The sequence below is a fragment of the Pan paniscus genome, chromosome 9 (assembly GCF_029289425.2).
Source record: "Pan paniscus chromosome 9, NHGRI_mPanPan1-v2.0_pri, whole genome shotgun sequence".
NCBI lineage: Eukaryota > Metazoa > Chordata > Mammalia > Primates > Hominidae > Pan > Pan paniscus.
Genome location: NC_073258.2, coordinates 94,518,566 through 94,641,924, shown reverse-complemented (window position 1 = coordinate 94,641,924; position 123,359 = coordinate 94,518,566). Strand labels below are relative to the sequence as shown.

The 123,359-nt window shown below is 40.2% G+C and overlaps 3 protein-coding genes and 11 non-coding genes across 45 annotated transcripts; 10 read left to right on the top strand and 4 right to left on the bottom strand.

Annotated features, from left to right (window-relative positions):
* Positions 1–18,727: 18,727 nt before the first annotated feature.
* On the bottom strand, positions 18,728–40,573 carry C9H11orf54 (chromosome 9 C11orf54 homolog). Of its 6 annotated transcripts, none has more exons than XM_003813784.5 (9): positions 40,427–40,571; positions 34,659–34,810; positions 31,661–31,759; positions 28,047–28,120; positions 27,765–27,866; positions 26,424–26,600; positions 24,338–24,487; positions 21,946–22,062; positions 18,728–20,289 (listed from the first exon to the last, which is right to left on the bottom strand). In XM_003813784.5, the coding sequence occupies exons 2-9, from the start codon at positions 34,711–34,713 to the stop codon at positions 20,116–20,118; spliced, it is 948 nt and encodes a 315-aa protein (XP_003813832.1). In that variant the 5' UTR covers positions 34,714–34,810; positions 40,427–40,571; the 3' UTR covers positions 18,728–20,115. The 6 variants fall into 6 exon arrangements, with proteins under 6 accessions (XP_003813832.1, XP_008964654.1, XP_008964657.1 ...); XM_008966406.5 differs by lacking the exon at positions 40,427–40,571 and adding an exon at positions 35,627–35,647; XM_008966409.5 differs by lacking the exon at positions 26,424–26,600 and having other exon boundaries at positions 40,427–40,573.
* Positions 40,574–40,619: 46 nt separating this feature from the next.
* On the top strand, positions 40,620–51,972 carry TAF1D (TATA-box binding protein associated factor, RNA polymerase I subunit D). Of its 7 annotated transcripts, none has more exons than XR_010113483.1 (14): positions 40,620–40,838; positions 42,823–42,917; positions 43,658–44,045; positions 44,915–45,090; positions 45,401–45,458; positions 45,849–46,012; positions 47,502–47,537; positions 48,768–48,815; positions 49,044–49,078; positions 49,881–49,927; positions 50,370–50,416; positions 50,952–51,018; positions 51,454–51,489; positions 51,719–51,972. XR_010113483.1 is itself a non-coding variant. In XM_055094767.2 (7 exons), exons 2-6 carry the CDS (start codon positions 42,850–42,852, stop codon positions 45,990–45,992), a joined length of 834 nt encoding a protein of 277 aa, XP_054950742.1. In that variant the 5' UTR covers positions 40,620–40,838; positions 42,823–42,849; the 3' UTR covers positions 45,993–46,012; positions 48,768–49,926. The 7 variants fall into 7 exon arrangements, 1 of the variants encoding a protein (XP_054950742.1); XR_004665208.3 differs by having other exon boundaries at positions 48,746–48,815; XR_008620245.2 differs by lacking the exon at positions 51,454–51,489.
* On the top strand, positions 46,923–47,048 carry LOC112441295 (small nucleolar RNA SNORA40). Its single transcript, XR_003029232.1, has one exon. It is a non-coding gene; the product is annotated as a small nucleolar RNA SNORA40 (small nucleolar RNA).
* MIR1304 (microRNA mir-1304) lies at positions 48,418–48,474 on the top strand. The gene has a single exon (NR_163099.1). It is a non-coding gene; the product is annotated as a microRNA mir-1304 (primary transcript).
* On the top strand, positions 48,568–48,699 carry LOC112441291 (small nucleolar RNA SNORA18). The gene has a single exon (XR_003029228.1). It is a non-coding gene; the product is annotated as a small nucleolar RNA SNORA18 (small nucleolar RNA).
* On the top strand, positions 48,865–48,937 carry LOC112441303 (small nucleolar RNA SNORD5). The gene has a single exon (XR_003029238.1). It is a non-coding gene; the product is annotated as a small nucleolar RNA SNORD5 (small nucleolar RNA).
* LOC112441282 (small nucleolar RNA SNORA8) lies at positions 49,672–49,810 on the top strand. Its single transcript, XR_003029219.1, has one exon. It is a non-coding gene; the product is annotated as a small nucleolar RNA SNORA8 (small nucleolar RNA).
* LOC112441284 (small nucleolar RNA SNORA1) lies at positions 50,038–50,167 on the top strand. The gene has a single exon (XR_003029221.4). It is a non-coding gene; the product is annotated as a small nucleolar RNA SNORA1 (small nucleolar RNA).
* On the top strand, positions 50,594–50,666 carry LOC112441281 (small nucleolar RNA Z40). Its single transcript, XR_003029218.1, has one exon. It is a non-coding gene; the product is annotated as a small nucleolar RNA Z40 (small nucleolar RNA).
* Positions 51,069–51,189, top strand: LOC112441289 (small nucleolar RNA SNORA32). The gene has a single exon (XR_003029226.1). It is a non-coding gene; the product is annotated as a small nucleolar RNA SNORA32 (small nucleolar RNA).
* Positions 51,520–51,653, top strand: LOC112441283 (small nucleolar RNA SNORA25). Its single transcript, XR_003029220.1, has one exon. It is a non-coding gene; the product is annotated as a small nucleolar RNA SNORA25 (small nucleolar RNA).
* Positions 51,808–121,280, bottom strand: CEP295 (centrosomal protein 295). 21 transcript variants are annotated; one of them, XM_008966399.5, is made up of 30 exons: positions 120,348–121,279; positions 115,277–115,410; positions 114,286–114,486; positions 113,162–113,286; positions 112,322–112,415; positions 106,425–106,520; positions 102,536–102,676; positions 98,378–98,561; positions 97,992–98,156; positions 94,260–94,481; positions 90,352–90,444; positions 90,097–90,200; positions 86,519–86,656; positions 85,736–85,833; positions 81,967–85,471; positions 79,525–79,702; positions 79,243–79,386; positions 75,230–75,382; positions 60,690–60,790; positions 60,060–60,156; positions 58,822–59,070; positions 57,734–57,858; positions 56,273–56,453; positions 54,489–55,147; positions 53,308–53,448; positions 52,635–52,731; positions 52,383–52,553; positions 52,195–52,294; positions 52,018–52,117; positions 51,808–51,935 (listed from the first exon to the last, which is right to left on the bottom strand). In XM_008966399.5, exons 1-30 carry the CDS (start codon positions 120,481–120,483, stop codon positions 51,897–51,899), a joined length of 7,971 nt encoding a protein of 2,656 aa, XP_008964647.4. In that variant the 5' UTR covers positions 120,484–121,279; the 3' UTR covers positions 51,808–51,896. The 21 variants fall into 21 exon arrangements, with proteins under 21 accessions (XP_008964647.4, XP_003813830.4, XP_008964643.4 ...); XM_003813782.6 differs by having other exon boundaries at positions 52,383–52,550; XM_008966395.5 differs by having other exon boundaries at positions 52,383–52,731; positions 120,348–121,280.
* Positions 60,244–60,313, bottom strand: LOC112441293 (small nucleolar RNA U2-30). Its single transcript, XR_003029230.1, has one exon. It is a non-coding gene; the product is annotated as a small nucleolar RNA U2-30 (small nucleolar RNA).
* LOC112441294 (small nucleolar RNA U2-19) lies at positions 60,481–60,560 on the bottom strand. Its single transcript, XR_003029231.1, has one exon. It is a non-coding gene; the product is annotated as a small nucleolar RNA U2-19 (small nucleolar RNA).
* Positions 121,281–123,359: the final 2,079 nt, after the last annotated feature.

The window sequence follows — 123,359 nt, the reverse complement described above, 5'->3', positions numbered from 1 at the left end:
TTGTGTTATACCATTCTGAAATCAAGGTGTCTTATCTCTTAATTGGGACAGTGTCGTTGTTTCATTACTTAGTTGGGACAGTGCCAGCATTAAAGTTAACAAACTAGTTTCTTTTACTAAGAAGCTCCTTCCATGGCTTTTACTCTGTAAAGGTTTTGTTTTGTTTTGTTTTTGTTTTGTTTTTTGAGATGGAGTTTTGCTCTGTCACCCAGGCTGGAGTGCAGTGGTGCAATCTTGGCTCATTGCAACCTCCGCCTCCTAGGTTCAAGTGATTCTCCTGCCTTAGCCTCCCGAGTAGCTGGGACTACAGGTGCACACCACCACGACTGATTAATTTTTGTGTTTTTAGTCGAGACAGGGTCTCACTTTGCTGGCCAGGCTGGTCTCAAACACCTGAGCTCAGTCGATCTGCCCGCCTTGGCTTCCCAAAGTGCAAGGATTACAGGTGTGAACTACTGCGCCCAGCCTTTAAAGTATTATTAATAGGCTAGTGATGTACTTTATCCTTCATCATACTACTGTCAAGCACCATGACTGTTTTTAAGAAACACAAATATATTTCTGATATTCTATGCAATATCTTCTCTCCTTGGAGCAATATATTTCTTTCCTTGGAGAGAAGATACCCACCAGGAAAGCCAGAACTACTGGAAAGGGGCATGAGACCACATGTTCAACCAGCATTTTTTAAAATAATCTATTAGCATAGTCCTAAGCCCATTGCAAAAAGAGGTTTGCTTTATGGGCAACAGTTAATGATAGTAGTGCCAAGACATGAAAACTAAGGATGAAAAGAAAGCAGTTTAATGGGAGCTTGTAAAGGAAAGTCTTCCCTACGTATTAACATTTGCTAATATTAAGCATTTGTTTAGATACAGGCCTGGTTTGGAGTCTTGGGTTTTAGCCACCTACATCAGATGTTATCTTGTTCTAAACCTGTCATTGACTTATTCTGAAACAGAGATCACCTTCTGGGGAAACAGTCCCTCAGGAGATGGAGCCCTCTTCAGATCCAGACATGGATCCAGGAGTCTATTCCAGTTTCTGTTTTTTGTTTTTTTGAGATGGAGTCTCATTCTGTCACCCAGGCTGGAGTGCAGTGATGCAGTCTCAGCTCACCGCAACCTGTGCCTCCAGGGTTCAAGTGATTCTCCTGCCTCAGCATCCCCAGTAGCTGGGATTACAGGCAGGCGCCCACCATCACACCCAGCTAATTTTTGTATTTTTAGTAGAGATGGGGTCTTGCCATCTTGCCCAGGCTGGTGAACTCCTGAGCTCAGGCGATCCATCCACCTTGGCCTCCCAAAGTGCTGGGATTACAGTCATGAGCCACCACACCCGGCTAGGAGTCTATTCCTTCTAATATAATAGCAAAAGGATTACTAAGAAGCACTTGGTAAGAGCCCTTCCACTTGGTTGGGGACAGTCCTTTAGAGGATGTTGTTCCCAGTAGATACAGTGTCCTGGATGAAAATTGTGGGTCTTGAATTTTTCGTATCCCAAGAGCCCATTAGGAAATAATCTTTCACTAGGTAATAATTTTTAGTTAATTATCTCATAAGGTTAGAACAACAAAGGAATATATCTCCTCTTACAGTTAAGGAGTTACCATTTCCTGGGACAGATTCATAGCTATGTGAGTTATTATTTCAAATGGGTACAACTGATGTATTCCAAAGGGGTTGATCTTGGGTTAAGCAAAGCCAATAGAAGCCTTTGGCCATGGGATCTTAAAAATTTGTGTTATTGGCCGGGCAAAGTGACTCACGACTGTAATCCCAGCACTTTGGGAGGCTGAGGTGGGCGGATCACAAGGTCAGGAGTTCGAGACCAGCCTGGCCAATATGGTGAAACCCCCTTTTCTACTGAAAATACAAAAATTAGCCGGGCGTGGTAGTGAGCACCATTCCCATTCACAATTGCTTCAAAGAGAATAAAATACCTAGGAATCCAACTTACAAGGGATGTGAAGGACCTCTTCAAGGAGAACTACAAACCACTGCTCAACAAAATAAAAGAGGACACAAACAAATGGAAGAACATTTCATGCTCATGGATAGGAAGAATCAATATAGTGAAAATGGCCATACTGCCCAAGGTAATTTATAGATTCGATGCAATCCCCATCAAGCTACCAATGACTTTCTTCACAGAATTGGAAAAAACTACTTTAAAGTTCATATGGAACCAAAAAAGAGCCCTCATTGCCAAGTCAATCCTAAGCCAAAAGAACAAAGCTGGAGGCATCACACTACCTGACTTCAAACTATACTACAAGGCTACAGCAACCAAAACAGCATGGTACTGGTACCAAAACAGAGATATAAACCAATAGAACAGAACAGAGGCCTCAGAAATAATACCACATATCTACAACCATCTGATCTGTGACAAACCTGACAAAAACAAGCAATGGGGAAAGGATTCCCTATTTAACCAATGGTGCTGGGAAAACTGGCTAGCCATATGTAGAAAGCTGAAACTGGATCCCTTCCTTACACCTTATACAAAAATTAATTCAAGATGGATTAAATACTTAAATGTTAGACCTAAAACCATAAAAACCCTAGAAGAAAACCTAGGCAATACCATTCAGGACATAGGCACGGGCAAGGACTTCATGTCTAAAACACCAAAAGCAATGGCAACAAAAGCCAAAATTGACAAATGGGATCTAATTAAACTAAAGAGCTTCTGCACAGCAAAAGAAACTACCATCAGAGTGAACAGGCAATCTACAGAATGGGAGAAAATTTTTGCAATCTACTCATCTGACAAAGGGCTAATATCCAGAATCTACAAAGAACTCAAACAAATTTACAAGAAAAAAAAACCAACCCCATCAAAAAGTGGGCGGAGGATATGAACAGACACTTCTCAAAAGAAGGCATTTATGCAGCCAGCAGATGCATGAAAAAAATGCTCATCATCACTGGCCATCAGAGAAATGCAAATCACAACCACATTGAGGTATCATATCACACCAGTTAGAATGGCGATCATTAAAAAGTCAGGAAACAACAGGTGCTGGAGAGGATGTGGAGACATAGGAACACTTTTACACTGTTGGCGGGACTGTAAACTAGTTCAACCATTGTGGAAGACAGTGTGGCGATTCCTCAGGGATCTAGAACTAGAAATACCATTTGACCCAGCCATCCCATTACTGGGTATATACCCAAAGGATTATAAATCATGCTGCTATAAAGACACATGCACACGTATGTTTATTGCAGCACTACTCACAATAGCAAAGACTTGGAACCAACCCAAATGTCCAACAATGATAGACTGGATTAAGCAAATGTGGCACATATGCACCATGGAATACTATGCAGCCATAAAAAATGATGAGTAGGGACATGGATGAAGCTGGAAACTATCATTCTAAGCAAACTATCGCAAGGACAGAAAACCAAACACTGCATGTTCTCACTCATAGGTGGGAATTGAACAATGAGAATACTTGCACGCAGGAAGGGGAACATCACACACTGGGGCCTGTTGTGGGCTGGGGGGAGGGGGGAGGGATAGCATTAGGAGATATACCTAATGTAAATGATGAGTTAATGGGTGCAGCACACCAACATGGCACATGTATACGTATGTAACAAACCTGCACGTTGTGCACATGTACCTTAGAACTTAAAGTATTATTAAAAAATAAAAAAAATATATATATATGTAAAGATACTATAGAGTAACCTGGCTGGGCGCGGTGGCTCACGCCTGTATTCCCAGCACTGTGGGAGGCTGAGGTGGGTGGATTGCCTGAGCTCAGGAGTTTGAGACCAGCCTGGGTAATATGGCAAGACCCCATCTCTACTAAAAATACAAAAATTAGCCAGCTGTGGTGGCAGGCGCCTGCCTGTAATCCCAGCTACTGGGGAGGCTGAGGCAGGAGAATTGCTTGAACCCGGGAGGTGGAGGTTGCAGTGAGCCAAGATCGCACCTCTGCACTCCAGCTTGGGTGACAGAGCAAGACTCTGTCTCAATAAAGAAAAAAAAAAAGATACTACAGCGCAATCTGTGCAAGAAGTCCCAGGTTTATTCTTTAGGTAAGATCCATCTGTAAGCCAAACAACATCAGCGTTAATAAGGGGAATCTATCTCTAAGCCAAACAATGTCAGCGTTAATAAGGAGAATCTCTTGCAGGTCTGTTATAGGAGAGAGAAATTGGTCGGTTAAGATTATGCACTTATGGGCGGGCACGGTGGCTCACGCCTGTAATCCGACACTTTGGGAGGCCGAGGTGGGAAGATCACGTGTGGCCAGAAGTTCGAGACCAGCCTTCGCAACATAGTGAGACCTCGCCTCTAAAAAAAAAAAAAAAAAATCAAAAAATTAGGTGGAAGGATTGCTCCAGGCCAGCAGGTCAAGCCTACAGTGAGCTGGTGAGCTGCGCTTGGGCCACGGCACTCCAGCCTGGGTGACAGAGCAAGACTCTGCCTTGAAAAAAATAAAAATAAAGATTATGCAATCTCGTCTCGAGGCAGAAGAATGGCAGAGTTTAGATTATTGCACCTAGAGATTGTAATATGAGGTACGGAAAAAAGAACTTCATAAGTAGTCTGATGACCGAATAATGTTGAATGTGGTGCCAATTTTGAAGTGCTTTCACAGAATGTGGAACTAAGTGACAGGAAATTCGCATCACTATTTCTCTGGTGGCTCTTACTAACAAAGCAGTGGAAGTTATTGCCCTCATGCAAGGGGGCAGTGCTTTAGTCAAAGGGTCCAGTTACTGACTATAGTAGCCTATAGGTCTGTTTTGGGCTCCCTGTTTTTATGTCAGAATGTCTAAGGCGTTTCCCTGATTTTCAAAAACAAACAATGAAATGGAATATTATAACTTGGGGATCCCATCCTGGGGCATCTCTAAGGCCCCTTTTAATCCCTTTCAGCATTAACTGATTTTCTTTAGTCCATTGCAGGGTGTCTGGCTTGTTTTGTTTTAAAAGAATACATATGCTAGGTGTGGTGGCTTATGCTTGTAATCGCAGAACTTTAGGAGGCCTAGATGGGAGGATCCCTTGAGGCCAGGAGTTTGAGACCACTGTGGGCAACATAGCAAGATTCCATCTCTACACAAAATTTTTTTAAAAAATTAGCTGGGCAGCCAGGTGCAGTGGCTCATGCCTGTAATCCCAGCACTTTGGGAGGCCAAGGCAAGTGGATCCCTTGAGCCCAAGAATTCCAGACCAGCCTGGGCAACATGGTGAAACCCCATCTCTACAAAAAAAAAAAAAAAATACAAAAATTAGCTGGGTGTGGTGGTGTGCGCCTGTAGTCCCAGCTACTTGGGGTGCTGGGGTGGAGGATCACTTGAGCCCCAGAGGTTGAGGCTGCAGTGAGCTGTAACTGTGCCACTCTACTCCAGTGTGGCCAACAGAGCATGACCCTGTCTCTTAAAAAAAAAAAAAAAAAAGTTAAAATCAGGAACCCATTGGATAGATTGTTTGTTTGTTTTTAGAGACAGAGTCTCGCTGTGTTGCCCAGACTGGGGTGCAGTGGTGTGATCAGAGCTCACTGCAGCCTGGAACTCCTGGGCTCAAGGGATCCTCCCACCTCAGCCTCCCGAATAGCTGGGACTAACAGGTGCATGCCACCATGCCCAGATAATTAAAAACAATTATTTTGTAGAGATAAGGTTTCACCATCTTGCCCAGGCTGATCTTGAATTCCTGGTCTCAGGTGATCCTCCTGCCTCAGCCTCCCAAAGTACTGGGATTACAGGTGTGAGTGACCATGCCTGACCTGTTTTTTTTGTTTTGTTTTTTGTTTTTGTTTTTGTTTTTAAATAAACAACAGAAAGTTATTTCTCACAGTTCTGGAGACTGAGAAGTTCAAGATCAACGTGCCAGTAGATTTGGTATCTGGTGAAGACCCATTTCCTGATTTATACACAACACCTTCTTGCTGAGTTCTCACTTGGAAAAGATAAACAAGCTCCCTCAGGTCTCTTTTATAAGGGTACCAATCCCCTTCATGAGGGCTCTGCCTCCATGGCTTAATCGCTTCCCAGCAGGCCCCACCCCCTAATACCATCACCTTAGGGGTTAGGATTTTGACATTTGAATTTTGTCATTGGATAGGTTTAATAAAAGATTTGATACAGTAGAGAACAGGATTAATGAACTCAAAGGCTAGTCAATGGAAAAATCCAAACCAAAGCACAAAAATAACAGAACAGAGTGTAAGATAATTTGGGATTCACGTTCCAAGTCATTACAAGAATTAAAGTGTTAATAAAAGGATGCTATGAATCACACCCCTTTTCTGCACTTCCTCTGGCCAGTGTATCTTAGTTTTAGCACCCCCTGTGGTGCAGTTCTGTATTACTGGGACCACCCTCCATATACAGTAGTAAAAGAGGGAGAAAATAGGATCACAAGAGGCTCATTTCCTGATTCCTCTGGCCCAAGAGATGTGTTTTTCTCTCAGACTTTTAGATAGCAGCTTACCTGCTGCCACTGATGCAGCAGAACAGCTTTGCCTGCAATGGGGCTAGTCAAGGGATCCTCCCACCTCAGCCTCCCAAATACCTGGGACTAACAGGTGCATGGAGAGAACAGAAGAGGGCCAGGAGAGAACAGAAAACATAAGGGGGAAAAAGGGAGACTTTTCTTTTTTTCTTTTCTTTTTCTTTTTTTTTTTTTTTGAGATCGAGTTTTGCTCTTGTTGTCCAGGCTGGAGTGAAATGGCGTGATCTCGGCTCACCGCAACCTCTGCCTCCTGGGTGCAAGCAATTCTCCTGCCTCAGCCTCCCAAGTAGCAGGGATTACAGGCATGTGCCACCACACCCAGCTAATTTTGTATTTTTAGTAGAGATGGGGTTTCTCCATGTTGGTCAGGCTGGTCTCAAACTCCTGACCTCAGGTGATCTGCCTGCCTTGGCCTCCCAAAGCGCTGGGATTACAGGCATGAGCCACCACACCCAGCCAAAAGGGAGACTTTTCTCCATGTGGTTACATGGGGCTCCTTTTCCTGGTTCTCTGGTGAGAAAGAGGGACTGTCTCTTGGGAGCTTTTGTTCTCCATGCTGGTTGCGTAGTTCCTCCAATGCAAGCTGCCTTGGGTCAAATCCAGAAGATAAAAGAGGAGAGGAAAAAGAGGAAACTCATTATCATATTGTTCATTCTTTCAGTTTTGACTTCCCTTCTCAACTTGCCTATTGGTTTTTTTGTTTGTTTGTTTTGTTTTGTTTGAGACAGGGTCTCACTCTGTTGCCCTGACTGGAGTGCAGTCACCTGATCATGGCTCACTTTAGCCGTGACCTCCGGGGCTCAAATGATCCTTCCACCTCAGCCTCCCTAGTAGCTGGGACTACAGGTGTGCACCACCACACCTAGTTAATTTTTAATTTTTGTAGAGACAGGATCTCACTATCTTGTCCAGGCTGATCTCAAACTGATGGCACTGGCAGGCCATCCAGAGTGGCCACTGCCATTGAGCCCTGGCTATGGGGAGGGCATGGGGAGGAGGTGGTCAGCCCTCCTGCAGCCTGCTGCCCTGGGGGCCACTACAATGGGGCCAGGCCTGGTTGCCCACCAGTGGGGGAAAACCACAGTAGGGCAGAGAGGTGCCCTGAGGTGGAGCTGGGCTCCAGGCGGTGCTGCGCTTGCAAATGCAGCATAGGGCCCAGGCCCAGGGTGCAGAGTTGGGGCCATGCTTTGGGGGCCTGGGGTGGGAAGTGGGAGTGGCACCTGCTTCAGGGACCTGGCCAGTGGCCACCATTCCCACCCCGCTGATGGCTCTGGGTTCCTGCACCTCAGGAGGAGGCTCTGTGTAGGGCCCCCTGGAGCCACATCCCCAAGGTCTGCCCCACATCAGGGTGACTGCTGAACCTGACACTCCTGATAGCTGGCCCTGGCCTGCACGTGTGATCTGGTCCCAGAAGCCCCCCACCGAGGGAAGGGCCATGAGCTAGGCAGAGGGGAGCCCCAGGTCACCCCTGAGTGCCAGGGCCATGTGGGGAGATCACAGCAACATCACCCCTGCCCCGACGCTGGCCCAGGCCCAGCAAGGACCTGGAGCTCCTGCCGCAGACTGCAAGGGACCTGGCTGGGGCTGCATGCTCCACAGAACTGGTGGGAGCTGGGAGCAGGCAGCAGCGCCCATCCCCCCCACCCCAGGTGCAACTGCAGCTGCCCAAGTTGGGGCTGTGGACTCAGGCCTTCCTGTGTTCTTGGGGGCCAGAGCAGGCAGGCACCCTGCATGCCCCACACCTCCAGACCTGGGCCTCTCTGCACTCTTGGAGGCCTGGGAAGTCCCCCAACCCTATGGTCTCAGAAGTGACTGCTCCTACTGACTGGCTTCTCCCTGCTGTTGGCACCTGCTCTGATCTTGGAGCAACATGGGGCCAAGCTGGGGTACTGTCACAGCCCAGCCAGGTATGTACACACTTGGGGCAGTGCTGACATGCCGGCCCCCTGCTGCCTTGGCCCCTCCAGACTTTGGGTACCAACAAGCATAGTGGGGAAGCCGAGGGGAGTGCTGCACTCCAGTCAGGGCAACAGAATGAGACCCTGTCTCAAACAAAACAAAACAAACAAAAAAATCAATAGGCTCAGCACTGGCCTACAGGTGACCCTTGACTTGAGCAGCCTGGGAACCATGGACAGCGGCAGGAGGCAGACAGGCTTCTGGGCAGAAAAGGGTGGGTCCCCGGTGAGGCCCCACCTTCAGGTCAGGGAGGGCCTGAATGCTGGGGGCCAAACTGCCAGTCCTGGGAACCAGAGTGAAGACTTGTGGTGCCTTTTCTTGGCCTATCCATGGCCACCCTTGGACCAATTAGCGCACACTTCTTCCCCTCTGAGGCCCATAAAAGCCCCAGGCTCAGCCAGAGCAAAGCAAAGGACAGAGAGATGACAGGACAACCTGCCTACAGAGAGGAGCCACCAACTCTAGGGCCTCCTCTCTGGTGAGAGCTACAGATGGTGAGACAACCCACTGCAGAGAGGAGCTACTCTCTCTGCTGAGAACTGAACAATTGTTGGGACGACCTGCCTGCAGAGAGGAGCTATCCTCTCTGCTAGGAGCTGAACACTCATCAGGACACCCTGTCTATGGAAAGGAGCTGCCCACTGCAGGTCTTCTTTGAGCTGTTCTAATGCTCATTGAAGCTCCTTTTCATCTTGCTCACCTTTCACTTGTCTGCATACCTCATTCTTCCTGGTTGCAGGACAAGAACTTGGGACTCGCTGAAAGGCAAGACTAAAAGAGCTGTAACACAAACAGGGCTGAAACATGCCCCTTGCTCACCACATTGTGGGTGGAGAGAAGAAGAGCTGCAGCCCTTTGGGGAGGCCAGACCTGGAAACTCCCTGAGCCAGGGCTGTGACTCCCTCTTTGAGGCCCTGCAGTTTCTGATGTCTCCAAGCTTCCGGACACCACCGCATTCCCCAATGCCAGCTGGGGAAGCAGCTTGTAGTGCACCTGGTCCAGCCAGCATGTCTGACTGTGCAGTGGCTGGATCCCATACTTGCTCAGATACCCCTCACCTCTCCATGCCTGACTCACAGTCTTTCTTGGAGGCATGGGATCCCAGCCAGTAGCATGAGCTGAGCACAGCCTGCCAGGCTGAATGGGTGGAATGAGTCCAGTGTGCCTGAGCAAAGCTCAAGCAAAGGCACTACGAGCCACAGGTTTCCAGCCAGAAAAGTGACACCCCAAAGATCCCGTAACAAAACTCCTGGGCTTAAGCAATCCTCCCACCTGGGCCTTCCAAAGTGCTGGGCCTACTGGCATAAGCCACCATGCCCAGCCCATTGTTTAATTTTCAACTGTTCTGAAAGGGATGCTTTTTGTTTTTCATGCAAAGTTCTATATTTTGTAATTGTGTGGGAAACAGGTTGTTGTGCTAAGTCTTGGTGCTGGCCAAGGCTTATTCCATCTTGGCCAGCACCAGAAGTTCAAATTCATGTTTGTTTGTTTGTGTTTTTGTTTTTTTTTAAAGATGAGGTACATTAGTCAGAGTTTTCTAGAGAGACAGAATAGGATAGATGTATATATGAAGGGGAGTTTATAAAGGAGTATTGACTCACACAATCACAAGGTGAAGTCTCATAATAGGCTGTCTGCAAGCTGAGGAGCAATGAAGTCAGTCTGACTCCCAAAACCTCAAAAGTAGGGAAGCTGATGGTGCATCCTTCAGCCTGTGGCCAAAGGCCCAAGAACCCCTGGAAAACCACTGGTGTAAGTACAAGAGTCCAAAAGCTGAAGAATTTGGAGTCTGATGTTTGAGATCAGGAAGCATCCATCACGGGAGAAAGATAAAGGGTGGAAGACTCAGCAAGTCAGCTTCTCCCACCTTCTTTTGCCTGCTTTTTTTCTAGCTGCACTGGCAGTTGATTGGACGGTGCCCACCCACATTGAGGATGAGTCTGCCTTTCCCAGGCCACTGACTCAAATGTTAATCTCCTTTGGCAACACCCTCACAGACACATTGAGGAACAATACGTTGCATCTTTCAATCCAATCACGTTGACAGTATCAACCATCACACAAGGTCTCACTCTGGTCACCCAGACTGGAGTGCAATGGCAGGATCTCCGCTCGTTGCAGCCTTTGCCTCCTGGGCTCAAGCGATCCTCCAGCCTCAGCCTTCTAAGTAGCTGGGACTACAGGCATGCACTACCACATCTGGCTATTTTTTTGTGTTTTCGGTAGAGACAGTGTTTCTCCATGTTGCCCAGGCTGATCTCGAACTCCTGGGTTCAACAGATCTGCCCACCTCAGCCTCCCAGAGTGCTGGGATTACAGGTGTGAGCCACTGTGCCTGGCCCATGTATTCTTTAGTAAATTTCTCTTGTTATGATATTCAGTTTCCTTTAACATGTTGTTAAAAGAAAAATTTTAGACAAATTAAACGGAGCTTAATTGAACAAAGAACAATTCTTGAATTGGGCAACCCCCAGAACAGAATAGGTCCAGAAGTGACTCCAGTGCTGCCAGATGGTTGGAGAGGATTTAAGGACAGAAAAAGGAAAGTGGCCTACACAAAATGCAAGGGAGGTACAGGAACAGCTGGATTGGTTACAGCTCAGCATTTGCCTTATTTGAAGGTGGTTCGAACAGTTGGCCGCCTGTGAGTGGTTGGAGTATGGCTGCTGTGATTGGTTGAGACTTGGCTACTTGTTACAAGAGTAACAGTCTGTGAACCCAAAATATCTGAGACAGGTCTCAGTCAATTTAGAAAGTTTAATTTGCCAAGGTTAAGGATGCACTGTGACATAGCCTCAGGAGGTCCTGACAACATGTGCCCAGGATGATCAGAGCACACGTTGGTTTTATACATTTTAGGGAGACATGAGACATCAATTAATCTGTGTAAGATACACATTGGTTCCTTCAGATAAGGCAGGACAACTCTATGTGGGGACTTCCAGGTTAGAAGTAGATAAGAGATAAAAGGAAAAGGTTGCATTCTTTTGAGTCCTTGATCAGCCTTCCACTGAATACACAATTTAGTCTGGCTCAGTGACTGTGCATATTGTTTTTACATAAACAATAGGGCAGAGAAAACAATCAGATATGCATTTGTCTCAGGTGAGCCTCAGAGGGATGACTTTGAGTTCTGTCTGTCCTTTGTCCACAAGGTATTGTGGACAATTGTGAGGGAGGTATATAGCTTCTTCTCTTTGTAGCTGTCTTATTTAGGAATAAAATGGGAGGCAGGTGTCTGACATAGTTCCCAGCTTGACTTTTCTTTTGGCTTAGTGATTTTGGGGTTCCAAGATTTATTTTCCTTTCACAAGTCCATTTACACATCCAGTTAGATTACATTTCACTAGGTATGGAGAAACTTTTAGGCCAAACTTAAAATATGTAAGGAGGCAGCTTTTAGGCTAAACTTAATTTAACAGTGTACAGTACAATATAGGGCAATACTGGCTGGGTGCAGTGGCTCACGCCTGTATTCCAAGCACTTTGGGAGGCTGAGGCAGGCGGATTACCTGAGGTCAGGAGTTCGAGACCAGCCTGGCCAACATGGCAAAACCCCGTCTCCACTAAAAATACAAAAATTAGCTGGGCCTGGTGGTGTATGCCTGTAGTCCCAGCTACTCCAGAGGCCAAGACAGGAGGATCACTTGAACCTGGGAGGCGGAGATTGCAGTGAGCCAGAATTGCACCATTGCACTCCAGCCTGGGCAATGGAGTAAGACTCCATCTCAAAAGACAAAAAACAAACAAAAAACAATATAGGGCAATACTGATAGGATTTATTCTATTTTATTTCAATTATTTTTTCACCTGAGTTGGGGCTTAGAAAACGAAATTGTAAAATATAGCACTTTGGCATGATGAATGTTTTGAATTAAGGAATATTAAAAGGTCTCAGAAATAAGCCTCAGAACCAAGGGATCTCTCTGACCTTCCTCAGCTTCCCCATCTCTCTGATCTTCTTCCTTTCCTGAAGCATCTGGAAGGACTCTGGAACTTCCTTTTGTGAGCAGGGAAGCTTCTTTCCAAAAAAAAAAAAAAAAAAGCAGTGAATCCCCTCTCTAGGAATCTCATCAAATAACCAGAAAAGGTTAACCACCAAAAAGATGACACTGGGAGTTGTCACCATGTCCAGGCAGGCTTTTTTTTTTTTTGAGACAGAGTCTCACTCTGTCACCCAGGCTGGAGTGCAGTGGCATGATCTCAGCTCACTGCAACTTCTGCCTCCCACATTCAAGTGATTCTTCTGCCTCAGCCTCCGGAGTAGCTGAAATTACAGGTGCCTGCCACCATGCCTGGTTAATTTTTGTATTTTTAGTAAAGATGGGGTTTCTCCATGTTGGCCAGGCTGGTCTCAAACTCCTGACCTCAGGTGATCCACCCGCCTCGGCCTCCCAAAGTGCTGGAATTACAGGCATGAGCCACCGTGCCCGATCTGGATTTTTCATTTATTCTTGTGAGTGCAGCTCCACGAGGATTACCTGGGAGACATTATCTATGTAAGATAACCTTTGCTCACAGTAAAGTTCTGCCCCTCATCTTCCTGCCACCTCCCCCAGAGTTCAAAATAACTTTCTTCCAGGCCATTGTTCTTGGAGCTCATTCATTTTCCCTAAAAATCTTTTACTCCTATACCCCCGTGCCCACCATCTCCCCTTCCTCTATGAAGAAGGGTATATAAACATCTGGACCTCATTGGATTATTGAGTAATCATTCTCCTGAGGTTCCCTCATGCTTATGCACATTAAATAAAGTTTGTATGCCGTTTTCTCCTGTTAGTCTGCTTTTTATCAGTTTATTTTCAATGAGCCTTCAGAAAGAGTGAAAGGGAAGCTTGGTCTTCTCCTCTATGCATGTCAGTGTCCCCACTAGACCAAGCTCTTCCAGGTCAGGGACTATGTCTTATTCATCTTTGTATTCCTAGTACTTGGCACAGTATGTACCAGTACAATATGTACCATATATACCAGTAGAGTACATACTACTATATACTAATACCACTACAGCATGTACCAGAGCACCTAGTATAGTATGTAATAGTAAATTGCTACTGAATGAAAGATTAGGCCACACAGAGGCTTTACAGGTAAACTAAAAGGAAGCTGAGCTTTAAAACCGAAAGCAAATGGAAATCTGCATTTTGGTGTTATATCAGTCTGTTCTCGCATGCTGTAAAGACATACCTGAGACAGGGTAATTTATAAAAAAGAGAGGTTTAATGGGCTCATGATTCTGCAGGTTATACAGGCTTCTGCTTCTGGGGAGGCCTCAGGAAACTTACAATCATGGGGCAAAGGCAAAGGGAAGCAGGCAGGATGGGAACAGTGGCTCATGTCTGTACCCAGAATTTTGGGAGGCTGAAGTGGGAGGAGCACTTGAGTCCAGGAGTTCGAGACCAGGCTGGGCAATGTGATGAAACCCTGCCTCTAAAATAAAAAAATAAAATAAAATAAAATAAAAATTAGCTGGGTGTGGCATGTGCCTGTAGTCCCAGCTACTCTGGAGGCTAAGGTGGGAGGATGGTTTGAGCCTGGGAGGCAGAGGTTGCAGTGAGCTGAGATCATGCCATTGCACTCTAGCCTGGGTAACAGAGCCATACCCTGTCTCAAAAAAAAAAAAAAAAGAAAAGAAAAGAAAGAAAAAAAAAATTTTTTTTTTTTTTAAGACGGAGTCTCACTCTGTCGCCCAGGCTGGAGTGCAGTGGCGTGATCTCGGCTCACTGCAAGCTCCGCCTCCCAGGTTCACACCAGTCTCCTGCCTTAGCCTCCCTAGTAGCTGGGACTACAGGTGCCCACCACCACGCCTGGCTAATTTTTTGTATTTTTAGTAGAGATGGGGTTTCACCATGTTAGCCAGGATGGTCTCGATCTCCTGACTTCGTGATCTGCCCACCTCGGCCTCCCAAAGTGCTGGGATTCCAGGCATGAGCCACTGCAAAGGGGAGGCAGGCACATCTTCACATGGCCAGCAGGTGACAAAGAGAGGGTGAAGTGGGAGGCGCTTTCAAACAAGCAGATCTTGGGAGAACTCTATCACAAGGTAGCACCAGGGGGATAGTGCTAAACCATTAGAAACCACACCCATGATCCAATCACCTCCCACAAAGCCCCACCCCCAAGCCTGGGGATTACAGTTCAACCTGAGACTTAGGTGGGGACACAGAGCCAAACCATATCAGGTATTTACTGTAGTGACAAATATTAGGTTGCCAATGCAACTAATATCAAGTGTTAGTCTAAATTTGAAGAAGTTAATCCTCGTTGTGGTTAATATGAGTCAGAAAAACAGCCTATCAGAGAAATGAGGCTAAAGGTAGGAGTTCTAGGAAGAGTAATCATAGATTTAGCCAATGAATATACCAGATTTTCTGTGGAAAATTCAGTTTTTAATATTTCATTATTTTAGTCACATAATTGCCCTGTCAGATTGTGTTCTGTTATCTGGAAGACCAAAATGGATGCTCCTTTATCAACTAAGAAGAACCCTAAAGTTAAGAAAACGAAAGTTACCTATGGGTGGAGGGTTCAGGGCTTGGTTGGCATGGGAACTTCGCAAATTCCTGAGGCTACAAGAAAAAACACAATCTTGCTAAATTTGCTAAAAATAGGAGCTATTGGGAAAATTGTCAGAACCTTACCAAACCTGATTTACAATCCAAACCACTATAGCTCTGATTGGACAAAGGACCAGCCTTACAAAAATTCTTTCCTGATAAGCAACCGAAGACCTCGAGCCAGTGTCAGCCAGTTTATAGAGACTGCATGCAAACTTTGTGTCCAATAGTTCACCTTTTGACATGAAGAGCCAAGTTCCACCTTATTTTAATGTTAAAACCTTACCCCAAAGTGAACGTGGGATTTGTGTTACATATGTTTATCCATTGCACGTTGTGTTCAACTTCCCTCATAGATATGTATAACTTTTCTCCCAAAACTGCTGAATATGTTTTACTCTATTGTGTGATACAGGCCCTGTGAGGCATAAAAACCAATCTGCTCTTTTCCCTCTGGGAAGAGAGCACTTTTAGCATAAGCTGGAGACTGTCTCTTCCCGCTGTGCAAACTGAAATCACAATATAGCTCTCCTTTCTACTATTTAGCCATCCTGGTGGTCTTTTGGATGACATATTCTTCTTCTTTAAAGGAACATGGTCTGACTCTGTTGCCGAGGATGGACTGAGGTGGTGCCATCTGGATTCACTATAGCTTCAGCCTCCAGGTCTCAAGTGATCCTCCTGCCTCAGCCTCCCAAGTAGCTGGGACTACAGGTATGTGCCACCATGCCCAGCTAATTTTTTAGTTTTTGTAGAGATGGGGTCTCACTATGTTGCCCAGGCTGGTCTCAAACTCCTGGGCTCAAGCAATCCTCCCACCTCAGCCTTCCAAAATGCTGGGATTACAGGCATGAGCCATTGCACCTGGTTGGATGACAATTCTTTAGGTTTATCTGTGTTCTTATTTTAGGTTTGGAAAGATGGTATGACACTGTGATGTATAATAAGATATGCAGTATGTATAGATAGTCTTAGTCCCAGTATTCTGGCACACAGCTCCTAAAACCCTGGGAATCTCCAAAGTGATAAATGGTTTTTTGTATGCTAATGAAATGACAGTGATAAGTGGGTTTCTGCATGCCAGAAGCTCCTGGATAGCTTCAGGATAGGGGCTCCTTGCCCAGGAACTAACCACGTGATTAAAGAATTATGGCTTTCAGCCCCAACACCAACCTTGAAGGAGAGGAAAGGCTGAAGGTTGAACTTATCACCAATGACCAATAATTTAATCAATTCTGCCTACATAAGGAAGCCTCTATAAAATCCCAAAAGAAAGGCAGAGACGGGTGGATCACTTGAGCCCAGGAGTTCAAGACAAGCCCGGGTAACATGATGAGACCCCGTCTCTACAAAAAATACAAAAATTGGCTGGGCGTCATGGCGCACACCTGTTAGTCCCAGTTACTCAGGAGGCGGAGAGGGGAGGATTGCGTGAGCCTGGGAGGCAGAGGTTTCAGTGAGCAGAGATCATGCCACTGCACTCCAGCCTGGGTGACAGAGTGAGAACCTGTCTCAAAAACAAAAACAAAGCCAAAGTCCAAAAGAAAAGGGTTTGGATAGCTTCCAAATTGCTGAACAGGCGGACATGCCTAGAAGGTGGGGCACCCAGAAACGGTGTGGAAGCTCTGGACTTCTGCTGGCCTTTCCATATGCATCTCTTCCATCTGGCTGTTCATCTGTATACTTTATTATATCCTTTATTAATAAACTGGAAAATATAAGTAAAGTGTTTCCCTGGGTTCAGTGATCTGCTCTAAGCAAATTAATCAAACCTGAAGAGGTAGGCATAGAGACCCCGATTTACAGTGGGTTGGTCAGAAGTACAGGTCACAACCTGAAGCTTGTGATTGGCATCGGAAGTGGGAGGCACTCTTGGAGGATTGAACCATTAAACTGTGGGATCTGACGCTATCTCCAAGTAAATAGTGTTAGAATTGAATTAAATTATAGGACCCCCAGCTGATGTCTGCTGGAGAATTGCTTGGTGTGTGGGAAAAACCCCCATGCATCTGGTCACAGAAGCTTTCTGTGTTATACTGAGTGAATGTAAGAGTAAGAAGAGCACTTTGGGCGAGGTGCAGTGCCTCATGCCTGTAATCCCAGCAAGTTGAGAGGCTGAGACAGGCAGATCACTTGAGGCCAGGAGTTCGAGAACAGCCTGGCCAACATGGCGAAACCCTGTCTCTGTAAAGAAAGAAAACTAAGAAAAAATTTAAAAAGAAAAGCATTTTGATTTTTTCCCCCATCTCTATTAGATGGTGTGAATGTACCTGGTCTCCAAGCTTTTTGAATTGTGTCTATCAGCAATACAATTTTGAACTGAAATCCCTAACATAAGAAATGTACACAAAACCACAGAAACTTAAAAGGACGAAATAAAATATATAAATAGATGTTCTAATATTCCCACACCCCTTGGAAGGTCATGTGTACCTGCTGTCCATGCACCCCATTTTGGAGGACACTAATGGAAGAGTAAAGGCAGTGTTTGTATCTGTAGTGTGAAGAGGCCCAGGACTGCTTCAGATGATCTCTACACCTGGAATCTGACCTGAAATAAGCTCTGATCTGAAATCAGATCTGAAATCTGTAATTAAGAATCTGACTTAATTTATGTTTGACTGCTGGTGGCTTTTAAGCCTTATCCCACCCCTCGTCCCCTTATGCCCTACACCTCTGGCAAGCTAAGAAAGCCTGGGTGCTCGCCAGACATGGTGGCCCATGCCTGTAATCCCAGCACTTTGGGAGGCCGAGGCAGGAAGATGACTTGAGCCCAGCCTGGGCAACATAGTGAGACACCATCTCTTTAAAAAAATAAAGCAAGCAAGCCTGGGTGTTTCCTTCTTTGATACCAGTGGGAAATTCAAACCACATGCAAGAAACATCACTCTGGCCCTACTCCCTAACCACCAAAAAACTCCAAGTCAGTCTCCTTCCCTGTTGTCAAATCCTGCTTAGGAGCTGCCCTGCTTTCCCCAGAAAGCTTCATTATGTGAGTAACAACCCTTTCATACTCTGTTGGTGTGTGTGTGGCTTCATCAGTCATTTTTGCTTTCTTTTTGAGACAGGGTCTCACTGTGTTGCCCAGGCTACAGTGCAATGGTACAATCATAGCTCACTGTAGCCTCCAACTTCTGGGCTCAAGTGATTCTCGTGCCTCAGCCTCCTGAGCAGCTGGGACAACAGGTGTGCACAATCATGCCCAGATAATTAAAAAATTATTTTTCTTTTTTTGCAGAGATGGGGGTCTCTCTATGTTGCCCAGGCTGGCCTTGAACTCCTGGCCTCAAGTGATCCTCCTGCCTTGGTCTCCCTAAGTACTAGGATTACAGGTGTGAGCCACTGAACTTGGCTATCAGTCTGGACATCTGAACCAAATTTTGAGTGTGGAATGCATCCTGTCTCAGTGCGGGATGGCCACAAAAAAATAGCATCCTCCTTTACCGTCCATCTACTCCTTTCTTTTCATAGCATTTAATACCACCTGACATATTATATATTTATTGTCTTCCCCACTAGACAGATCCCCAGCTTTAGTAAAGTGTTTGGTATAATCATCCGAGTGGCTACTTTGCTAGCAGTTAAAGGCACTAGTGCTACAGTCGTGAACAAGGCCCTTGCCCACATGAATGGTACACTCCAGAGAGAAGGGTAGGTGTTCAATACATATTTGTTAAATGAAAGACTATTAATATTATTTTGTCTGGAGGTAAGATATTACAAACATATCATAAATTAAATTTTTTATTCTTTTTTTGCATCAAAATAGTGCTTAAAATAGGAATTTATACTCACAAGACATAGCTAACATCCAAAGTAGACAATTAAAAATATTATTTGAAAATTATGTACTTAGTACTGAAGACTTCCTAAATTTGCACATTAGCTAGATTGCCATTAGCACCATTAGAGAGTTGATCTTTGGCTAATGATTATTCAGGAAAATTTCAACCATTACAATCAGTGAGTATAATTTTATATTTCAGCAACGATAGTGGTCATGTTCAGCAACAGCTTCACTTACAAATTAAAGTAAGCTCACTTCAATGTTGCACTCTGATGCTGTTTTTTTACCCCTTCTCTTGCAAATAACCAGTGAAATAAAAATTGCTTCTAACTGGCAATCGAAACAAGGGAGGAATTATGGCTAGTCAACTAGTTGCTAATGTTTGTGTTTTTTTTATTTAAGAAACATTTTAAATAATAGAGGTGGGGTCTCACCATGGTGCCCAGGCTGGTCTTAAACTCCTAGGCTCAGGCAATCCTCCCACTCGGCCTCCCAACATGCTGGGATCACAGGCTTCAGCCACCATGCCCAGACTGCTAATGTTTGTGAAAGGCAAATTGTAAACTTCTATGGTTTAACTTCACCAGAAGGGTAAAGGGCTCCCCACCTGCCACCTTGTTCTATAAAAAAGGTATACTCTGATTACTAGAATGGATTTTTAAAATTCAATTCAAAGATTCAATAACTATCAACATTTCTAAACACTGATTTTTCTTTTTCTCTTTTTCAAATGTTTTTTAATATCCTGCAGGTAATAACACTGATTTTTCTAATACTCAGAAACATCTACTTAGCAGTTGTGATACTAATTTGCAAAATGTAATAATGTTATACAAATATACTACTAAATACATAGTAGAAATAATTGCATGATTCCTGATATTTATATTCAAGGTATAAACATGACTGATTTTGCTGACACTATAGAATAAAAAAAATAAAGCTGCTATGTAAAAAATTAAAGAATCTCAATTAGATATTTTTGTTCCCAATCTCTTTCAGACAGATCTATGAAATAATATAGAATATACTATCAATATATTCTTTCATATGAAGTGAAAAAAATGGGATTTAAGTAGTGAGGTAATTTCTATTTTTTACTTTTTTAAAAAAATAGACAGGGTCTTGCTATGTTGCCCAAGCTGGTCTCAAACTCCTGGGCTCCAGTGTGCTTCCTGCCTCAGCCTCCCAAAGTGCTGGGATTATAGGCATGAGCCATTGTGCCTGGCCTGTGGGATCATTTCTATTGGTTTTATATCAGTATTAATTAATAAGTCAATCAATTAATTAACCTTAATTATTTCTTTTTCTAAATAAGTATCAGCTGATTTAATCTCGCCCAATTGAATGAGTCTCTTTTGGTTGATCAATGCGATAGAGAAACTCTGCAGGTAAGAAGTATCCAAGATATTCCACTATATCTGGAGTAGTGTCATAATGGTAGTGTCCACCTTCTCCATGACGACTAAAAAAATGAGTGTGCTCCAGTCGCAAATCAAACCCCTAAGATAACAGACAAACAATATGTTAGTACTCAAATTATTGATTAGAGTTTAAGGGGGAGGGATAACTTTTTACGTTGCAATAGTTTTTATTTTTTAAATAGGTAATACATTCACATGTTCTAAATTCAAAGGGGGCAAAACGATGTATTCAGTAAAATGTATCTTCTTCTCTCTTGCCCTCACCACTCGCTCCCCTTCCTAGCAGGTAACCAATGTACGCAGTTTCTTGTATATCCTTCCATAAATACTTACTTTTATTTTTACTCAAATGTAGTATTTTGTACACACTTTTCTGCATGTAACTTTTTTTCATGTAACAATATAGTTTTGAGATTTTTGTATATGAAATCATAAAAGAGCTTCCTCATTCTTTTATACCTGCATGGTATTCTATTGCGTATGTAACTTCTCAACTGACACTGGCATTATTTCTAATTCTTTTGCTACTACAACAATACTGTAATAATAACCTTTTAACTAGTAATTTTACACAATTATGCATATATTTAAGTATAATATCCTAGGCATGTAATCACTGGATCAAGATATGACCAGGGTAGGCGGAGTAGCTCATGCCTGTAATCCCACCACTTTGGGAGGCTGAGGCGGGTGGATCACTTGAGGTCAGGAGCTCGAGACCAGCCTGGTCAACATGGCGAAACCCTGTCTCTACCGAAAATACAAAAATTAGCCGGGTGTGGTGGTGAGTACCGGTAATCCCAGCTACTCAGGAGGGTGAGGCAGGAGAACCACATGAACCCAGGAGGCGGAGGTTGCAGTGAGCCGAGATCGCATCACTGCACTCCAGCCTGGGCAACAGAGCGAGACTCTGTCACAAAAAATAAAAAAAAGAAAAGATATGACCAATATTTTAGTAGGTATTTGCTTTGAATTGGTCTGTAATATTTTTTCTAGCGTATAGTATTATAATATAATGAACACCAAACAAGATAACAGGAGACCTGAATCCTAGTTGTGACTCTACTATTTGTTTTTTTTGAGATGGGGATTATACTGTTACCCAGGCTGGTCTCAAACTTCTGGGTTCAAGTCAGCCTCCTCAGTAGCTAAGAATACTGGAGCAAGTGACCATGCCCAGCTACACCAGCTATTTAATAAAATAATTTTGGGTGTTATTTAAAATGCTTGTGCCTTCATTTTCTCAAAGGTAAAATCTGCTCTGCCTAACTCATAGGATGGTGAAGAGCTCCCTTATCTTCCAAAATAATTCTAGAGGCTACCCTCATTCTTAAATAACAACAACACATGGCCGGGCGTGGTGGCTCATGCTTGTAATCCCAACACTTTGGGAGGCAGAGGTGGGTGGATCACCTGAGGTCAGTGGTTTGAGACCAGCCTGACCAACGTGGTGAAACCCCGTCTACTAAATATACAAAAATTAGCCAGGCATGGTGGCAGATGCCTATAATCCCAGCTACCCGGGAGGCTGAGGCAGGAGAATCGCTTGAACCCAGGAGGCGGAGGTTGCAGTAAGCTGAGATCCTGCCATTGCACTCTAGCCTGGGCAACAAGAGTGAAACTCTGTCTCAAAACAACAACAACAACAAACACAAAAGTGCCTAGTTCTTAAAGATTATCCTAAAAATCAAGCATTATCATTGTAGTATAATATAAAAAACAGACACAGACTTACTGGGTCTCTGGAGACAAAAACTGGTAGACAAACCAAAGGAGCTTTCATTTCATAAAAATGCAACCATTTATTCACTTCTTCATCAGAGTTCAAGGGGCAGGAAGAAAATTCTGCAGGCTACAACAAAAGATAATTACATAGGTAAACATACTGAATATTACTAAGAATTAAAAATTTTAAAAATATATTTTACTTATTATTATTGTTTAATTATACTTGAAGTTCTGGGTTACATGTGCAGAACATGCAGTTTTGGTTATATAGGTATACACGTACCCTGGTGGTTTGCTGCACCCATCAACCTGTCACCTACATTAGGTATTTCTCCTAATGCTATCCCTCCCCTAGTCCCCCACTCCCCGAAAGGCCCCGGTGTGTGATGTTCCCCTCCCTGTGTCCATGTGTTCCCATTGTTCAACTCCCACTTATGAGTGAGAACATGGGGTGTTTGGTTTTCTGATCTTGTGATAGTTTGCTGAGAATGATGGTTTCCACCTTCATCCATGTCCCTGAAAAGGACATAAATTCATCCTTTTTTATGGCTGCATAGTATTCCATGGTGTATATGTACCACATTTTCTTAATCCAGTCATTTGAGTTGGTTCCAAGTCTTTGCTATTGTGAATAGTGCTGCAATAAACATATGTGTGCGTGTATCTTTATCATAGAATGATTTATAATCCTTTGGGTATATGCCCAGTAATGGGATTGCCGGGTCAAATGGTATTTCCAGTTCTAGATCCTTGAGGAATCACCACACTGACTTCCACAATGGTTGAACTAATTTACACTCCCACCAACAGTGTAAAAGCATTCCTATTTTTCCACAACCTCTCCAGCATCTGTTGTTTCCTGACAGGGTCTGGCTCTGTCACCCAGGCTGGAGTGCAGTGGGATGATCACGGTGGGCCTGGAAAAAGCACCACAAGTTTCCACTCTGGTGTGTGGGATTGGCAGCTGGGCCCCCAGCCTTCAGGCCTTCCCTGGCCTGAAAGTGGGGCCTCACCGGAAACCCGCCCCCTTCTGCCCCGGAACCTGTCTGCCTCCTGCTGCCGATCACGGAATCCAGGCTGTAGGTGCCAAGGGGTGCCTGAAGGCCAGTGCGGAGCTGCTCTCAGCCGCCGCTCAGCTTCCCTTCTATGCTCGTGTCAGCGCCCCAAATCCAGAAGGGGCCGGGACTGCAGGGGGCTGGTGTGTCAGCAGTGCCCTGAGCGTGTGCACACCTGGCTGGGCTGCGACAGCGACCGGGCTCTGCCTGACTTTGCTCCTGGATCGGAGCAGGCGCCGACAGCAGGGAGAAGCCAGGCAGTGGGAGCAGGCATTTCCAAGCCTGTAAGAGCAGTGGGGGCCTTCCCAGACCCCCAAGAACGCAGGAATGCCTGGGTCCGCAGCCACGGTTTGGGCAGCTGCAGCTGTGTGGAGAAGGCAGGGCTCCTGCCTGCTCCGTGGAGTGGGAGACCCAGGTCTGCAGCCGCGGGTTTGAGCTGCTGCAGCTGCGCCTGGGCAGTTGGGGCTCTCGCCTGTTCCCACTGGGAGAGCACAGGGATGCCAGGGACCACAGCCATGGCTTGGGCGATTGCAGCGGCACCAACGGAGCTCCAGCGCCAACTAGGAAGGGGCAGGACTCCCACCTGTCTTCAGCTCCCACCCGCTCCATAGAGTGTGTAGCCTCAGCTGTGCCTCCCTGCTGCAGCCGCTCCAGAGAGCCTGCCGCTGCCATCATCACTATGTTGACCAGGCTGGTTTTGAATTCCTGGCCTCCAGCGGTCCTCCCACCTGGGCCTCCCAAAGTGCTGGGATTACAGGCATGAGTCACTCTGCAGGCCTTGAATTTATCTTGATCTTAAAAACAAACATATCCAAAATAAAGTTCTAATATACTAACAAGGACAAAGATATTATCTTACAATCTGATTTATAAAATTATCATTTAAATTTTAAAGTAATACAATCATAATAAAAAGGATTTGTTTAGAGTGTCTTCAAATGTAGAATTCCGAACACATACTTTACAATCCTAAGATCTGGCCCGGTGCAGCATCTCACGTCTGTAATCTCAGCACTTTGGGAGGCTGAGACGGGTGGATCAGCTGAGGTCAGGAGTTCGACACCAGTCTGGCCAATGTGGCAAAACCTTGTCTCTACTAAAACTACAAAATGAGCCGGTTGTGATGCTGCATGCCTATAATCCCAGCTACTCAGTAGGCTGAGGCAGGAGAATCCCTTGAATTCGGGAGATGGAGGTTGCAGTGAGCCAAGATTGTGCCACTACACTCCAGCATGGGCAACAGAGCAAGGATCCGTTTAAACAAACAAACAAAAAATCCTAAGATCTTAAGTATGTGCACACACACAAACTCCTTCATGCATGTATGCACACATGGGCTCTTACCATAATGTGAGACTTCACTTTTCCCTTCTGAATTATGAAAGTACCTCCCATTCCTATAGGCTTATTTCCATAATGTTTTTCCAGGGTCTGTCTCATACAAGTCACAAAGTTAAGTGGTCCAGTTCTTCTTTTGGCTTTCACCTCAATTACCTATAGAGGACATAAAGATGCATACCATTGACTATGCTGCAAAATAACTACTGAAATAAAACATTATATAATTTAATTCTATCAAGCAAATATTCTGTTCTTTGCTTAGAGCCCCCAGATCTGAGTTGAGATGTTGCAATCCCGTGAATTTTGATCAATCATATATATATGTATACACACACACACACACACACACACACATCAGTTACATGTAATTTACTAGTAAGTCTTAAGCATGCTTTCTTGAACTGAGAAACTGAGAAAGACAAGTTTCTCAGTGCAGAGAGTCTAGAGACTCTTAACATACGTGTCGAGGCAGTCAAAGATTGAGAATTACCTTTGGTAATTCTTTGGTTAAAGGAATTAACCTTTGGTAAGTGGGGATGAGGAGAAAATGATTACATTTTCTCACTTCCCTTAAAATTCTGTATTATCTCCACAACTTGGACGTTAAGTATTTTCACTTCTCAATCTCTTATCTCAAAGTAGCTGAAGAGGCTATCTCTACTTCCAAAACTGGAGAGTCTTCACAAAAGCTAACACTGAAATCATATTTTTGCATACTAATAGGAAGTAAATATCAAGTAAGGCATTGGTTTTCCTTACTTTCTTCTTGCTGTAAGTTTTTGCTACCACCATTTCTATCTAGAGCAATGTGTGATTCATCAGAAAGAAGCAAATAACCTATTTACTACCTGTAAGTAGGCATTATTTATTTTAGCTGTATGGTTCATGTAGATGACAAACTCACTCCCCAAATTAATATTCTATTACATTTTAGTTCTCAGAAAAAGGTCTTGCTTACTAAGTAGTCTTTTTTTTTTTTTTTTTTTAAGACAGGTCTTGCTGTCACCCAGGTAGGAGTGCAGTGGTGTGATCATAGCTCGTTGCAGCCTCAAACACCTGGGCACAAGGGATCCTCCTGCATCAGCCTCCTGAGTAGCTAGGACTATAGGCATGTACCACCACACCTGGCTAATTAAAAAAAAAAAAAATTTTTTTTTTTTTTTGAGACAGGGTCTTGCCATGTTGCCCAGGCTGGTCTGAAACTGCCAACCTTAAGTGATCCTCCAGCTTTGGCCTCTCAAAGGACTGGAATTATAGGCATGAGCCATTGTGCCAGCCATACTATTCTTTTTTTTTTTTTTTTTTGGAGACAGAGTCTTGGTTTGTTGCCCAGGCTGGAGTGCAATGGTGTAATCTTGGCTCACTGCAACCTCTGTCTCCCAGGTTCAAGCAATTCTCCTGCCTCAGCCTCCCAAGTAGCTGGGACTACAGGCATGTGCCACCTTCCCTGTCTAATTTTTGTATTTTTAGTAGAGACGAGGTTTCGCTATGTTGGCCAGACTGGTCTCAAATGCTTGACCTCAGGTGATCTACCCACCTTGGCCTCCCAAAATGCTTGGGAATACAGGCGTGAGCCACCGCGTCTGGCCTCCAGCCATATTATTCTTAACCTTAAAGATGACTTTTGCTCTCTGCCTGTCATACTCTCTGAACCTTTCATTACTGGGTTATTTAAAGAGCTTTGACTTAGGAAGCTCTAATTTTCTTTCTTTTTTTTTTTTTTTGAGACAGAGTCTCACTCAGTGGCCCAGACTGGAGGGTAGTAGCATGATCTTGGCTCACTGCAACCTCTGCCTTCCAAGTCTGAGCGATTCTCTCACCTTAGCCCCCCGAGTAGCTGGGATTACAGGCACACACCACCACACCCTGCTAATTTTTGTATTTTTTGGTACAGATGGGGTTTCACCATGTTGACCAGGCTGGTCTTGAACTCCTGACCTCAAGTTGACCTCAAGTTATCCACCCAGCTTGGCCTCCCAAAGTGGGAAACTAATTTTCTTAGCAAAACCATATTTATGGCAGTAAAAGTTCACATTTTTAGCTTTCTGAGAACATTTAGGGAATATTGTATTTTTATGGACACAATCACCTTGCCAGGTTGGCCTTCACTGGCAAAAAGATTAGCCAGTAATGCACACTGAAAATCATGACATTTCTCACTGTATTTCTCCAGTAGGCACCCTCCATCTGCAGGGTTCACATGGGCAAAGTAACTTCCATTTACAGGAGGCTTGTGTTCACTTTCTGTCTGAATAACTGGCATAAACTGAAAAGAAAGTGAGGCAATTAGTCAATCTTTGTATCTCTGCAAAGAGAATATCTTGAATAATATTACAAAACATTTAATCCTTTTAAGACATTTTAGTTTAAGTCCTAATAAGAGAACATAAAATACATAATATTTAATTTTAGACATAAAAAACTTGGAAAACATTTATAGGCCGGGCGCTGTGGCTCATGCCTGTAATCCCAGCACTTTGGGAGGCCAAGGGGGGCGGATCACGAGGTCAAGAGAAGAGATCAAGACCATCCTGGCCAACATGGTGAAACCCTGTCTCTACTAAAAATACAAAAATTAGCTGGGCGTGGTGGCACACACCGGTAGTCCCAGCTACTCAAGAGGCTGAGGCAAGAGAATTGCTTGAACCTGGGAGGTGGAGGTTGCAGTGAGCCAAGATCGCGCCACTGCACTCCAGCATGGCGACAGAGCGAGACTCCGTCTCAAAAAAAAAAAAAAAAGATATTTATTGGATTTCTTACAGTGTATCTATAACTTGCGTTAAATATCTTATTTTAAATTTTTAACCTTTTTTCCTAACTTGAACACTAGGCAAATTGTACTAATGTTTCTGCAAAGAACTTGTATGACTACTATTCATATCTGAAGAGGTTATGAGAGAATGAGCAGACTGAAGTCTTGTATTCATGAGATTCAAAGAAACAGTAATATTTTCATATGGTAATAATATATACTAGTAATAACTATTAATTTTCATAAATAACCATCATACTATTGTGATAGTTTCCTACTATTTGGTCTGGAAGAAGGAGTTGACTAGATCACTAATATTCCATTCATCTTCTAATCCAAAGCTGCCTGCATACCCAAAGCAAAGATTTATAGAGAAGCTCGGAATCCTATAAGAATACAAATATTTTATAATCCAGAACCTTCAACAGAATACCATAGAACCCTGCATTTATCTAAGGCTGAACCTATGACCTAAGAAAATCTAAAACTACAAGTTAGTACTCCATTACAGTTAGTCCAGTTGGAGTGTGTGCTATAGCAGAAATCTACGTCAAGTAGTATCAAACCTGCAGAGAGATTTACAATTCACTCAGAAAGTAGGATTTTTGGCACTAAAAGCAAAAAGACAAACCAAATGTCAAACCAATAAAGTAAAATAATTTTCTTATATATGCTGACCTCAGAATTGAACCCGAGAGTCTGAAATGGACCTGCTCCTGCTCCAAGAATAAAGGCTCCAGGCAGCTTGATTTCTTTTGCAATTTTATTCAGATCATAAACCTATAGAAGAGGAAAAAATATTATTTAAGTCACAACTTGTACAAAGTCCCTGGTTTACCTTTTATTACTGATCCATTAGCACTTCCTTGCCAATTGATCAACAGGTCTTCTAATAATAAACACAGTAATCAACCCAACTTCTACAATCTTCATGTGAATATGCAGAGTAAAAGTACTTACTTTTTTTTGGTTTACAAGAGGCAATAAGTAAGGCACACCTCCAACTTCTGCAATTCTAGTTTTCCCACAGATGCCTAAGAAAAAACCAAAAAACAAAAACACAAGCCACCTTAAAAACAGGCAAACATCTAATTTAATAATAAAATGCCAACAGTATATAACTTCTCCATTCTCATAAAGTTTTACAAATAACAGGGATTGGAAGACATAGTGGCTAGAACCCCTGTCCTATTTTAAGTACCTGTGTCTCTAATATCATCATAACCAAGGATGGCTTATAAAGTTGGTGGCATAAAGGCAATACAAGGCAAGGGCAAGGGTTAGAACTGGGGCCAAAGTTTGGATTGGGTAAGGTTTCTAGAATGTCTTTGACGCCTTATTTCTTTTAAAAAAATCTATTTTGGGGTGGTTTTCCTTTTTTTTTTTTTTGCTAAAGTTGTTTCTTGTTTTTTAATTTAAAATATTTTGCTCTGGTACAATGTAAATTCTCAGATGGTGGCTCACGCCTGCAATCCCAGCACTTTGGGAGGCTGAGGCGGGTGGATCACTTAAGATCAGGAGTTTGAGACCAGCCTAGCCAACATGACGAAATCCCGTCTCTCCTAAAAATAAAAAATTAGCTGGGTGTAGTGGTGTGCACCTGTAGTCCTAGCTACCTGGGAGGCTGAGGCAGGAGAATCGCTTGAACCTGGGAGGTGGAGGTGGCAGTGGGCCAAGATCAAATCACTGTACTCCAGCCTGAGCAACAGAGTGAGATCCTATCTTAAAAAACAAAACAAGCTGGGCATGGTGGCTCACACCTGTAATCCCATCACTTTGGGAGGCTGAGGCGGGTGGATCACCTGAAGTCAGGAGTTCGAGACCAGCCTGGCCAACATGGTGAATCTCTACTAAAAATAGAAAAATTAGCTGGGCATGGTGGCGGGAGCCTATAATCCCAGCTACCAAGGAGGCTGGGGCAGGAGGATTGCTTGAACCCGGCGGGGGCAGAGGTTGCAGTGAGCCAAGATTGTGCTACTGTATTCCAGCCTGGGCAACAGAGCAAGACTCTGTCTCAAAAAACAAAACATCACGAGGTCAGGAGATCGCGACCATCCTGGCTAACACGGTGAAACCCCATCTTTACCAAAAATACAAAAAATTAGCCGGGCGTACTACTCAGGAGGCTGGGTGTACTACTCAGGAGGCTGAGGCAGGAGAATGGTGTGAACCTGGGAGGCAGAGCTGGCAGTGAGCCGAGATCGCGCCACTGCACTCCAGCCTGGGTGACAGAGCGAGACTCCGTCTCAAAAAAAAAAAAAAAAAAAAACCCAGAGAGATCTAGGTGAGATGTACAAATTTCAAAGTTATATTCAGGTAGTAATTAAAACCATAAGAGTGGATTTAAAAAATACCCAGATAGATTACTAGAAATAAGAAGAGGCTAAGGAAAGAATTCTGGAAAAGATCAATATTTAAGAGACTATTAGAAAGAAAAAGGAACCAGGAAAATGTGGAAGAAAAGAGGAAGGAAAGGCACGAAGGAAGAACAGGTGAAACAAAGATAGAGAAGATAGAACCTAGGGGAGAATGTCAGGCAGCAATGGCCAAGCAGTATGAAATACGTGGAGAGGTTAAATAGTACTAGTAAACATTTTAAGGTCACTGGTGATCTTAGCAAGACCAGTTCATGTAGAAAATGTCTAACACGCCACTGCATCCAGCTAATTTTTGTACATTTGGTAGAGACTGGGTTTCACCATGTTGGCCAGTTTGGTCTTAAACTCCTATGTTTATGAAAGATCATACATACACATATTAGATGCATATCTGGCTTCTAGTATTGCAATTTAAAGACTCACAAATTACTGACCAGAAAACACTTCTTCCAAGCATAACTCTGCATGACAAAATTAAGACTAACCATTTTGGCTGGGCATGATGGCTCACACCTGTAATCCCAGCACTTTGGGAGGCCGAGGCGGGCACATCACTTGAGACTGGCAGTTCGAGATCAGCCTGGCCAACATGATGAAACCCCGTCTCTACTAAAAATACAAAAATTAGCCAGGTGTCGTGGTGCACACCTGTAATCCTACCTACTTGGGAGGGTGAGGTATGAGAATCGCCTGAACCCGGGAGGCAGAGATTGCAGTGAGCCAAGATTGTGCCACTGTACTCCACACTCCAGTCTGGGCGACAGAGCGAGATTCCATCTCACACACACACACACACACACAAAAAAAACAAACAAAAAAAGATTAACCATTTTTCCTTCTTTCTTGTACTCTTCTGTTTCCTGACCTTTATTTAATTTTAGTTAATTACTTAATTAGCAGGGGAAATACATTACACTCATATTTTTAAAAAAATCAAGGCTGGGCGTGGTGGCTCACGCCTGTAATCTCAGCACTTTGGAAGGCCGAGGTGGGCGGATCACGAGGTCAGGAGATCGAGACCATCCTGGCTAACACGGTGAAACCCCATCTCTACTAAAAATACAAAAAATTAGCCAGGCGTGGTGGCACATGCCTGTAGTCTCAGCTACTCAGGAGGCTGAGGCTGGAGAATCGCTTGAACCTGGGAGGCAGAGGTTGCAGTGAGCTGAGATTGCGCCACTTAACTCCAGCCTGGTGACAGAGTGAGACTCTGTCTCAAAAAAAAAAAAAAAAAAAAAAAACTATAAAAAAGTATTATGCTAAATGCTTTGAAGAAGCTAAAAGAAATTGCCACATGGTACACAAGCCTTCTAGAATTTACAGCTCTACTTAAAATCAAAGATTGTTTAAGCTGTAAAGGCCCCCAAAAAACATTCAATTCAAATCCCCCCATGCTAATGTTATCTCAAAGTCAGGTTTGTTCTAAGACAGAACTAGAGTCCAGAATTTCTATGGCAAACTCCTTTTTAGCAAAGATGTTAATTACATAATAAAAAGAACACTTTGAGTGTTTATCCTCAAATTCCTCATCATAATAGGGTATAACGGGAGGGGGTTAGACTTTGGAAACAGACTTGCATTTGAATCCTGGTTATGATTTACACTGAGCTTATCTAGCCTCTCTCGTTTTCAGTTTTCTCATCTATAAACAAGGGCTACTACTTACCTTGTGGTGTTATTGTAAAAACTGAAACATCAACTAACTATCTATCATACTGACAAATTATTTTATTCTTCTAATACTAATTTCCCTTCCTTCTCACTTCAAACAGTGGATGCTCACTTGGCAAATTTGTTGAAGGATTAGTTTTAACAGATCATTCAAATACAAGGCTTTTAGGATCCCTTCTGGTCTTGAATAAATAAAATCATAAAAATTAAAATCAGTTTCCATAACAATCTGAGCAATTAAAAGCAAAACTCTCGTGTAATACAAAGAATTCTAACCTATTGGATATCTATTCTACAATCTGTGAAGGTTACATAAGTGAATAAAACACAATCCTTTTCCACAAGAGTATGAAATGAAATTTAACCAATATCAGAAGAGTGAGCACAGAAATTTGGCACAATTTAGCCTAAATGTTGTGACAATATCCTTTATTTGTAGATAATTTAAGATGTCCTTAAAAATAATTCTAGTTTCAAAAAAAGATTATGACTAAAAAACAAAAGCTAATTGCAAAAATTGCTTACCTTTTACAGGAAAGGTAAAGGGTTCCTTAGTCAAATCAGGGCAATCAACTACAGAGACCTGGACATCAGCAAAGTTATCTTTTAACCCCTTCTGCATAACTAATAACGACAAGGAATAAGATTATTTAACATTAGGTAAAAACTTGGCTACCACGTATCAAAAGTGGTATGTGGCTCTCAACACACTCCCAATCTCAACTTGTATAATAAAAAAGAAGGGGGAAATGGTCTTATTAATGAATATAATTAGACATTAGACATAATCACAAGGTACAACATAGACTAAGATATATAAATACTTCCTCTACAGTGATTTTCAACTGTTGAAGATAAACAGCCTGCACTTGTGTGAGGGTGAGGATTACCTTCTTTTTTGAGAGAAGATTCCAAAAACCAACTGAAATGCAAACATTTAAGCTTTTCAAAAAGTAAGCAATCACATGTAACAACTTCAGTGAAGGTAACAGACAATATGTTGAACAAAGCAGCCAGACACAAAACACTACATACAATATTACTTCACCTTATGCATCTCAGAAACAGGCAATGGATCAAGGCTGACTGGGAAGGTGTGCAAAGGAGCCTTCTGGGATGTTGGAAATATTTTACATTTTGATGTGGATAGTAGTTACATAGGTGTAACTATTGTTAACATTCATCAAGCTGTACACTCAAGATTAGCATACTTTACTGTAGATAGTTATACCTCAATAACAATGTAAGAAAGCATAGGTGTCTCAAAGTTATTAATGTAAGACCAATGTATTTCCCTCTCTCTTTTTTTCTTTTATATGTAGAGACCAGGTCTTGCTATATTGCCCAGGCTGGTCTCGAACTCCTGGACTCATGTGATCTTCCTGCCTTGGGTCCCCCAAAGTGCTGGGATTACAATGAGCCATCACACCTAGCCTCAACGGTTTTTTTTTTTTTTTTTTTTGAGACAGAGTCTCACTCTGATAGCCTTACCTACCCTGTCGCCCAGACTGGAGTGCAGTGGTATGCAGCATGATCTTGGCTCACTCAGCCTTGATCTCCAGGCTCAAGTAATCCTCCCACCTCAAACTCCCCAGTAGCTGGGACTACAGGTGGATGCCACCATGATTGGCTAATTTTTGTATTTTCTGTAAAAATGGGGTTTTGGCTTGTTGCCCAGGTGGCTCTCAAACTCCTGGGCTTAAGAGATCTGCTCACCTTGGCCTCCCAAAATGCTGGAATTATAGGCATGAGCCACTGCATCAGCCTATGTACTTTTAAGGATCAAAAGTTCTTACAAAATGTCTTTTTTTTTTTTTTTTTGAGATGGAGTCTCACCCTGTCACCCAGGCTGGAGTAAAATGGTGCAATCTCGGCTTACTGCAACCTCTGCTTCCCAGGTTCACGCCATTCTCCTGCCTCAGCCTCCCGAGTAGCTGGGGTTACAGGCGCCCGCCACCACACCCAGCTATTTTTTCTATTTTTAGTAGAGACAGGGTTTCACCATCTTGGCCAGGCTGCTCTTGAACTCCTGACCTCGTGATCTGCCCACCTCAGCCTCCCAAAGTGCCGGGATTACAGGCATGAGCCACCGCACCTTGCCAATTTCTTTCTTTCTTTTTTTTTTTTTTGAGACTGAGTCTCGTGTTGTTGCCCAGGTCGAAGTACAGTGGCGCGATCTTGGCTCAATGTAACTTCTGCCTCCCAGGTTCAAGTGATTCTTGTAGCTCAGACTCCCGAATAGCGGGAATTACTGGCACACACCACCACACTCAGCTAATTTTTGTATTTTTAGTAGAGATGGGGTTTTGCCATGTTGGCCAGGCTGGTCTTGAACTCCTGACCTCAAGTGATCTGTCCACCTTGGCCTCCTAAAGTATTGAGATTACAGGCATGAGCCACTGTGCCAGGCCATAAAATTTCTACTTTTTCTGAATATATCCTGCACATATAGAAGGAAAATAGAAACAAACACAAAAGTGAAAACAGGTTCTAGAAAAGCAATCAAAGAAAAAATCTGGCCAAGCATGGTGGCTCATGCCTGTAATCCCAACACTTTGGGTGGCCGAGGCAGGAGCATCGAGTGAGGCCAGGAGTTCAAGAGCATCCTGGGCAACAGAGCAAGATCCTATGTCTACAAAAAGAAAAAAGAAAAAGAAAAAATTCCTAACTGCCCTGTCATATTAGGGAAGACAGACTGATGAAAAAGAAATACAGGCCAAACAATATAGATTGTTTACTAGCTACCATTCAATTAGGGAAAAAAAAAAAAAAGATTATAAGAGGAAAGTTACAACAAAGCAAAAATGAGTCTATTTCTTAACTTCAATCTTATCAGGATGACAAATGAACTACCAGAACATCACATTTTGAGAAACAAGCGAAGGTTCTATAGTTACCATTAGAACAGAACCTAGAGGTTGTTAAATAAAGGTTAGTATTCTGACAGACTTTACAGTTTTGGATAACAACTATTCCTGGCTTCATTTTTGTACTCGTTTTTGTTTTCCTTTTTTTGACTATCTTCCCTCCTAATTTATCTTGGGAAACTGCCTTAAATCAAAGCAAGTTCACTGGCAGTCTGCCATTATCAGTGGTGGGGGGGAATTATATTGGGAATATGATTAACATACAACAGTAGAGTATACATTTAAAGAATAATGTAAGTGAAAAAAGTTAAAGCAAAATTTTGCGACTCTTTGGGCATCACACATGCTTAAGTCTTGGATTACTAATCATTTACATCTTGTAAAGTTGGTATCATCAATAATCTATAAGTGAAAGAAAAAAGAATTTATAAATTATAATTTTAGTTTTTTTAGACAGACAGAATTTGGACTTTCTCAATAAAAATGGGACAGAACAGATACTGAAATGGAAAATGAATTCTGTACCAAAAGTATTATTTTGATAAGTAAGATATAGATATACATAAGTAGTAAGATATAGATAGATCTTAGAATCTCTTTAAAAGAATTTTCTCTTGGGATAATTTTTAAAAATCCAAAGTTAATATTGTTTTTACCTCCAGCAAGCTCTTCAAGACTTGGTACATGAAAAGAAAACTCAGCACAAGCCATTTTCTTTCTTCTTTAGGTGTGAGGTTGGACAAATAGAGCTACTCTTGGTTAATTATCACAAGAGTCCACAGCGCACCAAGTATGAACAGTTTCTGTTCTGGAAATGAACATTTAGCATTCAAACATATAAACAGAACAAAAGGGCATTTAGGATTCTATCTTCATAAACAGGCAAACACAGCTTCCAGCATTTAATATTCCAAGTGAGAAATAGACAAGTGGCCTTTTAATACTTACACTTTATTTTATTGTAATTTAAAATTTAAAACTAATTTTTTAATAGAAACAAGGTGTTACTATGTTGCCCAGGCTGGTCTTGAATTCCTGCCCTCAAGCCATCCTCTGCCTCCCAAAATGCTGGGATTACAAGTGTGAGCCACTGCTCTCAGCCGATTCATTTTTTTAAAAAATATCATATAGCTGGAGTGAACATCCAATTTTCTAATGGTTGGTCTAAGGAATATAGGTCTTGAAGCAAAAGGTACTTATTAGGGGTTTATGGATAAGTGTTCAAATGGTTGTAGATAACAGTACATATAGGATTTGTATAGTACATATAGGATCTCAAGTATTTCTGTAATAGATATGTGTGTTTTTTATTCTATATTTCACATTTAGGCCAAAAATTAAATGAGTTCCTTAGACTATCACTTTTTCAAAATAAAATTTAAATTACGAATAGAAATGGAAACTTTTATGGAATGATTAGCCTTTGAAATTCAAATTTTTATTTTCATTTACAAATAAACATACTTTCTTGGTAAATAGATTTAATGTTCAATTCTGATAATCTATCCAATTATAATTTGATATTTAAATATATGCTTTTCTATCATTGCAACTAAAAAATAAAATATATGCCAAGTATACTTTGTAACAAATAAGTGCACATACACAGAGATTAGTATCTTACCTTAAGTGTTCAGTGATGAAGTATGCAACCAGAGGGAGATAAAATGAAGACAGGGAAAAATGTAAGTAATATGAGGTAGACAGGTATCCTACTCCAAGCCAATCACAACAGGGAACACAGACAAGACTCTTAAGGGTGTTTCTAGGAGTACTGCAGGAGTTCTCATTAAAACTGTTAATAGAATACTTCATTAATCTGAGTGGCCTCTGCCCTTAACATGCCTATTTAGCAAGTAGAACGGTGATCTTCAGCCATTTGAAATATTCTTCCAAATTTTTTTTTCTAATTTTCCAAAGATTCACAGGTTGCTTAGAAACTGGGTTTCTAGTTCTGGTACTTTCCAACAACATATCCTCTATAATCATTCTATTGCAAATATTTAGGATGTTACATTTACTTTAGTACTTTATCAAATACCAGCTTTTATTGTTCTTGATTTAATACATGTAATCTAATCTCCCAAATATATATAACTGTTTATTAACGGTCCCAAATTTTTGAGACGGAGTCTCGCTCTGTCACCCAGGCTGGAGTGCAATGGCACGATCTCGGCTCACTGCAACCTCCGCCTCCCAGGTTCAAGAAATTCTCCTGTCTCATCCTCCCCAGTAGCTGGGATTACAGGCATGTGCCATCATGCCCGGCTAATTTTTTGTATTTTAGTAGAGATGGGGTTTCACCATGTTGCCCAGGTTGGTCTCAAACTCCTGAGCTCAAGCAATCCACTTGCCTCGGCCTCCCAAAGTGCTAGGATTACAGGCGTGAGCCACTGCACCCGGCCCCCAAATCTTATATAATCATACTTAAATTATTTTAAACATAGTTTTGTGTGGGGAAAAGAGAGCTCAGACTGTTACTGTGTCTGTGTGGAAAAGGAAGACAAAAGAAACTCCATTTTGATCTGCACAAAGAAAAATTGTTTTGCTTTGAGATGCTGTTAATCTGTAACTTTAGCCCCAACCCTGTGCTTACAGAAACATGTGCTGTATTGAATCAAGGTTTAAGGGATTTAGGGCTGTGCAGGATGTGCCTTGTTAACAATATGTTTGCAGACTGTATGCTTGGTAAAAGTCATCGCCATTCTCCATTCTCTATTAACCAGGGACACAATGCACTGCGGAAAGCTGCAGGGACCTCTGCCCAAGAAAGTGTGGGTATTGTCCAAGATTTCCCCCCACTGAGACAGCCTGAGATATGGCCTCGTGGGAAGGGAAAGATCTAACCGTCCCCCAGCCTGACACCCATAAAGGGTCTGTGCTGAGAGGGATTAGTAAAAGAGGAAGGCCTCTGTTTCCCGCATATCCCTGGGAACAGAATGTCTCCGTGTAAAGCCGACTATTCGTTCTATTCTGAGATAGGAGAAAACCACCCTGTGGCTGGAGGGGAGATATGCTGGCAGCAATACTGCTCTGCTACTCTTTGCTACACTGAGCTGTTTGGGTAAAGAGAAACATAAATCTAGCCTACACACACATCTGGGCACAGTACCTTCCCTTGAACTTATTTATGACGCAGATTTCTTTACTCACATGTTTTCCTGCTGACCTTCTCCCCACCATCACCCTGTTCTCCCACCGCACTTCCCTTGCCGAGATAGTGAAAAGTAATCAATAAATACTGAGGGAACTCAGATACCAGTGCCGGTGCAGGTCCTCGCATACTGAGTGTGCCCGTCCTCTGGGCCCACTGTTCTTTCTCTATACTTTGTGTCTTATTTATTTTTTCAGTCTCTCTTCCCACTTGACGAGAAATACCCACAGGTGTGGAGGGGCAGGCCCCCTTCAGTTTTGGGTTGAATAATTTATAATTGTTCAGGAATGAGACAGTTTAACTTTTTCTTTTAAATAATTTCAGATTGACAAATATTACATACAAATAATTCCTATATATTCTTCACCCAGATTTCCCAAATGTTAACATTTTATCACATTCTTTATCAAGCAAACATTGGGTACTAACTTATTTATGAACATGTCAAAATCTGCACAATGAATAGTATATTCATTTATAACGATAAAAACACTTTAGATATTTTTGCTGCAGTAGGAATAAGAACACAAGTTAAAATCCAAATGTAATCTTAATTTTATTCCCTTTATTATCTCTTTAGTAAAAAGTTAGGTCAGTTGTTTCCGTTTATTTATGTCCCTACCAAAGTAGAAACAAAGTCCAATCTTGGGAGGATGTAGCTTGAATAACTGGTTTAGAAATGTACTTATTAGGGGTACTTATTAGGGATTAGTGGATAAGTGCTTAAATGGTTGTGGATAACAGTGCATATAGGACTCTCAAGTATTTCTATAACAGACACTTGTGCGTTCTACTCTATATTTGACATTTAGACAAAAAAATCAAATGAGTTCCTTAGACTATCACTTTTTCATAATAAAATTTAAATTATGAAGGCCCGTCCAATCCTAAAATGATGTGAACTTCAGGCAGGCTGATGGCACAGCAGGCAGTGTGGTAGCATGTGTATGTCAGTGTTTATGTGTGTCTTGGAGGTGGGGAGAGGGTTACAGTTGGAGCTGAGAAAGGAGTTAGGTTCTCACATAAACTCCAGGAATACAGCCTTGGGCCAGATGGAGGCAAACAGTATTTTCCTGCCTAATTGGTGGGAGTCGATGGCCCAGAAATAGGGTCTAGAAGGGAAACGGAGCTGCAGAGGTTAACACCTGGAGGGGTAGACCAACTATCGCAACTAAACTGGTTACCATTTGAGTGCACACTATATACCAGACACCGTTAGACACTGTGCAGACGTTCTCTCAAAACTTTTCACAACCATGACAGGTTGTAAGACAGGTTGTGGGTCTTCAGGGGTCGCGGGCATCCCCTAGACACAGCCGCAGGGCCTGCATGGAGTTCACTCCTGCCGGCGACCAAAAGCGCTCGCTCCGGCTCCAGCATCTGCTCACCCCCACGCACCCTCCCATAAAGGGTGGAGCGCAGCAGGCCTGGGTGACTGGAGTTCGTGGCTTCCAGCACTCCAGTTCCCGCCTCATTCACTCGCGCGCCCCCTCCCGCGAGGAGTTGACAGCCGTGGGCTAAGTAAGTGAGGCACCGCAGCCTCAAGACCCACGAAGGGGTCAGAGGAATATCCTGCTTCAACTGCACTCCAGCCTGGGTGGCAGAGCAAGACCCTGTCTCTATAAAACAAACAGAGAAATACCAAATGTGGCCGGGCGCGGTGATTCACGCCTGTACTCCCAGCACTTTGGGAGGCCGAGGCAGACGGATCACTTGAGGTCAGGAGTTCGAGACCTGCCTGGCCAACATGGTGAAACCTGGTCTCTACTAAAAGTACAAAAATTAGCCGGTTGTGGTGGCGGGCGCGTGTAGTCCCAGCTACTTGGGAAGCTGAGGTGGGTGGATCTCTTGAGCCCGGGAGGTGGGGGTTGCAGTGAGCTGAGATCGGGCCACACTGCACTCCAGCCTGGGCGACAGAGCGAGACTCTGTTTCCAAAAAAAAAAAAGAAAAAAGAAAAAATACAAAATGAAATGTGAAATTTCAATGATTCTGCATTAGGAGTTAAATGTTCCTTCCCTTTAATAGCACTTTTCCCCTTCTTTTTGAACAAGGGACGCTGCATTTTCATTTTGCATTGAGCCTCACAAATTACACAGCTAGGCTTGCTGCTGAATACGGCAGTGAGGGACATGCCATACCAGTCCTGGAGCTTAGTCATTGCCCAGACCCTGTGGATCAAATGCAGTGGGCTGCCTAAAGGATCGGACTTTTTATCCCCGGAATTGTCCAAACTATGGAGCAAAGCAGGTAAAGAGACCAGATTACTTTTAAGGCCCGTTCAATCCTAAAATGTGAACTATAAAATAAGACTAGACAGCTTTACTGATTTTTGTGGTTTATCATATGAAAACAGAATTTTGAAAGCGGAAAAATCAAACCAGTTCATTCCTTTTTAAAATTACTTTGGGAGGCCGGGCGCGGTGGCTCACGCCTGTAATCCCAGCACTTTGAGAGGCCGAGGCGGGAGGATCACCTGAGGTCGGGAGTTCGAGACCAGCCTGACCAACATGGAGAAACCCCCGCCTCTACTAAAAATGCAAAAATTAGCTGGGCATGGTGGCGCACGCCTGTAATCTCAGCTACTGGGGAGACTGAGGCAGGAGAATCGCTTGAACCCGGGAAGCAGATGTTGCGGTGAGCCAAGATCGCACCGTTGCACTCCAGCCTGGGCAACAAGAGCGAAACTCGGTCTCAAAAAAAAAAAAAAAAATTACTTTGGGAGAAAAAAACCCCACCAAAACTAAACTAGTTTACACTGTTTAATCTTAACTCAGGAACCGGTCAAGGAACTAATGGTGTGGGGCAGGGGGGATGTAGGAGGAAACTTAGGAAAAACAAATCCTCCACAGGTCTCACTTGTGACATGTTAGCCAACTCCTGGGAGGCAGAAAGGGTGAGCTTACGAAACAGGTGCAAAAGTGGGGAGGAGACCTGGGCGTGCTATGGAATAACACTGGCGTCCAGCACAAAGGTTACACACTTCGAGTCATGGTCAAAGGATGAGCCTTCTCCAATATTTTAACACACAAGGGTTTCTGAAGGCAGAAATAGACAAAGGATGACAAAACACTCAGGCACACATCCCACCCGTCACCCTCGCCACACACCCGGGACCAGGTTTAGAAAGCCAGGCTACAGCTCAGCAAACGCGAGACCACCGGAAACGAACCGGGCTGAGAGGCTGTTTCCTCACAGTTCTCATCCACTCACAAGTGACCGCACGTTTTGTTTTTGTTATTTGCCGAAATGTTCTTGGCTATTCCACTCACCTAAACGGTCACGGTAGCAAAACACCAGAGTCCGGATCTTCGCCTAGGCCAACCCCGCCTCCTCAGAATACGCGAGCTAGAGCTCCGCCCACGTTAGTCAGTCCTCCCTGCGAGGCGAGAAAAATGGCGCCCCCACGTCGCGTCTCCTCCCACCGCTCGCCTTCTTCCCGGAAGCTAAGTTGTATCGCGAGATTTCGGCCTGACTATTACTTGGGCCACGGAAATAGCCAACCCTTTTCTTCCGCACGGTTGGAGGAGGTCGGCTGGTTATCGGGAGTTGGAGGGCTGAGGTCGGGAGGGTGGTGTGTACAGAGCTCTAGGACTCACGCACCAGGCCAGTCGCGGGTTTTGGGCCGAGGCCTGGGTTACGAGCAGCAAGTGCGCGGCTGGGGCCACTGCGAGGCCTTTTTAGGTAGGTTGCTAAGAGGGCGAGGCCGTCCGGGCCTGGCGGGCGGGGGGAGGCGTTGCATATCTGGGGTTTCCCGGGGCCCCTTCGTTGGTCCGGAGGATCGAGACTCCGAAGTCGGGCCGAGAGGGTGAAGGGATCACGGCCGCAGGCCACTCCGCGCCACGCGGCTGGTATGAGTCCCACACAAACGTGGTTGTAGTGTGGACGGGCTTCATTATATCTTGAGATGGAGGTGTTAAATCGTGTTGCGGACAAGTTTAACCTTATTACGTGATTTAAATGATTTAACCTTCGTATGTGAGGTACCCATTACTCGGCGCCGGTTTTCTGCAGGTTAGGCGCTGCCGGGTGAGAGGCGCTGGTGGTCACAGCGTTAGCTCCGGGTAAAGCGCCGCTCTCTGCCCACGTGGCCTCTAAGAATTGCAGAATCCCCACGGAGGCATCGACACCCAAGTAGGAGTGTCTTCTAAACACTTCGAAAAAGTGATTATTGAGCTAGCTTTATTTTGATAATCCCTACTTTTAAAAAAAATTAACCACAGGTATACCATTAAAGCATGGGGGCAAATTTTTGTTGAATTCCGTTTTTGAGCATTCGATATTTAATGACTTTGTAGAATCTTGTACTTAAAAAAACTAATAAGACCTTGTACCAGGAAAATACCACAGGGGGCATTTAACAAATCTGAGCTCTTGGTGACCTTATCGTTTCATATTTTAAATATTTATATTTAAATATTTTGCTAGTTCATCCTAGGATTTATATGTAATGACTCATGTCAGGTCCCAAGAAGCTACAGAATGAGACAAGAGATTGACTAAGGCATGTACAATAATGAAATAAGTAGTTATCTTTAATTTTTGTTGCCATGCCTATTTTTTTTTTTTCCCTGAGACAGGGTCTTGCTCTGTCGTCCAGGCTGGAGTGCAGTGGTGCAATCTTGGCTAACAGCAACCTCCACCGCGGCTCAAGCGACCCTCCCGAGTGGCTGGGAGAAAAGGCACGGGCCAACACACCTAGCCAGTATTTTAAGAATTTTTCGTAGAGACAAGGGTCTCCTTGTGTTGCTGAGGCTCACTACATACAAGCTTCACCTCCCAGGCTCAGGTATTCCACCTACCCCAGCCTCCTGACCACAGGCGCGCGCCACTATTCTGGCTAATTTCTGTATTTTTTGTAGAGACGGAGTTTCACCACGTTGCCCAGGATGGTCTTGAGCTCCTGGGCTCAAGCGATCCGCCCGCCTCGACCTCCCAAAGTACTGTGTTACACAGGCCTGAGCCGCCCAGACCAACCTGTTTTTCTTTTTTCTTTTAGCTCACAAGAAGGAATCTTTTTCTTTTTCTTTTTTTTTTTGGTATGTTGTATACTCTCTACCATGGGGATGAAGACACAAGAATTATGATAGTTCATTGAAAAAGGTTGAGAATTCAGAACTTGTCAGTTTCCACCAATAATGGCAAAGATACAATATGACAAAGTTCAGTTGCTTAAATGAATCTAGGAATGAAGAATCTAGGAATTATAATGGAGAGGTGATTAGGAGTTTAAAATGGTTTATTGATTGGAGATCCTTTTCCTGGTTTATATAGGGCACACTTTGCTTTAGGAATTCCCCCTTTGATCTTGGAAAACGGCTTTTAATTGTACATTAATACTGTATTGGTAATTGTACGTTAAAATATGTGGCTAATGATAAAACTACATTTTTTACTTATATTGAAAGATGCTTTTGTTGGAAGGGACGGTACTTTTTTGGAATCTTGTTGCATTGAATACATTTAGAGGGTAACAACTGAAAGAACCTGTGAATAGAATTTCTGGATTTCTTTTTAAAGAAACTGATCTGAAATGGATAAGAAGCTTAACCTTGGTAAATGATTTCGCCTGAAATCATTGGCATAGTCTGACCATGTTCAACACTGTAGTAGATACTGTCAATATTTAGGGAAGCTTTGTCATATTTACTAAATTTCATAATTTCAGAAAACTGTTTAAAACAAAGAGCAATTGATGGATAAATCAGGAATAGATTCTCTTGACCATGTGACATCTGATGCTGTGGAACTTGCAAATCGAAGGTGAGTGGATTCAATCATGTTTATTGTATCTGAATTACGAGAAACTATTGTATATAATGAGTGACAGTAAAGATAATTTTCAGGAATTGGGAAAGAAGGAAAACTAGATTTCACTGACCTTCCAAGTTTATCTAGTTACATAGATTGATATAATAGCATTGCAAATACTTTAAATTCAAAATGTGAATATATTATGGGACACATTCGTCGAGAAAAAATGTATTCTTTGGATCATATTAGCATCTCTTCCAGACTACATCCTCCGGTTCGGTAGGCTGTGTTTGTTTTACTCAGACGCTCTTAGCAGTGAACCGAACCATACAGCCTTTTGGAGCTCATACATTGTCTTGAAAGATACATAGTTTTTTTGTAAGCTGAGCATAGTGGTGCATGCCATTAGTCCTAGCTAGCTACTTGGGAGGCTGAGGCAGGAGCATCCCTGGAGTTTCCAGGAGTTTGAGGTTGCAGTGAGCTGTGATTGCACCACTGCACTCCAGTCTGGGTGACAGCAAGACGATGTCTACAAAACTCTTTAATAAGAGCTGTAGCATTATGGGCTATTTAAATAGGATGATCAGCAGAAAGGCTAGCTGGTTCTGAGCCCATCCTTTAAAAAATTTTTAATTTTGGGCATGTTTTCTGAGTTGGTCTTGGAAGAAATGTACATTTAGGACTGGGTATTAATGGTAATAAGCAGTAAGAAAAGAAGATGAAATTAATTTTTTTTTCCATTTTTCTAGAGATAACTCTTCTGATAGCAGCTTATTTAAAACTCAGTGTATCCCTTACTCACCTAAAGGGGAGAAAAGAAACCCCATTCGAAAATTTGTTCATACACCTGAAAGTGTTCACGCAAGTGATTCAAGTGACTCATCTTTTGAACCAATACCATTGACTATAAAAGCTATTTTTGAAAGATTCAAGAACAGGAAAAAGAGATATAAAAAAAAGAAAAAGAGGAGGTACCAGCCAACAGGAAGACCACGGGGAAGACCAGAAGGAAGGAGAAATCCTATATACTCACTAATAGATAAGAAGAAACAATTTAGAAGCAGAGGATCTGGCTTCCCATTTTTAGAATCAGAGAATGAAAAAAACGCACCTTGGAGAAAAATTTTAACGTTTGAGGTGAGTCAGCATTTTACATACATGGCTACACATAACTCAAGATGCCCAAAATGATTTGTTGGCCAATTTAGAATTGTCTCAGATATACTGGGAACAGACTGTCTGCAATTTTGATACTCTTCTATACTGACTTATCCCTAAAGTCCACCCTATCCTTCAACTGAATCTTGACTTGTATCTCTTAATATAACTACACTTTGCCATATTTAAAAGATAGTGCTCCAAGGCTCTTTGTATAAAATCCTTTGATCTTATCCCATCTCAGGTCTTTAAACACAACCCTAAAACTCAGTGGGGATAATAAAAGCTCACATAACTTGCAATTACTTTTGCAGTAACCTAAACTAAAACCACACATGCCTTATGTTCAGTGGATATATTCTTAAGGCCTAGATGTTTCTAAGCCAATTATCTGAAAAATACGATAATACTTAGTACTAGACTTTTTAAAATATTTGAGAGTTGTATGTTGAATGAATTCAGAATTAATTTATGATCCCTTGCCAGAACCTGAAATTTTATTTGGGAGGATTAATACATGTTAATCTCTTCAGTTAATCTCTTAAGTTTAAGGTGATTATAGTAAACATTAGAAATCTTATTCCTGTTTTTACATTTTAAAATGCCTTTAGTAAGTCCCAGACATGACAAGATATGTACTTCACTTTTCCTTGGTACCAGCTTAGGTAAATTCATAATTGTAATGTGAATTTTAATAATCAGCATTTGATAAGTCCACAAGTGGGGAGTAGTTAAGATAGCAAATTCAGAGTCTTTGGTAAGGGGGGGCATTGCCCTTTTTGAACATAGGCACCTGCTGGGTCTTAAAAATAAAATCTCGACATACTTATGGTGTTTTTAATATATAGCAAGCTGTTGCAAGAGGATTTTTTAACTATATTGAAAAACTGAAGTATGAACACCACCTGAAAGAATCATTGAAGCAAATGAATGTTGGTGAAGATTTAGAAAATGAAGATTTTGATAGTCGTAGATACAAATTTTTGGATGATGATGGATCCATTTCTCCTATTGAGGAGTCAACGTAAGTGGAATCATATGAAACTTTGGTAATAGGTTATAAATTAAATTTTTATGTTAATTGCTTCATATTTTGCCTTTAATATAGTTATACTTAAATAATGAACAAAGATACAGAGTATGACAATTGCGATTATTACAGTTGAGCCAAGCTTGGCACACAGTTCATCTAGAATTCTCTAGAACACAAAAGTCTCAAATTTTGTGTTTGCTTTGACTAGTATTGCAGTTTCAGTTATATTTCAGAGTGGAATATACAACTAATTAGGTCATCGAAGATTCTGTCATCTCGATGATAAATTTTAATATTACAGAGCAGAGGATGAGGATGCAACACATCTTGAAGATAACGAATGTGATATCAAATTGGCAGTAAGTGACTTATTTTTTTCCTATTCCATTTTGGGAAGGCAGGAGTTGGTTGGTACAGAAGGAATTATATTTAGTTTTTCTCTTACACTTCATTTAACTTTTGAAAAGCTCTATAAGTTTACTGCAGGAAATGCAAGAAGGAAAATAATTTTTTAGAGACTTGATAAAGAACATGGGGTTTTCAGTACTATTTTTAATAAGTAGCATTCTGATACGTATTATTGCTAGTTAGGATGTCAAATGAAAAAATAAGCAGATGTTAATTTGGATTTTTAACATCTACATGTAGTCTCTAGGTTATCTGAAGTAATCCAGGGCATTCAGCTATATGTAATTACTAAACCATTTGAGTTATTGCTTAATCCATGATTTTTTGTTTGTTTTATGCAGGGGGATAGTTTCATAGTAAGTTCTGAGTTCCCTGTAAGACTGAGTGTATACTTAGAAGAAGAGGATATTACTGAAGAAGCTGCTTTGTCTAAAAAGAGAGCTACAAAAGCCAAAAATACTGGACAGAGAGGCCTGAAAATGTGACAGGATCATGAATGTCAAAGGTGAAGCATATAGAAAAAACGACTTCATAGAAATGAATAAAGATAAATGTGGATATATGTACCAGTCTGGTGGTGAAGAAATTCTGAAACCCAGAACTTTATAACAAGAAAAAAATTTTTTAACCCTGTGAAGAAGTTTGTGAAAGAAACTTGTGAAGTAGTAATAATTAGAAAAAAAACCATTAAAACACCAGAGAAAATACATAGAAAAATTTGAGAAATTGTCATTTGATTTCTGAATAAGAGCTTACAGGTGTTCTGTGAGTATTGAAACAATGAAATGTAGTGATTTTAATTTTGAAAAGAAAATCTTAAGGAAAGTAACTTGACACCCAACCATTTTGAAGAGGGTATTTGAAATGCTGTAATTTTATCCCAGCTTTGTTCAGCCATGACAAAAGTGACCTGTCAGATGCTTAGTATTGTAATAACCTCATTTCCCTTTCCAAATTTAGAGTATCTTTAATACTATTTTTTTTAGACAGAGTCTCAATCTGTCACCCAGGCTGTAGTGCAATGGCTGCAGTCTTGGCTTACTGCAACCTCCATCTCCCGGGTTCAAGCGATTCTGCCTCAGCCTCCTTAGTAGCTGGGATTACAGGCGTTAGCCAGCACACCCAGCTAGTTTTTGTATTTTTAGTAGAGACAGGCTTTCACCATGGTCTCGAACTCCTGACCTCAGGCGATCCGCCTGCCTTGGCCTCCCAAAATGCTGGGATTATAGGCGTGAGCCATGGCACCTGGCCTAATACTACTTTTAACTACCATTTTCACTTTTTATTAGTTCAAGAAAAGGCATACACATTTATTCAACATGTATACATGGGGAGAACCAGTCATTACCCTGATGTTCATTATTTTGATCACCACGATAGAGCTGACTACTCTGCTATGTAGTGCATTTTGGGACTGCACTTATGTATGTTTTTGTTTAACGTGGACAAAGACTTATAGATAGGTGCAAAAAATAAATCCTCTTTTGCAACCCAGAACTCATTGTTCAGTATGAGTTTTGATACATATAAGAAGGGATATTATGATACCTGAGACAGTTGATTGATGGGAGTATTGATAGCCATAAAGGTTGGTTCCCGGCCAGGTGCAATGCGTCAAGCCTGCAATCCCCACACCAAGGTGGGAGTATTGCTTGAAACCAGGAGTTCAAGACCAGCCTAGGCAAGAAAGTAAGAAACACCTCATCTCCACAAAAATTTAAAAATTAGCTGGGTACTGGGGCATGTGCCTGTAGTTGGAGTTACTCAGAAAGGGGGGAGGCTGAGGCAGAGTTGGAGGCTGCACTGAGCTTTGATGGCAGCACTGTACTCCAGCCTGAGTAACACAGACAGACCCTGTCTCTTAAGAAAAAAAGGTTGATTCTAGGCCTGTAGAATAGATAAACAGCATGGGATATGAGGGAAATCCTCAGCAGTATTAATTTTGCATTCCAATTTCATGTTGACGATATACACAATGGCTTTTTGTTTTAAAGGCTTTTATCTTGAGAACATGGTGTCTGGAGTTAAAGGTATGTCTCAATTTGAGTTTTCACATCATATTTGTTTATGTGTAGGAAACAGTATGTTGTCAGAGCAAGCAAGTTTCATTTTATTCAGAGACATTTCTACCATGCTTTTAATTCCCATTTATACTGATTTCTGAAAAGAAGAATCCTAGATTCACACATTTTATAGTGATGTGTCAGATTCATTTTAGTTGCAAGCATTAGAGGGTCCCGAATTTGTTAGTTTGTAGCAATAATCAGAATTTCGATTTCCTACTTGAAGCCTACAGCATTATTTTGAATTAATGCACAATCTAAAATGAGGTAGAGGATTTTATGGTTTAATGCAAAATATAGTATAATAAAAGATGATTACACAGGTCATAAGAATTCATAAATTTGAATGATGTAGAGTTTGATTAAAAGTTATATAATGCCAAAGTCGTAACTTACAGGCACATTATATTCCTGTATTTTATAATGGATGACAACTAATTTTGAGCCAAGAATTAAAATTTGCTGAAATCTTCGAATTGGGAAAACAACATCCTCTGTTGCAATATTGAAGTTCATAACAACAGTTAGACTTTAAACTTAAATCTTAAGTTTAAATCTTTTTCCTTTGGTTCATGTAAAGGAGCTACTTGATGTTACTTTTTATTTATCATTCCTCTGGCTCCTAAGCACAATGTGATTATGAAATTATTGTTTTTGTGATTAACGTAGTAGGAAGTTTCTGCAGTTTGCAATATTGTAAGAGCATATTGCAGTTTCTGCTCATAATTTCTTTCCTATGGAGTGTTAGACTTTGTTATTTATGTGTATAAATACTAGCTGGACACAGTGGTGCCTGTGGTCCCCAGCTACTCTGGAGGCTAAGGCAGGAGAAACACTTGAGCCCAGCAGTTCGAGGCTACAGTGAGATGTGATCCTGCCACATCTCACTGTAGCCTCGAACCCCTGGGCTCAAGTGATTCAGCAAGAATCACACGATTTTTAAAAGACATGGCAGATCCTGTGTCTTTAAAAAAAAATCAAAACCTTGTAAATAGTGGTTGAGGTCTATCCCGATGGGGCTTTTCCTGTAGCCTGCACGTCGTTGGAAACGCCTCATAGAGTAACTCTGTGGTTTTACTTTACTCACAGGACTATTGTTAGATCTGTGGGAAGGAATTACAAGACAGTTGCTAAAAGTTTGAAAAAGACGGTTGCTAAACGTTATGAAAAACCAGATAATCTACTTTTTTACCTTAGGTATTGGCATACTCCACACATCTGTACCATTCTTGAGTGATCGCTTAGGTAAGTTTTAATTGGTGACAGTATAATCTTTTGGGAAATAATGATTACAGTTCCGATGATGAATTTAACTGTTCAACTGCTGAATGATAACGGGCATGAACTAAAACTTAATTCTGACAGAGCTGGATATGGCTGTATAATAAACTGGATCTTAAATTTATACTTGGGTTTTAGTTTTAATAACTGGAAATGTATCCTTTCTAAATCTTTAATTGGTACTTTCTATAGGAATGAATGTGATTTGAACTCATTCATGTTGAGAGGTAAGTAAAATATTTAACTTATAATAATCAAGGACTCAAAAGATGAAAAATAGAAATTACACCATCCCAGTATTTCAGGTATAACACAGAATTAGTAAGATACTGGCAAAAATATTACAATGTATATATTTGTATAGAGAAGGAAAATGAAGAGACTGCATGTCTATACCTACCAAACGAAACTACCTGTGTTCTTTGCATCATTATTCAACTGGCAGTTACACATATTTCATCCTAAAGTCACGTAAACCTGTGTGGATATGTTGAATCAATAGGGATATGAATTACATAAAAAGAATTTTGTGTAACTGGCAGTTTGAGCAACAATGAGCTTGACGTTTGTAGTCTGATCTGTTAAGTTACATGTATATATTCCATCTTTAAGTTTTATAGAGAGACTGGGCAAAGATTAGGCAAAGACTAGAGTTGTAGCTTAAAATGTAGTTAATGTAGCTTCCTTATTACAGTGACAATTAGGAAAAAAGCTCAAATTATTGTACTTGTTAAAGGAACTTGAATTTGAGAGGTTTGTGAAAGCATTTCTCAGCAATATTGCAAATTTGGGAATACGAGTTGTACAGTTCAGTCATAATTGCACTGCATGGTATCTGCACTCAGCAGTTTACACCTGCTAGGGTGTTCAAAGGTCAGTGCTATAGAAATTCAGTATCTGGCATCGTTGGTTTTCTTGGCTTTGTGCTTGTTAAACCTGGTATTTCTACTGATACAGTATTTGTGTAGGTTTCTCAGAGTGTTCAGTTTGATATACTCTAAAATAGTAAGCAATGCTTTTTTTTCCAAGGTGTCAAATTGAGAACCAGGCAGATCCCCACCACCTACAGTAAAAAGGTAAGATTCTCTGTTTCTATTGATTCTGCTTGTTTCCCTCTATCAGTAGCACTGCACGCATAACAAGAACTTCGTACAAATACACTACTAAGCTTTAAAGACTTTTACAATGCCTCATTCTAGAGAATGGGCACTGTTGATCACGGTGTCCAAAAATAGTTAATGTGGCTAAATTGAGACAGGTTATGCTTCCATCACAGTATGCATATTGCAGTGGTGACAATGAGACCTGTAACATTTTGCCATGTTTATGAGTAAAAATGTAGGAGAAAAATGTTGACTTTTCAATATTAGAAATAACATTTAATAAGGAATTTTCAGCTCTTATAGGACCACTTTTTTTGTATGCTGTATATTGACTGAAACATTGTAATGTGGTACATGACTGTGTCTTGGATCAGGTGTCAAAATATAACTGTACTTTGTACAATTCAAATTCTAGGACCCTAAAGTAAATTGGTTGAAGAAATTAGATCCCAAAGATTCTTGGTAAGTTAATTCATTACTTAAAAGGCCATGCAGGTTATTTTGTTGAATACTAGCTTTTCTCCAAATGTTATTTTAGGTTATTTATTTATCTAGTAATGCTATTGCAACATCTATCACCACTTAGGAGTAAAAAAAAGACTAGACTTACGTTATTATGTGTTTAAACTTCATTATTAACGATGTTATGATGATGGGCGAAATGTTCAACTGCTCTGAAGGGGCTGAATGAAAATGGCCTTTCTGAACATCCATTTACATTAAATATTGCATTGTATTTCAGAAGATTATAAAAGCCCAAAGGTAAAAGTTACCAGAAACATGATCATAGAGCAAATTCGGATATGAATGGGCATGGGATCATTGATTTTTAAAAATACCTATTAGTTTAAATAGCTATTTTAAGCATGGAATTTTCAATACCTTACTTGGGGTGCCGGGTTTCAGGATACTTTGGAACCTAAGCAACCTCATTCTTGAAAGATAGATTTCTGTACTTAATAGTAAATATAAATTTGAAATACACATTTTTCCATAGGTGAATTTTGAAGTCTTCATCAGTATATCCATATTAAAACGAGATGACAGAAGCCAAAGTAATTATGGCAAGTAATGGTTTTTATCTTAACTATAAGTTATTTGCTCAAGGGTGTAATGGTCATTACCAAGGCTTTTAGAATGCAGTTTCTCATTTGCTGTGGACATGACCATAAAAAAATTTCCCAGTAGGTTTTCTATCTGCTACTTTGCTAGCAATCAGCTTATTGGGAACAGTTGATTAACTGTAATAGAAATGCAATACAAATAAAATGTGAACCACGTGATTTTTCTTTAAAATCAGTGAGATTTGAAAATTCTCCTAGATCTCTTGAATCATGCAAATTTGCTTTGCCTTTATATTGTAACCCTTGTGGGTTGCTAATAACCAAGCAGTTTGTAGTAGAGTTAACTCAGGCTCGTTCTAGGGACTCATTCATGTTCACTCACTGTACACTCATCTCTGGAAATGTAAAATTTACTTTTATACTATTGTTATGTAGGGCTGACAGGACAACTGGATCAGTTTCATTAAAAAGGTATGTATGCATTAGAAAAGACATTTGTATGGGTCATTTCAAAGAGGGCTCATGAGGCTGTGAAACCCAGAGCTCTTGACGCTGTGACCAAAGATGGAAGTTCTCTATAGGAAGCCATAGCACTCCTAATGTTTGGTGCTATGTTTTCCTGAGGAGATATAAAACGTAATAATCCATGATTGTTGCCATGTGAGAGTTTTAAAGGTTAATCAAAATTTCTCTTCTTCAGGGCAAACTTGAAGATAAATCTTTTGATTCCAGCTCTTTAGAGGATCTAAAGTGACCTTGATGGACAGTGGAAGAAATCACAACATGGAATTCCTCGAATAACAATTTATTGACTTTAAATAATTTTGTCTAATGCTACATATACACAATTAAAAAACCTTTACACTATTTCTAGAAAGTCAGCATGTATTTTTGGCTCGAAGTTTCTCTAGTGTTTTCTGTGGAAGGAATAAAAATTTGAGTTTCAGTTGTGTACTTCATGCTTGAAAAATTAAGTCCTTCCTCCTCAGTTATACTCACCTTATGGAATTCTTTTGCCCTTGCTCTGTTTTGGGCATAAGCTTCTTGTTTTGTTTTTTCTTCCTTTTGTTGTTTCACTTCAGCTAGTTGATTGTATAACCTGTAAAGAATTTATATAGAATTAGAGACAAACACTGCAAAAAGTGAATCACTAAAAAAAAAAAAAATTAACCCTACCTTAGACCCCTTTGGTGCCTTAGAGCCTGTGTAGTCTTTCTGTCTTCAGGAAAAGATGCTGTGACTTTATTCACGCCCTTTAGATGACTCACAGATGAACCTGAGGAAAGAAAAGTGAAATCAAGTTGTAAACACAAGGCTTTAAACATTTCAGGAAGTTGGTTGAAGATTTTAAAAATTCAACATACTTATAGATGGTTTCTCTTTAACTGTTTTGATATGAGAATTTTCAGAGACATGAATTTTATTCCTTATTTCTTTCTGCCTCTGGTGGGATCTCTCCATAAATGATTTTTTCCTCTTTATAAATGCTTCTTGTAAGCTCCCTGGTATAGGTGTAAGCCTGCGAGGGGTTTCTGCTGGGGGGAAAAGAAATTTATGACGGAAATAGGCAAAGTATCTACTTTCCATTAGAAGTGTGGAGGCCGTCCAAGGCTTACCTGTAGATGCTGTCCTTGGTTTTTCTATGGAAAGTTCTGATACAGCTGGATAATCTGAGGCTTCTGTTGCTGATACAAGAGGCAGAAACTCACTCACCTAATGGCAAGAAAGTTGCATGTTTTACTCAACTTTTTTTAAACGCTTTAAACAGGTCTTGCTTTGTTGTCAGATTAGAGTGCAGCGGCATGATCACAGCTCACTGCAGCCTCAATCTTAGCTGGGTCTACAGAGACCCGCCACCATGCCTGATTTTTGTATTTTTTATAGGGATTGGGTTTTGCCTTGTTGCCCAGGCTGGCCTTGAACTGGGCTCAGGCTCCACTGCCCTCACTACCTCTAGGCCTCTGTTTAGGTAGCTTTATTCTTACTGCCTCCCTACTCCCCTAGTAAAATTACCAGTTGTTCTGAAGTCATTTTACTATAACACTAGGTGTATAAGATTAGTTCTGCCAGTCTTGGAGACAGGCATAAATTGGAGTGGGGATTAAAAGAAAATGCACAGTGGTTGACAGAATAGTGAAGGTTTAAGACAAATTGAGAGCTGGTGGGGGTGTCGGGTTAGTTAAATGCATAGCATAATTCCCTCCAGTGAGTACCTTCTGATAAGTTGTAAGAGACAAATCAACTGGTTTGCTCGTAATAGAATAAAATAGAAGGAAAGCTTAAATTTACCTGAAAGAAGCTTTTTGCTTCATTCTCGCTCTTCTCTTCTAGGGTTAAATTTGCAAAATCCATTTCAGCAATACTGGTATCAGTGGTGCTTACTAAAGTAAGTTCTGGTTCTTCCATTATACCATGGCCAGTTTCTGTTTCCTGTGAACCACAATTAAAAGGAAAACCATGTCAAAATAGCCTTAAAAGACTTAAACTAATCGTTTTGTATATAATGCACATTTTTTGCAAGTGTATATAAATGTGAAAATGGAGGAAGAAAAGCAATGATTGGCAAAAACCAACAGATCAGATTTCCTTAGGCTTCCATAACTCCAGCATTCAGTTGTAGAAATACTGGAGCCTACTTCGGGGAGGGGATGAAATAGTGTGACAATGGACTGAAAGGTATCTACCACAATGATTACAAACCTAAACGCTTGTAGTGCTGGGCAAAAAATATAAATGCAGGTTGGCTGTGCTGAATTGTATCTAAAGGGAGCAGGGGTCGACTGGGCTGCTGCCAAATGTGGGCCACTGACTGCTAACAGATAATGTTTCAAAAGTATCTAAACACAACAAGAACAAAAGCAGCCACATAAAACGTGGTTTAGTTGTAATTCTTATTTTCAATCTGTTATGTTTATTTGTGGAAGGATAAACTGCACATACTGCTAGATGAAAACCAGTCACCAGTTGACTGGTGTTGAAAGCAAGCAGATTATAAGTTGCTTAATATGAGGAGCAGGTTTCCAATACTTATTCCAATAATGGATGAATTCATTGCACTGGAATGAGGCTCAACACTGAAAATGCTGAAGCACAGGCAGAACCACCATTTTTCAGGGAAGTTGGAGAAAGGATATCTGAATCGGGAGAAAAAGGATCTTTTGTAAAATACTCTCAGAAGACAGTTTTCAAACTTTTAAGTTTCTGCATTATGCTGGATATTTCCAGTGATCACAAGCTGGATAGGAATATTAACAAGCAGTTTTGCTTGTATTTTGTTTCAGGTTTTTCCTGCCAGGCATTGTGGTGTGTCCAAACTACTTCGGAAGTTGAGGCAGGAGGATCCCTTGATCCTAGGAGTTTGAGTTCAGCCTGGGTAACATAGTGGGAACTTCATCTCTAATTTTCGAAGAAAAAAGTTTTTTCCCAAAAAGGAACTTAAATGTTATTTATACAACACTGATTTCACTTACCCAGACTGGTATAGAGCTCTGTAATGAAAATGATCCAGAACTTGCAAAAAGCTCTGATTCTCCTAGTTGAGATAGTTTTTTGGTGATTTTTGGAATGTCTGTTTCAGCTGAATTCTCAAAATATTTTTCATTTTGAGTAGTTAAGGAATATGGTGCCTGAATTGAAGTTCCCATCTCCACTGTTCTTACACATAATCGAGAGTCAGTTTCCTCTACCTGTGGATTTATGTCTAAAACCCTACAGGTTTCATTTTTATTATCTTCAATGAGTCCTTGACTTTGTAACATTGTAACAACCCCTCTTTTTGATAGTTCTTCAAAGCCCATACTTTCCTTTCTGCTTTCTAGTTGGTGTTTTGTTGAGCACTCACTAGAGTTAGAACCACATGGAGTGCTATGCTGTACATTTAACTGATCAAATACATTAGCTTCATCAGATGAACTGTAGACTGAAAAGTTTCCTACAGAAAGCTGGAAATGAACAATTTTTTTCTTGTTTTGTAATATTTCAGTATGTTCTTCAGAGGGATAGTTCTGATTTTTCATGCCTTGGGAAGAATCTCTTGCTTCAATGCTAAAAATACTTGGTAGATCAGCATGCTGGCTCTCCTCCTGTGAAGAATATTCTGGCTGAAGCTGTTCAAAACATTGTTCAGATCCTGCATTAAGAAATTCAAAAATCAGTTAATCATCGTTACATGTTGTAAAAGTTGGATACTGACAGTCTCTAATAGTTTATCATCCAATTGCAAGTAACCTACAATTTTAGGCATAAAAGTTGATGTGTATAAACATGAATACAAAGATAAGGATGGTCACAGTGATTTCTCAAACTACAGCTCACACCAAGTATTTTTTCTTTTTCTATTAATATTTAATAAGGACATATGGCTATAAACTGAGGATGTTTTCCTCTATAAGAACTGAATATGACTTTAATAACAGAAAAGAGAATAAAGCATCCACGTGTATCTCAATTATCCATGTGTGTATATATAATTTGTACATCCTTGTGTATCTCAGTTATGTATGTTTGTGTGTATATATAATCATTTGTACCAAAGGCTCAAGAAGAATACTTGTTTTCTATGTTGCCCAGGCTGGTCTTGAACTCCTGGGCTCCAGGGATCCTCCTGCCTCAGCCTCCCAAAGTGCTAGGATTACAGGCGTGAGCCACTATACTTGGCCTAAGAAGAATACTTAAACTGGCTGGGCATGGTGGCTCACGCCTGTAATCCCAGCACTTTGGGAGGCCAAGATGAGTGGATCATCTGAGGTCGGGAGTTCTAGACCAGCCTGACCAACATAGTGAAACCCTGTCTATACTAAAAATAGAAAATTAGCTGGGTGTGGTGGCACATGCCTGTAATCCCAGCTACTTGGGAGGCTGAGTGAGGCAGGAGAATCACTTGAACCCAGCAGGCGGAGGTTGCAGTGAGCCAAGATCGCACCACTGCACTCCAGCCTGGGCAACAAGAGTGAAACTCAGTCTTCAAAAACAAAACAAAAACAAAAACAAAAAAAGAATACTTAAACTGTTAACTATCACATAATGATTGAGGTAGGGAAATTGAGGAACAAGAGGCAACACTTTTATTTCATAATGTTCAGTATTGTTTAAAAAAATGCATGTATTACTTCTGTAATTTAAATATTTTTTAACACCCAGGATAGGGGTGAGAGCAGGGGTGAAGACAAACCAAGAGGTGCTAGGCTTAATTTCTAAGGAAATGGATGTAAAAAATCATGGAAAAATTAACTTTTTCTAACTTAGTCATACATACCCCCAATAATATTTTCTGTAGCAAAACTGTGAGCTCCAACATGAGCCAAGTTAGTGTCAGGTTGTTGATTCAGACTTGTGTTAAGAGAAGAATGCATGCTGGTCCTCCTCAGTGCTGTGAAATAAACTGTACTTTTGGATAATCCAGTAGCACAGTGGCTTTCAGATGAAGAATCTGATCTCTGGCAGGAAACAAAAGGGAAAGGCTGAAATACTGATTAGGTATTAACAATTGAAACAATAATCATTGTGTTCCTTTGGTATTACTCTTCCTTAATTATCACTTCACTATGACAGCAATGATTTGCTTTTTCAAATCCAGTTCTTTTCAATCAATATGAAAGAGACTTTAAAATGTCAGGCCATCAGGAAGTGGAAGCAAAAAGACTCAGGTTTAAATCTCAGCTCCTTTGACTGTGTAAGAAGATAGTTTAAATTTTGCAAAATTGTATTTACTTTACTGTTTAAATATGTTCCACAACTAAAAGTTGTTATTAAGCCTTTTATGGCATCATACTCCCTAGGTGGAGACAGGTGGATGGGACAAACAAAATTCTAATGTAGCTGTTTTCTTTTCCTTTTTTATTTTTTTTTTGAGATGGGGTCTCACTATGTTGTCCAGGCTGGAGTGCAGTGGCATGATCTCGGCTCACTGCAACCTCTGCCTCCCAGGTTCAAGCGGTTCTCAGCCTCCCGAGTAGCTGGGACTACAGGCATGCCATCACACCCAACTAATTTTTGTGTTTTTTAGTAGAGATGGGATTTCACCATGTTGGCCAGGCTGATCTCAAACTCCTGGCCTCAAGCAATCCAACCGCCTCAGACTCCCAAAGTGCTGGGATTACAGGCGTGAGCCACTGCACCCGGCCCAGTGCAGCTGTTTTCAAAGTTGGTTCCACATTAGAATCACTTGGGGAGCTTAAAAAATAATAATAATAATTAGTACTATCTGAGCACTCCCAGAAACTCTGCTTTAATTGGTCTAGGGTGTAGTCTGGGCAATAGGATTTATTTTTATTTTTTATTTAAGTTTTCCATGTGATTCTTTTTGTTTGTTTGTTTCTTTTTTTAAAGACAGGGTCTGGCTCTGTCACCCAGACTGGAGTGTAGTGGCACGATCTCAGCTCACTGCAGCCTCCACCTCCTGGGCTCAAGTGGTCCTCCCACCTCAGCCTCCCGAGTAGCTGGGACTACAGGTGTGCACCACAACACCTGGCTAATTTTTGTATTTTCAGTAGAGACAGGGTTTTGCCATGTTGGCCAGGCTGGTCTCAAACTCTTGGCCTCAAGTAATCTGCCCGCCTTGGGCTCTCAAAGTGCTGGGATTACAGGTGTGAGCCACTGTGCCCAGACTTCCATGTGATTCTAGGTAAGGGTTTAGAAGAACTTTTGTTCCAGTAGAAGAAATGGCTTAAAACTATTTTTAGATATTCACTGCAATGGGACATCTACTTTAATATACCTGGTAAAAGTCTCTGTTGTCTGGAGAAATCCCAGAGGATGATGATGATGATAAGTCAAAATCTGGATGTGGTTCTAAGGGTTTAAACAGCTGATGATGCAAATTAGGAAAAATGTGTTCCAATTCTGGAAAGTCAAGGTCAACTGTTAGAATTTTTGAGGGAAAAAATCATAAATTTATTTTTAAGGTAAACACTAGAAAAGGAGTATTAAGAACATATTCATAAACGCTTATTTTCAGGTAACTCCAGTGTAACAAAAACTTCAGTTTTTCCCCCATGATCAGCAGATGCTTTAAAGTTACGTCCTATCATGATTATTTCAAAGGTCCAAAATATGGATCCTCTCAGTGACCAAAACTTTTTAAGTTTTATTTTTAGAGAAATTTAATTTTTTTTAATTTAAAAAAATTTTTTTAAAAATAGAGATGGGGTCTCAGTGTTGCCCAGGCTGGTCTTGAAATCCTGGGCTCAAGCAATCCTCCTGCCTCGGCCTCCCAAAGTGCTACGATTACAGGTATGAACAAACTTTTGACAAATACGAATTTCCATTTCCACAGCCTTATGAGGCTAATGAGGATCAACAGGACATATGTAACCACCGCTTCAGTATAAGCTTAAAAAAGGAAAAAGGCTCACTGTATTCAGTGTTACTATGGGCCAGACATTGTGCTTTATGTGCACTATCTCATTTAATCTATAATATTCCTCTTTTATAAAAGATGAAAAAGTAACTTGCCCATGGTTTTACAGCTAGGAAATGGTCAGGCTATGACTCAAATCCAGAACTGTATGATTTCTGAGCTCCTGCTCTTATTTATCAGTAATACTGCCTCAGCCGTAATAGCTAACTCTGCAATGGTAAAGGAAGATTTGCTAATTAATGTCCTGTAAATGTGCCTCAGTGAGTCTAATTGGTTCCAGATTCCCTTTCTCACTAAATGCCCTCAATATATTCTGTGGTAAAACGGTGTTGTAGCAGGCCATAAGAACATGAAGCTCAAACAATCACTGCATAAAATTTAAAATGATGAAAGGTGAAAATTTAAAACTTAATTTACATAAAAGTATTGCTTTAAAATAATTTTACCTTGCAAATCTGTTTTTTCAGGTATCAAATTTGCTTCATTAATGTACTTGTCTATCATTTGCTGAAAGTGTGTGTGACCACATGTAGTTTCATCCACTGCAGGCAACAGAGATTTATGAACGTCTGAAGAGTTCTGCTGCTGATAAATATCTTGTGTTGAAGGAACTATGGAACTTATAATATTTGTTTCCTCTTCTTTACTGGTGGTAGATTCTTGCTTGCTATCATCCATGTGCTCTGAAAATGACTCTGAAAATTGAGTTTAATGAAAATATGTAAATAGGCCAGGCGTGATGGCTCACGCCTGTAATACCAGCACTTTGGGAGGCCGAGGTGGGTGGATCATGAGGTCAAGAGATGGAGACCATCTCGCCAACATGGTGAAACCCCATCTCTACTAAAAATACAAAAATCAGCTGGGCGTGGTGGCGCACACCTGTAGTCCCAGCTACTCGGGAGAGCCGAGATTGCACCATTGCACTCCAGCCTGGCAACAGAGCAAGACTCCATCTCAAAAGAAAAAAAAATGTAATTGACAGTGACACTATATTCCTTTTAATGGAATATTCCTTACAGACATACTGTACTGGGTACTTCCTTACAGACATATTTTAGTGGAGAGGCATGGTAATACGTATTGTTAAGAGATCAGTGCAACCATGAAATTTGCTCGGATAGGTTTCCACTGAATGGAAAAATATATCAGCAACTGCTTCTCAAAAGTATTGTTGGGGATCTACAGAGCATCCCTGTTACTTCCAGTAATATTTAGAATACCATATGCGCCAATGTTTTGCTGGGTGTGAATATTTTACTTTTTTTTTTTTGAGACAGGGTTTCACTATGTTGCTCAGGCTGGAGTGCAGTGGCGTGATTGTGGCTCATTGCAGCCTTGACCCCCCAGGCTCAAGCGATCCCCTCACCTCAGCCTCCTGAGTAGCTGGGACTACAGGCACTTACCACCACACCTGGCTAACTTTTGTATTTTTTTGTAGAGATGGGGTTCTACCATGTTGCCCAGGATGGTCTCAAACTTTTGGGCTCAAGCGATCCTCCCACCTCAAGGTGCTGGGATTACAGGCGTGAGGCACCACGCCTGGCCATACTTTACTTTTGAGATTTACAGAAACAGTTCCCCATGGTGTATCATGAAAACCCAATGCTTCCTTCCATCACTGTATTGCAACTCAACTGGTGCCGGTCTTTCAACTTATTTATAAACATTTTGACCTTATTACCTGGATCTGTAAGGCTCAAATCTGTGTTTTCATAACTTAAAAGGCTCCCAGTGGAAACAGTTGCTGAAGATAATGGTTCATGAGACAGTGTTTTAGCCTAGAAATTAAGGGGAATATCATACCACAATGTAGCAAGTAGTATGTAAGAAAACCCCAAATCACCAACCCCAGCAGTTGTCACTTCTGAGCTCAGGTCAAGTGTAGAAACCATCATAGTTACAAAGATCAGTAGTAAAACCTTTTCATCATTGCCCAGAAATGATTAGGCTTTCATAGACATACATACGCACCCCCCCACCCTCAATCTCATTCATTCCTACAGCTGTTATCTTTATAAACACATGTGCGTACACACACACACACACACACACACACACCAGACATATGCCCTTATTGTTTTACATTGTTTTATAGTTTTGCTTCTCAGAACTGTAGAGATCATGCATCAGGTAGACTGGAAAGACTTCTGATGCTCAGATTTGGCTAGTTTCATCATTGATCCACTTCACTAAAAGCAGATCTCAGAAAGCACTGACTTTAATGTTATAACATAGCTTCTGTAAACTAAACAAAAGAGAATACGAAGCCAAACAGCTCTAAAAATCGAGTGAACATTAAGACATTACTAACCTTATCATCTGGCTTCACAGTTGGACCCAAATATGTATGTTCTTCCTCCACAGCATAACTTAACACTGCATGATTTTCAACAACAGATTCCTTCAGCTTAACTGAAAAATGGATTTTGCAGTTCAAGATGGGAGAAAAATATAGTTGGGATAAGACAAATCAAATTCTTAGCACCACAGGACACCATTCCCTGCTTTCCTACAATCTACTTTCTCATTTTGCTTCTTAAAGTTGTCTTGTCTTAGATCAAAGAAAAAATTCACCGTATTTGTTAAAAACATTCACTAGTCAGCACAATATACTTTTTCCTGGAAAACTGTAGCTATTGTTATTTTATGAATAAAATGCTTTAAGAAATTTGAATATTAGGTCTAAAACCTAGAAAAGAACCAGTGTGATGAGAAATGCTTTTGCCACTGTTTTAAGTGGAAAAGCAAGAATATTAAATCATAAACACAGTGTGGTCCTAAAGATGGGAAAACATGCATATAAAAGAGACAATAAAGAAAACACCAGGGCCAGGTGCGGTGGCTTACACCTGTAATCATAGCACTTTGGGAGGCTGAGGCAGGTGGATCGCTTGAGTGCAGGAGTTCGAGACCAGCCTAGGCAACACAGTGAAACCTCGTCTCTACAAAAATTACAAACGTTAGCCTGGCGCAGTGGCAGGCACCTGTAGTCGCAGCTACTCAGGAGACTGAGGTGGGAGGGTGGCTTGCTTGAGCCTGGGAGGCGGAGGTTGTAATGAACCGAGAATGTGCCACCACACTCCAGCCTCTGCAACAGAGCCAGACCCCGTCTCAAAAAACCACACCAAAATGTAGCCAGTGGTTGTTTATTAATGGTAGCACAAGGAGTAATTTTTACTTGTACTGTACCTTTTAGTGCCTTCTATTATTTTATTTCATTTTTTTAGAGACAGTCTTTTTTTTTTTTTTTTTTTTTGAGGCAGAATCTCGCTCTGTCACCCAGGCCGGAATGCAGTGGCGCAATCTCGACTCACTGCAACCTCCGCCTCCCAGGTTCAGGCAATTCTCCCTGCCTCAGCCTCCTGAGTAGCTGGGATTACAGGCACACACCACCATGCCTGGCTAATTTTTCTATTTTTAGTAGAGACGGAGTTTCACCATTTGGCCAGGCTGGTCTCGAACTCGTGACCTCAGGTGATCTGCCCACCTCGGCCTCCCAAAGTGCTGGGATTACAGGTGTGAGCCACCACGCCTGGCGAGACAGAGTCTTGTTATGTTTCCCAGACTGGTCTTGAACTGCTAGCCTGAAGTGATCCTCCTGCCTTAGCCTCCTGAGTAGCTGGGATTATAGGCATGAGCCACTATGCCCAGCTTTTTTTTTTTTACAGCTTTCTAAATTCACAATGAGCATATATTACTTTTATGATGAATTATCATTCCTAATTATATTTGATATATTAAAACATTAAAATTATACTTTGTGTCTCATATTAACAACTCATGTATTCTGAGCTTATTTTCCTTCTTATTCCAAGTGACCAACTGACACTTGTGAGAAAGCTCACCAAGACATATTGTAGTCTATGGCTCTGAAAAATACAATTAAAACTGCTTCACTGAATATAAACAAAATTCTGCTTCATAATCTCAATGATATTAGAAGGTATGCACATTAAAGGTATATTTCTTAAATGTTTATGTAACAATTATTAATTATTCATTTTATTTTTTTTAAGACTAGTCAAGTGCAGTAGTGAGAACAGGGAAAAGAATAGAACAAAGAGTCCAATCTGTAACTGACTGTAAATAATCAATTGAGATAACTCATTACATTCGGACCAGGAGAATTATTTTTCAAATGTAGACCTAGTAAACAAGCAGGTAGGCATGGTGGCTCACCCCTCTAGTCCCAGCAACTCAGGAAGTTGAGGTGGGAGGATTGCTTAAGGCTAGTAGTTTCAGACCAGTCTGTGCAACCTAGCAAGACCTCATCTCTACAAAAATATAAAAAATTAGCTGGGCATAGTGGCATGCTCCTGTAGTCCTAGCTACCTCGGAGGCTGAGGCAGTCGGATGGTTTGAGCCCAGGATTTTGGATTGTGAATGAGCTATAATGGCACCACTGCACTCCAGCCTGGGCAACAGTGTGAACAACTGTGCCTTGAAACAAAACAAAAAAAACCAGGAAAAAAAAAAAAAACCCGGAAAAAAAAAAAACCCCGGAAAAAAAAAACAACCCCCCCACACACATACACATCTATCTGTATGTAAGTACAGATATTTATTCATAAAATAATATATATTATGGTTAATGAAGTGGAAACAAAGCTAATCGCAAATCTTTGTCTTTATTTTTTTTGAGACGGAGTCTCACTCTGTCACCCAGGCTGGAGTGCAGAGGCACGATCTTGGCTCACTGCAAACTCCACCTCCTGGGTTCAAGAGATTCTTCTGCCTCTGCCTCCTGAGTAGCTGGGACTACAGGTGCGCACCACCAAGCCTGGCTAATTTTTGTATTTTAGTAGAGACGGGGTTTCACCATATTGGCCAGGCTGGTCTCGAATTCCTGACCTTATGATCCGCCCACCTGGGCCTCCCTAAGTGCTGGGATTACAGGCGTGAGCCACCGTGCCTGGCTGACATTTGTCTTTAAATACAATATATTTTTTGGATGACAGGGTCTTGCTCTGTCACCCAGGTTGGCTGGTGAAATTTTATAGTGAGTTTTAATTTTTTCTTCTATTCTTAAGCAGCTCATTTTAAAAGCTAATTGGGAAATGAGAAGTTAATCTGGGATGTTCAATTCACTAATAATAATTACAATTATTTACTGTTATCTGTAATATACCTAGAAGACTCCCTCAGTGGAGGTATGAATAAATAAAGCAGCATTTGCGTGGTAGTAAGAAGTGAAAAATAAAAGTGAGAGAAAGGAGCAAGATCAGAGTCACTGAAGATGTTCAAAGATTCAGTGGATAGGTCCCTGAAAGCTGGAAGAGAAATAACTGTCATCATTTGGGATGTGGTTCACTGATAACAGTTCCTAAAAAGGGGAAGTGACATAATGAAAGTAACACCTTACTGCTATCTTTTCATGCCCTGCAGGAAGGCACCATTTCCTGTTTTCCTACAAGGGCAGACAGTACAAAGTTTGCAGTTAGTGGCTCCATCTTAAAAATCTGTTAAATCAAGGTGTGGGGCAGAAACAATGGAATATGTTTTTGTATGTCTTGTAGTAACAAGACAGACCTTTCTAAAATAGAAACAATCTGGGCCAGGCGTGGTGGCTCACGCCTATAATCCCAACACTTTGGGAGGCCAAGGTGAGAGGACTGCTCAAGCCTAGGGGTTCAAGACTAGTCTGGACAACACAGTGAGACCCTGTCTCTACAAAAATTAAAAAATTAACCGGGTGGGGTGGTGCATGCCTGTAGTCCTAGCTACTCGGGAGGCTGAGGTGGGAGGATCAATTGAGCCTAGGAGGTCAAGGCAGCAATGAGCTGTGGTTGCGCCACTGCACTCTAGCCTAGGTGATAGAGCAAGACCCTGTCTCAAAACAGAATAAAAGAAAATTGAAACAATCTGAATCTGGGAATGATTCTGAGAAAGAGAAAAGCCGTCCCTGGTATCCAGGAGCTGACCTGGCACTATCAGGTAATGCCCTGGTGTTCTGTTAAACATCAACAATTCCATGGAATGCCAATCTCAGAAATGGCCACTCTGTGACCATGATAAAGAAAAAAAAAAATGAGACCCCTTGTAACCACATCTGAACACAGACAAAACCATGAATATTGTCTAAACCACAAGAATGGCCAAGCATTCCCTTATCCTGGCTAATAGGAGTGATTGCTGCTGTTTTACCAGTTACAACTTTAGCTTCACTTCCATTCTTACCACCTCCTAGATAAGAACTTTTCAGGTACTGAAACAGAATTACTCCTGCTTCCTGACAACATCCAATACTAATTACCAAAAAGCTCTGTTTCCTTGAATCCTTCTCCCAATCCCCTAAAACAAGCCCAAATCCTATAAGTCCTTCCTAAATAGCCATTTACTGAGATGCCTCGTGGTTGCCCATGGTATGCATTCCCCCTCACCGCAACAGGTCAGACGCTCAGCTTTGTTCAACTATAGGTGCATTCCTCGTAGTCTTTAGCTAGAGGTTATCAACAAATAGAATAAAAAGAAAATGCAAATATCCATTGTGTAAATAAAAAAGAGTGATGCAGCGGGTAGGGGTGGAGCAAGAGAGACGGAATAGAAGCTTCCACCAACTGTCCTCACCACAGGAACTTCAAAGTTGGCAACTGGGGCGGGAAATTAAAGAAAAATAAAATTAAAGAGAAATAAGCTTTCCTGTATTAGGCTGACTTGTCCCAGAGGCAGCAACAGGCACAGCCCAGACCCAGGAAAAGTCTTAATAATATTATGTAATGTGCTCTGTAGACTCTCCCAGCACTCCTTCAACATAGGGAGAAGAAAAACAAATTTTCCTTTGTTTTATGGTATAAGTTTATAGATTTTATAGATTCCTGTTCTCTGTAACTAGTAACTTCAAGAATTCTGTTTTGTCTAAGAAGTACAACAAAGGTCATGAGAAGCCTAAGCAGGCCTGAACTACAGCTGCCTAGGCACCATAGTGAAGGTTACGAGATAAACCAGTGCAAGGCTCTTTAGAGCAAAATCTAGATAATGGGCATCTGGGTTGCATAGCGATGGTCATGTGCAATCCTGAGTTATGAACTTGTTACAATTTGATTAACTGTCTTTGTCCTGCCTCTGTATCCCTGCTTTCACACCACTGTAAGCTTGCTTCAAGCTAGCCCACCCCCTTTTGTGAAGTGTGTATAAAAGCCAAGTACTGTCTTTGTTCTGCGCCCAGTCTTTAGACGTTGAGTCTGCTGGGTCTGAGTGCACTCAATAATAAAGATACCCTCCTGTATACACCCCAAGGTCTCTCCCTGGTCCTCCTGATTACACAACAGCAACCATATAAAAAAGTACCTTCATACGAACCAAAAATCCGGTGAGCAATCACAGTACCTGGTTTTAACTTCATATCACTGACAGAGGCACTGAAGAGGATAGCAAAGACAGTCTTGAAATGCCAACACCACCCTTCCCTCATCTCCAGGCAGTGGCCACATGGTGCGGAGAGAGAATCTGTATGCTTGGGGGAAGGAGAGCTCAGCCATTCTGGGACTTTGCATTGGAACTCAGTGTGGCCAGCACCAAGTAGAACTCCGCCAATGCCCTTGGAGGGAGCATTTAGACCAGCCCTAGACAGAGGGGAAGTATCCACTCTAGCAGTTGGAAGTTGAGTTTTGGCAAGTCTTGTCACTACGGGCTAAATTTAGTGCTCTGGAGTCCTAAACAAACTTGAAAGGCTGTTTAGGCCACAAAGACTGTAACTGCAGCACTAGGCAAGTCCTAGTGCTGTGCTGGGCTCAGAGCTTGTAGACTTGGAGGGGTCACATGACCTAGTGAAAACCAGCTAGGGTGGCGAAGGGAGTGCTTGTGCTACCCCTCCCCTAATCCCAGGCAGCACAGCTCACAGCTCCAAAAGAGACCCCTTCCTTCTGCTTGCGGAGAGAAGGGGAAGAATAAAGAGGACTTTGTTTTGCAAATTGAATACCCACTCAGTCACAGAAGAATAAGGCACTGGGAGGACTTATGAGGTCCCCATACTGGGACCTAGCTGTTGGATGACATTTATGGACACATCCTGGGCTAGAAGAGAACCTGCTGCCTTCAAGGGAAGGACCCAGTCCTGGCAGGATTCATCACCTGCTGATTAAAGAGCCCTTGGGTCCTAGCAGTGGTAGCCAGGTAGTATATGCCATGGGCCTTATGTGAGACTCTGAGACATGATGGCTTCATGTGTGACCCAGCATATTCATAGCTGTGATGGCTATGAGAAGAGACCCCTTCTGCTTGAGAAAAGCAGAGGGAAGAATAAAGGGGACTTTACCTTGCAGCTTAGGTACCAGCTTAGCCACAGTGGGGAATAGCACCAAGTGGGATCTTGGAGTCCCCGATTCCAGGCCTTGGCTCTTGGATGGCATCTCTGAACCTACCCTGGGTCAGAGAGGAGGAAGCCCACTGCCCTGAAGGAAGTCCCATGCCTGGCAGCATTCACAACAAGCTAACTGAAGGGCCACTGGGCCTTAAGTGATCATCAGTGGTACCATGATAGTACTCTCCATAGGCCTGTGGTGGTGGTGGACAAGGGGAGAGAGTCCTTTGCCTAGGGAAGGGGAGGGAACAGTGGAAAGGACTTTGTTTGTGATTTTGGTGCCTGCTTAGCCACAGTAGAGTACCCAGTAGAGTTCTAAAGATCCCGATTCCAGGCACTGACTCCTGGACATCTCTGGATTTGCCCGGGGCCACTTGCCACCCTGAAGGCAAGGACATAAGACCAGCTGGCTTCACCACCTGCTGACTGTAGAGCCCTAGGGCCTTGAATGAACAAAGATGGTAGGCAGGTAGTGGTTACAGTGGGCCTTGGGCAAGACCCAGTACTGTGCTGGCTCAGGTATGACACAGCACAGTCTCAGAGATGATGGCCACAGGGGTGCTTGTGTCACCCCTCCCCCCAGCTCCAGGCAGCTCAGCACAGAGAGAGAGAGAGAGAGAGGCTGACTGACTCTATTTGTTTGGGAGACAGGAAGGTAAAGATAAGAGTCTCTGCTGGATAGTCCAGAGAATTCTTCTGGATCTTATCCAAGACCACCAAGGCAGTACCTCTATGAGTCTGCAAGAACTACAGTGTTACTGAGCTTGGGGTATCCCCTAATGAAGACATGGCTGCAGTGACCAAAAACTTAGATCACAACACTGAAGTCCCTTTGAATACTCAGAAAGCTGTCCCAAGAAGGATGGGTACAAGCAAGCCCAGTGCAAAGACTGTAAGAAATACCTAACTCTTGGCAGGGCATGGTGGCTCACGCCTGTAATCCCAGCATTTTGGGAGGCCGAGGCGGGTGGAACACGTGGTCAAGAGATTGAGACCATCCTGGCCAACATGGTGAAACCCCGTCTTTACTAAAAATACAAAAATTAGCTGGGCGTGGTGGCACGCGCCTGTAGTCCCAGCTACTTGGGTGGCTGTGGCAGAAGATTCGCCTGAACCTGGGAGGCAGAAGTTGCAGTGAGCTGAGATCATGCCACTGCACTCCAGCCTGGCGACAGAACAAGACTCTGTCTCAAAAAAAGAAAAGAAAGAAACACCTAACTCTTTAATGCCCTGGTACCAATGAACATCCACAAACATCAAGACCATACAGGAAAACATGACTTCACCAAACTAAATAAGGGACCAAGGGCCAATCCCTGAGACACAGATATGTGACATTTCAGACAGAGAATTCAAAAGTAGCTGTTTTGAGGAAACAAAGAAACTCAAGATAACACAGAGAAGGAATTCAGAATCCTATCAGATAAATAAAATGAAGACAGTGAAATAGTTAAAAAGAATCAAGCAGAAATTCTGGAGCTGAAAAATGCAATCGACATACTGAAGACTGGATCAGTCTCTTAATAGTAGAACTGATCAAGCACAAGAATGAATTAGTGAACCTGAAGACAGGTTATTTGAAAATGCACAGAGGAGACAAAAGATAAGAGAATTAAAAAGAATGAAGCATGCCCACAAGATCTAGAAAGTAGCTTTAAAAGGGTAAATCTATGAGCTACTGGCCTTAAAGAGAAGGTAGAGAGACAGGGATAGAGTTTGTTCAAAGGGATAATAACAGAGAACTTCCCAAACCTAGCGAAAAATATCAATATTCAAGTACAAGAGGAACAGAGAACACCAAGCAGATTTAACCCAAAGAAGACTATCTCAAGGCATTTAATAATCAAATTCCCAAAGGCGAAGGATAAAGAAAGAATCCGAAAAGCAGCAAGAAAAAAATAAACAAATAATATACAATGGAGCTCCAATACGTCTAGCAGCAGACTTTTCAGGAAACCTTACAGGCCAGGAGAGAGTGGCATGACACATTAAAAGTGCGGATCTGGCAAAAATATCCTTCAAAAGTAAAGAAGAAACAAAGACTTTCCTAGACAAAAGCTGAGGGATTTAATCAAAACCAGACCTGTCCTACAAGGGATAATCAAGGGAGTTCTTCAATTGGAAAGAAAACAACATTAGTAAGCAATAAAAAATGATCTGAAGGTACAAAAATCACTGGTAATAGTAAGTACACAGAAATACACAGAATATTATAAAACTGCAATTGTTTTGTGTAAACTACTCATACTTAAACAGAAAGACAAAAAGATGAACAGATCAAAAATAATACATATGACTTTTCAAGATATAGACAGTACAATAAGACATAAATAGAAACAATAAAAAGTTAAACAGCAGGGACACAAAGTTGAAGTACAGGGCTTTTATTAGTTTTCTCTTTGCTTGTTTATGCAATCATTCCTAAGTTGTCATCAGTTTTAAATAATGGGTTATAAGATATTATCTGCAAGCTTCAGGGTAACCTCAAATTTAAAAACATACAACAGATACAAAAAAAAAATAAAAAGCAAGAAATCAAAACATACCACCAGAGAAAATCACCTTCACTAAAACAACAACAACAACAACAACAACAACAACGAAACAGAAGAAAGAAAAGTAGGAAGACCAAAAAATAACCAGAAAACAAATAACAAAATGACAAGAGTAAATCATTACTTATCAATAATAACGTTCAATGTAAATGGACTAAACTCTCCAAGCAAAAGACATAGTGTGGCTGAATGGATAAAAAAACAAGATCCAATGATCTGTTACCTACAAGAAATACACTTCACCTATAAAGAAACACAGACTGAAAACAAAAACATTGAAAAAGATGCAAATGGAAAACAAAAAACAGCAAGAGTAGCTATACTTATATCAGAAATAATAGACTTTGGCGAGGTGTGGTGGCTTATGCCTGTAATCCTAGCAGTTTGGGAGGTCTAAGTGGGTGGATTACCTGAGGTCAGGAGTTCGAGACCAGCCTGGCCAACATGGCTAAACCCCGTCTCTACTAAAAATACAAAAATTAGCCAGGTGTGGTGGCGCATGCCTGTAATCCAAGCTACTTGGGAGGCTGAAGCAGGAGAATCACTTGAACCCACGAGGTGGAGGCTGCAGTGAGCCAAGATCCTACCACTGTACTCCATACTCCAGCCTGGGTGACAGAGTGAGACTCTGTCTTAAAAAAATTAATAAATAAATAAAATTTCAAGACAAAAACCATAGAAAAAAAAAAGCAGGTCATTATATAATGATAAGGGGTTAATTCAGCAAGAGGATGTAACAATTATAAACATATATGCACCCAACACTGGAGCATCCAGATATATAAGGCAAATATTATTACAGCTAAAGAGATAGCTAGACCCCAGTAAAATAATAGCTGGAGACCTCAACATCCCACTTTCAGCATTGGATAGATCTTCCAGACAGAAAATCAACAAAGAAACATTGGGCTTAATCTTCACCATAGACCAAATGAACCTAACAGATATTTACAGAACATTTCATCCAATGGCTACAGAATACATATTCTTCTCCTCAGCACATGGATCATTGTCAGAGACAGACCACATGTTAGGCCACAAAACAAGGCTTAAAACATTAAAAAAAAAAAAAAAAACTTAAATAGCCCAGGAGTGGTGGCTCAAGCCTGTAATCCCAGCACTTTGGGAGGCTGAGGTGGGCGGATCACTTGTTCCTGGGCGGTCAGGAGTTTGAGACCAGCCTGGCCAATATGGTGAAACTCCATCTATACTAAAAATACAAAAATTAGCTAAGCATGGTGGCACATGCCTGCAGTCCCAGCTATTTGGGAGGCTGAGGCAGAAGAATTGCTTGAGCCCAGGAGATGGAGGCTGCAGTGGGCCAAGATCGTGCCACTGCACTCCAGCCTGGATGACAGAGCTAGACTCTGTCTCAAAACAAAAACAAAAACAAAAACAAAAACAAAACTGAAATAATAACACTTATCTTCTCTGACCACAGTGGAATAAAACTAGAAATCAGTAACAAGATAAATTTTGGAAACTATACAAACATATGGAAGTTAAACAGTATGCTCCTGAATGACCAGTGGGTCAATGAAGAGACTAATAAAGAAACTGAAAATTTCTTGAAACAAATAATGGAGACACAACATACCCAAACTTATGAAATACAGCAAAAGCAGTACTAAGAGGGAAATTTATAGCTATTTAAGTATCTACATAAAAAAAGAAGAAAAACTTCAAATCAACAACCTAAAAATGCATCTTAAAAAACTAGAAAAGCAAGAGCAAATCAAACCTAAGGTTGGTGGAAGAAAAGAAATAATAAAGATCAGAGGAGAAATAAATGAAAAGGAAACAAATAAAATAATGCAAAAGATCAAGAAAACAAAAATTGGTTTTATGAAAAGATTTTAAAAATTGACAAATCTTTAGCCAGACTAATTACAAAAAAAGAAGGTCCAAATAAAATCAGAAATGAAAAAGGAGACATTACAACAGATACTGCAGAAATTTAAAGGATCGTTAGAGACTACTATTAGCAACTATAGGCCAAAATTGGAAAACTAGAAGAAATGAATAAATTCCTAGACACATACAACCTACCAAGGTTGAACCATGAAGAAATCCAAAACCTGAGTAGACCAATAACAAGTAATGAGATCAAAGCTGAAACAAAAAGTCTCCCAGCAAAGAAAAGCTCAGGACACTATCGCTTCACTGCTGAATTTTACCGAACACTTAAAGGCAAACTAAGACCAACCCCACTCAAACTATTCTGAAAAACAGAAGAGGAAGAAATACTTCCAAACTCATTCCACAAGGCCAGTATTGCCCTAATCCCAAAACCTGACAAAGACGCAATAAAATAAAATTTACAAGTCAATATCTCTGATGAATACTGATGCTAAAATACTAGCAAATCGAATTCAACAACACATTAAAAAGATCATTCATTATGACCAAGTGGAATTTATCCCAAGGATGCAAGGATGGTTCAATGTATGCAAAATAAACAATGTGATACATCCTATCAACAGAATGAAGGACAAAAACCACATGATCATTTCAATTGATGCTGGAAAAGCATTTGATAAAATTCAACATTCCTTCATGATAAAAACCTTAAAAAACTGGGTACAGAAGGAACATAACACAATAAAAGCCATATATGACAGATCCACAGCGAGTATCATACCAAATGCGGGAAAACCTGAAAGCCTTTCCTCTAAGATCTGAAACACAAGGATGCCTGCTTTCACCACTGTTACTCAACATATTAATGGTACTTGAAGTCCTAGCTAGAGCAATCGCACAAGACAAGGAAATAAAGAGCATCCAAGTTGGAAAGGAAGAAGTCAAATTATCCTTTGATACGAGCTTATATCTGGAAAAAACCTAAAGACTCCACAAGAAAACTATTATAACTGATAAATTCAGTACGGTTGCAGGATACAAAATCAACATACAAAAACCAGTAGCATTTCTATATGCCAAAAGCAAATCACCTGAAAAGAAATCAAGAAAGTAATCCCATTTACAACAGCTACAAAGAAAATTAAATACCTAGGAATTAACCAAAGAAGTGAAAGATTTCTACAATGAAACTTGTAAAAGATTGATGGAAGAAATTAAAGAGGACACACAAAAAATGGAAAGATATTCCATGTTCCTGGATTGGAAGAATCTCAACATTATTAAAATGTCCATACTACCCAAAGCAATCTGCAGATTCAATGCAATCCCTATCAAAATACCAATGATATTCTTCATAGAAATAGAAAAAAAATCTTAAAATTTATATGGAACCACAAAAGACCCAGAATAGCCAAAGCTATCCTGAGCAAAAAGAACAAAACTGGAGGAATCTACCTAACTTCAAATTATACTACAGAGCAACAGTAATCAAAACAGCATGGTACTAGCATAAAAAGAGACACACACAGATCAATGGAACAGAATAGAGAACGCAGGAACAATTTCATACATTTACTGTGTACTCAGTTTTGAGAAAGGTGCCAAGAACGTACATGGGGGAATAGAGAGTCTCTTCAGTAAATGGTGCTGGGAAGACTGGATACCCACATATGGAAGAATAAAACTAGACCCTATCCCTCACCATATACAAAAATCAAACCAAAATGGATTAAAGATTTAAATCTAAGGCCTCAAATTTGAAACTACTAAAAGAAAACATTGGGGAAACCCTCCAGGTCACTGGTCTGGGCAAAGGATTTCTTGAGCAATACCCCACAAGTACAGGAAACCAAAGCAAAAATGGACAAATGGAATCACATCAAATTAAAAAGCTTTTGCAAAGCAAATGAAACAATCAATAAAGTGAAGAGACAACCAATAGGATGGGAGAAAATGTTTGTAATTACCCATCTGACAAGGGATTCATAACTAGAATATATAAGGAGCTCAAACAACTCTGTAGGAAAAAATCTAATTACCTGATTAAAAAATGGGCAAAAAATCCAAACAGACATTTCTCAGAAGAAATACAAATGGCAAACAGGCAAATGAAAAGGTGCTCAATCAACACCAGTGATCACTAGAGAAATGCTAATCAAAACTACTTTGAGATATCCTGCCAGTCCAGTTAAAATGGCTTTTATCTAAGACAGGTAATAATGAATGTTTTGCAAAGATGTGGTCAGAAGGGAACACCATTGGTGGGAATGTAAATCAGTACAACCACTATGAAGAGCAGTTTGGAGGTTCCTCAAAAAACTAAAAATATTGCTACCATATGATTCGGCAATCCTGCTGCTAGGTATATACTCAAAAGAAAGTAAATCAGTACACTGAGGAGATATCTGCACTCCCATGTTGACTGCAGCACTGTTCACAATAGCCAAGATTTGGAAGCAACCTAAGTGTCCATCAACAAACAAATGGATAAAAAAAAAGTGGCACGTATCACAATGGAGTACAATTCAGCCATAAAAAGGAACAAAATCATGTCATTTGCAATAACATGGATGGAACTGGAGGTTATTATGTTAAGTGAAATAAGCCAGGCACAGAAAGACAAACTTCACATGTTCTCACTTATTTGTGGGAACTCAAAATTAAGACAACTGAACTCATGGAGATAGAGAGTAGAACAAAGGTTATCAGAGGCTGGGAAGCATAGTTGGGGGTCGTTGGGGGAGTGGGGATGGTTAATGGGCACAAATAAGCAGTTAGATAGCAAAACAGGGTGACTATAGTGAATAATTTCTTTGTACATTTTGCAATAACTGAAACTATAATTGAATTGTTTGTAATAAAGTATAAATGCTTGAGGTGATGGATACCCCATTTACCATGATGTGAATATTACACATTGTATACCAGTATCAAACTATCCCATATACCCCATAAATAGATACACCTACTATGTAGCCACAAAAATTAAAAATTAAAAAAAGAATAATCTGTTTTATTTTAAAATGTCAAAAATTATAGCTCACTGAAAATTATATCCTTTACAGTTATTTTAATCCACAATTTAAAGAGGAGATGTTAAAGTCAATTTTTTAATAAACCCTCAAAAGAATATCCCTTTCCTTCATCTCTCATTCCACTCAACTATAGATACAAGTAAGGTATCTTGTATAGATACGAGTAAATTATCTTACTAGGTGTACAGCTAAAATAAAAATAAATCTGGCTATAAAATGTAACTTCTTTTTTTTTTTTTTTCAGATGGAGTCTTGGAGTCTCGCTCTGTCGCCCAGGCTGGAGTGCAGTGGCTTGATCTCGGCTCACTGCAAGCTCTACCTCCCAGGTTCACGCCATTCTCCTGCCTCCCTACAGGACTACAGGTGACCACCACTACACCTGGCCAATTTTTTGTATTTTTAGTAGAGACAGGGTTTCACGGTGTTAGCCGGATGGTCTCAATCTTCTGACCTCATGATCTGCCAGTCTTGGCCTCCCAAAGTGCTAGGATTACAGATGTGAGCCACTGCACCCGGCCAAAATGTAACTTCTTAAAAGATGCCTTACAACTAATAAAAAGTACTACAACTATACTTTGTAGGATCAGTACACAAATTATATATAAAATATCCTGTGCTATATATATATACATATATAAATTCAGAAGCGAGAAGATTAACATTGGCTGTCTTTGGGTGTTAGGATTAAGTGATTTAAATATTTTTCCTTCAAATTATCTTTATTTTCCAAATATTTAAAAATAAACATAAAACAGCTTATTTAGAATGCCCACAAATAGAATTTTTAAAATGTTTAACAGTATTTAATTAGATATGGATTGTTACAAATAGGCTTAAACATAAGATTTATGGATGCTGCCAATTGTATAAAACTCCTACCTTGATAAACTTCTTACTGGCTTTTAATAAAACAATTTAAAAGCAAAATTACTCATTTAACAACTGCATAGAACAATATAGTTAACAGTGCATCATAACGATTCCATTAACAGCAGTAACTAAGTTTATTTACCATTTTTCACCATTACAAATAACAAAATAATAAATATCTTTTGTCCACATATCCTTGTGCACACAATTCCACTTTCCATTTATTTCTCACCTGCTTCATCATAGTCATCACCACAGACATTCTCTTGGCCAACTGGTTGAAGACAACTAAATGGATCATGGGCCAGTGGGCTCCCAAAGAAACTTTGTTCTCGGCTTATTGAGACTCGCAGGGGGTCTCTGTCTTGATAAATACCTGGTTTACCTGGGGGGGGGGGAAATATTTCCACTTCAGTTTCTGGAACTATTAATAGCTAGAACTAAAGTGCCAATTTATATTATGGGTAGAAATCTAAGCTCTTAAAGACTTACTGTATATAGCAAGAAAATAATTCCTTACCTTTCACAGTCAAGCTTTTATATTATTTGTATTCAATTTTACTAAGCTTTTAATGATGCTGCTACCTCACCACATCAGATTATGCCTCAGTATTGACTAATCACAAAGAAAATTCATGGAGAATTTACCAGCCATTATAACATGCATTCATAATTTATATATAAAGTTCAAAAATAACCACAACTAATTTGTGGTATAGGAATCAAGATATGGTTTAGAAGACAGGGGATGATAACTGGGAAGGTAAAAGAGAAGTGTTTACTGGGTTCTCTAATGTTCCACTTCTTGACCTGGTGGTGTTTACATGGGTGTGATTATTACAGTGATAAACCACTGAAACAAACATGATTTGTGCACCTCTTTGAAGGTTATATTTTGATAAAGCATCCCCCCAAAAATTGGGAATTAAGGGCGCTAGGCACTACTACAAAAGGAATACATGCAGCAGGAAACTAAAAACAGAACATTTAAGACTATGTACTTGGAAGAGTTATCCCTCTCCTGAGATCCCTGTCCATCAACATCATCCCCAGAGGAAACTAAAGGTTTATTCTCTGGAGAAACCGAATCTGATACACTCTGGGGTCCAGGGGATCAGGCACAGAAAGGAGGCAAGAGTGGAAGGGGGTGACAGAATGCCATAAGGAAATCAGAGGGTGTTAAAGTCTGCATCCTCAATCCAGATCTCCTAGGTCTGGCTCAATAATATCAACAGCCAGGCTTATATCAAGCTTAGAAGGTATTTCTTTGAAGAAACTAAACTTCTCTCAAGGAATGGAACTACAGATACTAAGGTGAGCGTCCTCACTACAAAGCCATACTTTTTCCAATAAAGTCCAACAGCACATATGGCCCCTCATCCCAAGAGAACCTCCAATTGGCCTTTTAGCATCCCGTTCAAATATGAAGACATTAGAGGAAAGGTTCTAAAGTATAAGACAGAGACAACAAAAAAATGAAAGAACTAAAAAATATAAAAACCCAAACCAAAAAATCCACTATAAATATTTAAAGTAGACAACATTCTGCATCCATGAAACAATAGCAGGATGCTATAAAAAAAGAAAATAATCAGAGAAAAAGAGTAACCTTTTAGAAACTACAATTTGATCATCAAAAGTTCAAAAGAAAAGTCGGAACACAAAATTAAGAAAATTAGCCCACAAAACAAAACCCAAAGAAAAAGAAAGAGAAGAAAAAATGGAAAGATCAATATAGATCAGTATTTCTCAACCTTATTTTTATCATCCCTTAAGGAGTCGTTTTAGACTTTTCCTTTTTAAACTGCCTCTACCCCCGTTCAGTTTTAATAACCACAAATATACTGTATATCTATTTATGCATATTTGTGCTTTGTACATATAAATAGTAAAAGTTTTTTTTCACCTCCCCAAGAACCAATTTTTATCCCTCTGGGGGAAAAAACACCCTTGTTAAGAATGCATAGCATGGCCATACAACTTCCAACTAAAAGGTGTTCCACAAAAAGAGAAAATAGTACAAACTACATTATATTGAGAGGTATTTAACTGAAGTAGTAGAGAGTGGAAAGACAGACACTCTAAAAACTTTAAGCAAATTAAATAAATAAGACAATTTACTACATGAAAAAAGTTTAGAAAAATAAAATATAATAACATAATATACTAATGGACTCAGCAGCAAAAAAGGTCTATGTATCACCATAATGACAATTTAGCTTAATTTTTGCTTAAACCCACTGCAACTATGGAAGTAAATACAAGAAGAAATACTTAAAATACTTGAAAAGTAACTGCCTCTGGTGAGTGGTATTAAAGGGTGTGTAGGGGCAGGAAGAACTGCTGTTTTATGTTATACCTTTCAGCGCTATTTCCCTTTTTAAATTACTTGCATGTAATATGATGATAGAAGTATTACCCTAAGAAGTATGGTAAAGGCTATGATGAGACCAAGACTTCATGAGAAGGAAATCTGAATAAGTTTACCAAACAAATGACACTTACTAAGTCTTGAAGGGAGGAAGAGAAAGATCATGAGGGCCTGGTAGTTCACCTACCAGGGGTTTTGGCAGGGATTTTAGTTCACCTACCTAGGGGTCTTGACTTATTTAGACTTACTCCTAGACTTAAAAGAAACCACTGCAGTCTCAACCCCCTGGGATCAAGTGAGCCTCCTACCTCAGCCTCCCAAGTAGCTGAACACTACAGGCAAGCGCCACCAGATGGGGTTTCCCTGCATTACACCAGGCTGGTCTCGATCCTCCCATCTCAGCCTCCCAAAGTGCTGGGATTACAGGTGTGAGTCATTGCACCTAGCATACCTCCCTTAATTCTTTCAAACGCTCAGAAACACAGGTACAATATTTTATAGCTGGAGATCAAACGGCTAATATTAACATTACAGCTTTTTTTTTCAACTACTATACTAATGAGGATACAACTTCTAAGTACCTTTCTATTGGCAAAGCTAATGTTCCCCTTTAAAAAATAATTTATTTTGATAAATTTGATCGAGAAAATTATTTAGTGAATCTGAATTCTAAAAAAAATTATGAAATTCACATAAGACTATTTATTAAGAATTACAGAGATGGGGCCGGGCGCAGTGGCTCAAGATTATAATCCCAGCACTTTGGGAGGCCGAAGCAGGCAGATCACAAGGTCAGGAGATGGAGACCATCCTGGCGAACACGGTGAAATCCCGTCTCTACTAAAAATATAAAAAAATTAGCTGGGCTTGGTGGCGGGTGCCTCTAGTTCCAGCTCCTCGGGAGGCTGAGGCAGGAGAATGGCGTGAACCTGGGAGGCGGAGCTTGCAGTGAGCCGAGATTGCGCCACTGCACTCCAGCCTGGGCGACAGAGCGAGACTCTGTCTCAAAAAAAAAAAAAAAAAAAAGAATTACAGGGATGGGTGTTTTATTATTTTTTTCTGACACCTGGATGTAGAAAGTAGTACAGTGAATAAATATATCTGTTCTAATTGACCATAAAGCCAGGATTTAAGCATAATAATCCTATAAAAATATAAGAAAAGAACAGTGAAGGTAGGAAAGTAGAAAGTGACAAAGGAAAAGAGAAAAAAAAAAAACCTGAGTGTATCCTAAAAGAAACACATGTAGAAGGCAGACATGAAAGGAAACGGGGAGCAAGACTGTCAGAAGATGGAAAATCAAAAAATTTTTGTCTACAATAAGTTGTTTTCCCCATATACAAGATAAAGAAACTACATAGTCATAGTTATTACCAATGCCACATTTCCTTAAGTCCAAATTTTAAATACTGTTTAAATAAACCATTTTTTCCTTTTCATGAAAGTCAGTCTAGGTTTCTTTTTTTTTTTTCCATCTCCTTTTTCTGCTATAAGTTTAACAAAAAACATTTAGCACTCTGAAAAAATGTAGACCAGGTGCGGTAGCTCATGCCTGTAATCCTAGCACGTCGGGAGGCTGAAGCAGGCAGATCACCTGAGGTCAGCAGTTCAAGACCGGCCTGGCCAACATGGTGAAAGCCTGTCTCTACTAAAAATACAAAAATTAGCTGGGTGTGGTGGCGGGCGCCTGTAATCCCAGCTACTCGGGAGGCTGAGGCAGGAGATTTGCTTGAACCCAGAAGGCAGAGGTTTCAGTGAGCTGAGATCACACCATTGCATTCCAGCCTGGGCAACAGAGCAAGACTCCATCTAAAAAAAAAGTAGAAAACTGGCAAATTATTTAAAAATCTTGTTTTATCAAAGCATCTATTTACCTAGTATAGAAGTTCTGCCAATTGCTGGTGACTCTACTTCTTGTATAGCACTAAGTTCATGCTGGTTTAAGTCCAAACCACATTTGACTTTTGCTACAGGTGGCTTTGAGGATCTTCTCCCCAGATCTTTCTCCAGATGCTCACCTATTAAGTCAATGACAAAGTTGGATACAATACAAAATCTATTAACATACTTCTAACTTTTCTTCAACTAGCAAGCTACAGGGGACGAAAACAAGGAATAATCAGTGAAATAATTACAATCAAACACAATTATCTTACCACTTTGCTTGGCACTAGTATCTTCTGAAGCCAAATGATTATCATCAGAGTTGTTCCTATCTGCATGCCTAATATTTTCTTGATCATTTCCTGCTAGGTCTTGTGTATTAGGAAACCAATCTCTGAGCTGCCCCATCTTCTGGGTTTTTAAATCATTTTCAACTGTGGGCTTACTTGTCTGAAAAAGTGGAGATGAGGGTGGGGAAACACAAGTTGGGGGATCATGTGAAGAATTATTCATTAGATTTATATCTCCCTTCTTAAATTAGAACGTAAACCAAATAAATAGTTCCATCAATCACAAAATTTTATCTATATATAAAAAATAAGATATGCTTCTAATGCCAAAAGGATATTTCCATTGAAAATACAACCATTCGGCCAGGCGCGGTGGCTCACGCCTGCAATCCCAGCACTTTGGGAAGCCAAGGTGGGCAGGACACCTGAAGTCAGGAGTTCAAGACCAGTCTGGCCAACATGGTGAAACCCCGTCTCTACTAAAAATACAAAAATTGGCTGGGTGTGATTGTGCATGCCTGTAATCCTGGCTACTTAGGAGGCTGAGGCAGGAGAATCACTTGAACCTGGAAGGCAGAGGTTGCAGTGAGCCAAGATCGTGCCACTGCACTCCAGCCTGCAGCCTGGGCAGCAGAGCAAGATTTCGTCTCAAACAACAACAACAAAAACAACAACCATTCACAGCCTTGGACTTAAAAACTTAGCCTACAGCCAGGTGCAGTGGCTCACGCCTGTAATCCTAGCACTTTGGGAGGCCGAGTTGGGCAGATCATGATGTCAGGAGATTGAAACCAGCCTGGGCAACATGGCAAAACCCTGTCTCTACAAAAAATACAAAAATTAGCTGGGCATGGTGGTGCATGCCTGTAATCCCAGCTACCCGGGAGGCTGAGGCAGGAGAATCGCTTGAACCAGGGAATCAGAGGTTGCAGTGAGCCGAGATGACGCCACGGCACTCCAGCCTGGTGACAGAGCAAGACTCTGTCTCAAAAACAAACAAACAAACAAACAAAAAACAAACAAACAAAAAACATAGCCTCCATTGCATCTTTCCATAAGAGATTATATTTGAGTATTTCCCTCTGCTTTTCTTTTGCCATTACTTTTCCTTTAAATGACCAGTAAATCTCTTGACGTTAACTCTTCCTGAACCCAACTCAAGCTTCTTCTCGACATCAAAGGATTTGCAGAACTCTATTTAGACTAAATAATAAATTTAGGAAGTGGCCTTTCATTTATTTATTTTTTTGAGATAGGGTCTCCCTCATCGCCCAGGCTGGAGTACAGTGGCATAATATGGCTCACTGCAGCCTCAACCTCCTGGGCTCAAGTCATCCTCCCACCTAAGCCTCCAGAGTTGCTAGGACTAGAGGTACATGCTACCATGCCTGGCTAATTTTTGTATTTTTTGTAGAGACAGGGTTTCGCCATGTTGCCCAGGCTGATCTTGAACTCCTGGGCTCAGGAGATCCACCTGCCACGGCCTCTCAAAGTGCTGGGATTATAAGGCCTGAGTCACCATGTCCAGCAGAACTGGCCTTTTAAAATAAAACGGATACATTCAAATTTAGAACATACCCTTGTCTCCCAGATAGGGCAACTATGAATGAGTCACTGGGCCAGAGTCTTATGAACAATTCAGATAAAAGCAGCAGGTCCAGCTCTACATCAGCCTAAAATCATGCCCGTTTTACAACAAACCATAATAGTGTCACTTGAGAAAAAAGATGGTATTGATTTTGATTTGTATATAAATGTCAACAAAGAGCACAATGTCTGTTGCTGCATAAGAGAAATTCTGCTAACCAGTTATTTTTACAATTTAAATCTTATGGTAAGCTTAAAATCCATTAAAACAAAACTCTAAAATAAGAATCTACATTGTTTTGTGGTGTGTTTGCAGGTGAAATTAATTGAGCTTTGGGTCAGGTGTGGTGGCTCATACCTGTAATCCCAGCACTTTGTAATCCCAGCAACATGGCGAAACCCTGTCTCTATTAAAAAAAAAAAATACAAAATTTAGCCAGGCATGGTGGTACATGTCTGTAATCCCAGCTACTTGGGAGACTGAGGCACAAGAACCACTTAAACCCAGGAGGTAGGGGTTGCAGTGAGCCGACATGGTGCCACTCTACTCCAGCCTGAAAAACAGAGCGAGACCTTGTCTCAAAAAAAAAAAAAAAAGCAAAAACAAAAGAAAATTTAAAAAAATTAATTGGACTTCACGTAACTATTAACCTCATAAACACCATGTGGGTGGATCGATTTTTGTTTTAACTTCCACATCATTTAGGGTGAAAAATCAAAGCACAGTTAAGGTCAAACTACTTTTTCTCAATAACTGAAAACTTGTAATCCTAGTATTAAAAACTGATTTGGGTTTAAACTTCTAGTGTTTCATTATTATTCAGGTTTAAAACATACCTGACTGTCTTTAAAGAAATCCTTCAAAGTCTCTTCATGTTTCTGTATCTGCTGCTGCAATGCTGTTTGTCTCTGTACAAGCAATTTTTCTTGGGCTTTCTGGCTATAATGCAGAACTTCTCTTTGTAGATCCAACTGTTTCTGAAGTCCCAAGTTATCTTGCTGAGTTAAGACAGGCTGTGAAAAACTCAAAAGTCTATCTTGAAACCCTGGGATCACAGGATTACTTGTGGGGGCTGCATGTTCATTCTGGGATGAATACAATTCACAAGTGCTTTTAGGTTTAGCTTCTGCAAAAGGTAGTGGAATAAACGAATGCTCTGTTTCCTTGGGTAGAAACAAAGAGGGGATAGTATGCTCAGCAGATTCACTTTTGTTCAACTTTCTTTGTTTGTTTAAAGACAGTTCTTCCTGGGGTTTCTCATAAGAATACATCACTTCCCTTTGTGCATCCAATTGTGCTGTCATATTATCTTGCTGAGGCAGAATAGGCTGTGATAAACTCAAAAGTCTATCCTGTAATCTTGGAATCTCACAATGACTTGAGGGAAGAGTATCATTACTTTTGGTTGGGAAAGACTTCTGGGTTCTTTCAGAGTCAGCAACAGGCACCTGGGATACAAATGAAGAGGAGCAAACTTGTTCAGATGATACCCTTTTCTCCAATTCACTTAATCTTTGCAAAAGCAATTCTTCTTGGACTTCCTGTATAGATCGAATGGCTTTCTTCTGTGTATCTAACTGCTGTTGAAGTGCCTGCAAATCACCATGGTGAGACTGGATAAAATGCTCAGAAGATACCTTTTCCTCAAATTTACATGGTTTTGACAAAACCAATTCTTTCTGGGTTTTCTCAATAGAAGGAAGGAAATCTGTCTGTGCATGCAAGTGTTCTTCAAGTGCAATCAAATTATCTTGTTGAGGTAAAACAAGATGTGATAAACCCAACAGCCCATCAGGCAATGTTGGTATCTCTGAGTGACCTGAGGATACTATATTATCACTGTTAATTGAACATGGTTCTTGGTTTCTTTCAGATTCAGTAAGAGGTAATGAGGCGAATGAATGCTGTGGTACTAGGGGTAAGTTAGAGGTGTCAACCTGCTCGGGAGATATTCTTCCCTCCCATTCACTCTGATGTAAAAGTAATTCTTCCCGAGCTTCTTGTCTAGCTAGAATGATGGCTTCTCTCTGTGTAGCTAACTGTTCTTGAAGTGCCTTCAAATTATCTTGTTGAGGCTGGATAAGTTGCGATATCCTCAAAAGCCTATCCTGCAATTGTGGGATCTGAAGGTGGCTTGAAAAAATTTTACTTTCACTCTCTGTAAAAAGAGGTTCCAGGATTGTGCCAGACTCAGCTGAAGCTAACGAAGTAAATGAAAGCTGTACCAACTGGGGTATGAATGAAGATGAGCCAGTTTGTTCAGAAGACATATTTTCTTGGGTTTTCTGGCTGATATGAAAGGCTTCTTTCTCAGTGTCTAGCCATGCTTGGTGTTCCTCCAAATTATCTTGTAGAGGTAGCATATGTTGTGAAACTCTCAAAAGTCTTTCCTGACATCTTGGGATCTTAGGATGGCTTAAGGGAATGGTACTGTCACTCTTGATTGATATACATTCCTGGAATCCCTCAGATTCATCCACCTGGGAAAGGGATGAGGAGGTGCCAGTCTGTTCAGAAGAAATTCTTTTCTCCAATTCACTTTCTGTGTGTACAAATTCCTGAGTTCCTTCTTTAGCACCAAGTATTACTCTTTGTATTTGTGACTGTTCTTGGAGTATTGTCAAATTTTCTTGCTGTGCCAGGCTATGCTGTGGAAAACTAAGAGACTTATCCTGAAATGTTGGGATTATCAAACGACAGGAGGGACCTACATTCTCCTTCTCAGATAAATAAAGCTCCTGAATTCTCCTAGGCTCAGCTTTAGCAGAAGCTTGTGAAGCAACTGAATGCTGAACAACCACTGGTGAGGATGAAGAGCTCACCAGCCCAGACTTACTGTCCCCCAAATCTCTTTGTCTATGTAAAAGTAATTCCACCTGAGCTTCATGCCTAGCCTGAAGAGTATCCCTCTGTTTAGTCAACTGTTCTTGGAGCAACTTCAAACTATCATGTAGAGGTAGGAACTGCTGTAGGAAACTCAAAGACCCATCCTGAGATATGGGGATGTCAGATTGGCATGAAACAAGTCCTTTCTTGCTCTTAGATGAATGTTGCTCCTGTATTTTTCCAGATTTTGTATCAGCAGATGGTAGTGAAGTAAATGTATGCTGAGCTACCTGAAATGGGAAAGAGGGCTCAGCCTGTTCAGAACATACTCTTCTATCCAATTCACTCTGTTTATGTACATACAATACTTCCTGGGCTTCTCGCCTAGCCTGAAGGCTATCCTTCTGAATATTCAACTGCTCTTGGAGAAATTTAAAATTATTTTGCTGTGATAGGATAGGCTGTGAAAGACTCAAACGCTTATCCTGAAGTTGTGAGATCACATGATGGTCTGAGGAAACTGCAGTATTATTCTTGGTTGGTGAAGATTCCTGGATTCTCCCCAAATCTGCTTTGGCAGAAGGCAATAAAGCAGATGAATCTGGAGTTACCAAGGGAAGGAATACCGAGAGGCCCATTTGCTGTTCCAATTCTTTCTGTTTGCACAAAAGTAACTGTTCCTGAGCTTCCTGTCTTGCCTGAAGAACTTTCTTCTGTAGGTCTAACTGTTCTTGGAGGGCCTTCATATTACCTTGCTGGGCTGTGATATTCTCTGACGGCAGCAAAGGCCTATCATGCATTTGGCTGATTATAGAATGGCTTGTGGAAACTGTACTTTTGCTCATGGCTGAAAAGGGTTCTTGAATTTTTCCTGACTCAACTTTAACAGGCAGAGAACTAAAAGAATGCTGAGGTACCAGTGGTACAAATGAAGAAGGTTCAGTTAAATGGTAAGATATATTTTCACTATTCTCTGAGAACAATTGTTGGGATTCTAAACTTTGAAAAGTTGTTGCCCTAAATGTTTCAGATATTTTTCTAGCATCCTGTGATATTAGCTGCCTGTCATGTGACAAAGCCCTTGAAAGTGTCTCAGAATCTTTGGGGACCAATTTATAGTCTCTCTGTTGTGTTTCAGTCTGAGAGAATTGCCTTAGATGTTCTTGTGATTCTAAAGCTTGATTGGTTAAAATATCTGAAGTGCGTAATGTTTCTGTTGTTTCCACCTGTCTTTGTGGAAAGTGATTTTGTCTCGCTACCTGAAAATGATCTTGTTCTAATTTGGAGGTCTGTATAGGTTGTATGGGTTGGTATTTGTTAGGACTCAACTTGAGTCTCTGACCTTGATCCCAATGCTCTGATATAGCAGTCGGTCTCTCAGATTTCCATGATGGCACTGATATAACAGAATCAGTTATCAATGATGGAGCTGACACCGATGGGCACCTTCCTTTTAACATAGTTTGATATTCAAGTAATCGTTTCCTGGCTGTTTCAACAGACTGCCTGTGTAACCTACCAAAGACAAAAGCAAACAATTATTGTTTTTTAATGAAAAATAAAAAGCCCCATGTCTATACATTAAATTTAACAAACAGCAATCTAGGGTTGGCAATACTCATGGTGAAAAGAAATTACACTCACATTGTCCTTTAAGAATGGCAGTTCTAAATGCCATAATTCTAAGGAAATCCAAATTAGATCCTCATATAAATGAAACAATAAATCCTAAAAATGTAGCCACATACGATCACATATAAATTATACCCTAGCTAATACCTGTTTTGTTGTAAAAGCTGATGTTGATAGTTACGAATCATCTGCCTATGACTATCTTCATCAGAAATTACAGGGCATGATGCTGGAGCAATGCCAACCTAATAAAAGACAAAGTTACTAATTAAAAAGCAAATTTAGAAGTAAGTATTGAAGTATTTTTACATACAGTTCTATAATTGTAAACTTCCATACAGCTTTATTTTTTATAAAATGACTGGCATTTCCATTAGTAAGAAATGAACTAATCTGTCATTCTCCTTTAGTGCGGGTCCAAAAGCTCAACATACGCATTACCTACAAACCATGGTCGTATCTATTAGTATCCTATAGAAACTGAAAGATGAAAGCCGTAACTGATGCAAATTTATTCATATATACATACATTATATCAAAAAAAGACCAAATAAGAATTACAAAGGCATTCTACTTTTATTATTATTATTTTTTTGAGATGGAATCTCACTCTGCAACCTCCACCTCCCAGGTTCAAGCGATTCTCCTGCCTCAACCTCCGGAGTAGCTGGGATTACAGGCACGTGCCACCATGCCCAGCTAATTTTTGTATTTTTAGTAGAGATGGGGTTTCACCACATTGGCCAGGCTGGTCTCGAACTCCTGACCTGAAGTGATCTGCCTGTCTCGGCCACCCAAAGTGCTGAGATTACAGGCATGAGCCACTGCGCCCAGCCATCCATTTTACTTTTCTAAACGCTACAAGTGCTCATATTTTCTCGCCCCCCTCACCAAATGATTTATGTAGTGATGAGATTTTCTGCATCCTACCCCAGTCGGTTGAGTTTTTTTTCTTTTTTCTTCTTCCAGCTGAGCCCTGAAGCAGTCAGTTTCTAATCTTAATTTCTGCTGTTCAATTTGTTCAAGTAATTCCAATTGCTTTTGCTTCTGCTCTTCTATTTCCATTATCTAGGTAACAAAATACTATTGATCTATTAACAACAAACTCATACAAAGGCAAAGATAACACACGTTCCATTTAAAAGAAATTAGGTTTCTTCACCAAGGGTACCAATTTTCAAAGAAGTAAGTGGTGATGCTTTATCTCTGTTGTTATCACTGACAGACTGAGGATGGGAGTAAAAGATGGGAAATGGGAAAAAAAGGGATAGAAGTAAAAAAAGGCAGAAGGAAAAGAAAGAATAAATACATTAACTATTTCTACTTTCTGAGAGCACAGTGAAACCCTGATCACCACTGAAGAACTACCTTGAAGTAGCAAATGATGTACAGCCAAATTCTATGTTCACACATTTAATAGTATAAATAATGACTAAAGAAATTAAATATCAAGGCCTCCTAAAATACTTTGACTTCTTAACCATACTCATTAAGAGGGATAGTTATCTAGAAGCAATGAACAACATTCTGTGTCTTTTTTGTCAGGCATGGAACAGAAGAAAATGGCAGAAAGATAACACATAAACTCTAATACTATACAAGCACACTCACACTCTAAGTAATATGAACATGTTTGAGTAACTATGAGTTTCATGAGGACAAAACTAGACTGCCAAATCCAGCACCTTAGTCCCCTCCTATCTGCAATTTAGCTTTTGTGGTTTAATTACTCAGGGTCAACAGCAGCCAGAAAATCTTAAATAGAAAATTCCAGAAATAATTCATAAGTTTTAAATTATGCACTATTCTAAGTAGTGTGATGAAATCTTGCACTGTCCTACTCTGTACTGCTGAAAACATCAATAATCTCTTTGTCCAGCATATCCATGCTGTAAACTGGACCAGGCCATTTGTTACTTAGTAGCCATCTTGGTTACAAAAACTTGCCTGTTGCAGCATCACAGTGCTTGTGTTCAAATAACCCTTATTTAACTTCATAGTGGCTCCACAGCATAAGAGTAGTAATGCTGGCAATTTTGATATGTCAAAGAGAGGCTGTAAAGTGCTTCCTTTTAGTGAAAAGCTGGAAGTTCTCAATAAGGAAAGAAAAAAAATTATACGCTGATTGCTAAGATCTATGGTAAAAGTAAATCTTCTATCAGTGGAATTATAAAGAAGGAAAAATAAATTCACCCATAGTATATGCAGGAATCAATATTATCCACAGTTTGGTACTATCAAGCATCCACGAGGGGTCCTGGAACATATACACTGTGGATAAGCAGGGACTACTCTACAGTCCCTGATAAACAGACAAGTATTTACTGAATAAGTAAAAAAAGGAATGCACGTTGTTTTCTTATATAAAGAGCAGCACTTCTACTAGAGATAATGAACAATGATCTTGTTTTCAAAATAAAAAATGTTTTGACCTGATTCTTTACCTATTCCTAGTTAGGCAACAGTGGCTTCAACGGAGTTCCCAGACAGTTCCTCTTCCTTACTTTCCCTTACTCATAGGAGCCCCTGAATTTAGACTGTTTACAGTTCTGTAGTACATCTACAACTGTACTGTCCATAGAGTGGTTACTAGCTTTATGTGACTACTTAAATTTAATTAAAATTAAATAAAACTTAAAATTTAGTTCCTCAGTTACACTAACTATTTTATTCAACAGCCCATGTGGCTAACAGGTACATACTGTACATAGATATAAAACATTTCCATCATCACAGAAAGTGCTACTGAACAATACTGTTCTAGACTATTGATGAGAAATTTTTCTTTTTTTCTTGAGATAGTTTCGCTCTTGTCGCCCAGGCGAATGCAGTGGCACAATCTTGGCTGACTGCAACCTCCACCTCTTGGGTTCAAGCGATTCTCCTGTCTCAGCCTTCTGAGTAGCTGGAATTGCGGGTGCGCACCACCACGCCCAGATACTTTTTGTATTTTTAGTAGAGATGGGATTTCACCATGTTGGCCAGGCTGGTCTCAAACTCCTGACCTCAGGTGATCCACCCGCCTAAGCCTCCCAAAGTACTGGGATGACAGGTATGAGCCACTGCGCCTGGCCTGAGAAAGTATTTATCTGAGAAGAAATACTGGCTCACGGAATTATTCCCCAGCTGTATTTTTGAAAAAACTAACTAGGACTATAAACTGGCCTGCTTAGTAATAATTAGCCTCCTTCAAGGTAAGTTGGGTTAAAAAAATATTTTATTAAAAGTAGATGAGACCAAAGTCATAAGTTAAGGAGGATTTTTTTTTTTTGAGACAGAGTCTCACTCTGTCGCCCAGGCTGGAGTGCAGTGGCGCGATTTCGGCTCACTGCAAGCTCTGTCTCCCGGGTTCACACCATTCTCCTGCCTCAGCCTCCTGAGTAGCTGGGACTACAGGCGCCCGCCACCATGCCCAGCTAATTTTTTGTATTTTTAGTAGAGACAGGGTTTCACCGTGTTAGCCAGGATGGTCTCGATCTCCTGACCTCGTGATCCACCCGCCTCAGCCTCCCAAAGTGCTGGGATTACAGGTGTGAGCCACCGGGCCCGGCCTTTTTTTTTTTTTTTGAGATAGAGTCTCACTCTGTCATCCAGGCTGGAGTGCAGTGGTGTGATCTTGACTCATTGCAGCCTCCGCCTCCTGGGTTCAAGCAATCCTCCCACCTTAGCATCCTGGGTAGCTGGGACTACAGATTTGTGTCACCACACCCAGCTGATTTTTGTATTTTTAGTAGAGACAGGGTTTCACCAGGTTGGCCAGGTTGGTCTCAAACTCCTGGGCTCAAGTGATCTGCCCACCTCAGCCTCCCAAAGTGCTGGGATTTCAGGCATGAGTCACTATGCCCGGCCTAAAGAAGTTAAAGTTTAGCTTGGGCAACATAGCAAGATGTCATCTCTACTAGGAAAAAAAAAAATTAGCTGGGCATGGTGGCCTATACCTGTAGTCCTAGCTACTCAGGAAGCTGAGGTCAGAGGATTGAACTGAGGAGGTCAAGGCTGCAGTGAGCGATGATCGTGTCACTGTACTCCAGCCTGGGCGACGGAGCAAAAAAAGGGCGCTGTATATTAAAAGTTTTTCCTCTGAAGTATTATTTTTCAAAAAACTTGTGGGATTACAAAGCCCATCTGAGTGTCTAATATTATGACAAGGACTTGTTAATTCAACAATTATTTATTGCATACTTGCTATGTACAAAGCATTGTATCAGAAACTGTGTAGGATAAATTGAATTTTTTAAAGAAGATAGTCTCTGCTTTTTAAAAGCTAATAAATTTTATAGGGAAGAGCTATACAAATATATAAAATATAAAGCAGACACAATAAGGGTTGAATGAGCAGAATGGGCAAAGACAACATGCATTTTATCAGCTGAATGTTTGTGTAAGACAATGTCAAAAACATGATATCAAAATTAGCCAGACATTAAGACAAATTTCATTGGCCAAACAAAATTATATAATAGTACCTAGGGGAAAAATAAACCTTTAAAAATAAAATTTCAAATTACCTGTTTCTGCCTTGCTGACATTCTAATCCTGGCTGCTTCTTCTTGAGGATGAAGTAGAACTGAACTCTGAGCTACAGTTGTGATAGGCAGAGTCTCATTTATTTCTAGGGGAATGCCCCAAACAAAAATTAGTTTCAATAATTTAGAATTTTGACACCACTATAATGCCCTTTCTTAATATATCACATGTAATTTTATTTAAAAAAAAGATGCAAGGAGTCAAATTTAATTTGAGGATGTGATAAAAAGAAATACCTTGTTCTTTTCCAGAGTTTGTACCACACGAAAGTGGTTTATCTTCACTAGCAAGTGGTCCAGACTCAATTGTTAGTGTATCACTTTCAACAACTGTAATAGATAATACCACTGTTATTTTGAATATATAATCATTGTCAAACTTAAAGCAAAATAACAAAATTCTGGTATTAACAGATTCAATCTAGGGCCATCTGAATGTCTCATCTAGTTAAGATCCAGTCACCTTCCTGATGATCAGATATATTTCTCATTAAACCCAAGCCTAATAATAACAACAGAGATGAAAGACTGAAATTGTGAAAACGTGAAGAACTGATTTAATAGATACACTGATAGGATTTCAAACATAGGAGAAAAGCATAAAAAGAGCGGAAACAACAAGGTATCAAAGTTAAAAAGGAGAAGCTAACAAAATGTCAATGTATCTTTGATATATTTGGGTACTAGGTTTTTAAAAAATAATTTGTGAAACCAGAGCAGAGAAGGAAGTTAAAGCAATTTGTTCTGATCATATTTGGGTAGCCAGATAGTCTGCATGGAGCTATCCGTTCATTCACTCATTAATTCATTTGGTACCTACTTATGTGGCAGATGCTGGGAATACCACAGTAAATGAGAAAATGCTTCAAGGAGGCTTTACAGAGTAGGTGGCAGAACCATCTTATAATTATCCCAGAAAAAAATTATAAAATTAGAAATTGTAATAAGTACTATATAAGAAAAGTGAAGGGTTATACAATAGAGTATAATAAATCTGGGCAAGATGAAATTTCTCTGAGGAAATGACATTTAAGCAGACACTTGAAAGGTAAGGAAGAACCAGCCAGGTAAACAACGTGAAGATGTATAGGAGACCTTTCCAGACAGACCAATGGGTATAAAAGACCCCGTGAGGATAAAGAAACAAACCTTGGCCCATTCAAGGAACTGAGAGATCAGTGTGCATGGTTTTAGTCAGGCAAGGGGGAGAATAAAGCAAGATGAGAATGGTGAAAGCCTGCTCATATTGGCCCTTTATCTTTTTTTTTTTTTTTTTTTTTGAGACGGAGTCTCATTTTGTCACCCAGGCTGGAATGCAGTGGTGCAATCTCAGCTCACTGCAAGCTCTGCCTCTGGTTTACACCATTCTCCTGCCTCATGCTCCCGAGTAGCTGGGACTACAGGTGCCCGCCACCACGCCTGGCTCACTTTTTTTTTTTTTTTTTTTTGTGTGAGACGGAGTCTCACTCTGTCACCCAGGCTGGAATGCAGTGGCCCGATCTCGGCTCACTGCAAGCTCCACCTCCCAGGTTCACGCCATTCTCCTGCCTCAGCCTCCCAAGTAGCTGGGACTACAGGCGCCCACAACCACCATGCCCAGCTACTTTTTAGTATTTTTAGTAGAGACAGGGTTTCACCATGTTAGCCAGGATGGTCTCAATCTCCTGACCTCGTGATCTGCCTGCCCCGGCCTCCCAAAGTGTTGGGATTACAGGCATAAGCCACCGCACCCAGCCCATGCACGGCGAATCTTTTGTATTTTTAGTGGAGACGGGGTTTCACCGTGTTAGCCAGGATGGTCTCGACCTCCTGACCTCGTCATCCGCCCGCCTCGGCCTCCCAAAGTGCTGGGATTACAGGTGTGAGCCACCGCGCCCAGCCAGGCCCTTTATCAAAAGAACTTGGTCACGGATTGACTATGAGAGTTCCCTTTTTTGGATTTCAACACCATATTCTCCCCTACTTCTCTGGCCACTCCTTTTACTGACTTTGCTATCTGCCCTTTCTCTAGCCATCTTCTAGATGTTGGAATCCCTCAGATGGTCTTACAAGCCCTCTTTTCACTAAATTATTTCCCCTCCAAGTGGTTTTCTATGCCCATGGCTTTAAATATCATACATATGTCTAGATTCCAAATTTACCTCTCTTGCTTTAAATTATTCAATTAATTCAACGAATGTTAACTGAGCACCTGTTTTGTACAAGGCAGTAGTCTAGACTCTGGGGACATAGCAATGTACAAAATCAAAGCTCCTGTCCTTATGGATGGGTGGGGTAGGCATTAAGATAATAAGCAAAATAAGCACCAGTCACTTTACTGGGCCCATCAGATATTGATAAGAGCTATGGGGGGAAAGCAGGGTAAAGGGGATAGGAAGTAAAAGGTGTGGAGGTTGGGGTAGAGGTGGGGAGTGGTAGAAGTGTGCCATTTTATATAGTCAGAAAAGGCCTTACTGAGAAAGGGATAGTTGAGTAAACATGTGAAGGAAGTGAGGGAGTGAGTCAAGGAAATACCCAAGAAAAAGAGAAGTCTAGTAAAAAAGATTAGCAATTCCTAAGACCACCAGTCCTATGTTTGCTGTCTGAGAAACAGCGAGCAAGCTGGCATCTACAGTGCAGAAGATGGGTAGGGAGGTGTGGCAGGCAAATGAAGTCAGAGAGGTAGTGAGTATGGGAGTAGTGGTGGTGGGGGTGTATGTGTGCAGGTCACATAAGGCTTTGAAACCACTATAAACTCTCTGGTTTTTACTGAGTGAAACTGACAGTTACTGGAGGGCTTCATCCAAAGAAATGACATGAGATTACTTGTTTTTAAGAGGACCACTATGTTAATAGACGATAACAGGGAGGTGCAAAGGCTGATGATAGCAGGCTACTACAAGAATCTACCCTAGGAAATGAACATGGCTTAAGCTAGGATGTAGGTGGAAAGAAATGGTTGGACTATGGATATATTTTGAGGGTAGGACCAACTGGATCAGCTAATAGTTTGGACATAAGATACATAAGATATGAAAAGAGGGAACCAGAATGACTATAAGCTTTTTGGCTTGAGCAAGGGAATTAACATATTGCCAGATACTGAAATGTGGAATACTGTAGGAAAAGCAGGTATGTAGTGGGAGGGGATATCAACAGGTCACTTCTGAACAAATTTAAGATATTATTAGATATACAAGAGAAGGAAACAGTTAAATAAGTAAGGTGAGTTCAAACAGGAGGCCAAAAATAGAAATGCATACTTGGGAGACATCAGTTTATAGATGATAATGTAAAGTGTGACATTTGAGATCAACTAGGGAGTTTTGATATAAAGAGAAGGGACTTGCGGAATGAGCTCTAGACTAACCAACAACTAACAATGGTTAGTCATTATGGAGATGTGGATAAACAGCGAAGAAAATGCAAGAGAAAATAGTAAAGTAGGAAAACCAAGTGAAGGTACTGTCAAGGGGCCAAGGGAAGAAAATACTTCAAGAAGGCTTCCTGTGGGACTCAGGATAAAATCCAAAACCCAAATATAGACCACAAGTCACTCTTATCAAAAGCATAGAAGCAAAACATTTCTATACAAATCCGATCACATTTTTAAAATCATCCCAATCAAGGAGATACTTGAATTGTGTGTGAAAAGATACTTTGTAACTTCTGGAAATATAGTTAATAGCCTATTTTTCCAATCAGAAAATTATTTAAAATTAGCAAATAAGAAACTAAATACCTAGTGGGAATACAACACGCTCAAAAGCCATTAACATGTTCATATATCCTTTGATCAGGAGTTATTCTTTAAAGAGTCCTTCCTAAGGAAATAAAGATGTGGGCAAAGACTTCACTAAAAGGATGCCCACTGTAGCACAAAAATGCCAAGACAAATTAGAAAACAGCCTGAACATCTCAATAAGGAACTGGTTAATTTTGATTCATTGATTACTTTGCAATTAATATATATAAATAACTATACTAGATTAAAAGTGGTCTGGAAGAAGATTCACTAAGGCTTTTATAATGTTTCTTTGTTGCTTTTAATTAGCAGGATTATGTTTTGTTCCTTTTAACCTCTATTCTTTGATTTTTCAGAAACGAACCTACTTTTGAACAACTTAAAAGGGTTTATAGAAAATGAGACTCTTGGAGAGAAATACCTTGTTCCTGCCCAGAGGATAACGTTCTCTCTTCGCTGGCAATTGTTCCTGACTCAACCGTTGGTGCTTTACTCTCAATTTCACTAACAGTCGTAATCATTTCACTTTCATCCTCAGACATAGATTTAATTGTCCAGAGAGATTTTTGGCTTCGGATCTTATTTAATAATTTTTTAAAAAGAACTTTTGAAGGAATCTGTTGGGTCTTCATTACCAAGGGAACTAAAAGAAAGAAAAAGGGAAAAAACTTATTTAGCATCTATTGTATTACCAGGCAAATTGTTCCATCTTATATTCGGTTACTGCTATAACCACTAGTTAAAAGCACAGTTTTATTTTCCTCATATTTACGATTTAACAGTATATACAACAATGCTATCTGACTCCAATCATTATAACTAGAAATAATTTTTTCAACTGAAAATAGTAAAAGTGCCAAAATTCAAGTATTTTCCAAAAACATGTATGCAACACAAATATCAAGCCTAAAAAACTTATCAGGAAGATGTTTATTTTGCTTGCTAAATGATAAATGAATGTGTAACTTCTAAGTAATTTGCTGGTAAGATTAGTATTGAAAATATATGCTGTGAGGTTCTATAGTCTACACTAGAGAATGGTCCCAAATATGGCTCTGTATTTCTTAGTGAGCTACAGAGGAAAACATCATAGCCATAAAAGCAAATCAACTGCTCCCAAATTATTCTTGGCACTATCTGGGAAAAATGTCTCCCACCCATCTTCACACAGAGATCCCTTCAGTTAAAAACAAAAACAAAAAAACAACACAAGTATTTCTTCAAACATTTTCCCATGTGGGCTGATAATTTAATGCCAAAACTCAGTATAATACGAACGGTTCTCTAAGAGGACAAAAGTGTGATGCAAGTACATATTTCTCTGGCTTAGTCAAGGAATAAAATTTAAGAATATCTTTAAGAGGTTGAAAATAGGCAGATTGTAGTTTTGTCTAACTTATATTAAAAAAATTCCAATTGAGTTATAATTTACAAAGAACAAGGTGCACAAAAACCTAAGTGTATAGCTTACTGAATTTCACATATGTCGATGTAGCACCTTTCAGATCATGTGGAACATTACCAGGACTAAGGTTCCTTCATGTCCCTTCCCAGTCAATACACCCCTAAAAACAGCCACTACTTTAACCCCAAGATCACAGATTAGTTTTGCCTGTTTTTTTTAAACCTTCATATAAACATGAAATCACACATTTAGGTATTATTTTCTGCCTGGCTTCTTTCATTTACCATTAGTCCACAACCCACTCATTTTTAAGAAGTAAATTCATTGCCAATATTTAAAAGTAAGGATTTTTAAAAACAATGAGATTCCTAGCTTCAAACAAACAAACAAACAAACAACTTGGCAACACCAAGCCAATAAGACCAAATGAGATCAGCAGGAGCTAAAGTGTAACTGTCCCTTTAGATTGGGCAAGACTTCCATTGTGAAAAACTAGATATTGATACTCCCAATGAAAATAACTGAAAAAGCTGCATGAAAGAGTAAAAATATCTTTTTTTTTTTTTAAGATGGAGTTTCACTCTTGTTGCCCAGGCTGGAGTGCAGTGGTGTGGTCTCGGCTCACTGCAGCCTTTGTCTCCCAGGTTCAAGCGATTCTCCTGCCTCAGCCTCCCGTGTAGCTGGGATTACAGGTGAGTGCCACTACACCCGGCTAATTTTTGTATTTTTGGTAGAGACAGGGTTTCACCATGTTGGCCAGGGTGGTCTTGAATTCCTGAACTCAAATGATCCTCCCATCTTGGCCTCCCAAAGTGCTGGGATTACAGGCATGAGTCACCGCACCTGGCTGTAAGAATATCTTTTTAAAGACACTGCTGGCCGGGCATGGTGGCTCATGCCTGTAATCCCAGCACTTTGGGAGGCAGAGGTGGGCGGGTCACAAGGTCAGGAGTTCGAGACCAGCCTGGCCAACATAGTGAAACCCCGTCTCTGCTAAAAATACAAAAATTAGCCAGGCATGGTGGTGTGTGGCTGTAGTCCCAGCTACTTGGGAGGCTGAGACAGGAGAATCACTTGAATCCGGGAGGTGGAGGTTGCGGTGAGCCAAGATCGTGCCACTGCACTCCAGCATGGGCAACAGAGCAAGACTCCATCTCAAAACAAACAAACAAACAAAGACACAGCTGACCTGGCATGAAAAGAAAAGGTTCTGCAGAGGACAGAAATGAAATTTAAGTGGAAAGCTTGGAGGGAAGGCAAGTCAGCCCTGAAACCATCTTCTGCCAAGCTTATGCCAAAGTCAAAACACAGTAACCTTAAGCTGCTGCTGCTTTTTTTTCCCCAGTTGCTGGTAGTAACCTTAGGCTTCTGTTTGGACAACAATGTAGGCATGGGAGACATGAATAAGGCCTAGAGCCCTCACTTGAGGAGTCTAATAGGAGGCCTACATAAAGTTGGAATCCCAAAAGGCTATGTTCACGGTGTAGGGTGAAGACGATAAGAAAGCCTGGGTGGTTTTAAACAAAGGAAATACCAGTAGATATGGGAGGCCTACATAATAGGAGGCCTACATAAAGTTGGAATCCCAAAAGGCTATGTTCACAGTGTAGGGTGAAGGCGATAAGAAAGCCTCAGTAGTTTTAAACAAAGGAAATACCAGTAGATATGGGGCAAAAATAGCTGAATTCCATGAAGAGGACTTGGTCTTTAAGGAGACATGCTGGTAAAAGGAAAGTATTAAAGGTAACTCCCAGTGGTCTGGCTTGGGTAACTGCAGACTGTGATACCATTCACTAAGATAGAAAAGACAGGTAGAGACAGTTTTAGTAGGCAAGAGAAGATCATAAATTTATTGCTAGACATGCAGTTTTAACTATGGGACAGCCAAGTAAAAAAGTTCAGAATGTTGGAGATAGAGATGTTTGAGAGATCAAAATTTGTGCTATCCATCATTACACACGAAGTACCTAGAAATAACTGAATACCAGTAGGATCTCTGATGATCTGACAAGTCTATGCTGATCTTTGTTGTGCTGAACCTCTACTCACTCAAATGGGGATGGCACCAGGTTCAAGATGCCAAATAAGAGATCCAGAGCTAGCCAATGAGATTTGGGGTTTCACTGAGGGCATACACATAAGGGAGAGTCCAGTGGCAGCAGGCTGGACAGAAGAACTGCAACTGCTTGCAAAAAGCATGCAGTTTAAATAGCACTGTCACTTAGTACCCTTTTCCTAACGATCTCCACCTGACAACTTTCATTCAACCCAAAACTTGACACCTTGATCCTCTGTATGGCTCATGTTCCACGGGATGGGACAGGGGCTCAGATGTTCCTCATAGACAAGAAATGAACCTCCAGGTTGGCTACTCCCAGATTCCCTAGCTCAGAACACACATTCAGGTGTGTATGCCACACAGGGTCATTCTCAGGTTATGCTTAAGTTACTGCTATCAGATATGTTTACCGTGCAACCTTTCTAATGAATTCAGAATTGAGCACCCAACTCAAATAACCTGAAAATCTTCAGATCATCTGTACGTCTGAATAAACTTTCCTCCTACACATATGAAAAAGGATCGTCAATGATGGAAATATAAAAACATTGTATCCTTTAGCTACTGCTCCCATCAGTATTACTCATTGCTTGCACTTATATCAGACCAGATTTTCCTAACTGCTGGCTAATGGTTAGCATTTTTTTTTCTGTGAAATACTGTAATATTTAGCTCAGAAGGGTTTTTACCATCTGTTTCACTAGAACATATTTCAGCTTCTGTCACTGGAAGGTCTTCAGCTGCACCCAAATTTTCTTGTTCCATTGAAAGGTCCAGCTCTTCATCTTGGATCTGATTAGTCATAGTGGGCAAGGGCTCTGGTTCAAGGTGCAGAATCAGATTCCCTTTCACCTCTTAAAAAAGAAAAATAGAGACATGTTTCCATTCCAAAATGATTAAAAATAACTGGATCACAAAAATGCAAAGGCCACGGTAATGTCTCAATCTAAAATATGGGGGGCCTCCTTCAAACAGAGAACTCATTTCAAGATAAAAACTGCTTTATCATTACAAACATATTTTCCCACCAAAACGTATAAAATCACTATTGAAAGCCCTACTGAAAATATCTTACTCCTGTCTGCATTGTACATATCTTCAAAGGCAAATTCCAATTCTCTCTGCCAGTCTTCTTTCATTTCACTGCGTTTGTATGGAAGTTCAACTAGTTGTGGTGGCATTTGTGCTACAGTCTGTCTCCTACGTGCCAGGTCCTCTTGCTGTAGCTGTTTGAGTTCTTTCATTAGTTTCTCCTGATTCTTCAAGAATAAAGAGAATTAACAAAAACTGAGTCACAAACTTTGTATGGTAATATTAACAGTGTTGCAGGTAGGGGAAATGAGGATCAGGGTCTAAGCTTCTCTCCTCTCCTCTATTATTTGTTCAGCCAAAAGACAGACATTTATTCATTCAACAATTATTTGCTGAATACCAGATACCACATTAAGTGCTAGGGACACAATCTCACCCTACCCTAGTAGTAAGACTAACAAATAAGTAGTGTTATGTTAGTAAGTACAATGAAAGAGTGGTACTGGTTAGGCCATAAAGCTGCAAAAAGTGTCTGCCAGCTACAGTTTTCCTTTCTGAGGAAAGTCATGAAGTTAATGTCTATATAAGTTGCCATGGCTCCTGTGATGTACTTTGTTCCAGTTCTCCATATACCTATCTCAGGTAAGCACCAAGACCCAGGGTGACTGTGGCTTAACATAGAATATTTCTTGTTACCTCACACTCTTATGAATTTCCATTATTAAAGGAGATCTGAATGTATTTCTTTAAGCTTAAAGAGTATGGCTAATATGAAAGTTTAATCAGTGTTTTAATGAGGTTATCTAATGGAATTTTGGTGGTAGAAGGTAAGGAGGGAGAACAAGGCAAGACTTCTTGTTCCTTGGGATAAGGATTTAGCCAGACAAAAGTGGCTGAAAGAGAATGAGTACATGTAAGAAAAAAACTGCAGCACAACAGTATGGAGATGAAGGCACGGGATATTCAGAAAATAGCACAATGTTCATTATAGCTAGGGCATGGAGGGCAAGGATGATTAGGGAAGGAAGATAAAACTGGAGAAGCAGGTAGAAGTCAAATATTAGTTAATACAGACACTAGAAGGAAATAAGGTCCCAGGCCACAATACAGTATGCAGCAAAAAGGTTCAGACAGGAAAAATGAAATCCTCTATTAGCAGTGAGATTGCACGGTTTTTTTTAACAACCTTCTTATATAAGGAACATTAAGTCTACTATAACGTAGAGAAATCCTGCATTAAAAAAATGGTAATGGGCCAGGCACAGTGGCTCACGCCTGTAATCCCAGCACTTTGGGAGGCCAAGGCAGGCAGATCACCTGAGGTCAGGAGTTCGAGGCCAGCCTGGCCAATATGGCGAAATCCCGTCTCTACTAAAAATACAAAAAGTAGCAGGGCATGACGGCATGCGCCTGAAATGCCAGCTACTCGGGAGGCTGGGGCGGAAGAATTGCTTGAACCCAGGAGGCAGAGGTTGCAGTGAGCCAAGATCACGCCACTGAACTCTACCCTGGGCAACAGAGTGAGACACTGTCTCAAAAAATAAAAAATAAATAAAAATAAATTAAAAAGTGATAACATATATACATTACTTATTCTTTTGTAAAGTTTTAACTATTTTGTCTTTTGAGGATGAATTTTTTTTGCCATGCCCTGAAAAGGAAAATTATAAATGAACTTATTTCATTTATACTAAGATTCTAATTATCTAAAGTTGTTTGAGTAAGTGTACTATTCTAGCTCACTGCAAGCTAGTATATTATTCCTTTTGGATTATTTACAACAATGACCACTACCACTAACATTTACTGAGCTTATGAAATTCCAGGCACATTTCCAAGGGCTTTGGAAAACTCATTGAATCCTCACAAAACAGATGATCAGGAGAGGTGTGGCAGGGGAGGTTAAAAACAAAAACAAAAACAAAAAACAGCCAGGCTTGGTGGCCCACACCTGTAATCCCAGCACTTTGGGAGGTCGAGGCAGGCAGATTGTTTGAGGTCAGGAGTTCCAGCCTGGCCAACACGGTGAAACCCCGTCTCTACTAAAAATACAAAAAACTTGGGCTGGGCATGGTGGCTCACGCCTGTAATCCCAGCAATTTGGGAGGCTGAGGCAGGCAGATCATGAGGTCAGGAGATCGAGACTATCCTGGCTAACGTGGTGAAACCCTGTCTCTACTAAAAATATAAAAATTAGCCAAGTGTGGTGGTATGTGCCTGTAGTCCCAGCTACTTGGGAGGCCAAGGCAGGAGAGTCACTTGAACCCAGGAGGTGGAGGTTGCAGTGAGCCAAGATCGCGCCATTGCACTCCAGCCTGAGTGATAGAGCAAGACTCTGTCACACACACACACACAAAAAAAAAAATTATCTGGGTGTGGTGACGCGAGCCTGTAGTCCCAGCTACTTAGGAGGCTGAGGCAGGAGAATTGCTAGAATCCGGGAGGTGGAGGTTGCAGTGAGCCAAGATCCCAGTACTGCACTCCAGCCTGGGCGACAGAGTGAGACTCCGTCTCAAAAAAAAAAACACAACACATGAAACAGAACTCAGAGAGGTTAACTAATCTGCCTGAGATCAAACAGCTGAGTGGTGAAGAAGACAGATAAATCCTGGCAGAATGACTGTGAAGCCCACTTGCTTAACTACTAAACATTACTGCTTTTATCGAAGAATCTGTTCAATTTATGACTGCTTTTTGTGTCTGTTTTACTATAGGTTTAAACCTTAGATGGGGAGAATTACTGATAATAATTCAGACATTCAGTTATTTTAGTCATAATTCACTCCTAGTTTACGAAAGCTAAAAATTTAAGGGAGAAGCTCATGATTTAGTTCAAACTATAAAAATAACCTTTCATAAGAAAATTTAATTTCCAATGCATTTTTAAGAAGTACTTAAAAACTCATTCCTAAGATGGGTATTTAAAACATCCAAATGCATTAGTCAAATTCAGAAAATAAAATCAGACTTCTAATAAGATGAATCATTTTTATGCTATATTTTAAGACTAAGCACTAAATGAACAATAAGCATGACAGAAGTAAAGCTAAAACTATAATGCCGGCTTTCATTATAATATTTTACATATTGATGACAGTCACTATTCATTGATTGATTGACAGAATCTCACTCTGTCACCAGGGTGGAGTGCAATAGTGCAATCTCGGCTCATGACAGCTTCTGCCTGCCAGGCTCAAGCAATCCTCCTACCTCAGCCTTCTCGGGAAATGAGGTCCCAGGCCACAACACAGTCCCAAACTGGGACTGACTGTATTGACTCTGTAGTCCCAGGCCACCACGCCTGGCTAATTTTTGGAATTTTGGTAAAGACAGGGTTTCACCATGTTGCCCAGCCTGGTCTTGAACTCTTGGGCTCAAGCCATCTGCTCACTTTGGCCTCCCAAAGTGTTGGGATGACAGGCCTGAGCTACCTCGACTGGACTTGACAGTCACTTTTTATTTAATTTTTTTTGAGACAGGGTCTCGCTCTGTGGCCCAGGCTGGCGTGCAGTGGTATGGTGTGATTTCAGCTCAACGCAACCTCCTTGTCCCGGGCTCAGGTGATCCTCCCACCTTGGCCTCCTGAGTAGCTGGGACTACAGCCGCACACCACCATGCCTGGCTAATTTTTCTGTTTTAAGTAGAGACGTGGTTTCTCCATGTTTTCCAAGCTGGTCTTAAACTCTCGGGCCTATGCGATCTGCCCGCCTTGGCCTCCCAGAGTGCTGGGATTACAGGCATGAGCCACCATGCCTGGCCTATTGACTGTCACTTTTTAAAAGCTCCGGTAGCAAGGATCATGACTTTATTTTTGAAACAACATTCTGCAAAGCCAACAAGTGCTTTGCTCAATACATATTTAATGAACTGAATCCTCAAATTTATAGAGCACATATGCTATTGAAATAATCAGGAAAGTGATTTTTTTTCTCAGGCTGTTTTTGGACATATTAAAATATTAAACTTTTAATAAATTCATTAGTAAAATTTTTAGAACAGCAATACACTGGGAGAATAGCTTAACCCAATCAGAACTTGAAACTGGAGGGCAAAGAAAGTTGGGAAACTTGAAATCATATGAATCAGAGACTATATTGAACACCCACCCTTCCTACCTTTCTTTGAGCTCATTCACTAATCAGTCCTGCAATGCTATTAGTAAGTCCATGAGTAATGGTCATGGGTAGAATATAAGTCTTACTTGAGCCAAATGGATCTTCTTCATTGCTTGGAATCCCCGTACATGTGCCTTTTCAAACCGTTCCATTCTCTCTTGTGCTGCCTGTTTTTGTAGTTCTTCCAATCGTTTAGCTTCCTCTTCAGCAGCCAAACGAGCATCTGGCTAGCAGTCAATCAAAAATTGTAGGCAAAATTTTTAAAGTGTGAGACAAGCAGTAACTAAAAAACAAAACAACCTTAAAATCATGTTTTCTACATATATAAAATATAAGAAGAGTTATATTTTAAAATGTCCACAATTATCAACGGCATGTACCTATGAAAGGGATCAAATTGTTAGTATAAAGCTTTACGAGTTACTCATTTTAAACCAGATGAGGTTATACTCCTCCAAACACATTTATCCATCACTTTGTAAGCAAAAAAATCTCTTGCTGGGCGTGGTGGCGCATGCCTGTAATTCCAGCACTCTGGGAGGCCGAGGTGGGTGGATCACCTGAGGTCAGCCTGTCCAACATGGTGAAACTCTGTCTTTACTAAAAATATAAAAATTAGCCAGGCGTAGTGGCGGGCACCTATAATCCCAGCAACTCGTGAGGCTGAGACAGGAAAATTGCTTGAGCCCGGGAGGCGGAAGTTCCAGTAAACTAAGACTGTGCCACTGCACTCCAGCCTGGGTGACAGAACAAGACTCCATCTCAAAAATAAAAAAAAGGAAACTTCATTAAAATGACAGTATTGAAAGGTAAATACCCACAAATCTCATTAACATAAATAACACAAAAAAGAGAAAGAGGCACAGAGTCTGGATTTACTTTTTTTTTTAAAGAGATGGGGTCTTGCTATGTTGACCAGGCTGGTCTCAAGCAATCCTCCCATCTCGGCCTCCCAAAGTGCTGAGATTACAGGCGTAAGCTACCACATCCAGCCTGGATTTACTTTTATTATCTGAACATTCACTTCCAAGTACAGGTAAATATTCTAAATGTAACCAGCAGTAAAAGTCTTTTTCTGTCTTTTGTATGTTGAAATTCTGCCAGCCAGTTGAAACAATTAATGATGACCAAAAAAGCTGTTAACTTCAAGTGTAAGATTATTAAAAATTCTCACATGGTGAGATAAATAGGTAGAGAGATTGACAGTTGTTAAATTAACAAAGAGTACACTGGCCAAACAAATTTATCAAAAATATAACCCCTTTGAGCCACTAAATATTCATGCAAAACTAAATAACATCAGGTAAGACAAAAAAAAGTTAGATTAAATCAAAATTATAATCTGTAGAAGTATTTACTATATCAATATGTATGATATTAAATAATATAACCTCTGAGAACAATATTTCAATCCATTTCAGCCATGAGGTTTTCAAGAAAAAAGTTGTTTATGAATTCTTCACATCTCTTGAAGATAAATTAAAAGCAGTATGTCAATTTTGGTAAACCAAAATTTTAAAGAAAGGAAAAATTTCAAAATAGCATACAACATGAATGATAAATTTCAGTCCAGATATAAAAAAGCATATAAAGGATATGAATAAAGGGTTAGAGAAAAAGTTAGGGACCACAAACAAATTTTGTTCTTATTGATCATACTTCAAAACAAGATTTATAATACAGCTTTAGGAAGACAATCCCCTATAGATTTGTGTCAATGCAATTAAAAACATAACCATAAATCTGGTTGAAATAATGTTAGATTCTATTTTCAGTATGTGAAGATCAAAGATATATGAATGATAAATGCTATTATTAAATACATTTCTGAATCTTGTACATCAGATATTTGGACAGAAATCTTTTTAGATATAATAGAGCATGGAAAATTGATGATGAATTTAACTGATTCAGCTTCACTTTTCTGCAGACATTTCTGGGTCTCACCACAAACAATACAGTTAATCTGACTGAATATTTTCAGAATGCAAAGTTCATTTGAAAAAAATGCTACGTAACTGTCACTGACAAAGAATAGACATGATGAAGCCCATGAATATGTAATGTAGGACTTTTAAGCGTATGATGTTTTGTTCAGTTGTGTGTAGAGGTAGCGAATGTAGCAAAACAAAATGTAGAGAATTACTGGCTGTAAGTAGGACTACAGCAGGCCACTTTCATAAATCTTCTTCAGCCAAACATATATATTATGACATATAAAAGATTTTGGAATTACTTTATCAGGATATTAAAAACACACACACACACAATAGCAGCTCTTATGTGCTAAAAAGGCTGACTGAACAAATGAAAGTTTATTTGCAGAAAGCTGCTAAAGAAAAATACCCAAACATATATGCCAAGCGTGCAAATATTTTTTATATGATACCTGCTGTAAAGATCATATCGTACTCCTCCAGGGAAGATGCTAAAATTATTGTGCATGTGATATAAGTTGAGTGCAGATGAAAATTCAGAGGTAATTTTATCTTGAAAGCCAAGCACATTGGTCATCACATTTTAAATCCAAAGTTTAAGAACAGATTTTTCCTAAGTGATACAGTAAAGCAGCAAATAAAAGAAAATATTCGAATAAAAATGTGTTCAGTAATAAACCCATTTCCGAAAATATTCAGAAATCATATCTTCATTCAGTACACAAAGCTTTAGTTTGTGGGAATACTTTCATAAAACTGTTAGAAACAAAATTTGTTTGTGGTCCCGAACTTTTTTCTAACCCTTTATCATTATAACTACTGATCTAATTTTTAAGTCCAAAAATTGAAAAGGAGGTAGGCCTTCTGGTTACTATCAAAAAAGAAAGCTTATGGATATTAATTTAATACCATCAGCAGCACCCTATGCTGATAGAGTTAGGTAAAAAAAAAATCATCATCAATCTTAGTTAAAAGGTAACATCTTTTCAAATCACAAAAATGCAGTAAACAGTAAAGCAGTTAGCAACAAATTGAAGTTATTGTTCCTACATCATAATATTGAAATTGTAATAATACTTTACAATTTTAAATAAATCTCAGATTTACTCTTGCATCTTAGAAGTTCATTCTGTGATGACATTCATTTTAGTTCTTAACTGAATATTTTAATACCTGCTATTAAGCAGTCAACCAAAATGTGTATTTGTTGCATTCTAAATGCCACAGGAATGCTATAAAATTTATTTTCCTAGTAGAGAAATATATTCAACATGAAAAAAATTAAAACCCCCACTGACACAGAGAAATAGCAATTATAATAACAATATATCATTTGTTACTCTTAAGACTGGCAATAATTTTTAAAACATAATATTCAGTGCAGACAAGGCTATGGTAAGGTGGTCATTCTCCTATGTTGCTGATGCTTTTAAAAAGCAATTTAATGATCTGTATCAAATGTTACACAGTTTGGAGCCAATACTTTCTCTTTCAGGAATTTATATATAATCAGAGATGTGGATAAAAATGTGCAAGATAATGCTTACATTACTTACAGAAGCAAAAAATAAAATAATGGTTAAATAAATGCTACCATGAAATATTAAGTGGCCACTAAAAATCATGTTTTGAAAAGTGTGTGTATATGTTTATATTTAAATAAAGGTTATAATGAATTTATTAAAACATTAACCATATTCCACTTTGGTGACAGAATTAGTGTTTTCCCAATAGTTGACACTTATATGTACAGTTCCAAATTTTCCACAAATAGCATGTAATATTTTATGATAAAAAAAGCTTTAAAATCTGCTATTTTAAAATAACCATTTAAATAGCCAACTAGTTTCTTTAATTCATATTAAACCATCATATGCCTGACATGAAAATTCAAAGCATTTAAAAGATTTTTGATTATTATTATCAATTGTCCAAATTTTGAAATCTGGGAACACCATACATATAACTAAGATATAATTCAATTCAATGCACACAGAAATAATAAAGCGAGGGCATGAAGAAACAATAAGTCAATCACCTGTTTTGTGTCTGTCTCTCTATTCACAAAAGTGTGAAGATGATGGTAGGTAGAACTATTGGTTTTGACTGCAGAAATTCTTTTTACTTCAATGTTCTGGAAAAGAGAACATAAAAAAATAGGTTAAAAGCATTAATTTTCACTTAAAGCTGAATCCAATGCAAAAAAAGTAATTTTGTATTTTAATGAGTTCTCCGCATCCAAAACATGCTAAATATCTGCTCATAATGAAATCAAATTTTTCGAGTTAAATTACTTCAAATTTTAATAAAAGTACCAGATTCATCAGTATTTCAAATCATCTTCAAGGTGTTGCTAACTAAATGTGTTTTATTCATCTCAATTTTTAAGTTATTTATAGAGAAATTTCATCTTTAAATCTCCTGAATATAGAAGGGCTTACAGGCCATATCAAATGAAATGAAAAGCACTTCATTATATTTATAAGACAACAACATGCACTACTATGTCCTCTTCCATATCTAATCACAAAAATTCTACTGTAGTTCACATTAGTCTTATTTTCTCAATGTTTAATGACGTATTTTGGATTTTGGTCCTGAAACACTTGCCAATATATTTAAATTACACTTACTCCAGAACAAAACAACTCTCAGAAGAATGAAAGTAAACTACCTTCCCCCTTCCCTTTCCTGTATTTTGTAGTAAAGGCAGATTCAGTCCATCACAACCTATCACACACTGATGTTAAATTAATTAACTAAACTGACAAAGAATATTAAGTGCCTACTATGTGTTAAACATTACACAAGGCACTGTGAACGACAACGAGAAGTAAAATAAAATAATGGCCCCTGGCTTCAAGGAGCTCACAGTAACAGTTCTAACTAGAAGTTCTAACGATTACACATAAATTAAATAATAAACCATGCATTTTACATATAATTTGATGAAAAAAATATCCACAAAGAAATGCTAACACTTCTGCTGGATGTCTTCTGTATTATATCCCAGCAGTGAAAACTTAGCAAAGTCCCTCAACTTTTCTGTCCCTCAGCTTTCTCAAGAAAAGTGGGTTTATAGCTATCGCTATACCATATGATCATTGTGACAATTACTGTAAGAATCAATTAATGTATAAAAAGCACTTTTAATTTTTTTAAGGCCTGTTGACAAGGCCAGAGTACAGTGGCATTGTACTCTGCACTGCAACTCCTGAGCTCAAGTGATCCTTACGCTTCGGCCTACCATAGCTAGGACTACAAGCATGTACCACCATGCCTGGCTAATTCAATGACATCACAAATGCAACACAGGTTGGGAGGGAGAAAAGTTTAAATAAGAATAGGTTGAGAATTAACCAAAGTTTTAGCTATAACATATATGAGTGTGGAATGATGAGGAGGACTCAAGTGAACAGAAACAATATAAAGGACAAGAAGGGGCTGGGCGCGGTGGCTCATGCCTGTAATCTCAGCACTTTGGGAGGCCGAGGCAGGTGGATCACTTGAGGTCAGGAGTTTGAGACCAGCCTAGCCAACATGGTAAAACTCCATTTCTACTAAAAATACAAAAATTAGATGGGCATGGTAGCACACACCTGTAATCCCTGCTGCTAGGGAGGCTGAGGCAAGATAACTGCTTGAACCTAGGGGTCGGAGGTTGCAATGATGCAAAATGAGCCAAGATTGTGCCACTGCACTCCAATCTGGGCGACAGAGCAAGACTCTGTCTCAAAAAGAAAGAAAAAAAAAGAAGGGGGGGATTAAGAAAATCCAAGTAAAAATGTACAGTCTGATGTGAGCAGAATTATCTGAGTAGTTTTTAAGAACTTCTCGTGTCTTGGCCCCACACCAAACGAATTAAATCAGAATCCATGGAACAGAGCCCAGTATTAGCATTGTTAAAAAGCTGTGGCCAGGCATTGTGGCTCACACCTGTAATCCTAGCACTTTGGGAGGCCAAGGCAGGCAGATCACTTGATGTCAGGAGTTTGAGACCAGCCCGACCAACATGGAGAAACACCTTCTCTACTAAAAATCAAAAATTAGCCAGGCATGGTGGCACACACTTGTAATCCCAGCTACTTGGGAGGCTGAGGCAGGAGAATCGCTTGAACCCAGGAGGCAGAGGTTGCAGGGAGCCGAGACTGCACCACTGCACTCCAGCCTGGGTGACAGAATAAGACTCTGTCTCAAAAAATAAAAAATTTAAAAAAAGCTGCACAGGTGATAAATGTACAGCCAAAGTTGAGAATTACCTAGACCAGTCAGAAGATAACTAATTGGCAAATACCTGGATATACATCCAGATATGTACAATAGAGGACCTTATTCAAGGTCTTATCATTTAGGTAAAGGATTAAACTGACCACTAATGAAAACATTAACTAGCATACATATACACATATACATATATATTTGAGACAGGGTCTTGCTATGTTGCCCAGGCTGGTCTTGAACTCCTGGGCTCAAGGAATCCTCCCAACTCAGCCTCCTGAGTAGCTGGGATCAAAGGTAGGTGCCACCACACCCAGCTTTAACTAGTTAATATTAAAGTTCAGTAAGAAACTGAAGTCACAAAACAAAAATTCAGAGATGGTAGTACACATTAGAATGCTTCACTCTATGAAGAATCTTAGTAGACTTTAAATCAATGCCTTGAAAAAATAAACCATAGGCTTCTTGACAAGGAAGAACTCTGAAGAAAACAAGTCTCTAAAATTATGATTTGATATACAAATGGGATTCAGTTTACACATTTAAAGTACCAGTACTTCCAGAGTAAAGGCAATTATGTATAGATTGAATTTGGAATCCTCCCAAAATTGGGATTTGAGATTTTGATTACTATGAATCCTTATTGATTATAACAGGATTTCCAGTGAATTGCACCTAAGTTTTTAGTGAAATCAGTCCTTAGCCTGGCAGAATTAGGATGATCTGTTAATAACTTAAAATCACTTAATTTACTTCCTGTGTTCTATCTTCCAGCCTTAGTTTTGCTCCACAGTAACTATTTCTAGCCTTATCTACCCAAGTACAGGACAAAACCAGCTTTCTACTCTGGAGTACCTGACACTGGCTCATGCAGCAATGGAAAAGAAGAAAAAAAATGCCAGGCACTGTGGCACATGCTTGTAGTCACAGCTACTCAGGAAGCAGAAGCAGGAGGATTGCTTTAGCCTGGGAGTTCAAGGCTGCAGTAAGCTATGATGGGGCTGGTGAAGAGCCACTGCACTCTAGCCTGGGCAACGTAGTGAGATCCCGTCTCAAAAAAAAAAAAAAAGGTATAAGCAAGGGAAGAAGTAAAACAAAGCTCATTTTTCTCTTGCATCTGGTATAGATATATGAGAAGTCTTCATAGCATCTCAGGGTTTTCAATACAAGCTTCATTCTTTAACAGACCTATGAAAAGATTATGGTTGTTTACATTCCTAGACTTTAATATATAAGTAGTTAACTTGAACAGTTAGCATGAACTCTGAAGAAGTATATTCATGGGAAGCTAAGTGTCACAGTAAAAAGATCATGAGCTTTATAGAATTAGACCTTGACATAAACTCTGGTTATCGCACTTACCTATTAAAGGACTTTGGTTACGTTACTTAACTTCTGACCTTCAATTTTCTTCATTTGTTAAATGGAAATATCTAACATGCAGGGCTAATGTGATTAAATTAGATATGAATAAAAAAACCTGACATAAATAAAATCTTAGGTACACAAGAAGTATCAATTCTCTTCACCATGTAAATAGCTCTCTCAAAAAATAATATTTTCTTAAATTAAGGAAAGACCTTGGTTTGAGAAGACTAAACAGTCTAGGTTTATTTCCCCAGGATTTTCAGCATTTATATTTTTATCTGCTTGGAGAAACAGTGATACAGATGCATCTATATCCTGTGTATGTGACACAATATTCTTATATGGTGCATTTCCCTGGCCCCCAAATACCCCACAACCTAGCTTTTCCCAAACTAAAATCCTGTCCCTCCCTTCTATGCCATAAATTCACAACCATCTCAAGACATTCAGAAACACTGCCTTATCCCAAACACCTTTATTGGCTTGGGTAATGTATTTTTCTAAAATAATGCCTTTTAGTGAAACAAGAATATAATCACCCAGATCTTAGTTTATAAGTACCATTTCTCCACTAAAAAGAATCAGGGGTCTCTGGAGATACCAGATACGGGACAGAGTAAATTAAGCCTAGGTCATTTGCTGGGCCACAGAGCAAGGAAATGCTCATGGAGTCACGGGGACGCAAGAAACAACTTCAGGTCTCCTGCTGACCAAATTTCAGATATTACGAACATCAGTGAGAAGAAAAAGAATGACTATAATTGACTATGTAATATTGAGTAAAAAACCCCCACAAGTTAACAGTGATAGTAACAAAAGAGAAAGGAAAAAAATACCCATTTACCACCAATGGCATTGATTATTACCCCAACCCTTTACTCTGAAAACTGGCAGAGAGGAAAAACAAGGAATATATCCTGTTTTCCTAAAAGGAACGAGGCTGGGTGCTGTGGCTCACATCTGTAATCCTAGCACTTTGGGAGGCAGAGGTGGGTGGATCATCTGAGGTCAGGAGTTCGAGACCAGCCTGGCCAACATGGTGAAACCCCGTCTCTACTAAAAACAGAAAAATTAGCTGGGCATGGTGGCAGGTGCCTATAATCCCAGCTATCTAGGAGGCTGAGGTGGGAGGATCGCTGGAACCCAGGAGGTGGAGGCTGCAGTGAGCCAAGATTGCACCACTGCACTCTAGCCTGGGTGACAGGGCAAGACTCTGCCTCAAAATAAAAAAAGAACTAAATAGTTCATGCCCACTGATTAATTCATGCTTGTCAAAGCACTTACAGAGTTTTGTTTACTTTTTATAAATTTTTCACTTTGGCTTGTTATAAATACTAAGAATTAAGACAAAAATAATCAAAAGGCATCATGGATAATACATTGCCTGGCTTTTATCATGTCACTTTGTACCAAAGGAGTGACTGAAATACAACTTTTCCGTCTGAATTTTGTTGGATCAAATGTTACATGGTAGATGGCTCAACATAAAAGCAGGAAGGCTGACAAACTGAAAGGCCTAAGAAGTGAGTATCTGGTACTTATGCTTATACAGAATATACTTGTATGTACAACTATGTATTTCTGAGTTTACTTCTACTTCATTCTTCAGATAAAAATAACTAGGTAATTTTGACAATCATCCAAATAGCCATTTCAATAACTATAACAAGCTAATGTGGAGAACAAGTATTTTTAAAAATTTCTGCTTTAATTACATTTTTTTAAAAAAATAAGCCTCAAATCACAAAAGCACACATTTTACTCCCATAAAAAACAGATCCTTATTATTTTATAATATTTTTTTCCTCTTTTCTTTTTTAAAATCACACCTGGATACTTTATAATCTTATGCAAATTTATTAACTTAACTGAAACTTATCTGTAAAATATTGACCATTTAAAATAAACCAAATTCAGAGTGTGGGAAAGCCTAAAGGACAAACAGTTTAGTTTTTTCCCCCAATAAATAAATAAAGGGTATTTTTTCAAAAGGCAGAATTATTAAAAGATTTTTCAAAACCAAAACCATTATAGTTTTCCAAACAACAAAATTTTTTTGACATCATTGAGGAAGGCTGAACAAATACTGGGTATTAAATAATATTGGAAACAATATTAGTATTATACTAAGAAAAAAGTCCTTATACATCAGAGATACATACTAAAGTATTTACAGGTGAAATGATATCTAGAATTATTTTAACATACTCCAGATATACTCCTGTACAAGTTTTTAATTGTACAAGAAAACTTGTACAATTAAGTTTAAGTGATAGTCATTCTGACCTCCACTGAATTATAATAGTAAAGAAGAATTATGACCTAGTTCCTCTTAATACTCAAACTCACCTCAAAAAGAGTTGGAGGAGGAGGTGGCAGACTTGTAATTTTGGCTGATCTCTCTTTTTCCACAAGCAGTGCTTCCTTTCGAGCTTTTATATGCCTTAAGAAACAAGAGATGTCATCAATTAATCTCTCAGTGATAACATTATAGTACAACTCTCAGGGTTAAAAATATGTAAGTCATAGGCTCAAGAAATCCTCTAGTCTGATTCCACAGGCTCAGTAAGCTTTACATGTGTAAAGAGTCTATACACATGTTAAGAAAATGTTTACAAGTTGACAGAGGCCTATCTAAAGACAGAAAGCTCTATGGTGGGGACCAACCCAAGAAACTTATAATGTTCTTTAGAGTGAAAAAAAAAAAACAGAAATGTTGTTAAAAATGGCTGTTGCTAACTAGTAACAGGGCCCTTAATTTTTTACTTTGCTTCACTCACGTTTCCTGTGAATGGCCCTTTAATTTTTACAACATGCAAAAAATACTAATGACTTCCAGAGTCTACAACCTTTTTTAATGTTCTTAATCACATCAATTTTTATTTCATGTTTACATCGGAAACAGACATTGGTTGACATGCATTCTGAAGAAGCCATATATTTTTTCAGAAACTTAGTAACTGCTGCTAAACTCAACTCAAACTACAACTAGAAAAGAAAGCTCATTAGTTACTATGTTCACCTAAACAAATCACTCCCTGTCCCCAACATTATTTTTAAATCAAGTTTAACAAATGCAATGAATATGCTACTATGTTTATTTAATATTTGCTTACACAGTATCCTATGTATCCTCTACTTTCAACCATGTTAGTTTAGTTGAGATTATAGTAAAAATTATTACTTTACCAGGTTTTTTGTTTCAGTAATATTTCTTTTTGATTTTTCTGTACTTTCAAGGCTTCTTTATGCCTCAAATCTGCTTTTCTTTTCCTTTCTGCTGCCCGCTGTGCCAAAGCATCCAAATCAGGTTCCTAAAAATATATATTACTTAAAATGTCATGTTAAACAAGAATAGAAATGTGTCTCATATGATATCAGAAGTGATTTATCAATTTTGTCATCTTCTTTCTACATACTATAGCAGTGTTTCCCAGAGCATGACAACAGCACCACTGATGATATGCCATATTAGGGGGGACAAACACAAACATTTTAATGTAAAGTTAATGCAGTCAATTAACATATTATTACAAAAATATAAATAGGATATCGAACTACTTAGGACATGGTTAAAGTACGTAAAATATATAGTGATATGGGTAGTTTCCAAGTCAGGGCAAAAATTGTGAACATGGTATTCAAATAACAGAGGTTTGGGAAACATTGCATTAGGCACAAACTTAATGTGGCACGCATAAAACCACAAAAATCTGAGTCGGAACTTACGGCTATTACTAAAAACACAGACTAAAACCAAGGACCATGAAACAGATTGCCACAGTCTTTAAGATATTTTCTTTCTCACTAGTTGTTATCAAAGATTTACCTTCTTTGTAACTAGCTTGTTTACTGTATGTGACTGATTCTGGGATTGTAGTATTTCCACATCATAAATCACAATAAATCAAAATAATGGGGCAGACTTACTGTGACTTTCTGAAAGTCATCAAAAAATGTTTGTTGGGGGGTTGAATTCACCCCACCAAATCTGTCAAAAATGCTTGAGATGGACAACAACTTCTGATTCAGAAGATTATTATTTCCCCAGATAGAGGAGTACTGGAAGAGAATAATGCTAACTTGAACATCATAGGAAGACCAATTTTATTTGACATGGATTTTACTTGAAATAACTCTTAGTAAGAAATGAGCCTATTATTCACAAATTACATTAAATTTATAAAAAAGTTCAAGCTGCCCCAAAGAAATTCAATGCATGAAAATGTTATCAGAAAAGCATTCAACAACTATAATTTACTTTTTACTAATATTACTGCCACAACTGGGTAGTCAAATAAGATCTCACTCACATTTTCTTTGGCCTGTCGATGTCCCTCTCCCATACTTCTTAAACTTGCCAAATACAGTTTTTCCAAGTTCTGTATTTTCTGAGTTTGTGATTCTTCCCATTCTGCCCTTAGCTCCTCTGCCAAACGTGTAAATTGTTGATTTCTCCTCTGTTTTATGTCTTCTCTTATCTGTAAGGCGATATCTCTTTCTTGTTCTCGAACCTAAAGAATGCATATTTAACAGGTTATATGAAAGGAGGTTTACTTAAACTTTTTTGAAAAGCTATTTGGAAAGAGGAACTCAAATGAATTCTCTTAAGTCTGTCAACTCTCTTTGATACTCATCTTGTATTAGATAAGGACTATTTAAAGCAGAAAATCTGAGTGAATGTACAAAAAGTAAAAATCTCAAGACTATATCTAATGTCTCCAAACTGATAGCTTTTATTCAGCGCCCACTCCCAAAAGGACTGCCATTATCACTCTAATAACCTATAAAAGCTAAAGCGATAAATATGATTCAACAAAATCTATAGCCCAGAGTATAGACAGAGCCAGATGAGAACTCCATTTCTGTTGTACATCATTTCTGATTCTAGACAGAATGGTGCCTGAAACATACTTCACAAAAACTTACTTTAAAAACACTTCTAGAAAAGGGTTATCTGCAATTTCCTGATAAATTTGTTTCAGCAGCTAATAATCTTTCCAATTAGCATTCTTAAAAGTCATCTAAGCTTCCTGTTACCAATTACAGACCATTTTTAAAACAGATAAAGAGCTATTTTCAATATTCGAGTCAAATAATACCTATCTTCCAACTCTTCTACAACGTACTTACCATCTCAGCCTATTTTTCAAGTGTTCCAAAACTAGTTAATACCAAAGAACCAGGGCTCTTGTATACCCAGAAGAGGTTTTTAAATACAACATTTAGAACATTCTAATGTAAAAGAATACAAGTAATTTGAGGAAGAAAGGAATTTAAAACTTTATTACAAATAAGTCATACCTGTAGCAATCTTAGTTTTCGCCTTCTTTCATAATCTTCCTTCAAAATGAAGGCTTCCTCATTAGGACTCAATCTCAGCTTGTGAGTATTCACGACTTTTCTTTTCATTTCTGTGTACTTTATGTATGACAGTTCTGAATTCAAAAAGGAAAATGTCTATAAAAATAATGTAACATTAAAATAGGGCAGCAAAGATTAGAATAATTTTGTTTGTTTTTTTTTTGAGACAGAGTCTTGCTCTGTCACCCAGGCTGGAGTGCAGTGGTGCGATCTCAGCTTACTGTAACCTCCGCTTCCCGTGTTCAAGCGATTCTCATGCCTCAGCCTCCAGGGTAGCTGGGATTACAGGTGCATGCCACCACGCCCGGCTAACTTATGTATTTTTAGTAGAGATGGGGTTTCACCATGTTGGCCAGGCTGGTCTCGAACTCTTGGCCTCAAGTGATCCACCTACCTCAGCTTTCCAAAGTGCTGGGATTACAGGCATGAGCCACCATGCCTGCTCAGAAAATTTTTAAAATTCGTGTTAATACTTTTGATATTTAAAGGGTTATATACATGCAAGGAAAATTTGAGTAAACGAAGTCCAACTTATTTACAAATAGCAATTATAAATTCACACTTAGATCAGTGATACTCAGAAGGGTGGGAAAGTGGAAATGAAGACTGAATCAGAATTACTCAGAAAAGTTTTCTCCTGTCTATAGCAGATTGTCTACCTCGAGTATCTGGACCTGACTTATTCCTGGTTAGCATTTCCAGAGTTTACTGAGCTTAAATGTGAAAAAGCACAAAGACCTAAAAAGATGTTAGCATAGAATAAATGTTTTCAAAACTATAATCTGACACTTTAGAACCTTCATAACTTGTTGATAACTAGCAAGGTTGCTGTAATTTCAAGGGTTCTTTGTTCCTAGATTCAACTCCCAGTCTACTGCATATAACTTGATCACCAAGTGTCATTGTTACCTCATGAAATCACATCAATCCCATGTTCTATACTCTACAGTAAACAATTCTTCACTAATTATAGTGACGCAATTTTTATATGAATGACCTGCTCGGCTGTATCAAGCGTTTAGTTTTCCAGATCTATTCTTCTTTTTTTTTTTTTTTTTGAGACGGACTCTCGTTCTGTCGCCCAGGTTGGAGTGCAATGACACAATCTTGGCTTACCACAACCTCCGTCTCCTGAGTTCAAGTGATTCTCCTGCCTCAGCCTCCTGAGTAGCTGGGATTACAGGCATGCGCCATCACACCCGGCTAATTTTTGCATTTTTAGTAGAGACAGGGGTTCACCATGTTGGCCAGACTGGCCTCGAACTCTTGACCTCAAGTGATCCGCCTGCCTCAGCCTCCCCAGTTGCTGGGATTAAAGGTGTGAGCCACCACGCCCGGCCCAGATCTATTCTTCTGTTGCTACCGTTCACACTGTGTTCTCTCTCTCCTCCCTAGATTATAACATGCTCCTATTTGGGGGAACGAGGCAAAAAGAAATGGAATAAATATAAGAATCTATAGTTCTATAATTTGAATACCCTCCTCAGGTAATTCTGATATTAACTGGCTCCTACTGCCATTTCCAAAAAATTAGACACTTTACATGAGTACACGACCATTTTATCTGAGACAATCAACATTTCTCAGGTCTCCCTCACAATGACCAGGCAGACAATCTCAGTTACTGAATATTTACATCTTTCTGAAGCTGGCTTAAGCCCTCCTTCCTCTACGAAGCTGTCCTCTGATAATTCCTGTTCCAATTTCCCACTCCTGATTTGCCCAACTCTAATACATTATTACCTATACATTCAGATGGGGACTAATTTTATGTTGTCTTGGTATTACCTCCTGTAGTTTTTCATCAATTACAGTTTGCTCTTTCTAGTTAGATTCCTAACAATTGAAGGACAATGGCTATGGGTTTTTTAATAAAAATTTTAATATTCAATTAAATTTAATAAATAACTACCAGGTAATATTTCACATACTATGGATGCACAATGTTTTCAACCAGGTGTAAACAGAATAGGGGCTAGGAGACTGTGGGATTACCTAACAGGGACTAATACCTTTCCAGTGACTTCTCCATCAGAATGTAAGCTCATCAGGGCAGAATGGACTTATTCACCATTTTATGTCCATAGCCTGAAAACAGTGTCTCGCCCATAGGTAGTTACTTCAGTAAGTGTGTTGACTGAATGAATGACTCAATGAGTTAATTTATGTGAAGTGCTACAGAGCTATACGCAATCATCACAACCTTCAATAAGACTCTAACACCAAAAAGGACTAACTGCTGGCATTAAAAAAATCTTTTAATGCATCCTACTCATCTAATATTCACACGGCTTTGGTAATGGTAACTAAAGTACTGATTATATTTTTCATGCTATACATGAAGAAACAAGGCCTCTTGGGTTAAAGGACTTTCCCTGAGTGACAACATCTAGTGGCGGAGCCAAGGGAAGAATCTGGTTTCCTTATTCCAAATGGCTCCTAACTTTCCAACACACAAAAATATGTGGAGTGGCGAAAATTTTATTTAAGCTGTTGTTTTTTGAGAGTGAGAATTTAAAAAACAGAAAATTTAACAAAGAAGAAAAAAGAACAAGATTAATCTTCACAATGTATGTTTATTATTTTGTCTGAAGGTCTAAGAAATTCCCTCATATTTAAATAATTAAGACTAATTCCTGATGAATCTCATAGACATAATATTGCTGAATTTTTAAAAAGCCAGACACAAAAAAGTACAACAAAATTGATTTATATAAAGTTCAAGAACAAGCAGAACTAATCCATGAGAGGTAAAAATAAAGTTACCTTACTGGAGGTTACTGACTCGGAGATGGCACAAAGAAGCTTGCTGGGGTACTGAAAATTTCTATATTTTGATCTGTATGATGGTTTACACAAGTGTATACATATGTAAAAATTCCTCAAATGGTATACCTAGATTTGTGTTTTATTCTTATACTTTAACATAAGAGGAAAAAATCCTAATATTTCAAATTTTAGGTATCCATTACTTCATCTCAGAGGATCATTGAAAAACATATAAACATTTATTATTTTTAAGCTCCTAAAATGCGATAGAATAACTGTTTCTTCTTGTGTATAATTTTTAAACTTTTTATTTGGAAATTTCAGGCTTAGAATTCCCATTTGCCCTTTCCCCAGCTTCTCCAAATGTCAACGTCTTGTACATAACCATGGTACAATGATCACAATCTGAATATTAACACTGACACAATTTTTTTTACTAATCTACAGGCAGTATTCAATTTTACTAATCTACAGGCAGTATTCAATTTTTGTCAATTATCACACTAATGTCTATTTTCTGGACCAGAAGCCAATCCAAGGACATAACACATTGCATTTGTTGCTGTGTAACTGTGTGTCATCTAAAAAGCAGATGCTAAGATGGGAGTAAACCTGCAAATATTTTATTAGGAGAAATGCGTGTGTGAGGGAAAATGGGAGGGAGCTGATAAAAGTTACAAGCGCCTCAGACTTCAATGTAAGTCTGACACTGAATGGAGGGAAGTAACAATGGGTAGACCCCTCTTAGACAGCCATGCAGTATAAGAAATGTTCAGCAAGACCCGTGGGGAGATTCTCAGGAACAGGCCTGCCACTGTCAGTGGCTAGGAGCACCCCATGGGAAGCATGGCCTCAGTGCAAATGGAGATTTCAGAATGCAGGAGATTAAGATATGTGAGTTACATTCTCATGTCAAAGTTGTCATGTCTCCCTTAATCTGGGACAGTTTCTCAGTCTGTCTTTTCAAGACCCTGTCATTTTTGAAAATACTGGCCAAGTACTTTGTTGAATGTCCCTCCATTTAGATTTGTCTAATCTTATGTGATTAAACTGACGTTATGTATTTTTGGCAAGAACACCACAGAATTGATTAGGCACCTTTCTCAGTGCATTGTTATCAAGAGGTAAATGATGCTGAATTTTGGTCACTTGGTTAAGATGATGTCCACCAGGTTTCTCCTCTGTAGTTACTACTTTTCCTTTATAAATATCTCATGAAGACAGAGTAGAGGCTACAGAAATATGCTTTTCATCATACTTTTGCCCATTGACGTTAGTATCCATTGATGACTGTTGTCTGAAACAACTACTGTGGTGTTTACCAAATAGTATTTTCTATTTCCATTATTCCTTCTACAATTATCAATCGGAATCCTGCTGTAAGGAAGTTTTCCCTGCTGCCCCATTTACTTGTTTATTAATTATTTATTCTTAGTAATATGGATTTTTAAATTCTACATTTTATTACTATCCAATATTGAAGATTATACTACTTATCTTGCAAGATTTCGCCCTGAGGATTAAATGGCTCCTGGTACATAGTAATCACAAAATTAACACTAAACTTGGAAGATCTGGGTTCAAGATCCAACACTGCCACTTATTAGCAGGAAGATACTGGCCAAGTCACTGAAGTCACTTTGGTTTCGTTTTCTTAAACTGTATAAAGGGAATAATAATATCTACCCCAAAAGGTTTGTTCTGACGTCTATGTGACTTAGCGTGAAGTCTTCAAATACACTCTAAGTATTAAGGACTCAAAAGTTCACCATTGTTTTAAAAGCTGAGTTTGTGACAGGATTGAATAACTGTGAGATTAAGGTGGCAGACACCAAAACAGAGCGTGCTCTTTGCATGAAACGATTCCAGGCAAGGCTCTTTTAACAGCTACCAGGTGGCAGGCCATGTCCGCGGGTGATCTGGGGGAAGCGCCCCTCCCCCGACACGGAAGCTCCGGGACAGGGAAGGCTGCGTGGGAAGCTCGCGCGACCCGACCCCGGGAGCGCGCGCAAAGCCTCTCGCACTGAGCTACCGGGTCTGGTCCGGACACTCCTTACAGCCGCCAGCCCGACCGCGGGCAGGGCCCACGGCCTGCGGAGCCTGAGAAACGCGAGCCGTACCTGCGTTCGCAACAAGGCGCCCTCCTGGGATCCCATTCCTTCGGAATACAATCCCAGCTCTTGGGCCTCGGGGAGTCATGCTCCTACGGGGCGACTGGGAAGCCAGTGCATCCCTCACTCACCTGAGAACCCGGAGCCTGGACACAGTAACCGCAGCTCAGAGCAAGCCAGCCTGGTAAGCTCCTGCCCATCAGCTGCCCAGCAGCCGTTTCTGCGCCTGCGGGAGAGCCATCGCCGAGCCGCCGTCACTTCCGTCATTCAAACCGCCCGCCAATGGCGGGACCAAACCGCGGGAATAGGCCCGGTCCCGCCTTTCTCGGGGGCCGCCGGGAAGGCTGCGCGCTGTTAAAAACCCCGCGCCCCGCGCACGCGCACAGGCACGCGCCAGCCCCAGCCTGCGTAGGGGCCCACTATTTGTCACACCTGTCAGGCTTTGACGTTTTCCCGTATGGGCCGCGCTCGGTGGCTCGCGCCTGTAATCCCAGCACTTTGGGAGGCCGAGGCGGGAGGATCACTTGAGCCCAAGAGTTCGAGGTTATGTATTTTTGGTTATGAGTTCAAGACCAAGTCCTTTTAAAAACATGGTGAAACCTCATCTTTACAAAAAATACAACGACAACAGCAAAAATTAGCCGTGAGTGGTGGTGGGCGCCTGTAATCCCAGCTACTCGGGAGGCTGAGGCAGGAGAATCGCTTGAACCCAGGAGGTGGGGGTTGCAGTGAGCCGAGATCCCGCCAGTACTGCACTCCAGCCTGGGCGACAGAGCCAAAGCCTGTCTAAAAAAAAAAAAAAAAAAAAAAAAGTGCAGAGCCATGAGGGTGACTTTTGTTTTAAGGCCCCATCATGAAGATATCTTGGGATATGCATCCTTTTCTGTACTGACTACGGAATTCATTGATACTATTATGCGCAGTTAACGTCTTATAGCTTTCATTTAAGGCCTCCAGCTCATAACAACAATGAGCCGTATGTTATCCTGTGCCTCCAGAGGTACAGCGCACGGAGAGCACCTTACGGATTTATCTGCTGTAAATAACCAATAATCAGGCGGTGAGCACAGGTTAATACCTATTGAGTATCTGTTATGTGCCGAGTACATTATGTTACTCTGGATGGATTATGATGCCTATACTAGATTTTGCAGTCTGGGTCATGGGGGTTAAACATATCAGGAATCAAAGGATTAAAAATGGGGGGTGGGGATGGGAAGTTGCTGACACGATCAGATCTGGCTGCACAGTGGGGAAAAGGTCAGAGAGAGTGAAGACAGAACGCCGTATACTACTGCAGAAAGTGAAAGATAATAGCAATGAGAATGGAGAGAGGTGAGTAGATTGAATAGGAAGCCAAACATCAGGAATTGGTGGTTACCTGGTTATGGGAGGCACAAGAGGAGAAAACAAGGGTGATGCCCAAGTCCCAGATACCTAGCACCTGGGTAGATAGTGATAACATTCTCCTGGAACACACAGGAAGAGAACCAGAAGAGAGAAGTAATGAGTTAAGCTTTGAATATTTTGAATTTGAGCTGTTTATGAGATATCTAGACAAAGGGATGCATTTCAGAAACTTAGGACACAAAATTAGCAGTACTTGACAAACAATTGCATGTGAGATTGAGAGAAAAGGGAAAGTGAAGTTAATTTCATAGGCCACTAGCTTGGGTAGCAGTGTTGATTCTTGATTGTAAAGGGAGAAATCAGAAATGGCAGTTAAGTGGGCAGGGTGATGAGCCAAGCTCTGTGTATATTGAACTTCATGTGCCTGTAGAACATCCAGTGATGTACTGTAAGCAGATGAATACGTCGGTAGATAGCCCACAGAAAGAACTAGGCTAAGCATAAAGGGATTTCCTTGTTATATGAGTAATAACAAAAGCTAGCGGAATGGATGAGATCACTTAGGGAGAATTTGCAGAGTGAGAAGAGCAATGAGCAAAGAACCAAACTCCGAGGAACACCAAAACTTAAAGGGATGGAGTTGGAGGAAGGAAGGTACAGGAAGAAATAGTGTGATTCCACCTCAGATTTACAGATCAGGATACTGAGTTACAGAGAGATTCAGCAACTTGGCCAAGGGCACATTTCAGTCAAGGGTGAACCAGGACTAGAATTCACATTTCCTTCCCAAATATTAGGGTTCTTCTCAGCCTCTCTCCCCATTTCCTGTCACATTTATCTTGAAGAATAATTGTATTCATTTTAAACATTTTTTCAGCATCCTCCATACAGACACAGAGATACTCTTCCATACCCGATAAAACATGTGCATATTATTTCATCCCTTGGGCTAGGTTTAGTGCCTGGACATGGGTTCCTGCACATGCTGCCCCATGGCACTTAGGAGTTCTTATTGAAATGAGCTGTTTAGAGGGCTCTCTATTGATTACACTCTAAGTTCCTTGAGAACCAGGAGTGCACTTTGTTCAGTTGCCTGGCATAAATGAACAAAGCTGAATAAATGACCAAATTACATGCTTCACTTCCTCAACCTGCATCCTGGGCAGAAATTCTACACTTGGAGATTTTGAATCGAGACTTCTTCTGTTTTTAATAGAAGGCAGTGAGGAATCAAAGCCCAAGTGGGCTTAGAGTCAGAGCATCTGGCTTAGCATTACCACAGATACTTTCTAGCCGTGGGACCTCAAATCAATGAGTCTTCATTTCTGTTTTGGCGATCAATTGCTGCCAACCGAACCACCCTGGAATGACCAACATGGGTCACTTACTATAGCTGGCAGCTGACGTTGGCTGGCAGCTGAGAGCTCAGCTGGAACTGTTGACTGGAGTGTCCACTCATGACCAGTCCATGTAGATTGGACATCTCACTCTATTGTGGCTAGTTTGGAGAGGGAGCATCTTAAGAGTGAGCATTCGCAGAGAAATAAAGTGGAAGCTGCAAGTCCTTTAAAAGGTGAGGCAGAGAACGAGTTGTAGTAAGTTGTATCACATTTTATTGGTTAAGTAACATGGAGCCAGGCCAGATTCAAGTGAAAGGGAAATGAACTCCATCTCTCAATGGAGGCAGTGACAAAGAATTTGTAGCCATCTTAATCCACCACTGTTTCTTAGTAATACTTCATGTCCCCTCTCTATAGGATGGTTGTGAGACTCAAAAGGCATGAATCATATGA

Bases quoted from the DNA above. Each gene is read 5' to 3' on its own strand.
- C9H11orf54 (XM_003813784.5), bottom strand. From the start codon at position 34,713: ATGGCTTGTGCTGAGTTTTCTTTTCATGTACCAAGTCTTGAAGAGCTT. The intron at 26,601-27,764 runs GTCAGCATATAT...CTTTCTTTTCAG, and splicing joins CTCTCGGGTTCAATTCTGAG to TTTATGCCAGTTATTCAGAC. The intron at 20,290-21,945 runs GTAAGTCTGTGT...CTGTTATCTTAG, and splicing joins TTTTTGTCTCCAGAGACCCA to GGGTTTGATTTGCGACTGGA.
- TAF1D (XM_055094767.2), top strand. From the start codon at position 42,850: ATGGATAAATCAGGAATAGATTCTCTTGACCATGTGACATCTGATGCT. The intron at 45,091-45,400 runs GTAAGTGGAATC...TTAATATTACAG, and splicing joins TCTCCTATTGAGGAGTCAAC to AGCAGAGGATGAGGATGCAA. The intron at 45,459-45,848 runs GTAAGTGACTTA...TGTTTTATGCAG, and splicing joins AATGTGATATCAAATTGGCA to GGGGATAGTTTCATAGTAAG.
- CEP295 (XM_008966392.5), bottom strand. From the start codon at position 120,483: ATGACGGAAGTGACGGCGGCTCGGCGATGGCTCTCCCGCAGGCGCAGA. The intron at 98,157-98,377 runs GTAAGATATTTT...TTCTTTTTTAAG, and splicing joins TATGTACAATGCAGACAGGA to AGGTGAAAGGGAATCTGATT. The intron at 59,071-60,059 runs GTAATAAGGTCA...CTCAATTTTCAG, and splicing joins TTTGAGCCTTACAGATCCAG to AGTCATTTTCAGAGCACATG.